The following is a 141,472-nucleotide window of genomic DNA, read 5'->3' as shown; positions in this document are numbered from 1 at the left end:
GTTCCCCTCTTTGTGTTCTAGGATTCAGTTTATGGTTCTGTGTTACAACAGTGCTACAGCATGTATAAGGTAAACACTGTTTATATTGATCAATTTTCTCACTTCTAATTTTCTCATTTTTAATAATCTATCATTTACTCATTATTTTTACAAACAGCTGATGCTTCTAACAGTTTTTTTGTCAATGTTGTTGATCTTCAGCTCTTCAACGGCACATTCAGCAGGGCATTTGAGGCTGGTGGAGTGGAACTGCTTACCCAAAAGCTTGAAAAGTTCTTTTACAGGGTAAATAAAGTATTAATTAAAAGAACTCAATCCTTTAATCAGATAAAAGGTAGACTGTTTCTTACATGCATCTGCATGTTTTATAAGGAACAACCATAAATTTTAGGCTTTGAATATTGCTTTTCTTTATAGTCATACTATTGCCCTGCTATGAGAGCTTCTTTGCTTGACTTTTTAAGATGTCACTGATAATCTGACCACTTGAAATTAAAGTCCCACAGTTAAGGAAAGAGATAAATTGCAAAGATATTTCATAGTTCAAAATTGTAGAGAGATGTGGTGTTCTTTTTTATTTCTGTTTTCATATTCCACATATATGCAAATGGGAGACACATATAGGAAAAGGAGGCCTGCCAATCTTATTTGTCTGTGTTTGCCTTATTGGTTCTTCGGTTCAGATTTCCTTGCTGAGGGCATCATGCTTACTCACCTGTCTGAATAATTGAGCTTAGGTCAAGGGAAACCCTTCACGTCACCCCCTCCCTAACCTGAGCTGTGCCCTGAAGCTCTCAGTGAAAGTGCAATTTGTGGCTTTGGTTAGATGTCACTGACTGCTGTGCAAAGTCACACCAGGGCTGCATCGCAGCACGTCAAGTTGTCAAATTACATTACGTCAGCCTTATCAGGGACGCTTTGGTAATTTCATCCATGTTTGAGGGCATAGTGTTGTTGTAGTTTTTGTTTTTTTGTAGAGCGGTCTTGATAAGCAAAATGTCAGTCCTGATAGTAATCTGTACTTATTTATACTGTTATTTTTTTATTCTATCTGATAATTGAGAAGAGTTTTTGTATGCTTTGTCTTAGTACCTGCAGACACTTCATCTCCAGTCATGTGACCTGCTGGATGTCTTCGGGGGAATCAGCTTTTTCCCTCTTGACAAGATGACCTACCTGAAGATCCAGTCTTTTGTCAATAGAGTAGAAGAGAGCCTGAGTCTTGTCAAATACACGGCTTTTCTCTACAACGACCAGCTGATCTGGTGAATGTCAATCTATACACGCCTCTGAATTGTTTAAAGCAGGGGTCACCAGACTTGTTCCTGGAGGGCCGGTGTCCTGCAGAGTTTAGCTCCAACCCTAATCAAACACACCTGAACCAGCTAATCAAGGTCTTTCTTGGTATACTTGAAACTTCAAGGCAGGTGTGTTGAGGCAAGTTGGAGCTGAACTCTGCAGGACACCGGCCCTCCAGGACCGAGTGTGGCGACCCCTGGTTTAAAGGGATATTTCACCCCAAAATTTTAAATTCGGTTATTTTTAACTTGCTCTCATGGCATTACAAACCTATAAGACGTTATTTTGTTTGTGGACAGAGAAAGAAACGATTTAGGAGAATGTTCACGCTGCTCTTTTCCGTACAATAAAAGTGAATTTTGATGAGGGGTTGTCAAGCTTAAAAAAAGGACAAAAAGAGCTGTTTAATATTAATTTATGCTAATGATAATTAATAATTGTGTATTCAGATCACACATTGAAGAATTCCTGTATGTTGATTATAGCTTTAAATTTTAATTATATTTTGTGTTGGATTATAATTTAGATTATGATTTTTTCACTAAAACTGCAAATGCAAACCCTATGAATGAGGGTTTATCTTAAATAACTGAGTGCCGTAGAGGACATGAAGTCTGAGAGATGAGACTGCAGGGACTCAATAAAGTGGTGCAGCCAAAGCTTCTTAATCACAAACTGTCTGGTACAGGGATCCAGATAGACTTTAAATATGACTTTTAATCCTCTTTGTTGAATTCACAACATGACTTTCATATCTTGTTTTCAAAAATTGCTTTCACAGAAGTGCCTGTGTTTATGTCTGTTGAATGTTGTTTGACTGATTACTTGTTTAAATTAAAGTGTCGCGTTAATAACATATTACCAGCTACCAAGTTTGTAAGACACCAGACATTTAAACAATTCACATTATTATTGAAACACTTTCTTGTATTTGAAGGAGCAAGTTTGCCTGAGTTTGTCTTATGTTCTGTGCTGTATTTTGTAGGAGTGGTCTAGAGCAGGATGACATGCGTGTTCTGTACAAATACCTGACGACCTCACTGTTCCCGCGGCACACTGAACCTGAGGTGAGATGGAGACTGAGCATTATTAGTACATTGTACTATTATAATGTAAATGTGTAAGCCCTAGATACATAGTAGATAGAATTAGCTATTTGAATAATTTCCCTTTTTACCCTAGTCTAACACTGATTATACAGGGGTTCTATTCAATGTGTCAAATTGGCCCCATTAAAATCTTAATATAATGTTTTTTTTAAAGCATCTGTCTTTAACTGTTACATTTTTAATTCTCAAACATCATGGGTGTCAATTTATTGCTATACGTTGTGTTGTACACTACCATTCAAAAAAAATTTAAAAAGTTAAATTAAGTCTGTATACTGTATTTTTTATTAAATATGCAGTAAAACAGTTATGTTTGTTTATATTATAATAATATGAAATAGTATTGAAATTATTTCTGAAGTTTTCTATTTAAACATTTTCAAATCTATTTTATTCCTGTGATCACATGATCCTTCAGAAACAATTCTAATATGCTGATTTGTGCTCAAGAAACGTATCAATGTTGAAAATAGTTTGCTTATTCAATATTTTTGTGCAAACTGTGATACTTTATTTCTTTGGTTAAATTCAAAAGCATTTATCAGAATTTATTTAAATCAAATGCCTGGTTGCTACAGCAAAGCCAGCTTCTAGTCTTTTTAGTTTATAGTCCCTGGCCTACTAATACAATCTTTTGTGTGTAACTGTACGTATACAGTTTCTAACAGCATGTGTGACCTGATTTTGCTATTTTAAGATAGTGTGTGCATTCCGTGCAAATTCGATTTTTATACCAGTGAATTTCAGTTAAATATATAGTAGGATACAATCATTTTGAGTGGAGACACAGTGTTACTGATGCCATAACAATTCAGTGTGTGATTTTTGGGAATGTGCTTCAACTTGTACAGCTGTGTTTATGAATGATCTGTGTGTGATTGTGTGTGCATTCTGCAGCTTGCTGGAAGAGACTCTCCACTCAGGCCAGAGGTGGCTGGGAATCTGTTGCATTACGGGAGGCAAGTATTAAAATATTTCCTGCTTTGAACTCAGGGCTGGAACAGCGGGCTCTTGGCCTTCTGCCTGTCTGCTTGGGCTCAGTGCTTCGGGGACACAAGCAGCCAAGCGCAGCGCTAAGACAACACCGATCAACCTACACTGCCAAATATCAGATTGCACAAGGGTAATTTAATTGCTTTAGTGGCAAAGAGAAAACAATAAGCCCAACAGACTTCACAATAACTTGTCTGGTTGTTCGACAAGTGGATGATGGCACAAAGGGGTTACGTTTGACTGACTCCAGTAAAATTTATAGATTATTCTCATGAGATCAATCAAGGAGAGACGAATATGATGAATAATTGGCAGAGCTTCTTTGTTGTTATGTGTTATGTGTTCAGTGTGTAATGTGGGTAATGGGAGCAGCATACTCTTCCGAGGGTCGGCTGTGACTCTTGAAGCCCGGGCCACCCCACGGAGGTTAGCAGGACAGTGTAGCTGGTAGCAAGGACTGAGAACTGTGACTTATTCAGAGGCATGGGAGATGATCACAGATTATTCATCATCTGAAAGAGATATTTGTGGACTGTGGATTTTGGTGCCTTCTTACGAAGTCAGTGAATATTTGTATTATGCATGAAAAGTCCAAAGTTGTACTGACATCTTATGCTATGCTATGTTATGGAAACAGATTTTTAACAGGACCAGCAAATCTTAAAGATCCAGAGGCAAAATTCAGATTTCCCAGGATATTTGTGAACACCGAGGACAATTACGAGGAGCTACATTTGATTGTTTACAAGGTGAGAGAAAGAGTCAAACTCTGTTATTCTTTATGCATTTGAATCTATAAGCTTAACATGATATGGAGTAATTACCTAACATTCATGTTTTTATTTATTATTAATAAATAAAGTATATTGTTAATAATAATAATTATCTTCATTATTTAATTTAGTACATCTGGGCAAATGGAAACTACCACTAATTCAAATAAGATACAACATTTGTTTAGTTGTTCATTCTTATAAGGTAATGTGTGTGATTTTAAGTTAAAATACTTAAATATAGCAACAGTGGCTCCAAAGGTGTGGATTTTCTGTGAGAATCTGTTGAACGATAAGTGCTCAATTAGGGTTAATCATTTTGTTTCTAGACAAATAAAAGTTGATTTTTGATTGAAATAAAGCATATCTGCTCATTTCATGTTTTATATAAATGTTATTCCTTATCCAGGCAATGAGTGCAGCTGTATGCTTCATGGTAAATGGTAAGTGTCCGCTTTGAAGTAATTTTAACTCATTTTTGTTCTTGTTTTGTTAACAGTTGATTTAGTAATCATATTATCAGGAAATCAGTCAAATGTTAACTTTTCTTTCAAACCCTGCTTCCCTTTGTGCACGTAGTGGCAGTGGATTTGAATCGTGAGTTTTGTGAACAGCTAGACAGCCTGGTTGGTCCCCAACTCACCCTGTTGGCCTCTGACATATGTGAGCAGTACAACATCAACCGAAGGATATCAGGGTCAGTATTACTCCAGAGCTTCACTTCAACTGCTGAATGAAGAAAATCTAATGTTTGCAGAACAAAAACTCAAAAATAATATCATAAATGCATTATAAGTGATTTTTTTTTGCCACGCTTAGGCACCGAATTAGCCCTTGAACCACACTCTCTCAACTATTTTAGTGATATCTGTCAGGTAGTTGGGACATATTATTTGTGGTACAGCACTTTTAAACTATTTATATTTATGTTGAGCTGCCACTGCAAATGTCAAGTTAGTCCTGCTTCACTGCTCGTAAATGCATCAATCTTAAATGACTGGGTCATCCTGTGACCCAGGTAACCATTCAGAAATATTGACAAGGCTTTCACTTACATGCATGCTGAATTCAAGTGTCCACTGTATCATCTCTCTTCGAGTAGCAGTTACCGGAGCTTATTCATTAATCATATCTAAACAGTGTGTTCTTATCTTACCTGAGCCCTATGTGGTGTGCAGTATTGTTTTGTGTGGTACAATCCCTCATATCAATTTACATGCCACTTTTCACACTTTAAAGACACATAACTGCTTTTAATCTTCTGTGCATGTTACATTGGGAGGGAAAACTATACCTCAGCTTCACTAATTCTCTCAAATTGTTGTTGTAGGCCAGAGAAGGAGCCTCAGTTTAAGTTCATCTATTTCAACCACATGAACTTGGCTGAGAAGAGCACCATCCACATGCGCAAGACGGCCAGCGTGTCCCTCACCTCTGTCCATCCGGACCTCATGAAAATCCTTGGAGACATCAACTGCGATTTTGCAAGGTAAGCAATGCCACTGATCTACTGTATTTGGAATAAATGAATATATAGGACCAAAAATGAGCATAATTTCCCAAACAATGTTTATTTTCTGGTGAAATAGTATGTATTGAGTAATAATTGCATGCATTATCCATCATTATATGCACACGAGAATTTCTCACGAGAATTTTCAGCCTGATTCACAAATCTTTTTTTTTTTTGTTGAGTGACCAAAGGTTACTAATTTGCATAAAGCATGTCTAAACCATATCCTTATAAGGGGTTTCTGTACAACAATCTCTAAAGACACATAGCATAAGCAGTAAAAACACAGCTTGAGCTATACCGCTCTTTCTTTTTTCTTTCTCTCTCTCCCTGTGTATATGTGTATGATTTTAAGATTAAATATCTATGTATAAAGTTTCATCTTAACATGTTTATGAGGCCACACTGTTAGTGAATGAGACTCTGTGTCTGTGCATGTTTTGTAGGGTTGATGAGGACGAGGAAATCATTGTTAAAGCGATGACCGATTACTGGGTTGTTGGAAAGAAGTCTGATCAGAGGGAGCTGTACGTCATTTTGAACCAAAAGAATGCCAACCTCATTGAAGTGAATGGTATGTAAATATTAACTGGCCAACACTGAGGTGATATAATTATTAAAATCTATTCGTTAACTTTTGATCACAGTTGTTTAGTTAATTTAAAAGTTGCGTTATAAAAACATTTCTGTTGACCTAAACTCTCACCAAGATTCTGTTTGTGTTACAGAGGAAGTGAAAAGGCTGTGTGCAACACAATTCAATAATATTTTTTTCTTGGACTAAAGAGATATGATGGGCATGGACTACTTCACTACACTAAAACTGTCAACTGTTCAGGTTTTACTGACAGCATCAGTGAATGCAATAATTGCATTGTAAAAAAAGATTTTTCACCATGCAAATTTTAGATTTTTATTTAATCTATACAGAAATGTGGTTGCTTCCTTGTAATTAATTATAAAATCTGAATTTTACTGTAATTACCTCTTTTCATTTGTTTGTATGTATATATCATGTTTAATTATACATCAGCTATTCTCTCTTTTGTGTTTCATTCCCATTGTTCAGGTTTGTTTTATCAAGTACAGATACAATTAAGTTGATATTTAGGATATAAATCTGTCAAGCTGTATTTTTCTCTTATTTTAAATGCTGTCATGTCATCAGTACTCTTCAGTGCTTTAACACACATTATTTCACAATAAATTTCAGTTTTGCTGATCAAATTAAGACATGAGTTGTGTGAAATGTATCTGATTCAGATTTTCCAGCCTTTATATAGCCTTTAAGGGTTAAAAATACAACTTAATTCTGGTTTATAGTAATTTTCATACCTATAATTCAGAGATACAACCATTAATGTGAATGTTCCAGAATGAAAATGATTAGCCTTACATGGCTTGGGGAGAATAATATGCTAATTGTATCATACAAACCGTTTAAAAGCCATAAAGTATGATTATATCCGCTTGATATCTGGTCAGGGTGATCCACCTTGACTTTTATCCTCAGCAAGAGGCTTACCTTTCGGAACACAACCATTCAAAATATTACCGGACAGAGCAGCATGTAGCATATATGGTTTATTTAAGTTTGGAGTGTAACGGATTAGTTGTTTATATTTGTGCCAAAAACAGAAATATATTTTGAAATGTCCTAGACAGCTGATGAACCATATGTACTGTCACCAGCGTCACGCGTGACCAAGTTAGGATTTGTAAGTGGGCGGTGCATAACGCGTTATCCGAATTTAACCAATCAACGGAGGGTTCTGCGTAGCAGAGCAGCCAATCAGAAGACAGATATTCACTTTTCAAAACCTGCCCGCCATCTTGCATGTTGTACGCGTTGGGCAGGTAAACGTTACGTTAATATAAATATTGCGAATCATTTGGATATAGCATTTTTTTTTGGACTTCCGTAACCCACCTTAATATAAAGGTAAGAAATATCTCCTATTATTTCAAACAGATGAATAGAAAATAAACTTAGTGTGTTAAATGTGGCTTCAACGCGCATAAAATGTCATTGAGTACGTTACAAGTGCAAAAGACGTCTGGTTTAGCATAAGTTAGCTAGTAAGCACAATTGCGATAATATGTTGCTTTGTTGATTCAGGCATGATAAAATTTGAAATTTATATTACAAATGTAATATGAGTCGCACACACCAGTTTGAAGGATTTGGTTAGGAATGTCTTTTTACAAGTGATATCAACAAAATTACAACTCTTAAATCGGGCCTTCTCCTTTAAGAAATCAAGATGTCTGTTTATTTATTAGATCTTTGCTGCATTAAGTTTAGGTTGTATTTGTATATTTATGTCTTTGTTTAACTAAAAACCAACCCGTTCTGTGACTGCTCAGAGAAAAATATGAGATATGAGGAAAACAAAGATATGAAAGCGTTTAATCTCCCTTCTAGTAACTTAGTTGATAAGCTGTCCTAACTAAGCAACATTATATCATTTTAGAGAGCTGAAGTATTGTTAAAATAAACCTAACGTTAAGCCTATTTATAGCTCAGCTGTGACCTCTCTGCTTTAAATAATCATGTTCCTGTTGTAAAAACTCTTATAGGATGGACTCTCGCTTCGCTCACCTGTACAAGCGGGACAGCAGTGTGTCTATGATCCGGCTGAAGATGTCCAGACGCCGGTCTCAATCTCAGAAAGAGAACCGAGAGAAGATCCAGAACCTGCGCAGACACCTGGACAATCTGCCAGAGATCGAGCTCTCAATGGATGCATCCAGCCTCATGGCCACCCAGGACAGAGCACCAAAAACAAAGGCAGCTAATGGTCAGTATCATAGTTATTTTTGTTTATTGTTTTGGCATGGCCTTTTTTTTCAAGAAGTTACAATTGTACTTAACAGATGTAAATGCTGCTGCTGAGGAGAGAAAGAAGATGCTCGCTCGTTACAAAGAAAATAAGATGTTGCAGAAGGAGAAAGAAAAGCGAGACAAGGAGAAGAAAGGCGTGTTTAAGGTTGGCCTGTATAAGCCACAGCCACTCGGGTATCTGCCTTCAAACACTGTTGCACAAAGCAGAAGCAAGGTGAGTGATGAGAATAACTGTTAGAAAAAGCTCAGACTTTAATAAAGAGTACCTAATTTCCCATCCCATTCCTCATCATGACAGATCACCGAAACGAACCAGTCCACACGAGTGACCCGCTCAATGATGCAGAATCAAAAGGTATCATTTAAAAGCTGAAGTGTCTAATTTCTGCGTCACTGCCATCACCAAATAAAATGACAGAAATGATGTCTGTTTTCATACATGTTTCCCCAAACATACCCCCATCTGCCATTATTCAACAAACAGGTAGACCTGGCCCAAATTAACATCAAACAATGTCCTAAATATGAGAAAAATGCACACATCAGTTTATCTGTTATAAGTTTTTTTTTAAAATGAAATCTATACTTTTATTTAGCAAAGACTTTGTAATGTTACCAAAACTCTTTTGAATTTTCTATTCAACAAAGAATCCTGGGGGGGGGGTCACTGTTTCCACAAAAAATATTACAGCTGGTGCACAACTGTTTTCAAAATTGATCATAATAAGGAATGTTTCTTGATAACCAAAGCAACTTTTTAGAATGATTTCTGCAGGATTGTGTAATGGCTGCTGATAATTCATTTAAATATTTCAAAAACATCTTACCAACCCCAAACTTCTTAACGATATGTGTTTTGTAGTCATGTAAAAAAATCTGTATGAATAATGACTGTAAATATGTGCTGCTACAGCATTTTCTTGTGTAATTTCTTTATTCAAAGTGTTAAATCATGCAAGCTTTGTTTATGTACCTCTGTTACATTCCAGCCAGCAGTAGACAGACAAGCTGTTCCAAAGAAAGGTTTGTGCTTAACTTCTCATGTTTTTGTATTACCTAATGTGAATCTTACAAATCAACAAACCGTGGTGCCTTCATGTTGTTGATGAACAATCTTTGTGTTTGTACAGTTGAAAATGTATTGACCACCAGAGCTTCAGCCAAGACTAACTCAAAAGCTGTGAATACCACCAAAACCAGAGCAGCTACAGGTTCAAAGTTCCACGAGAGCTTTTTTACTGACTCCTAACTTTTGAACAGTAGTATACTATTGAATTAGGACCCCATGCAGAGCATGATTGTGCATGAACTTCTTTTACAGTTGAATCATCTGTAAGAGCTCCAACCACACGATCAGCTGCTAAAACGCCAGCAGCTGTGGTTAAACCGGTTACTGGTGAGTTTTATTATAACATTTTAAGCCTTGCTGTACTTGTGTTGCATGCACAAAAGCCACATTCTCTGTGATTTAGTTTCAAGGACTGCAAAAACAAGATCAACTGTTAAATGTCCTGTAGCGCCCTCTTCATGCAAAGGGAAAGACGTACAAGGTAAGAAAGATACAGCTATTTTCTTCTTGGATACTTTCTGATATTGTACATTTATATTGCTTTATATTACCATAGTGTTGCTCAGAAGGCAGTAATGTTACATCATTCTAGCATTATTTGATATGTGTCATTAATCAGTAGATCTCATTATCTTTCTCAGGCAACACAAAGGCAATTATTAAAAATAAGGTAAGGTGATTTGTCATGTCTTTGACTTTTTTTTTTTTTTAATTGCAAATTATATTTTACGCTTTTTTTTTTTTTTTCAGACTGCTGAGAAAAAGGACACTGCAGTTGATTCTTTGAGACCTGAGGAAGAGGAACCCAAAGCTGCTGCCCCCTCATTTGCTCCTCAGGGGTTCGTGTTCCAGCCTCCTGTTGGTATAAGGTCATTCGAGCCTGCACCCCTCTCTCCACGTTCAGCCAGCGCCTTCCTCTCACCGAGGTACCTTTTAGAATTTATTCTAACAAACTACTTGATAATTCTATACTTTTAAGTTGGTCCGAAATACTGTTTGTTTTTCTTTTTCATAGCTTTCTTTCTGATGGCAATGTGGAGCCCACCTTCCCCTCTCCCCCAAAACCTGTTCTCCCTGCTCCTTCCCTCTCCTCCCCTCCACCACCTCTGTCAACCCCTCCATCAAATCATCCTGCCAACCCTCCCTCAGTGTCCTCTCCCCCTCCTGCCCCGTCCTCCCATCAGCCGTCCATCTCTACAGCACCATCACCTCCCTTGGCCCCCTTGGAGCCTCAGCATGATGTTGCCTATTTCAGGTGACGCAGATCTCTACTATTCTTAATAGAACAGAGTTGTTTGTATAGTATACAGGTGCATCTCAGAAAATTTGAATATGTTGAGAAATTTCATTTTTTTCTTGTAACTTCTGAAACTTTCATATATTTTAGCTTCATTACATGTAAAGTAAAACACTTCAAAAGTTTTTTTGTTTGTTTGTTTTAATTTTGATGATTAGAGCTTGCAGCTGAAGAAAGTCAAAAATCAGGATCTCAAAATATTAGAATATTTGCATTTGAGTTTCAATAAATGACCATCCATACAGTATAAATTCTGGGTATCTCTTGTTCTTTGAAACAACAATAATGGGGAAGACTGCTGACTTGGCAATGGTCCAGGAGACAATCATTGACCCCCTCCACAAAGAGGGTAAGTCACAGAGGGTCATTACTGAAAGAGGTAGCTGTTCAAGGAGTGCTGTATCAAAGCATATTAAATGCAAAGTTGACTGGAAGGAAGAAATTGGGTGGGAAAAGGTGCACAAGCAACAGGGATGACCGCAAGCTTGAGAATACTGTCAAGCAAAGCTGATTCAAACACTTGGGAGAGCTTCACAAGGAGTGGACTGAAGCTGGAGTCAGTGCATCAAGAGTCACCACGCTCCGACGTCTTCAGGAAAAGGGCTACTAAGCCACTTCTGAACCAGAGACGACGTCAAAAGCATCTTACCTGGGCTGTGGAGAAAAAGAACTGGACTGTTGCTCAGTGGTCCAAATTCCTCTTTTCAGATAAAAGTACATTTTGCATTTCACTTAGAGGTCTGGAGTCTGGAGGAAGACTGGAGAGGCACAGAATCCAAGCTGCTTGAAGTCCAGTGTGAAGTTTCCGAAGTCAGTGATTATTTGGGGTGCCGTGACGTCTGCTGGTGTTGGTCCATTGTGTTTTATCAAGTCCAAAGTAAATGCAGCCGTCTACCAGGAGATTTTAGAGCACTTTATGCTTCCGTCTGCTGACAAGCTTTATGGAGATGCTGATTTCCTTTTCCAGCAGGACTTTAGCATCTGCCCACACTGCCAAACCCATTTCCAAGTGCTTTGCTGACCATTTGCTGATATTACTGTGCTTGATTGGCCAACCAACATGCCTGACCTGAACCCCATATGGAATCTATAGGATATTTTCAAGAGAAAGATGAGAAACAGTCGATCCAACAGTACAGACGAGCTGAAGGCTCAATAGTGCCTCAGCAGAGCCACAGGCTGATCGCTTCCATGCCACACCTCACTGATGCTGGAATTTGTGCTAAAGGAGCCCCGACCAAGTATTGAGTGCATAAATGAACATACTTTAAAGAACTTGAACTTTTCTGTTTTGCAAATCCTTTTTTTGATTGATCTTAGGAAATATTGCAATATTTTGAGATACTGATTTTTGTCTTTCATTAGCTGTAAGCTCTAATCATCAAAATTAAAACAACTTTTGAAGTGTTTTACTTTACATGTAATGAATCTAAAAAATATTAAAGTTTCACTTTTTAAAATAAGTTACAAGAAAAAATAAACTTTTTCACCATATTCTAATTTTCTGAGATGCACCTGTAGTACTTTATTATCAACATACATGCCGTTACTGTCACTTTTGATCAGTGTAATGCGAGCTTGCTGAATAAAAGTGACAGTTTCTTTCTTTCAGTCTTTAAACGGTAGTGTATGTTGTTTCATTAGGGCAGTGATGGCCAGCGAGACGGAGCGTTTGACTGGACTTTCTGAGCTGTGGAAGTCAAGATTTGATGATACTTCTATCCCGGAGGAGAGTAAGTCTTTTGTTTTGATCAGTGTTTAATTTGAATCTGTCTTAATTCAAGACTAACACTGTATTGTAACCAGGTTTCCCAGAAAGGGTTTTTTTTTTTTTTTTTTCTTCTACCAATACTGAAAGTGAATGACACAATCTCATCTAATCAGCATGTTTAATATACAGTTATTTGTAGTAAGTATATTTCTCCCTCTTCGTGCAGCACGAGACCAGATGCGTACGGTTGTGGGCCAGGCCAGATTGTTGATGAAAGAGCGCTTTGGTCAGTTCAGCGGGCTGGTGGATGACTGCGACTTGGGCCGTGGAGAAAGAATAACAACCTGTACTGACTTGCAGGGCTTCTGGGACATGGTGTACTTTCAGGTGGGCTGATGTTATTTTATAAAAGTTCTCAAATTCTTTCCAAGCCTTGTTTTAATTATGTATTTTATTTTATTTTAATTGAATTTATTTTTAATAGGTGGAAGATGTTAACAAGAAATTTAATGCCTTGAAGGAGGCAGAAGCAAGGGAGTGGAAAGAGGAAGTCAGGCCTGTTGCCAGAAAAAAAGTGGCCAAAGTAAACCACATTATCAGCACCATTTTAATGTGGCATTTTAAAGAGGTGAATTGTGCGTTTCTCATATCCTGTACTTTTATCCTACAGAAGCCTCCTGTTGTGGGAGGGAAGGCTGGAACAGGTACTACTGCTGCAGCTAAGAGTCGACTGGCTGCTGTAAAGGCCGCCATGAGAGCCAAGCAGGCTGAACAGAAAGCCACTGAGACTTCAGACAACATCCAGGATGACTCGAGCTCTGTACCTGCAGCGCCTGCCATCACACTGCCTGCACAGACCATGGTGTTTAATGGAGGCTTCTTCCAGGTGGAAAGTCCAGTCAAGCCATCAGGTAAGATCGAAACACATGGGATGAGATCTGATAACTGGCCCCTGCAAGTTCCAGAGTAAAGCACAGCTATGCATGTTTTTTTTAACATGTGACCAGCTAATCATCCAGTGTTTTAAGTGTTTCAGAGCAGCTTGAACTCAAACTAGTGCTGTGGTTTAATTTAAAAACTCAAAGGCCCGGTTTCACAGACAGGGCTTAGACTAAACCAGGATTAGGCCATAGTTCAATTAGGATATTTTAAGTAATTTTATAAATGTGCTTAGAAAAAAACATTACTGGTGTGCTTTTTGAGACAAAACAAAGGCACTGATATATTTTAAGATCAGTTAGTGCAAGTTTCTTTCAGTTGAAACAGCTCAGACTTACATTTTACTCTGGGACTAGGCTTGCTGAAACTGGGGGAAAGGCTCTATAATTTAATCTTTCAAAGCAACGAAATTAAGGCAGCCATAAATATTAGTACTGTAATTTTACTGTTCTGTAAAAGAAAATGTAACTAGTAGTATTAAGTTATTAAATACTGTTTTTTTACAGTATAATGGTATTATTGCAATATTTTTCTTTTAACTATTTTAATAATTATTATTATTTTGAATAAAATTAAATTTTGATCCAATAAAATATCTTGCAGCTGTTAATTTATTTTATTAATTGGATTAATTTAATTAAGAATGAGATTTATCATAATAATAATAATAATAATTATTATTATTGTATAGTCATATTCAAATAGAGAAGAAGAAAAAACCAAAAAGGTTTCTTTCTTTTTTTTTTTTTTTTTGTCCTTTTGATCACATTTCTCATTGCTGCCTCCAGCTATTATAAAACTACAGGATTAAACTGTAGTCCAGGCCTACCAGAGTTATAGTAATATAATATTTATACTTAAATATTCCTTTTTTTTTTTTTTTTTTTTTAAGCTTAACTTAATTGCTTTAATTGCTTAACTTAATTGGCCTTTTTAACCTAATTCAGTAAACTTTTTATTAATGTTGTCTTTGTTTTTAATATAGATAATTCTCATGTTTTTAGGTGCTGTTAGAAGATCATGTCGAACCAGTGCAGTTTCTTCACCCTTTGTTTCTAAGTTTAGCACTCCAGGCAGGCAGTGTAGATCTACTGCAGTTTCTGACACTTCATCTCTACCTAGCTTGTCTGCCACACCTCCTCCAACCCATCAACCTGATGTAATGCCTGTTTCCACTCCTCTACGTTGTGCTGAGGCCCTCCCACAGTCACCCAGAGCTCCTCAGATTGGTCCTGACCACAACCAAAATATTTCACCAGACACCGAGACCTGCGGCAACAGCCGTATTAATTTTGATTTAAGCTCTATTTGTACCCAACACACACAACCAGATATCAGTAATGGACCAGAAAACAGTCCAGTAGCCCAAACTCATGACTCACCCAGCCAGTATGAGCTAGCTGTTTATTCTTCAGAACCTCAGCATGAAGACTGCATTCCAGAGTCTATGCTCAGTCCTTCTTCCCAAGAGGAACCACAAGAGAACATCTCTTGTGAAGTCTCTGAAGGGAGTTTGCATGTCCAGCCTGGAGCAGATGCTGGTCTAGATACTCTATCCCAGGGCTCATCTCATAGCTCTTCAGAACTATTGGAAGAAGAACCCAGTGTCTGTGCACCTGCTTCCCCTACCCCGATGCCCTCCACACCAACCAAAGATTTCACAGTTTCTACAGCTCTCTGTAATGAGGTCTTCATTCTGGCCAGTAATGGGTACGCTACGCTTCATGTGTATGTTAGTTGTAGCGTAAATTATGTCATGTTTTGTGGTTCATAATATATACTCTGATATACTCTTTTCTCTGTCCATACAGATCTCCAACCAGTATGGATGTTGAAATGACTGGAAATCAAGATGCTGAGGTAATTATCTACAAAGTCTAACTATAGATGCACAATATTTGCTACCAAATGGGTTATTAATTGATACTGCTATCGTTTAAAGTTGATCTTTTAAAACCCCTAATAATTTAATAACACTCTTAAATGTAATCTGCACTGTACATTTTAATATTGTGGTGCCTAAATTTTAAATCAATTGCACCATTTAAAATGATTGATTGTCTGTTGCTGTTCATCCCAAAATAGATATAAATATGGACCACAAAACCAGTCAGAAGTAGCACGAATGTATTTGTAACAAAAATCATTAGCATATTAAGTAAAGATCATGCTCCATGAAGATATTTTGTAAATTTCCTACCACAAATATCAACTTAAATTTTGAATAGTATTATGTATTGCTAAGAACTTCATTTGGACAACTTTAAAGGCTATTTTTCTCAATATTTTTTATTTGCATTTTATTTTTTGCTCCCTCAGATTCCAGATTTTCAAATAATTGTCTCTCAGCCAAATATTGTCCTATCCTTATTTATTCAGCTTTCAGATGATGTATAAATCTCAAGTTCAAAAAATGACTGGACAAACAACAAAAAATGTTCTTATGACTGGTTTTGTGGTTCAGGGTCACATTTGTTTTTCAGGGCCGATACTGATTATTACAGATCAAGTAGACTGATAACCGATAATTTGAACCTGTGTGTATGTATGTGCTGGTGCTGGTCATAAAATTAGAATATTATGAAAAGTTGATTTATTTCAGTAATACCATTCAAAAAGTGAAACTTGTATATTAGATGCATTCATTACACACAGACTGATATATTTCAAATGTTTATTTCCTTTTAATTTTGATGATTATAACTGACAACTAATGAAAGTCCCAAATTCAGTATCTCAGAACATTTGAATATTGTGAAAATGTTCAATCTTGAAGACACCTAGTGCCACACTCTAATCAGCTAATTAACTCAAAACACCTGCAAAAGCCTTTAAATTGTCTCTCAGTCTAGTTCTGTAGGCTACACAATCATGGGGAAGACTGCTGACTTGACAGTTGTCCAAAAGACGACCATTGACACCTTGCACAAGGAGGGCAAGACACAAAAGGTCATTGCTAAAGAGGCTGGCTGTTCACAGAGCTCTGTGTCCAAGCACATTAATAGAGAGGCGAAGGGAAGGACAAGATGTGGTAGAAAAAAGTGTACAAGCAATAGGGATAACCGCACCCTGGAGAGGATTGTGAAAAAAAACCATTCAAAAATGTGGGGGAGATTCACAAAGAGTGGACTGCAGCTGGAGTCAGTGCTTTAAGAACCACCACGCACTGACGTATGCAAGACATGGGTTTCAGCTGTCGCATTCCTTGTGTGAAGCCACTCTTGAACAAGAGACTGCGTCAGAAGCGTCTTGACTGGACTGCTGCTGAGTGGTCCAAAGTTATGTTCTCTGATGAAAGTAAATTTAGCATTTCCTTTGGAAATCAAGGTTCCAGAGTCTGGAGGAAGAGAGGAGAGGCACATAATCCACGTTGCTTGAGGTCCAGTGTAAAGTTTCCACAGTCATTGATGGTTTGGGGTGCCATGTCATCCGCTGGTGTTGGGCCATTGTGTTTTATCAAGTCCAAAGTCAATGCAGCAGTCTACCAGGAGATTTTAGGGATTTTATGCTTCCATCTGCTGAAAGGCTTTATGGAGATGCTGATTTCCTTTTATAGCAGGACTTAAGCACCTGCTCACAGTGCCAAAACCATTTCCAAGTGCTTTGCTGACCATGATATTACTGTGCTTGATTGGCCAGCCAACATGCCTGACCTGAACCCTTTATGGAATCTATAGGATATTTTCTAGAGAAAGATGAGAAACAGTCGATCCAACAGTACAGACGAGCTGAAGGCTCAATAGTGCCTCAGCAGAGCCACAGGCTGATCGCTTCCATGCCACACCTCACTGATGCTGGAATTTGTGCTAAATAGCCCCGACCAAGTATTGAATGCATAAATGAACATACTTTAAAGAACTTGTCTTTTCTGTTTTGCAAATCCTTTTTTTTGATTGATCTTAGGAAATATTCTAATATTTTGAGATACTGATTTTTGACTTTCATGAGCTGTAAGCTCTAATCAAAATTAAAACAAAAACTTTTGAAGTGTTTTACTTTACTTGTAATGAATCCTAAAATATCATAATGTATAAATATAGTTTCACTTTTTGAAATAAGTTACAAGAGAACTTTTTCACCATATTCAAATTTTCTGAGATGTACCTGTATACAGTTGGGCAAAAAAGTATTTAGTCAGCCACCAATTGCGCAAGTTCTCCCACTTAAGAAGATGAGAGAGGCCTGAAATTTTCATCATAGGTACACTTCAACTATGAGAGACAGAATGGGGGAAAGAATCCAGGAAATCACATTGTAGGATTTTTAATGAATTAATTGGTAAATTGCTCGGTAAAATAAGTATTTGGTCACCTACAAACAAGCAAGATTTCTGGCTCTCACAGACCTGTAACTTCTTCTTTAAGAGGCTCCTCTGTCCTCCACTCGTTACCTGTATTAATGGCACCTGTTTGAACTCTTTATCAATATAAAAGACGCCTGTCCACAACCTCAAACAGTCACACTCCAAACTCCACTATGGCCAAGATCAAAGAGCTGTCGAAGGACACCAGAAACAAAACTCTAGACCTGCACCAGGCTGAGAAGACTGAATCTGCAATAGGCAAGCAGCTTGGTGTGAAGAAATCAACTGTGGGAGCAATTATTAGAAAATGGAAGACCTACAAGACCACTGATAATCTCCCTCGGTCTGGGGCTCCACGGAAGATCTCACCCTGTGGGGTCAAAATGATCACAAGAACGGTGAGCAAAAATCCCAGAACCACACGGGGGGACCTAGTGAATGACCTGCAGAGAGCTGGGACCAAAGTAACAAAGGCTACCATCAGTAACACACTACGCCGCCAGGGACTCAAATCCTGCAGTGCCAGACGTGTCCCCCTGCTTAAGCTAGTACATGTCCGGGCCCGTCTGAAGTTTGCTAGAGAGTATTTGGATGATCCAGAAGAGGATTGGGAGAATGTCATATGGTCAGATGAAACCAAAATAGAACTTTTTGGTAAAAACTCAACTCGTCGTGTTTGGAGGAGAAAGAATGCTGAGTTGCATCCAAAGAACACCATACCTACTGTGAAGCATGGGGGTGGAAACATCATGCTTTGGGGCTGTTTTTCTGCAAAGGGACCAGGACGACTGATCCGTGTAAAGGAAAGAATGAATGGGGCCATATATCGTGAGATTTTGAGTGAAAAGCTCCTTCCATCAGCAAGGGCATTGAAGATGAAACGTGGCTGGGTCTTGCAGCATGACAATGATCCCAAACACACCGCCCGGGCAACGAAGGAGTGGCTTCGTAAGAAGCATTTCAAGGTCCTGGAGTGGCCTAGCCAGTCTCCAGATCTCAACCCCATAAAAAGCTTTGGAGGGAGTTGAAAGTCCGTGTTGCCCAGCGACCGCCCCAAAACATCACTGCTCTAGAGGAGATCTGCATGGAGGAATGGGCCAAAATACCAGCAATAGTGTGTGAAAACCTTGTGAAGACTTACAGAAAACGTTTGACCTCTGTCATTGCCAACAAAGGGTATATAACAAAGTATTGAAATTAACTTTTGTTATTGACCAAATACTTATTTTCCACCATAATTTGCAAATAAATTCTTTAAAAATCAGACAATGTGATTTCCTGGATTCTTTCCCCCATTCTGTCTCTCATAGTTGAAGTGTACCTATGATGAAAATTACAGGCCTCTCTCATCTTTTTAAGTGGGAGAACTTGCACAATTGGTGGCTGACTAAATACTTTTTTGCCCAACTGTATGTGTATGTAAATAATGTCAAAATTAAGAATAACAAGGACTGACAAACTCTTTAAATGCTTTTAAATTATTTTATCAGCAAATCTGTTTTGGAAATGACCAATAACCATAAACTTGTAATATCGGAGTCGATAATTGGTCAACTCCTTATATCCACACAGAGGTACAGAGCCGAAGCACAACCAAAACAATCTTCCTCTGCAAGAAGCATACAGGTTTAATCAGTAGAGGGCCACAAATTTTCAGTGTAGCTTTAACCTATTTTGTATATCCCCAAATCCTACTCGTTTGTAAAGTGTCTACACAGTTTTTTTTTTTTTACTTTGACTTGATAGTTTGAGAATCATCATCTGATGCATTTTTCCCAGGGTGCTACTGGTTTGGACATTGAGCGTTATCTGCAGCCAGCAGTGAGATACAGCATGTCTCCTGCACAGAGTCCTGCAGCAGAGAGGTTCTCTCTTGGGCCAGTTGATGCTGAGATGGAGAGTCCGGGGACTCAGGCAGAGGAGCGCTCACATGATGTCTTGGCAACACCTACAGGTAGTTTAGATCACATCACAATGTTCTTAATGCTCACATGTGGTTTATTAGGGGCACATGGGCACTCACTCTTCTTTCTTGCACTCCTGTCTCAGCTCTTCACAGAATGGTGTTCTCACCCCAGATCAGTCAGGTGAGTTAAACCTTTCCTTTATGAATTCCCTCTTTGTCTTTCTGCAGGGTTCCCTACAGTTTTCCAGTCATGGAAATTCACAAACATACAGCAATTTTGATCCAATAAAATATCTTGCAGCTTTTAATTAATTTTATTAATTGGATTAATTTCGTTTACTTAAGAATGATTTTCCTTAAGCTTTTTTCCAGGCCTAGAAACCACAATTTTAAAATTATCAGGTGTTTCCAGGTTTTCTGTGACTGTGGAAACTTTCAACCTCTATAACACTTAAATTAATTTAAATTTCACAATTTTAACTAGTATTTTGTGTCCATAAATGTCTTGTTCTCTGGTGTTTCAGATGTCGGAGAATCTGTTGCTGTTCTCCCCAGAACGGAAGGAGAAAGTGAGACAGTCAGTGTGTGAACATGACCTGATCACATTCACACCTCCCATGTACAAATAAAAGCACATCCACTCATTGTTTGGATGTGGATCATTTTATTTTAATTTTTTTGATTTGTGCTTGAATTAGATGTTTGATTTATTTGGTTTGTTGTTGAATTAGACTTTGATACTTAATTTGTTTGCTACTTTTTGTACTTCATAATGAGCATATTTAGATACAGCGATAATATTTCTGTGCAGTTCTGAACTCAGAAAATATATATTTTTAAGGGTTTTAATGTCAAAAGATTTTGTGAAAGCTAATTAAATAAGAAAACACAATATACAATTCTGTGTACTTCTTTTTCTTACTTCCACTAGTGACTGACTGTTTTGAAATGACATGTGGTGGAGGTCATGGGTCATGGAAGTAGAAGGCAAACGATTAACATCATTGTTTGGAACCTCTCTGTTACCATCTTCCTCTTGTTTTTCCTCAGCCTCCAGCTGTTCTATATATCTGAAAAAAGTCATTTTGTTAAAAATGATTAAATGGGCTTCAAAAGGCTAGTCCACATTACACCGACAGACACAGACCAATGCTGACAGCCGACACGTCTCAGACATTCCACGACCCAATAAATACTGATTCAATATGTTTAATCTGCAAAAACAAGTTTAGACCAACACTAACACACTGATCAGACAAATGTTTGTCAGCATCTGTTGGTGCAGTGTGAATTAGAACTGTTCTTGGAATCAGGGAAAGCACTAATTTTTAAATACCTTGCATTGTCAGCCTCTGCAAGAGAAATTCTCTTTTGTCTCAGCCTGAGTCTTTCCTCCTGTAGCTCCACACTGTGCTCATATGCAGGGAAAAATATCTGATTGAAGAACTGCTGTTTTCTGCATCCAGCCCTTCAGTTCTGTCTCTGAGAATATGAAATTAGCCCTCTATTAGTCATAAATCAGAGATAGAGAAATGTACTGTTTTTGGAGGACGTATATGAAGTACTAATGTCAGTATAACTATATTATAATCTGAGACTATCTAGACCTATAGTAATGTAGTTACTTTACATATGATAAAGGATTAATCGATACAGTGTGTAGTGTTCTCAACCTTTTTCAGTGCAAGGCCCCCTAATTTTTTCAACTTTTTTTTTCTTTTTTCCCACTCCTCCTACAGTTTGTGTAATTGTAGGGAAAAATGTTTATGATTAATATTAACTTTCCAAAAACTTTTAGGAGCTGAATGTTCTTTAGGCTTCTACCATAGATGCAAACTCCTCACCTTTTGGCGACAACTCACTTTTTTGAGATAAAAAAAAAAATAGGTCACCTATGAGATTTGATTAGATCCAATGAGAGTGTTTTTATGAGGGTGGGTGTCTTACAAGGGTAAATAAAGAACTGGTTATTTCAATAAGATTTGTATAGTATTTTCTTTGCTTATAATTTGCTTTAATTATAACATTTATTGGAGTTTATAAATAATTTTATATAGAAAATTCTCTACAATCTTTATCTCTTTACCTTTTACGTGTTTCGCATTGGGAATTATGTTCTGCCTCATGAGCTTCGAAAAAAAAACATGCTGCGATTGTTGTTAGAGGATCTAAAACATGACAAAGTAATTTGTGACTTGATGAAAGCATAAGCTATGGTATGAATGTACTCACTCAATATCTTTGTGGCAAATATGATATGCTACAATGATAATATAGCTGATACACTCTCTCGGTATAATGACCGCAAAAGGAGAATGAACCTCATCTAAATTCAGACAATGACAAGCAAAACTTTTAATTATGTGTAATAGATTTTGTGACAAAAGAAAAGCATCATCACTAAACATTCTTATGCTCAAAGGCATTACCGTTGATAAGACGATCCATTTGCGCTAATGCGATTCCATGCTGGTGAACTTTACAGTCCATGAGAAAGCGAGAGAACTGCAGGTGGGTCAGTGGGAATATTTTGTCTGAAGACTGCTCATGTCCAAGGCAGCTGTAGAAGTTGTATATTTCCCTTAACAAACCAATGTGTCTCACTCCCACAAATTCCACCTAAACAGATGTAAATAAAATAGTACTTACAGATTTGGCTCTGGATTTACCTTGGGATTCATCTCAAAATAGGACAAGAACCTGTTTAAGTTGATCTCTGTGGGCCTCAGGTAATCTACTTAACAGGGCTTGAATGTTCAAAACCATGTCAGATCCAAGCGGCGAAGAGCTTGTGCTTGACTGTGAAGCTCTGTTTGATGAATCATCTAATGTACAGAGATAAACACTGTTAGATTAAAGAAGGACATACAAAAACATCCTGTATGTAGGGGATAATGCACTGTCAACAAGCCATTTTTGGAAACTAAACCCTGAAAAAGTAATCAAGACCCCAGTGTGAACCAGAGTCATCTCATAACATCCTGATGAGTTTTGACTGACTGTACACTATCTACTAACAAAATAAACGGACATTAATTTATTTGAGTTTAATACAATACATATTTGGGTCCCACTTTATATTAGGTGGCCTTAACTACTATGTACTTACATTTAAATTAATATTTTGGTACAATGCCCTTATTGTGTACATACATGCTTTTACATTGTACTTATAGTTTTAAAATACGTAATTACATCTGTAATTACATTTATTACACTGCTGACCCATCCCTTACACCTTAACCCACACTTAAACCTACCCATACCACCAAACCTGTTTCTAACCTTACCCATATCCCACCTCAATAGCCGCAATAGTGTTTTGCAATACATTATGAACACAATAAGTACATTGTACTTATTTTTTGATGTAAGTACATAGTAGTTAAGGCCACCTAATATAAAGTGTGACCCATATTTGTTATACATATAAAATAAATATACAAAAGTACACATTTTAAACTAGATTTTTTATATAAAAATTAAACTACAGACTTAAATGTAGGAAATAATTTAGGGAGGACTACGGTTTAGCAGCCATTATTTAACTAATCAGTATCAAGTATTCCGGAGAGCTAATGATATATTTTGCTTCTTTCCATGAATATTACTTACTCTCATCTGGAAAAGGAGTCATAATTCCACTTAGGCCAGGAGTGAAGGCAGGAAATTCAGCCATGCAGTCCTTAATAAACTTCCCTTCATATACCCGTCCATTTTCAAAAATGTCCATGTTTTTTGTCATGTTTCCACTCTCCACAATACACAGCCCCACTGGCATAACAGAACTGTCCTAGACCATGACGCATGCCCTGAACGAATTCTCCTGTGTACTCGTTCATACGAGGGTACTGAAAGCACGGAACTCTTTTACGGAACCACGTGTGCGTTCCTTTTCCATCCTACATTAAATAAGAAACTTCTGCTAGAATTTCAGTACAAAATTATGAAATCAGACATAATACAGGCAATGACCCTTAATAAATGGGCAAAGTTAAACAGACCTGGATACCGCTGCCCACTATATTGCCCACTGCCCACTATATTGCTGCTGATCCAACTGAACTCATCTCATTGTTCCCTCCCCATGCCAAACATTGTTCCTCCATTGTCCCTCATATACATTTCCAGATGGGTAACTTTAGTGAAACAAAAAATTGTGGTTCGTAAGGAGATCTTGAGCAGAGCTTAATAATAAACTTGATTTGAAAGTATTTTTTTAATGAAAAAAATTATAAAGAAATGTGCATTAATATCACATACCACCGTGTTCCCCAACCCTCTCTGCAATTGTTCACCCATTCTCCCTTGTACCATGATGTGGCTGCCTGGTTATAGTACATTACCCCCTGTAACCATCACAGGACACCAGTAAAGATATTTATTATTAAATACATGTGCGGAATATTGAGACAATGGATGTGTGTTCGTACATACCTGCCCTTGTCTTTTGGCCAGACACCACTGACCTCTGTACACGGTAGAGGTATTGGCACATTTATACACTCCGACACATGACGGACACCTTTGTGTACCTCTCCCTCATAAGTGCTGCCATCCAGCCAGGTGTAAGTCCCATGTCCTATGGGAACATTTAATTTGAAATCAGCCTGCCAAATGCAAGAGGAGGGAGTTTTTGTAATTATTGGCAAAACTCGAAAGTGTATGTGTAAATGAAAAACACTGGGGTATTATGTGACTTGTTTAAAAATGTACGTGACCTGCGTTAAGTTTTTACATACCTGATACTTTAAACCATCTGACCAGATATATTCACCATGGCCATGCATTAACCCGTGTGAAAAACTACCCTAAAGATTGCAAAATGTTAGAAATCAGTTGATAAAATACTTTTTTCAAGCAGGGTCTGTAGATGGACATTTGAGGAAACCAATGACAAGAATGTGTATTTTATCAGCAAGAATGAAATACAAAACAAAGCAACACAAAATATAATTTTTTTTCCCCCCATTTCTAAATGTTTTTTTTTATATTGTACTTACACAATAAACAGTTGCTATTCATAGTTTATCTTTATTATAAAAAGTGATATAGGCTACAAATAAATTATATATTATAATATAATAAATTATAATTTTTCCATTATAGTGTAAACTTCAGGGGGTTAATAGAGAATGTATAAAATATACAACTTACATTTATACATCTTTAATTCTCTAACTGAGATCTGTTGGATAATATACACTGAACAAAATTATAAATGCAACACTTTTGTTTTTGCCCCCATTTTTCATGAGTTGAACTCAAAGATCTAAGACTTTTTCTATGTACACAAAAGGCCTATTTCTCTCAAATATTGTTCAGTTAATATTTACACACCTTTTTGTCGTTCCAGTTACTTACGTTCATCTGTGGAACAAGGAAAATTTTATTTTCAAGAATGTTGGTAACCAAACCGTTTTTGAGGACTTGCATTGCATGAACAAAAATTATTTATTTCTCTCTTATATTCGACCAAAGTAAAACGTTATACAGGTTTGGAACGACATAAGGGTGTGTAAATCATGAACTTTTATTAGTTTTATTTTTGTACTAAAACTAATCCCTTTGAATCAATTACTCAATAATTATTAATATTCTGTAAAAAAACTTTAAAATCTACCCTCTTTAAAGAAATAATAAATACACAGTGAAAGGTGACATAACAGTTAGATAATTACAACAACAAACACTAGTGCAAACACATAATGAAAAACTTTATTATAAAAAATACAAATAATAAAATGTTTTATTAAAAAAAAAAAGAAAAAAAAGAAGTTGCTTTAGTCCTGAGAAACCATATCCAGATTAGCAAGGTGTCTCATGGTAGGTCTACCATGTGGACAATTCCAGGGCTGTTCAATTTCCCCCATGTGAAGCACAAGCTTCTTCATTTCACTGGTGTTCAGGGCAGTGCCAACCATCACCTGGGTAAACAGACACATTAACAAACCGTACAAGACAACAACACAAACATGCAACAGCTCAATCACATTCTGTTCTACCTTACAGGTATTTTTTTTGGTTTATTGTCTACTATTGTCTACTATACTATTGTCTACTTATTATTCTGTCTACTATTTATCAGTTTGTATAACTGATAAATAGTAGACCGGTAGATTAGAACCGGCTGGAAAATAATTTTGACAGGAAGAAAAACCAACTGCACTCACCGATTTGCGACATGCCCTGGATGCAAACATCTGCCTAACTCGAGAAGGTCGACACATGATTCCAGGACTGTCGCTAAGCATGAAGATGAGTTCTTCAATGTCACTTGGACCAAAGGTCCAATTCTTGCTTGTAGGTAAAGACACCAGCTTTACCCTCTGCATAACTTGAGCTGAAAAACACAACACCATCCAACGTCAATCTGGGGGAAAACGTACCATATAAGATACTGTATGAAACACTACTATAGTAGATAACTCACCATCCTCATCAATGAGGAAGTCAAAACCATTCTTTCTGAAGATTTCAAGGTTTTCCATGAGCACAGTTTCACTGATAGCTGGGAGGAGGAGACTTTGAGGACTGCATATTAAGAAAAAAAAAAAATAAGTTGGCTTTAAAATAAATACCTGCTTCCAGTTTCACTTCTCTGCAGTGTGTGACTTACACTATGAGTCGCTGTCCCTTTAAGACCGTATTCTGTTGTAGTATCTCAAAATTGTACTTTTCATCTGTGGCATGCTGGTCAATTATGAAAAGGTCGGATTTCAGCTTGGTGATAATAAAACCCAGGTTGAACTGACCGATGATTTCCATTTCTGTGAACATATCTTTGCTGCAAGAAAAAGTTGAAATCTTGTAAATGGCATATAAACTTCTTGATTTTGGCACTTTAAGAGATCAATCTAAACATCAGTGTAACCTTATTTCTTTCTTAAGCTCATCCTCAGCACTCTGATTTTCACCAGGGTTAATATTTGCCCTGAACCGTCTATATTTTAGCTCTTGATCATTGTTCTCTGTCTTCTGAGCCTTTAGCCTCTGCATTCTTTTAGAAAGTTCCTGTAGAGAAAACGGCAAAAGTACTGTTTTCTTTTGTATGCTGACAGGTGAATCCAATTGCAGAGAAGCATTCTTGTGTTTGGAATCCACCAAACAGCTTCGTGCTAGAGGTTCAGCTTCATGTCGAGCTCTTTTAACTTCAGGACTGGACATTCTGCCCTGGTATTGTTCTGACTTTGTCTCAGGCACCAAAGGTTTATAACTCCAGAACTTCTCACCTACAGGTTCATCAATAGTCTCAGCTTTAACATCAGTTTCATGTATACTAGGGTGTAAAACTGACTCAGAATTGTTTTCATATAGAATCTCTGGATCATCTTCAGCTGAATTTTGGTTTGTAGCCCCAGAATCTTCAGCATTGCTATCAAAGGTAGTTTTATATTTAGCTAGACAAACAGTTGATGTTTTTATGGAAGAAACGGAAGAGAAACTTGGAGAGGACTTAATGTCTATCATTTTGTTAGAGCAGCTCACAAAGGAAAACATCTTCTTCTGAGAAGGACCAGCAGAAGCAGCTTTATGACTAGACTGCTTTGAGCCAGTTCCAGGAAACTGATGTTTAGTGAATGCTTCCTTAAGTCCAGCTAGATTGATGGAGGTCTTTGGGAGTCCATCACCTGGAAGTGCTTCAGAGACAGAACCTATATCCCGATCTTCTGAACCAGCACTTGTCTCGGTTGGTCTGCACATGTCTTGAATGAAGAACAAAATCAACGTCTGTGATAACACTTCAAGACAACATATATGTCTTAAAAGGTCTGAAGTACTTACTGGTAATTGCTGGAGTAATGTGATTGATACTGATTTTATTGACACCAGTCTCAAACATAGCAATTAGTGAGCTTTTCAGAATTGCCAGCAAGAGTTTTTCCTCTTGTAGAAGGATCTGACGTTTGTCTGGTGTCACATTCACATCAACACAGTCTAATGTGAAATACAGAATCAAAACAAAGGGATAAATGACAAGTATCAATAAATTAAGTACATTTAGCGTTTATATTTTACATACTTTGTATTATACACTACCTTTCAAATGTTTGGTGTTGGTAAGATGTTATGTTTTGAACTTGTTTTTTACCCTGACTGCATTTATTTGATCAAAAATTCAGTAAAAATAGTAATATTGTGAAATATTATTAAAATTTTAAATAACTTTTCTATTGTGATTTTATGTAATTTATTTCTGTGATTGCTAATCAGAATTTTCAGCAGACATTACTGCCCAAGAAAACATCTGCTTACATCTTTTAGGAATCTGTGATATATATCCAGATATAAATATAATTTATATATTGTAATTAATTTTTTTTGTTTTGTCAAGACTTACCTGAAGCAACATTGATGTTTAGAGCGACAAAAGGGTATTGATGCCGATTGTACATGTGATAAACCTCATTCACAAGCTTAGAGACCTGCGAATTTTACAAAATTAATGAAAGATAAATGAAAAATGAGGATGTCGTACTTATTCCATATATTTATGAACACAATAAAGCATACTTTAATAAAAAGTCCACACCTTTACTGGATCACAGGGTCTTTTATTGATAAAGAAGAACTGTCTGTCAGTAGCACTTCGACCAACACCATGATCCGCTTGTGACACAAATCCATCAATGCTAGAATTTAATAATATCACTTTACACAGAAATATTCCAAGTTATAAAATGGTTTTCATTACCTTATTTGCCAAAATTGGTAATAAGTGAATCTTAAGTGGACAAACAAATTAATGTTTACACAGAAAAACTCACCTGAAAAGGTCTTTAGGAACATCTACCCCACCGAGGCCATAGTCTTCCTTAATTGATTCATTGGGAGATATTTGTTGGAAGAGAATCAAACTTTGTAGCTGTGAACAAGTAAAAATGTGAAATACATGTTACACTCAAACAAAAGGGATAAATAATAATACATGTACTTTAATTTGACAATATAACAAAGTGTGTTCTGTTTGTCAATTCTGGCGTCAGAATTTATCTTCTTAAATTATCCACTACAAAGAATAGGTCATTCTCACCTGTTTAGGTCCAAACACAGCTCCAATGTTGTCTCTCATGCTGTTACTGCCACTGGTGCATAATAATGTGGTGCGCTTGCCTTGTCCCATCTGGTTGGTGCATGTAATACGCACACCAGTGGAGATGATGCAGTAGGACTGCAAGACGAAAATCATCTTGGAATATTCCTGTGAAGAAAATCTAGTTAATTTCTTCCTTAACATGTGTACAAACCCATGTTCCCAAGTATCTCCCAGCTGACCTTTTTGATGTTGCGTTGGAACTCCTTGTGTCGAACAGGCAATGTGGAGAAGAGCTTCTGCAGAGTGACAGTAGTGCCATGCTGACGGGGATGTGGCACACGCTGAATGAGACAACCATCATGATCATACACCAGCCGAGCTCCGATCTGAGCGCTCTCATGGCAGGTCACAACACTAAGAGCACTGCAATCATATAAAACAGGGTAAATTAACAAAGCACTAGTGACTAGAAAGATTAATAAAACAAGACATCAAAGCATGAACAACTGTGAGATCATCACTGTACTATAATAATATTATAATAATACTTATACTGTAAGATTTAAGAGGACAAATCCAAAGTAAAGTGTTACCTAAGAGCACAAAGTGAGCTCAGAGCTTCACCACGGAACCCAAATGTCTCCACATGTATCAAGTCAGAGAAATCTCTTAGTTTAGAGGTGTGATGTTTTAAAGCTGGAGAAGTTGAAAGGACACAAATAAGTTACTATCGGTTAAAAGTTACAAATAATTGAGATTTTATAATGTTTTTGAAAGAAGTCTCTCATACTCACAGAGGCTGAATTTATTTGATCAAAAATACAGTAATAAAACAATAATATTGTGACATTGTATTGCAATCTAAAAGAACTCTTTTCTATTTTAATATACTTTAAACCATAATTTATGCCTGTAATGGCAAAGCTGAATTTTCTACAGGCACTACTCCAAATCTTCAGTTTCACCTGTTCCTTCAGAAATCAACATTGATAATAATAATAATAATAAGAAGAAGAAATGTTTCTTGAGCACCAAATCAGCATATTAGAATGATTTCTGAAGGATCATGTGACACTGAATACTGGAGTAACGACTGCTGGAAATTCAGCTTTGCCATCACAGGAATAATCTAATCAATTTTAAAATACATTAAAAATATAAATAAATGCTGCTTTGGTCGGCATAAGAAACATCTTTCAAAAAACATAAAAAAAAAAAAATTCAAAACTTTTGACTGGAAGTGTAAGCATACCACAGTCTATTATCTCTGATGTTCAAAAGACAACTTACTTAGCCCCTCAAAGTTTTGCTCCTCAACTCCTTTTGCGTTGTCGGAAACTTCCACCAACTCTATTCCATTGTCTTTTAGCTTGACATCTGTATGAAAACAAATCACTTGACCAAATGTAGCATAACCTCAAATGCAATGTTTCCTCATGCTGTCATCCCTTGAGCTCACCGACATTAGTGGCACCAGCATCGATGCTGTTCTCCACCAGCTCTTTCACAGCTGTGGCCAGACTCAGCACCACCTGTCCAGAGCAGATCTGATGCACAGACTGTTTGTCTATTGCCTTTATAGCTCCAGCAGAACCTGTGCTAGGAATGTAAAACACAGAATATTAAAGGAAACAGTAGTAACAGTACTGCACAATACAAAGTTATAGTAAACAATACGATAATCTCACTAGTCTATTCTTTTCTCATTTCTCGTTGCTATAATGTAGCAAACTACTGAAAAGAATATGCAAAGCATTAAACACTTACCTTGAGTCTGACATTTTTTCTGGAGCAAAATATATATGGTATCAGTCACAGAAGCTTAACTTAAAAGTTGCATTGTGGGTGTTTTGATAGCTCCCTGCAGTGTTCAGGCCAGACAAGAAGCGGGAATTTAATGTGTTTTCATTGCTCAGTGTGAAAAACCAATGCTTCGACAAGGGAGTAGCTAGTTCTGATAAACTATACACTTCAGTATTTCATATGCAATAAACGCGCACACTGAATAGCTCTCTGTCTGCCGCTCTGTGGACGTTTCCCGCGGTGTGACGCACGTTTTGCGTCGCATGTGATCAACTTTGTACACCGTTTCGCCTTTTCGTTTTATTGGTTAATTTTGAACTTAATGCGTCTTATTTTTTTCTTTGAAGTTTGCTCAGAATTAAATTTTTCACTAATGGCTGTTAATTGATCGGTTAATTTTATTGACGTATCAGATTGTGAAGCATTGTAATAAAGCTAAAGCACCGATTTTAATGTTTTATTTTGAAACGTTTCATCATCCTGCACGTTGTAGCTTGAGTGGGGACTGTGTAAAAAGTTCAGATCTACTATTAGCCGAAACTGACAATGACACTACAACATCGTTAATGTTATTTTCTTATAACCTGTGTTGTTTATGGGGAGAAAAGTATGTAAAAAACACAATAAATACATAAAATGTTTATTCGATTAATGTTTAGATGCATAATGTGTTTCATTGCATTGTTCATCACATCATCAAATGATAGTAATTTAGAGATACTTCCTAACTCTGTAGAAGCATGGCAGGTTACTGTCGGTTTACAGAGGTATTTTTATTCGGCCAGTTTTAAATCTTGTAAGTGGGGTTTGCCAAATTAAAAGGGTTGTTTTTTGTTTTTTTAACTTTGGCCCTTCTGAAAGGAACTAGTTAATGGGATGAACAGAAGTGTCTTTTAACAAAACGTTATGTTTCACAATACAGAGAGAGTCATGGCAGAAGAAAGTTCGAGTAGCAGTGTAGTTTCTACTGTTCATATCCGACAGGGCCTTTCCACTCAAGACAGAAGACCACGAGGAGGGATATTCAGCCTGCCAGACACGGAGGAGGACGTCCAGTTTGATAGTGAGTCCACTGCAATATATTATGTGCAGCCCCTTTCATTCATGAGTGTAGTCATGGCTAGAATTTGAGTTTATAAGCCAAGTATTAAGGTTATTTACTCTTTTTGTATGTTAATGACATTAAATATCATGTGGACAATCTGTCAAAGTAGTATGTCCAAATAACTCAATTGAATTAATGCAGTTTCAAGATCCTCCTCCCTAATATTTCTTCTGTGGGACTTCTTAGGGGTGTGGGGGTAATCTGAAAATGTTTCAAGCTGATAAGTTACTTAGATCTTACCCACCCCTACTGTACACTCAAGATGCGGCATTGGTCTATTTCTATTTGCTCAGCTGTTAAGTGAGTACCGTAAATGCTTGGTATCTAAATGGAGTCAGAGGAAAATGACATTATGGCTTTAATTGGCAAAGTTATTGCAGAAGGTAAGTAATCTCCAATCCAAGTCGTTATAGACTCAGTTTGGTTAGTTTTCGCTTATTTTGTGGATTTTATATTCACAAATAGTCAAACATATAGGCTAGTATTCACCTTCATTATTTGTCATATAAATGTAGCCTCAGACTCGGACAATACCTGTGAAGTACTGCTGGCGGGGAGACAGTATCCATCGATCAAGGAATTTGCTTCTGTCATTCCCAACCAACTGCTGCTGGGATCTCTACTGGAACACTTGTGCTTTGTTTACGAGCATGATCCTACACGCTCACGCATGCTGTTTAAGGGTAGGTTGATACTAATACTGAATTTCTGTTATTTGTCTTACAGTTTTTTACATTTGCTAAGACTCTGAACCAAATTCTCAATAGTCTAAACCAATTTGTCAAACAAATCACTCTTTCTGCAAAACCTTTTAACAAGTTCAGGCAGTTTAGACACTGTTTGCAGATCTCATTCACTCTTTTTGCAAAACTCTAAACATATTCTCACTCAATAAGACACAATTTGCACTGTGATGAACTTGTGATGCAAAACACTAAACACAAGATGCAAAAGTTAAGCATAACTGCAACACAGCTGTCATCATTTACACACAATTATTCAAAATTGTTCCCATTTGTTTCAGTCTGAGAGGTAGAGGAAGTGTGCCTATATGAGGTGAAGGGAGAGATGGATGAGGAAGAGCAAGATTAAGAACAGTCTTTTCAGATGAAATTAGAGCTACTGTGATAGACCATGTTCTTTTGCATGGAATGACAGTGGCAGCACAAAGAGTTCAACCTAATTTGAGCAGATTCTCTGTGGCTACCATAATCAGTTGGAAAGTTCAAAAGAACAAAAGAAGAGTGGAAGAAAATCTTGTGTAGAATTGTAAGACTACTACGTTAGGGTGGCAGAACTGGCCTGTGGTGACATAAACATGCTGTCTTGTCAAGGCTGCATCCGCCACATCAGAGTTTTTTTTCCCCGTTGCCTGCCTGCAACGTAGATGAAGTCCTCCTATATATATATATATACACACACACACACACACATTTGGAGTTGTGTTTAAGGTTTAGAGAAAATGTGTGATGGTTTCAAGAAATGTGTTTTAGCAATTCAGAAAAACTAAATTTTGTTTTCTTGAATACCTTCTGTTTCAGTGATAGGCCAGCGTTTAGCTGCCATGAACCTCCTGTCTCCACTGGCTATCAGTGATGAGTTTAGTACGGTCCGACTACAGCATAACCGGGCATTCACAGAGCTCCTGCATACGACCAGTTCATCACTCTTCCCCCAGGTAATCCAACTAAATTCATCATCGGTTTCTATTTTTTTTAATGAGTTCTATCCAGCTGTTGCTTTCATGAACAAATAAAAAACACCTGCTTATCTTTTGGATTCTGCAGGAGCACAGATACTTGAGTACAGATGGCCAGAACCTAAGGTGAAACCTTTACACTTGTAGCAGTTCCATTCACATTGTTTTGTAATACAGTACTGTTAAAGGCTTTTGGTCAAATGGGATCTGATTTTTCATGTTTTTGAAAGAATCTCTTATAGTCAAAAATTTGTACATTAATATGTTTTAAAATATAATTTAATCATGTGAAGGCAAAGCTGCATTTTCAGCAGCCATTACTCTAGTCTTCAATATCACATGATCCTTTAGAAATCATTCTAATATGCTGATTTGGTGCTCAAAAAACATGTCAGTGTTAAAAAAAATCAAATGTGCTGCTTAATATTTTTGTGTAAATGCTTTTTTTTAATTTTTTTTTATTATTATTTTTTTTTTTTAAGTTCAAAAGAACAACATTTGCTTAAAATAGAAATGATCGTTTGTAACTGTCACGAGTCCGGGCTCTGCAGTGCTTCCTTTCTCCACCAGAGGTCACCATCTCCCGTCCTCCCGGACTCCATTCCCCTAACTCCACACACCTGTCGCATATCTCACACACCTGTCACAAATTACACTCCCAGCTGTTCCACATTGTCATGGACTATTTATACACCACACTCCCGCTGCTCTGTCTGGGTCAATTAGTTGTAATTTATGGTATTTGTTGTAGTGTTTGTTGAACTCTGGGGATACATGCACTGTGTTGCAGTTTTATGTATCCCGTTTCTGAACCTGTTTTGTTTTGCCTTGTTGGCCTTTTTGTTTATTAAAAGAGATCCTTACCTGCATTTGGACCCAGACCTCTTCTTTCCACGGTGCTCCCTAAGTGTTCTGTGACAGTAACATCATAAATGTTTTTACCGTCACTTTTGATCAACTTAATGCATGTATAAATATGCTGACTAAAAGTCTTACTGACCCAAAACTTTTAAATGGTAGTGTAGGACAGTACATTAACATTTAAAATAAATGAGATGTACTTATCTATTCTAGAACCAAAGATGGTCTTTTTCAAGCACAGACATCCCGTTACCTTAGTGAATTTGAAGAAATTGCTACACTGGGTAAAGGATCCTATGGCAAAGTGTTTAAGGTAAGAAGATGTTATGATCATATTTTACTCCAAATATAATAAACACCTGACTTTGAAAGGTGCGTACTGAAAACAGTAACACTGATTTAGGTCACAAACAAGCTTGATGGTCAGGAATATGCAGTGAAAAAAATTCTCATCAAGAAAGTAACAAGAGATGACTGCATGAAGGTAAAGTATGTCACAGATTCAGTTATTATAGTAGCAATTTACCCACCAAATGTATATGATTTAGAGATAATATACCTTATCACATCTGTTTTTGTCTCCTTGCAGGTTCTTAGAGAGGTTAAAGTGCTCTCCAGCCTTCAGCATCCCAATATTGTTGGATATCACACAGCATGGATGGAGCATGTTCAGCCTGCAGTGAAAAGTTAGTTTGATTTGCAGATATAGCCATTTGAATCATGCTTTGCTTTTATTCAGTATTTTCTGAAGCATAAAAAAATGATACAAGCATGTACAGTTTTCTGTTTTTCTCACTAGATCCAAAATCCCTTGTTTCACAAACATTTCCAGCATTAGAGAAACCTTTACAGAAAGATGGGTAAGATGGTTTAAAAAAAATTCCCCCCTACACAATTAACTAATTGTAACATGTTTACAATAGCATATTGAAAATGTGTCTTGCTTCAGGCGTACACCGGAAAACACTAACAGCAGCAATGGATCATCCATTGTTTTTGAACATTCTGAACAAGCAGAAGCCAAAGAAAATCAGGTTGCATTAGAGAGCCTCTCAGTGAAACCCTCAACTTCAAAAGAAGAGATGGGACATGCTGTTTGCCCAAAAAATGTCCGCAACCCACAAAACTTTGTTCCATGTGTGTTTCTGGGAAAGCCTCATGCTACGGTGAACAAATGCCCAACAGCTAAATGGGATAGCTCAACACTCTCAGAGGATGACCTCAGTCAAAACAGACTGGAATTGAACAATAACTCTTACATTGATATGGATGCTCCTGAATGGTCCGAAACGCAGGCACAAGAGGTATGTGGTTCATTAAACCCTAAATGTAACAATTCATTTAAATGAGGAATAATTCTTTTGTAAGCTTTTGTTTTTCATCAGTTTTTCTTGTTCCGGTCTTTAGGTTCAGTTCCACTTAATGCTTTATATACAAATGCAGCTGTGTGAGCGATCTTTGAAAGACTGGATACAGGAAAGAAACTCAAGGATCACAGAGGGACTCTTGATGTCAGTAGGTAAGATTTCTTTATTCATACGAGTTACTATAGTTTACATAGGAGTTTGCACTTCTTTCTTTACATGCCATTAAATAGGTATTTTGTGGAAGTATGTCTAATAAATGGCTCATTCCATTCCTTTATATAACATTTATATAATAAATAAAGAAGTCACTTATATACACCCTTTTCCTGTTTTTGTATTGGATGACACATTGGCTGAACAGGAAAGACGGAAAAAGCTGATTTTCAGAATTTTTGGACACAATCACAATTAAATGTTTTTACATTCAGTCACAGCATATAATTGTTTTGTTGGATTATTTTAGCATTTTTAACCAATACATTGATCCACAGATCTTTGTGAGTCAATTGACTCTGAACACGCATTGAATATTTTAAAGAAAATACTTGAAGGAGTGGAGTACATTCATTCCCGTGGTATTATGCATAGAGACCTTAAGGTATGTGTACTTATTTTGTTGCATTGCATAACTTGGTATTGTTGACCACACATCTAGTACATGTCTGGCTTGGAACGGTATATGCATTAGTCTACATGGGAGGAGGCCTAGTGTTTTGATGACAGATATTGGGCTGGTGTGGCACAACACTTGCAAAGTAGGTTTTACTTTTGCAAAGCAACAGATAATCTCTCTCCTGAGGTAGTGAGCTTGTTGATGTCTGCGACATAATTTAGTAGGCAAATGGCTTTTCAAACCCTGTTCTTTGTTTACAGATCCATTTTGTAATGCTTAAGTTACCCATAAGTGTCGGCACTGATAGCCTCGCGGTTAGTGTGCCGACATATACAGTGCATCTGCGCTCACGGCTACCCGAGTTCAATTCCCGTCTCGAGGTCTTATGTCGATCTGCTATGCTACCCAATGTTTTCCTTTAATTTCTCTACTGTCTGAATAATAAAGGAATAAAAAGCCCAAAAATATAACTTAAAAAAATTACCCATGACAATTTCTTTATTCTATTTACTGATACATTTAGTGGCCTCTTGACAGCCAGCATGGCATTTAACAGAATCAACTGTTTCAAAATAAAATCAGTTGCAGATGATAATCACTGTTATTTTCCTTTATAAACCAACTCTTAATCTGTTTGTCACAGTAAGGCAACACAGTATTTCTCACACATCTCTTCTGGATACTTTGTCTTATAAGCATGAATTGCTTTCTCAGAAGTTTATATAGATTTTTAATCCATATAATATTAAGCCTGAATGCCACTTGGATCTGCACACATTTTTTAGTAAGCAAAGGCAAGAACACAGTTACCTATGAAATTCCAAAACAAATGTAATGATTCTTATGTGATGAATGTTAAAACTATTTAACATAATAATTTTGGATATTTATAACTGTGGATGTTCTGTGTGTAGTAATAAAAATATAAAAAATGCTTTTGGTGTCTGTTTGTTGCAAGTTAAAATGTATATTTATTTGCAGCCAAGAAACATTTTCCTTCATGGACCTGAGTATCATGTGAAGATTGGGGACTTTGGATTAGCTTGCCGGAATTTAATAATGGATGAACATGAGCAGCTACCCTCCAGCACTCAAGCAAGTGTAAACACAGGTGAGACCTCTTCTGTATTCACAAGAGTAAACAATAGTTATTTTAGTTATTACAAATTTTGAACTAAAATACTTATAAATACTATCTTTAGCTTGATAATTCTCATTTTCCCATTTGTTGCAAAACTACTGCTGATTTATTGTCAGGTAACAGTAGATGGCAGCAGCGATTTAATGCAACCTTGCAACATAGCCTAATTTCTCATTGCACTTTTTACACTAGACTCAGCTCACACTAGTGGAGTAGGAACTTTTGTTTACGCTGCCCCAGAACAACTTGAGGGTTCTCACTATGATTCAAAGGTAAGGGAACTGTAAAGTTACAAACTGTTATAAATTAAGAAAGTTACTGTCTTTTGGGCTGTACTTGAGTGTGTGGCTGTTGCATCTTAGGCAAATATGCTCAGTGTTTGTTTTATTTGTACAGTCAGATCTGTACAGTATAGGAGTGATTGCGTTTGAGTTATTCCAGCCATTTGGGACCGAGATGGAGCGTGCGCACACACTTGGAGAACTACAGCAGGGCAAGATCCCTAACATGCTGTCCAAAAACTGGCCACTTTTGGCCAAGTATATCACCCTACTGACAAGCACTGATACTTCAATGCGACCAAGTGCATCTCAGTTACTTCAGAGTGACCTCTTCAGCACCAATGACATGGTATGTGTGGCTCTGGGGGGGTTTTTAACCCCCCAAAATGGAACAAAAACCAAATGTCCATGTATATTCACATTTTAGTTAATTTTGCTGCTTTGAAAAAAACCACACACAAAAAAAACATTTGACCTATTAACTTTATTTGTGTTCTTTATTTCAGGTTATTCACAGTTTGAAATGCAAGATTGATGAACAAGAAGAGGAAATTGTTCAGCTCAGGAGACAGATCAGTGAGCTACAGATCTCTCAAAATGCAATACACAGTCCAGAAAAGATATAATAATAGTAACTCTTTTGAACTGCCATAAATGCTCAATATTTGTACATTATGTGAATTGATGTTTGGAGATGGTTGTATGTGTGAGGTCTGCTCTGCTTGTATGTATATAAAAGAGTGCCATATTTAACTTGACAAGAGGTTGATAAAGTCCTATTTATCTGACTCTTTAAAGCTGAGTAAATATTACCTCAAAAGTAAATTGTACCTCAATAGTATTCTTAATATTTATGACTATTGCGAATATTAATAATACCCAAAGGTCACAGATAACTAGATAAAGCTACAAAACTTATTTTTGCAAGAAATATATGCATGCATACACACACACACACACACACACACACATATATATATATATATATATATATATATATACACACATTTAGTTATATAGCAGACACTCATCCAAAGCTGTGCTACAAATGAGGATATATATACCATAAACTGTAAAAAACATATACACAGACTAACGACATGTTCCTACATTGATATATAATACTATGTAACAAATTAATACTAACAATGGCTTCGTTACATTTTAAATTTAATTAATACATTTCAGTGCAAATATCACTAAAATAACTTTTGTAGCCTTATCAATGACCTTGGTATTTTAATATTCATGATAATGACGCAATATATATGATACTGAAGTTGCACAATTTAAACTTTAAATCAGAAATAACACAATGAGATTTACATAAGAAAAAAAATAATGTTCATGGTGGATACAGAGATGCCACAACCTACCGTACGATCCACCAATAAGTTACCCATTACTAACTTTAAAACGCCTCAACAGTAATATAAATGTGTACGAAACACTACTCTGAATTTATCCACGGAAACCGTTTAAATCTTTATCGTAAAAGCGATTCTTTCTGGGTCGACGAGTTGACAGCAACAAACACATTTAATTGCCTTGACGGCCGCGTTCAGTAAGGCCCCATCTACACAACACCGGGTTGGCTGACATTACGAAAGTACCCGGATGGATCCGTGGGGAAACTACGTCATTGTTCACCGCCGGACGCTCTTTGGATTTTAGAATGGATGAACTCATTTAAAATAATCATAAATTTACAGGTACGTGTATTATTTGATTTAGATATCACATAGGATTGTTGCAGGTGATTTTTGGAGAGCGCCTGTTGTGTGGTTGCGATCTTGCGTGGCACGAAATTGAAAACACCGGGTTTCGCAACGAGTCTCTCGGCGACGTTGCCTCCTCGGCCAAGGCACCGGTGAATTTTAAATACCGTGCCCCTCCTTTCTACCGGTTTTCGATTAAAATCGAAATTTGGCTAATTACATTTAGTACTGTAGTATTGTTTTATGTTTTTGAAGGGACAAACCACACATCAACATCATCTTGATTCCCAGACAGGCTTCTCGGAAGAGCGTGACCATGTTCAAGCCGCGTTCCATCTGTATTGTTACGTTTCGCCGTTACCATGGCGTTTGTAGCTACAACACAGCGCGCTTTAAATCGGTCCAAACTTCTCGCGCCAACAAAAAAGGTGGCTAGCCACGTTAGATTTCACTGACAAGTATTTCGCATTCTTTTAATACCACTACAAATATATTTATTCGTAGTGTTTCGTGTATAAATAACGTGCGGCAGAGGCCTATCTCGCACGCGAAGCCTTTAGCCGAGCACGCCAGATACGTTAACAGTCGAACGTGCGGAGAGAGTGTGTACTACAGGATGGTTTCCTCATGCAAAATCTCACACGGAACCGCCTCTGTAGTTGTTGAACTGTGTTTTAAGTGTCTGACGACCTAATCGAAGGTACACACATTTGTCTGAGGTTTTATTGTGACCGTGTACTGTAAACTCTAGCTATAATGAAGTAGCCGAGGCCACGGGCCCATGCTGGCGCCCAGCTCAATAGAGCAACACACACCGGCTAGTACACAACACATATTTAGCTTAGTCGATCAAATCTTGGTTGGCCGTTCACAAGGAAAGAGAAATGTGCAATTTTAGATGTTGTTTTGCGTCATTAGGGTCATCTAGTGTGTTTGGAGTTCAACGTTCACTTATTTGTTGTACTTTCACTTTGACGCGATGTCTTCTCGGGCATTTAATATAACTCGTTGTCTAAGACGCTTTAGTTGTGATATTTAGTCTTTTTTCACTGTATTTACTTGTTCCGAAGTTATGTGACACTATATCTTTTTATGGAGGGATGTGGTTTTTAATTTGACAAATATAGGTTTTAAACTTAAATGGCTGGAAGGAATACTATTTATTTAATGTCCCGAAAGGCAGTATTTTTATTCTTTAAATGGTGTTACTGTTACAATAGTAACGTAAATCTAAAACATTACTGTAAACATAGTAACAAAAATCTATAAAATGGTATAGTTAGCAACTATCCATGTTGTTTACATTGACCCCGTGCTGTAACGTGAACAGCGATTGATGCTTATTATATATTATTGTTCTGACCTGTTTAGCTAAATAATTTGTGACATTGTTGATGAATATATCCGTTTGTGTTTAAAACTATATATTTTATATATATATAGTTAGTCGTGGCCTAATGGATAGAGAGTTGGACTTGTAACCTGAAGGTCGTGGGTTCGAGTCTCAGGTCCGGCAGGGATTGTAGGTGGGGGGAGTGAATATCCAGAGCTCTCTTCACCCTCAATACCACAGCTGAGGTGAGACCCTTGAGCAAGGCACCGAACCCCCAACTGCTCCCCTGGCGTCGCAGCAATATGGCTGCCCAATGCTCCGGGTGTGTGTTCACGGTGTGTATGTTTACTTCTCACTGCTGTGTGTGTGCACTTGGATGGGTAAATGCAGAGCACCATGCTTGGCCACACGTCACGTCCTTTCCTTTCCTTCCTTTATTAGAGGAAGGGAAAGTCAGAGGCAGTTTACACTATAGACATCTTCACTTCTGAGGAGCAAAGTAACTTTGTGCTAGAGTAGGGGTAGGCAACGTCGTCGGTCCTGGAGTACCGCTGTCCTGTAGAGTTTAGCTTCAACCTTAATCAAACACACCTGAACAAGGTCTTCTAGGGCTACAGGCAGGTGAGGTTTTTTTCAGGGTTGGAGCTAAACTCTGCAGGACATCTGCACTCCAGGACTGACGTTGCCTACCCCTGTGTTAGAGTTTTGCTTTCCTCTCGGGTACCTGTTGCATTTGACACTAATACTAGCTTTGCCTGAATCTGTGCCTTTAAAACCACTCCACATGCAAATGAAAAATCTGTCTCTCTGTCTTGGCAAAAATGATTGAGTTGACACACACATCTGTTTTTCCACAGAAAATGAATAATGACCATAGTTGACAAACCTCCAGAGAAACCTGACCTGGAGTCAGTGCGGTGCAAGCACTCCAGCTCCCTGACACCTTTCTCTTCCAGAGACATGGAGAGCAGTAGTTCGAGCTGGAGTGTTGGCCCTTCTGCCACTGAGCTTTCAAGGGCCAAGACTGCCTGTATGGCTCCGACCATTGGAATGACTGTGAACTGTAGTAATAACACAGCACTTCAAGTCGAAAGGCCCAGAGAGCAAGGCGAGTGCTTTTCTTTACTGTTGATGTTTAAAGGTTGTATCATCACTTTTACAACAGTTTTTCTACAACAGTAGTTTATTTTGTATTGTTTGTGTAATATATGTCTGTTTTTCTTTTTTGGACCATGCAGTGGTCATGACCAGTGGGGATGGCATTGCTCTTCCTCAGAAAGTCCTGTTTTCTCCAGACCGGCTTTGCTTGAAATGGAACCAGGGCCACCGTGTTGGAGCAGGTCTCCAAAACCTGGGCAACACATGTTTTCTGAACTCCACCCTGCAGTGTCTGACCTACACAGCTCCCCTTGCCAACTACATGCTGACCAGAGAGCATTCCAAAACATGTAAGTGTGCAAGATTTTTGCAACATTGCACATAATGCTTGACATGGCTTTGTTCTGACAATGTACATTCATCCTCTTTACGTGCAGGTCATGAGCCTGGGTTTTGCATGATGTGTACCATGCAAACTCACATCACCCAAGTTTTCGCCAACTCTGGAAATGTATTTAAGCCTCTCGGTGTGCTAAATGAGCTAAAACGTGAGTACTCAGTTTAAGATGTAACATTTGCTTAGAAATCATGTGACAAAATTACAATTGACCCCACTAAACTAGTAATAAACACTCAAGTGCTATATAAAAAGCACAATTCCAAATATGGTGCCAAAACACTTTTAGTGCTAGATAAGAGTTGAGGGTTTTGACAAGATAATTAAGGTTAAACCTTGAAGTTTGTTTAAAAACAAGCAACACAGCCACAGTGGTTTTTTTTTTTTGCTGGAGTTAAGCGATAAGGAATGGTCCAGGATGATCCAGTTATTTATAACATGGACCACTGATCTTTTGTTCTTATCCTCAGGGATTGGAAAGCATTTCAGATTTGGAAGTCAAGAAGATGCTCACGAGTTCTTGAGGTACACAGTGGATGCTATGCAAAAGTCCTGCCTGCCTGGAAACAAGTGAGTTCCCACAATGCAATTTTGTTTGCCAGTTTACTAGCATTATAAGGCATGAAATAAAAATGTCTTCATTCATCAGTGCATTAACTGTAATGACTGCATACTTGTATTCAGTCTAATACTTCATTATTTTAATTTATTGCCAGATTGGACAGGCAGACTCAGGCAACTTCTTTTGTACATCAAATATTTGGGGGTTATCTGAGATCCAGAGGTAGGTCATAAGATTTATGTGTGTCTTGATTTGGTTTAAGGTTCATTTTATTCTTTTGCACATACAGTATTGTTTAGAAAAAGACCCCTTTAAATGTAGTGTCTTTAAGTTTGATCTATTTTATGTATGTTTTATAGACTTTGTGCAATGATGGAATATTTAATCTGTGCTCCAGACACATCTGTTGGTACATTAATGCACATTTCTTTTTCACAGTCAAATGTTTGAATTGCAAAGCAGTCTCAGATACTTTTGACCCATACCTGGATATTTCACTGGAGATAAAGGTGACCGAAAGTTTTCTTGAAAAACTTATCTTACAGCTGAAGCAAGTCATTTTTAGCATGGCTTCAATAGTGATAATTTTTTTTTTTAATGTTTATTTGCAGGCGGCTCAGACACTCAGTAAGGCTTTTGAGCAATTTGTTAAGCCTGAGCAACTTGATGGGGACAATGCTTATAAATGCTCCAAGTAAGTTTTCCGCGCATATTAACACCACATCATTGTATTACCCAAATTAAATTTTGCATGTACAGTTACCATATATTTGAAGTCATGCATTGTCCACTCTTGACAAGGGCCTTCTTTCAGTTGTAACCTGTTTTATGACTTTCGTTTCTTCTAAATGGATTAGTGCATTTAGAGACCAAATCATGTGTCCATGTGGAATTGTTTTATTTTTATATTTTCACTTTAACTCAAGCTTATAGTAATATTCATTTGTCTTGGCAGATGTAAGAAAATGGTTACCGCCTCAAAGAGATTTACTATTCATCGCAGTTCTAATGTTCTCACCATCTCACTGAAGCGGTTTACCAACTTCAATGGAGGAAAAATTACAAAGGTACACTGCATAAAGGTCATAAGAAAAAAGTTAATTTTATAGCTGCTTGCTAAGATGCTGGACAAACTGGTGTGACCAGATCAATCTTTCATATTTTTGAGATGTTGTCTCTTGTTGGAGGACCTGTAATAGGGCTAGGTCAATGTGCTTAAATGTATTAAATACATTTTTAACCGCATTAAAATGTCATCAGCTAATTCATTAATTTTGGCAGCCTTAAATATGACTCTTCTTAATCCTTCACAGGATGTGAGATACACAGAGTGTCTAGATTTGCGCCCATTCATGTCTCAGTCTCATGGGGACCCACAAATCTATGCTCTATATGCTGTGCTGGTTCATTCTGGCTTCAGTTGCCATGCTGGACACTATTACTGCTACATTAAGGTACGTCATCAAGTACAGACCTGCATCCTCTTTATTATGTATAATATATGTATGATTTAATACGATATTCTATTTCAGGCTAGCAATGGGCAGTGGTATCAGATGAACGACTCATCGGTATCACTCAGTGATATAAGAACAGTGCTTAATCAGCAAGCTTATTTGCTGTTCTACATCAGGTAAAGGTCTTAATTCACTTCCCATGACTTAAATAGATAATTTGTGTTTTTGCCGCTACGGGTGAGTCTCATCAGTTAAACGCTTATTTTAATTTAGGTCACCTGATGTGAAAAATAGAAGTGATTTTAGCCAGATGAATCATACTCCAGGCCAGTCATCTCCTCGACCATCCATTCCAGTCAAGATGAATGGGCCTCAGTACACCTCCACAACCTTCATTGGCCCTCAGCTGCCACCTCATATGCTAAAGGTACTGCAAGACAATAACACATTCAAACTAATTACAGTGGTTCAGCAAATTTGCCTTAAAGCTAAGTTAGGTTTGCTGCTTCTCACCTTCTTCACCTTTTCACTCTTTGTGTACTTTGCAGAACTCGTCATACGTAAACGGGAATGGTTCTTCAAAAGAATACCATGGTGGCTCCAAACCCAACAGAAGTTTCTGTGGTGTGACCAAATTAGGCTCTGGCCTATCTCATACGTCCTCTTCTGCATCAGCATCCTCTTCTACTTCACTTGTTCGGCCCATGGGCATTCCTGACTCTTCCAAGAGGCCGAAGTTGACTTTTATCATTGGTCAGAACAAGCCTGTTAGACCTACTCAGACCCAGTCAAGCCCTAACTGCTCTTTATCTTCAGCCTCTCACCCTCAGCCCACATCTTCCAGCGCCTCAGTGTCTACCTCAGGCTTCTCGCAGGTCAATGGAACCCACACTGGAGCTTCTTTCTTGGTTCCTTATGGTCAGGAATCATCTGAGGAATCCGACCAAGAGGCTGGAGCCTTGGAGAACGGATCAGTTAAACCTTATCTTGCTCCCAAGATAACCAATGGGAATGGGGTAAAGGATGACACCCAGTCCCACAGTTCACTGCCTCAGCTTACCCCGAAGACAAATGGATCTAATAGCTTTCCAGAGTTACGTGTGCGAGAAAATGGATCAGGACCTGCCCACAAATCCCATAATGGCCTTCCCAAAGCCAATGGTTTTAATCATGCTGATAAGGTACATACTTCAAATGTAAATTTTTGGCCTGTATATTACTTATAAAGGCTAATTTCCCCCCAATTTTTTTGTTTTTGTTTTTGCTAAAGAAGAGTGTTTTATTCCTTTTTTCAGGTTGTGGGTGCACCACATTCTTCATCACAGATTGATAATCAATCTAATAGTTCAGACATGCAATTCAGCTTAAAGCCTGGAAACAGTGAGTCAAGGTGAGATGCTCAAACACCACATTCTGTTTTTCATAATTTTTTTTATTTTAACGTTGTTTGATCTTGTAATGAATATCCATGTTTCATAATGTAAACTGTTGTGATGCCTAAATGTACTTGTAGCCATATTTTAGAAATATTTACTATTATAGTATTTATGAATACTTTGAATTAGCTTTTGTTTTTATTTTCAGTTTGAATTAAAAAAAAATTGTAATGTTTCGGTTTAGTTTTTACATTGTCATTCAGCAGACGCTTTTATCCAAAGCGACTTACAAATGAGGACAATGGATTATTACAAATGAGTTATTTAAATTTTAGTACTTCAACTTAAGCTTCTTTTTTTTTCAGGTGGTTGCCAAGGCAGCAAATAGAATTTAAGTTTTTCATCTAATATTTGTATTTTATTTTAACTTCATTTCATTTAACAATTGTAATTTGTAAGTTTTCCTGATTAACTATAACAACTGCTTGTAGCATTTAGAATGATCAGTTTTAGTTTTTATTCCCCTCAAAATACAATAGAATTTTAATTAGGGCTGTGTCAGTTATAGCTGCCCCACCACCACACTGGCTGTGGTACTGCAAAACACATTTTTTGCATATGAATTTAAAAAATTTTTTTGCCATAAATAGTAGGCCAAGAATGTCAAGTCACCTTTATTTATATAGCGCTTTTAACAATACAGATTGTGTCAAAGCACTTAACAGTATCAAATTGGAGGATAGAGTGTCAGTAATGTATAACAATAAGATTAAACACTCAATTTTCAGTTAAGGCATTTCATTATTGAATTCAGAGATGTCATTGTCTAGATCAGTTTAGTTTAAATAGTATCTGCGAAATCAAATTGACGATAATCACTAGAAATTAAGTGACGTACAAAACCTTATTTACAAAAGAAATAATTGGTTGGAAGCCAGATGGTACATCGCGACAGAGTCCTGCACGCAGACCCACCAATACCCAACGGGTGAACCTCTAATATTTGATGTAACGGGTGGAATAATATTTACGTGTCGGGTGCGGTGTGGGTAAGGCAGGTGACATACACGGGTGGGTTATGGGTACAATAGCAAGACTATTTTGACTCAATCCAGTACATGCTGGTAGGAAGCTGCTTTCAAATGGTCCCATGCTTGTTCATGCTCTGTCTGAAGGCCGTTAAAGGCCTTGTGATGTAATTTACAGTATGCGCAATTTGTTCAAAATAGATTGTTCACATGATGTAAGTAATAGTTTTATATTGTTTACACAATGGATGTCGTTTGCGCTCTCTCCTTTTTTTCTTTAACATGTTGATCTGTGTGTCAACATGTTTTTGTTTTTTCTTAAATCCATTAACTCAGAATGACTAATAGTTTATTGCTTGTTACATGAGAAAATAGTTTTGTTTACCTCATGTAGGAAATTGTGGTTCGGGTCATAGTTTTTATGTCAGACGGGTTGGGTCGGGTAGGGTACGGAATTTAATTAGGGTTGCTGTCGGATAATTACTGCAGGTGTGGGTTCATCAAAATCTGCATCGACCATGCAAACATGAATTCTTGATAAATGAGCCCATAAATGTGAATGAACCAAATGCAACTTTGTCTCAATTTGAGAGACCAGCCCACAAAACAGAACACAAAGTATGATTGGCCTTTTAGAAATGTAAAAAAAAAAATACTTCTGTAAATGTCAGTCTACACAATAGGTGATTTGTTGACAAGTGAGACATTACTGGTCACATTATGCACAGGGGTTATTTTATAGAAACCTTTTGGTTACAGCCTATGAGCAATTTGTGGTTTTTGGCCATAAAATAAAAAATGCTTAACAGTATCAGCCCTAACTTTAATATCAGTATATATCTAGTTATTCATTTTTAGAATTAGCGAATTTATGATTGACTAAACCTTTGGGTTTTCTTCATTAATTCATTTATTCATCCATCCAGCAGCTCCAAACCACCAAGTACTGATGGCCAGCCATGTTGCTCACCTTCAAGAAAAAGGATGAACCCTTCTTCAGACTCTTCATCTCAGTCTGCTTCACAGGTACAGTCTGCATCTTCATCTGATGCATCATTGGTCTCAAAGACTACGGACACTGACCTTCATGCCCAGACAGCTTCAAAAGATGAGCCGATTCAGGGCCATGACACCCATGCAGAGGCTGGCATGTCAGATCTTCAGGGCAACAACAGTCTCAGCCTCCATGCTGGTGATGGTCACACAAGTCCACACAGGTTAAAGGAAGAGTTCAGGTGCAGTGAAGGAGAAAGCAAAGAGTCAAAGCCATCACACTCAGACAAGTTTGGCTCTGGAGATGGACGGAGCGAGGACCGGAATAGGGTTTTAGAGCGGCCACACTTTTCTTCAACTGTGAAAGACAGGGACCGGTACAGGCACTATAGGGAACACAGAGAAAGAAGCTGGAGCCGCTATGGTCATAGCAATCGAGAGAGTCATCCCTTTAGAGAGCGTTCCACCAGTAGAGACCGGCATCACAGAGATCACTGGGACAGATTTTCACATCACCGTCGAGAGCACCACCATTCCCAAAGAAGACCCAGAGAGGAACGTGACCGGAGTAGGGATAGGAGATTTGTGAGTGACTCTTATCGTCCCTCTGGACACCATAACCGGGATGGATATTCCAGTCACAGCCATCGTGGGGTGGATGGTGGCTATGGAAGGATGTCCCATACAGTGAATGGTTCAAAAGTAAGACCCTCATCTCCACATTCTGTCAGCCCATTGTCTGGATATTACAAGCGGAAACGCAGTCCATTGGCTGATGCAAGACAAAGCTCTGATGAGTGCAGAGCGAAGAAATACAAAAAGAAAAAGAGAAACAAAGAAAAGCACAGGCAAGTCATTTTCTACTATAATTGTTTGTTACTGCTTTCTTTTGCTCTGGATTTATAGATTTACTCAAGAAAACATAAGTGGTCTTGTATTATAATTTCAAATAAAACTATTTTAACAGCTGCTTCACTGCTTTTTAATTTGAAAAAGCAAATTAACTTTTAAAGTTTTGTTTGATCAACACAAACTCGGCACACCTGAGAAATTGATAGGTGCGTATTAAAAACACTCCAACAACAATGTCGAATCCAATCAATAAACAATATCCCGCACACTATCAGTCCATGCTAAATATATTATTACAAGAAACCGTGACGTTTCGGTCCGCTGACCTTCATCAAGCTTGAAAGTTTTGATTGAATTTTTTTGTCATTGACCATTTAATATTTGAATGGGTGAGAATTTAAAACCATTGAGAAAAAAAAAAAGACTTAAAAAAACTAGTCAAATTATCATTGTGACTTTCCACTTACAGGCACTCAGAGAAGGACCCATCTGAGGGCAATGAGGATAGCAGCTCCAAGAGACATAAAAAGAAGAAGAAAAAGAAGAGGAGGGAGGATGAGGAGAGGCCTCACACTAGGAGAGAAGTCACTCCGAGGCGGGAAGAGCATGATTCTAGAGCTAGGAATGGTGCAGAGAAAGGAAGTCTGCACCACAGCTCGGAGTCTCTTCACAATGTCCACCGAGACCATATGGAGGACCAGCAACAGCTCAATGGACACAAAGGTGCTTAACATTTAACAGCTTAGACTTGATGTCTTTTTGAACAGAGCAAAGAAGCAAAGCATGCTTCAGGCAATAGCATACTTTTGTTTTGCACATTTTTACTCATATAGGTCACTTTTCACACTTAAATCAAATGGAAAAAAAGGAAACCAAAGCATGATTTTAACATTAAAATTTGCATTGTGATGATATTTTCATGGCAGCTAAACGCATTTCCCCTGAAAGTTATCATTGCCAGTTAAAGTTATCATTTTTTCCATTGAGCACTGCCGAGTGCAGTTTAAATATTACACATACAAATGAATCAATATGCAAACAATTATGTTTAGGTGCTTTTTGATTTAAATATTGAAATTAATATTACAAATAACCCATTCAGTCTTTATTTTCCATCATGTGTCAGGAAAAAAAGTGTTTGTTTCATATAGAAGATATAAACAGGGCCTTTTGAGTGATGTGGTTTATCTTTGTGACTTTTCACATTGCATGGGTCAAAGCTTAGTAGTCTTTTACAGAGTATTAACACTGAAATGTTCACGTAAGCTGATAGTAACTTCTGATACATACAGCATTAAATTGGTTGAACTGGTTTGGCAGTAATTGATTACATATTTACAATCTGGATTTTACGCAAACCCTCCCCAGGCACACATGCATCCACAATCACACTTTTGATCTTGACAAAGTATTACACATTCACACGTAAATGTCATTTGGGGAAAAAATTAACTCATGTATTTTGTTTAAATGTTTTTTTTCAGCTAATGGCCTGAGCTGTTACAGTGCATGTGAACTTGATCATACTGGGATGGATAAAGACAAATACAAATATTTTGATCATTCTACCACTGTCAACGGCACAAAGACACTCTCAAATGGAAATATGGACGGTGTATGTCACAGGACCCTTTCAGATGTTGAAGTAAACAAACTCTAGACATTTTGACTCGACCACAAAAATACAGGATTCTAAGCAAAAGTAGCCACATTTATATTAAATATATTTTAAATTTTGTAGTTTAAAATATTTGTAAAATATTATGTATATACTAAATTATGAAATATAAAAATATATATATTTTTCACGCAATATAAATATATTCATTTTGTATGTATTTTTTATGGTTATAGTTGCACATCTCTGACTGATCTCTGGTTTTCACAGAAAGCCACACATCCTCACTAAAGGGAAGGTGATTTCTTGATCACACCTAAGGTAAGAAATTGTATTTTTGCATTTTAAAAAAATAAAATAAAAAATAAGCTCAGCTGTAATTGTCTCGTTCCCTCTCTCCTTATTTGAAGACTCTGAAAACCACCCGTGCAAGCATGTGAAAAACAAACTCTACAGCTACAGTTCCTTACATGGTGCTTAACATTTAGAACATACTGTATTTTTACCACGAGATGAATTTTAAAGTTTCATTATTTTCTTTTTTCTTTATTTTTAAGGCTATGGATTTTATAGTACACTGTACATAAATGAACTTTGATCATGGGGAAAAAAAAAATTCTATATAAAGTTAATATATGCGATTAAAACAAAAGCCTGGAGCTTAACATCAGAATTGCTGCTCAGACATACAGACTCAGGATTTTCTCACTTGTGAAGATGAGACAAGCGCTCCCTTTAAGGAATCGAACCTGGGAACGACAAGAACATTTATATGCTGCATCGGCGGAGAAAGACTGCTTGTCTCTTGGCTTCAAGTTATGATGTCACCATTTTCACATATCGGTTGTGAGAACTGTCTCAAAGGAGCAGCCTTTGCTAATGCTACATGTGCACTTACATCACAGTTAACCTGGACACACTTGAGGACATAAGATGTTTGCTTTGCTGTCTCTTGTACCTCTCTTTTTTAGCATCTCACTGTATTGCTCACTATCTGAAATTCCTCAAACCTGTCTAGAATGCAAGTTCATTGCATCTTTTTTTTGTATTTAATTGTCACTGTTTAGTTTTCTTGAATCCGCTTTGATTTTAGTCAAGATAATACTGTGAATTTAAGTTGAACTGTATTATCAGTTGTTTGTTTTTGGTCCTGTATCAGGAGTTCAATAGAGACACTTTCTGTAAAGCCACTCGTAATGTAGACCATGTTCTCTGAACATTTGTCAATTTTTTTTTTTTTTTATCTTCAGTTTAACGAAACAGACATGAAAATGGTTATTCAGCTTCATTTTACTGTAGCATGTCAAAGTAAATGTATACAGTGTACAATATGTTGAGTGAGAGGAAACAGCCTTAATGTCTGAAATTGTAATATTTTCTCTCACTATGTTTACAACATTTTGTTGGAGTGAATGAACATGTATGTGACAATGGGAAGTGTTTGGTTTTGTAAAGGTTGGGGTTTCCTTTTTACATATAAAGAATGACTTGTGAGATTTCTGTTTTTTGTGAAAAAAAAAAAAATCTTGATGTCAAAGCGACGTGCTTTTTTTGTTTCGGCTGCATCTCAGTAATCGTAACACACAGCTTGACACAGACTTTAATTTGCTTCTGCCCTATACACCAGCAAACTATAACAGTCACTTATTTACATCTCAATACCCCCCAAAAAAACCATACTGAAAACGGCTTAATATAGAACTGCACGAAATTATGAATTACTAGATTAGAGTGCACAGTACTTGCAAAGCAATAACATGCAAAATGTTTAATCTTTTCACTACTAATGCAACATGGCTCCCGAAGTACATGAGAAAAAAAAAATTTAATTCCCTCAGCTAATATTGGTATCAGTTTTTAATATGAGCAAAATGGTTCGTTTAGTGATTAAAAGATTCTGTATGAAGAAATGATGGCATCCCTTGCCACATGTTATTCAAGAAGACTCAAAACTCTAATCTTGACAAAAAGAGGTTGAACAAAGTATTTTTTAATAATTTATTTTCAATCATTTAGCTGTGGGTGTGATTTTTGTGAGTGTTTTGAATAAAAGTCTGAGGATAAACAGAGACATTTTCCAGTCCGTTGGCTCATATTTACTAACTGTACAAAGATTAGTGGAGAACACTGAATATTGGTTGGGGAAAAAAACTATGGTGTAAATACAGCATCTACCATTTACCTTGCTTGATCCCTGGTGTACACCGCCTCATCTTTCCAAGTACAGTATCACTCTGTAGCCTGTAGACTTCAAAGTGGGAGTAGCCACAATTAGGCGGTGAACTTCAATTTAGTGGCGTAAAATTAAGGGTGGAGGGCTGCAGCGATACCTGTTACAGTGAGATGCAGGACGGTACAATACAGCACAAGCAGCTCAAGAATAATTGGAGAAATAGCTGCTATGTGTCCTTCTCTTAATGAAGTCAAATCTTTGCAGAATTTCAACATAAAAATGTTTTATTAGGTCAGTTGCTGAGGTCATGAGTTCAGGGCTAATGGCTTCATTGACAGTAACGACAAACCTGTTTCATCCGAGATCTCTGAATTACTATTTACTGACGCACACAGGGTTCTGAAATACAGTCTTTAGAGCATGCTGCATATTTACCATAGAAATGTTTAGCAGAATACAAGAGACAATATTTTATTTAACTATTATAATAATATAATCCAAAAACTTTCCATAAAATTATACAGGTATTCGATTTTAAGCCTTAAATTTCAGATGGGTTTGGTGGCATATCACTATGGTTTTGTCTATGTCTTAACAGGTAAACTTAGAAAAGGGGGCCTCATTGATTCTTGAATTTATATGTCATAAATCGTATTCTCTATATTTCACTATGATTAGTTTTGCTGTCCTACATAGAACATTAAATTCAATTTAAATCATTGATTAATTCATCTTTTCGCAGTGTATCGATGAATCTTTCCTTTACACTTTGCAATAAACTATGAGAAATAATGAGTTTCATGTTTACAGAGCCATACAGCCTTCACTTAAAAGATATAAAAAATTGCATATACATCAGTTTTTAGATCCATGGTGTTTCCAAAATAGTTCAAATAATAAAAAATAATTATGGCTTTTGTGTGTGTGTGTGTGTTATTTACAAACATAGTAAAAAACAAAACAATAGGTTCACGTTGACATTATTACACAAATACAACATAATACTTATATTAACTTATATTAGCAACAATTTAAATCAAAAGCTGAATACAAACGGGTGCAGAGTATATAGTTTGCATTATTCTTACAAAGGCATCAAATAATATTAGCATATTAAGAGAACGTCAGAAACGGATTTTTACAGTATTTTATATAATACTAGGCCAATTAAAGACCTTAGAAACATAATAAATATAATATGAATCATTTTCTCTTCCAATTAATGCAACCAGTCCGGCTGATTTGGATGATAATGATATGACACAAATGAAAATAAACTCATTTAAAACTACTGATGCAATTAAGACAATATGTGACCCTGGAGCACAAAACCAGTCTTAAGTCGCTGGGGTATATTTGTAGAAATAGCCAAAAATACATTGTATGGGTCAGAATGATCGATTTTTCTTTATGCAAAAAATCGAAAGGATATTAAGTAAAGATCATGTTCCATGAAGATATTTTGTACATTTCTATATATAAAAACTTCATTTCTGATTAGTAATATGCATTGCTAAGAACTTCATTTGGACAGCTTTAAAGACAATTTTCTCAGTATTTAGATTTTTTTGCACCCTCAGATTCCAGATTTTCAAATAGTTTTATCTCAGCCAAATATTGTCCTAACAAACCATACATCAGTGGAAAGCTTATTTATTCAGATGACGCATAAATCTCAATTTTGAAAAATTGACACTTAAGACTGGTTTTGTGGTCCAGGATCACATATTTGATGACATACCATAGCACAAAAAATTATTCAGCATGAATCCCTGCCATATCGATCTATTTTCTGTATCCATAAACTACTTCTGAATTGACATCACCAGCAGTTTGGTATATTTTACAAACATTTCATCCACATTTAAACCTTACCAGAGCTTAAATTTAGACTTGACTTGAGAACGTCTCCATGTAACTATACCTGGAAATTATTGATAGCAGTTCCTGCTGTACTTACTCTATATTGACGTAGTCGAATCATTCAACACACTTAAAGCAAAGTTCTTTCTGACAAACACGCATTCAGCATCTAATTGCATTATCACCATCATTGTTTTCCCCATACAATCCATTTGGAGAGAAATATTTAGTACACATCCCTTACATTACCTCAGGACCTATACAGACCCATCATTTAAAAAACCTTGTCCTTCTTTATCCTCAGGGAGTTCATGTCTCTGTCTGTCACCTCCTGCAACATTCAGGATCCCATGTGAAGGTTTCCCCTTGAAGAGTGATTATTAAAGCCGAACTCGAAAGGTCTACAGCTCACTTTTTATTGGCCACTCGCCGTTTCCTAGTAGCCAACATGTCGTAGAAAGGATCCCTGCTAATGCTTGCCCTGTAGGATAACAACAATAAAACAAAAACTGTACAATCACAGCATAAAAATATACATCCATATAAAACAATAACAGTATTTTCTGGAAGCAGTCGACCTGATTATAAAACGATCCAGTGTTCTTTTATGTAGGGGTTGGGTGGCACAGAGTTTTTGGCAGTCCCACAGGACATGCTGAGGCAGCTTTTGATGTAAAACGCCAGGATAAACTGACCACAGAGCAGTTCCACAATTCCAGCTGAGTCAGAGGACATGTGTTAACTAGACACTTACATAGACGCCTACAGTGCCACAGATTTTCAACTACTGTACACAAATGGCCTTCAGAGACCTACATAAGACCCGAACTTCGTCTGTTTTAGGCAGGAAAACAAAGCCAGAGTCATGGCCAACAATAAGAGACTAAGTGGTCTTTGGCTTCCCTTTCTCCAGTGATAAATGCTGATTTATCTTCAGGGAAGACCATTTAACCTTCAGAGGATGTGGGTCACTCAGAATTCATTACAGTCTTGTCAGCCCTACAGTGTGAGGTTTATATATGCACCACACTGCGATATTTTATTTTGTTTCCCAGTAAAAACATACATAAAACAATTACATTTAATCCAAATTGAGCTAAGATTTTTTCAGAGTTTGAAGAATTGATTTTAGCATCTGCTCAACAATAGTATTTATTCAATTGTATTTTAAGTATAAACCTCAAAAAACTATAAATACTATAAATAAATTAGATATAAATAAAAAATGAAGATCTTAAATAAAGGCATCTTAAATAAATTAAAGATATATTATCTGAAAACAAATCTTAACATCCAGTGCAATTTAAATTGGATTAGATATTTTTACAAGACAAAAATATGTTTTTGCAGCGCACAGCCAAGGTCTAAAACACTGGAAACACTCACTTCATCTTATCAGCACAATGGCGATGTTCTATGATAAGAGAAGCCAATGTTCCTCTCTGAGCATCTGTGGGTGTGTGTGTATGACCTACAACCAGCACACATCGGTTATCTGAGAAGAGAATAATGAGGGCCTTACTTGATGGATTTGATCCACTCTTCTTTCTCCTCCGGCGTGGGTGCGGATATTCTGTAAACCACGTGATTCCCCTCCACCACCTTCCCATCAGCCTCGGTCTTGCATGCCTTAATTACCTGCCCCTTATGACTGGGGTTGTAGAGCTCAAAGCAATTCTGAAAGGTTGATGCATGAAATGGTCACTTTTACTTCTTCATTTCTTGCTGACTAACTTAGGATGACTAAATATAGGATTCTTCTTAAAGACTGACTCCAGAATATAATTTAACTGAGAGCTTGTAGTAGAAACATACTGGTTTTCTTGGTTCCTCCACCTCTCTTATACTAAGATTCTCCAGTGGAATGATCCCCCGAGGCTCTTTGTCCTGTGAACATATGAGTAACAGACCATTAATTTGTTATTAAAGCAATTAGTCTTAGACTTAATCCGCAATATGTTTCCTTTAACGAGATATGGATGGTGGAGACATTAAAAAAGTGAGGGAACTAACTATGTGCACATTAAGCAACTACTGTCTGTCTCTTGATCTAAATCTGGCACACGACTATGGAAAAAAAATGCATTATTTCCTTCCACTTTGCTGATGAGATGACACAGTGGGGAAGCTGTAACAAGGAGTGTTTTTTGGGTTTTAGTCCAAGTGCATTCACTTTGAGGTCATATATATGCTAGTTTACTCATAAACTCTCACAAAATAAATTGTTTGCATCTGTACACATTTAACATGTGCTTACTGATGACACGTCCAGCACTACACACATTTTTGACCAATCAAAAGCTCTAAAATGAAATTAATTCTAAATTCTAGCTGAAACTAACAAATAGAAAATCGTGGCTAAAAGTTCCGCCAAAACTTCAGAAATGCATCAATAGAGGAAAGAAAGTACTCAAGTCATTTCATGGAGTGTTCCTTTATTGTAAATGTGAAGCTGGTGAGAAGTGCTTGTGTCTGCTTGAGTTCTTTGCTGTTCACTTACTCGACACCCCCCCCCCCCCATCTGACCTCATTATCATTAAGACATTTTATAGATAAATCTTAAATCTATTTATTGCCCAAACAGGACATATCGAGCAGTTGTACTTACTGTTGTATATTCAAAGTAATACAGACAGTTATCTGTCAAAATGAACCACCTCCTCTTCCAGGTCTTTACTCTTCCCCCTGCAATTCAAATACAGATGATAACAAAAAATAAACTATTGGAAAAGTGCTTAAGAAGTGGCAGAACGTTTATGCTGTAAATAAATCACAGCATGACATGGGATTAGTGTAGTTCCAAAATCCATTTGATGGAAAAAGAATAAAAAGATAAAAAATAAAAACCCTTCAATGGTCTGCCAATAACAGCATTATCTGTAATCCTGATCAACACCAGAAAAATCTTTTAAAAGCTCTTTAATTACTTTGAATGATGTCACAGTAGCAAATCTGCTGTATGAGCCATAATGTAAAATAGTTATTGAGTGAGATGCTGGATAATACCACATTAAATCCAATCCATAATGAAATCAGGGGAAACACGAAAGAACACTAGATAGAGGAGCAGATGGACAGGCAAACAGATAGAAAGATATACAAACCTAGTTTTAGCAGCCATCCCTCTCTGTCCGGATTAAAGAATGTGTGAGTTAGGTCATTCCCATCGTCTTCAGGAATTTTGAAAGGCTCATTCTTAATGCTTTCATATAAATTCTATGAAGAAAAAAAAAAAACAATATGCAAATGCATATTCTATCATTACATATCTTAGTGATGAGTGTGCAGCTCTCTCCATCACAGTATGACACAGAGACTCACTCTGAGCAGCTCCTCAGGCAGATCTCCTCCCTCGTTGATGCCCCGATTCATGGATATGAACCTTTCCACCGTGGGCTTGTCTCTGACATTAGGGTTGTGCAAGCTGGTGTTGAGCATGATGACGGAGAACGAGAGAACATAGCATGTGTCTGTGGAGAGCAGAAACTTGGATCAGTGAGTCATCTCTGTAGGTCAATTAAATGGAGAATGCATATAAAGATACTAAATGATGTTTTCTCATTAAAAATTTTTATTAGTTGACTCCTAAATGATAAATTCTGAAAGCATAGATTTGATGCAAGATACAGCCCAGTTTTTAAGGTTTCTTCATCTTTATGTATGACAAAGATATTAATGCTTTGGACATTTGCAGACTCTGTTTATGAATAAATAATCATTCCCTTGCGCTTTATTTTAGTACAGTGTCTTTAGTCCATTTCTGGGGTGTTGCATTTTATACAGTCTCTAACAGTGTGTGCCAACATCTCCGCTATTTATCCCTGCAGTTATAAAGCTCAGCCCTCAGAGGACCAGATATCCTACAGATACTCAAAGTGTGCTGTAATTCAAGAGACTCGGCCCGGCATGCAAAAAGGAAAATTCTTTAATTACTCACCCTCATGTTGTTCCAAACCCATAACGCAACTACCATGTTCAAGGCCCAGAAAGGTAATAAGGACATCGTTAAAATAGTCCATGTGACTTCTGCATCAGCAGCACCATACACATACGTCGTGATACTCTCGTGAACGCGCATATTTTCATAGCTTCATAAAATTAACGTTGAACCACTGATGTCACATGGACAGTTTTAACAATGTCCTAACTACCATTCTGGGCCTTGAAAGTGGTAGTTGCGTTGCTGTCTATGCAGGGTCAGAAAGCTCTCAAAAATCTTAATTTGTGTTCTGAAGATGAACAAAAGTCTGAAAGGGTTTGGAACGACATGAGGGTGAGTAATGACAGAATTTTCAAAGGGTTAAAACTAACCCTTTAATGCTGAGTAAGAGCTTTAGGCAAATGAGGGGTTTAGGCTACAAAGAGGGGTTCAGGTAGAAGTCAAGTATACACCTGAAAAAAGTCGTACCTGTGGACTGAAAGACACCTGGGTTAAACTGGCAATATCGAGCAGCAAAGGCCTCCATCATTCGATCAATTTTCTGTGCTTCACCAGGAAGTCTGAAACTCCACAAAAACTGCCTGCCAGGGAGAAATGGGAATGACACTTAAATTTATAATGGTTATTTGATGGACCTTTACCTGAGTTTATTGTAGTTTTTCTAAATAGCAAGAAAGTAGTTCTCTCAAAGAACTGGCAGGGTTCTCTCAAAGTTCATAAAACATTCATTTAAAGTTACCTGATCTTTAATAACATTTTACCACTTAAAGTTTGCAAAGTGATAAAATGGAACATTCCCTTCATGGTTTAAACTTTATTAAAACATTTCAAAAGCTGGATGTTCAGAACATTCAGAGAATATTCAGAAATAACATTTTCATAACTTAATGGGATTGTTAGCAAAACATTATTGTTGTTAGCTGGGTAAAAATGATTGAAATTGTTAGTGATCACTGAAAATTAAAAGTTCTGCAGTTAAGTTCTAGATATACAAATACTATAGCTTGATGCCATTTCTTATAATTCCATTTCCATATTTAGAACATATAGAGGTGTTTATAGTTAAAATGGAAGGTGAAGAAAACATCTATCTCACCTCAATGCTTGCACCAGGTTGAGATCAGCAAACTCATGAAGCTCCACGAACGCCTGCAAAACCTTAATGTTGAAGTCATCTCTAAAAATAATGAGAAAATAAGGTTTAATCAGCAATAGCTATTTCCTCATTCGCTCTAAGCTCCATCTCCAGAGATACATTCACTTGTTTTAACAGAAGTCAATCAAAAAATAGAACAGACTTTATACATTTAGGAGTCAGTTCATTTGTTCAGTTTTTTACAACAGGGTTTCAGACCAATTAAAAAAAAAAAAAAAAAAAACAAGAACAATCATGTAAGACCACGTTTGGTGTATGGATATAAAAACCATAATTTGAATACTGTGGCGGGAGGAGCCAACGACAGACACAGTGGGCGTGGCGTCAAGCCTCGGAGAGGTTTTTATTAAACAATATATCAAAATAAAGTGTCCAAAGGGGGAAAAGTGTCCAAAATAAACGGGGATCTGGTGTCCTCGTCGTGCTGCGGGGCTGTGCAGGAGGGCAGTGTTCAGGAGGGAAGGGTCCAGGGAAGGGGCGGAGTCCGGTGGCCGCACGCGCTCCCCTCTCGGGGCCGGGAGCGAGTGGCGGCGGCGTCTCTTGCGCGGCTTCGTCCATCTTCGGTGGTCCCGGCGCTTCTGGGGGATTCGGCGGCCCGGCCTCCTGGCCCGCCAGCCGCCTAACGGGTGCGGCAGTCCTCCTCGACGCTCCCTTCCTGGACCCACGAGGACACCAGCGTGCATGCACGGGGGAGAGACCGGTCCCCCGAGGAGAGGCGCGTTCGGCATTTAACGGCGGCGGTGATGAGGCTCTATTCACGTCAGGTGCGCCTCATCACACGCCGCCAGCCCTGGCTGTTTCAGCGCCCCTCCTCTCTCACACACCCACTCCTGTCGGGAGCCTGGTGAAGGGCGGCGAATATGGGACGGGGTGGTGATGATGGACAGGGGGGGGAGGCAGCCGACTCGTCACAATACATACAAGGGTCTTAAAAAAACAGAGATATGACCAAAGTGTAATGAAGCAATGCACCACAGCATGCATGATTACTCAAGCTAAGGTAGAACCACATCTCCAAACTCTTTTAATCAGAGACACAATAATTACAGCTTCCAGCTCTTCCTCGTAAATACAATTAACAGTAATTGCTATGTATAGTCTATAACCACACTTTCTAGTACCAAATGAAATGGATGACTGTACAGTTGATCTTCAGGCTAGAGCATAGCCAAGACAACGGTTATCAACTTGGACAGGATGCCTACGTAGACAAAGCTATTTTTATATCTAACAACTATTACACTGTAGATCAAGCTTAGTCTCTTTTTTTGTAAACATGGCTCATGGGACAATGCTAAGCAACAAAATCTTTGCAGACCTTTATGACTACAATTACACCTTCATTTGTCTCGATATTGAGAGGTGTAGCACTGCGTGGCAATAACAATGTTTTATATCTAATCCTGTGTTAATAGATGTCAGTAAGGGTGAGATAAGGCGCCTTCATGCTGTCTGGGTGATATGCTAAATATTGTTTTGGAAACTTGTGGTCATTTTCAGCTGATACAAATGGGGAAGTCATTTCCTGAGAGAGTAGGATCTTTTATGGAAAGGCATTATCTGACCATGCACATATATATTTGCAAAGATAGCAAGACTGGTGTTGCTATACGAGCGAGAGCGATGCGACTTACCGTTCCCCTAAATAATCTCCTATGACAGTTTTGTTTAAGCCTTCGCCTTTATAGAGGAACTGTGCGATGTCCTCAGGTGTGTGCTGCAGAAGATCATTCTCCAAAAGGAATTGGATTCCCTGTAAGGATGTTTGAGATGTTAACCACTTCATGATGTTTGCTTAGGCTCAACGTAACATGACCCTGGACATCATTTTATGGTATGGTGAATAAAGAAATAGTAACAATAATACCTTTTTAGGATCCATATTGAATTTCTTTCTTCCGACAGCAATCTGCTTGTTCCTCTGAGTGCTTTTGCTGTATTGTGGTGAAAACCAATAAACTTCTCTTTTAAAATAACAAATATGAACTAATATTATCTCAATATTAAAAAAAATCGTTGTAATCTGTAAAACAAAAAGAAACATACGTCTCTCTGACACACGTTAAATGTTCGATCTCTGTCATGACTTCTGAGATCTCAAACTTTAACCGCTGCAAGAATAACAGAAAAAGTGGTTACTTAAGTTATATCACTGAAGTTAATCAAGTTAATCAATAATCTCTCTTAATATTCTTAAAATGCACGCAGTGTATAATAAAAAAACATTGAACAACCAATGACATTCAGCCCCCATCAGGTAGAACTTGTAGTGAAGGGTGACATGATAAATGTCAATCACTTAATATATTAATGATTTTAAAAGATAACGGCTACATGAAAGCAGATACCTCAATGTCATCTAGCAGCTCTTTTTTCCTCCGTCTAATGTTGGACAGTTCATCTCTCTCTTCAAGTGAGAGATCTTCAGGCACTGTTGAGAAACAAATGTGACATTAAAATGGTGCATCATCTAATAATAATAACCAAGAAAATTCTACAAGACATCCAAAGAAGCTGTATACTAAACAGCTATATTCCTGACCTAAACTCAAATCCCAAAGTGCTGTGACAAATGTTTTTTTTTTTTTTTAATAAAATTAACCTTGGCAACCCAAAACCTTGTACTCAAGAAAGAAGCTTTTCTTTTAGGCTGGAAACTGAATATTTTATGTATTTCCTTCAGGACACCTACGGTATGACTCTGAAATGTTCAAGACCTTCCATGATCAAAGTCATGCTGCAACTAAATACGAGACTATGGCCTGGTTTCACAAACGGGGCTTAAGCCTAAGCCAGGACTACACCTTATTTAAAAGTTAGATCTTTTAGCAACTTTTACAAAAATGCCTTAGAAGAAAACATTACAGGTGTGCATCTTGACACAGAACAGTGAAACTGACATATTTTAAGATATGTCAGAGCAAGATGTTTTCAGTTGAGACAGCTCAAACATGCATTTTAGTCTGGGACTAGATTAAGCCTTGTCTGTGAAACCGGGGGTATAAACTGATCCAACTTTACAACATTAAGGTGCCCAATGAAACACAGAAGGTTACAGTAAAGAAAACATGTATTGAACATCACAAACTCCTCTGTGGGTGTTATACAACTCATTTGTAGACGTTTTATACGTTTAGAATTAAGTCACATAGGACCATAATCTCCTGAATTGATTTGATCATTTTTCAAAACTTTCACAAGTAGGAGAGTGCTTTGGATGAGGACCTCAGTTGCCTGTGGCTCAGTGCTTGTAAATGTGGACAATATGAGTACATTATGTAATTGCACCTTAGGCGCACCAGGATTAGACAAGAGACGGGCTAATAAGAGGGGCACGGGGGAATTTCCTGCGGTTGTCTGGTTCTGCCTTATGACAATGGAGAGGAAGTTGAGAATGAGTGCATGAATCAGGGTTCAACCTTAACAATAACATTATAGGGTGATTCATTGCAGTCATTCTGAGCTTTTATACTGAGTGCAGTAGTCTTTTCTCAGTCTTTTATTATTATATAAAAGCCATACTAAATCTTAATGAGGAGCCATTTGTTCATTATGCAACAGGGTCTGGTATGGTCAAATGTAACTAGTATGGAAGAAATGGAGTAAAAATAGAATATTCCTTCAAGATATGAACATTCTGTGCCTCTAACTTGCCTGTGGAATTGGCAAAAATCAGTAGAACAGAAGTAAATTCCCTTCTCATGAAATTAAGCCACAATGGCCCGAGGCTCATTGTGAAAATTAGTTTGTCTTCATCAAGACATTGCACTGATTGCCAGGCATTATTCTTACCAAGTTGCTTTCCATTTTATTCATATCAACCGTAATGCTTAATTTTTGAAAAAAAGGAAAAATAAGGAACACTAAAAACATCCGTGGCTAGTGATGGCATCACCCCCCTGCACCCTGTCTTGTGGGAAAAACAGAATGTTGACTGCACGCAAAACTGCCAATTCAAAAACTTCATTCCATCAGCATGAGTGACACTTTGCTTAGAAACTATTACAGCTGCAGAAGGGTCTTTGAATTCAGTAGAGCCTAATTTAGACAAAATTCTATGGAAAAATCACATATACGTTTGTGGGAAAAGATGAGTTGGATGTGTTGACATTCTGTGTGCGAATACAGATATTAAACACTGCATCCTGGTCTCAAACACCCTCTTTAATCTACACACTGGCCTCAATCCCTCTAACTATATCGTATCCTTATTCTCAATAGCTGCATGGGCCGCCAGCTGCTCTAAATCCACAGGCTTACCCATTGATATTAACCACACACTCAGACCAGGGCCCCCAACACAGGAAGTCTGCTGCATACACAGATGTGAGTTAATGTATCTGTCAATCATGATAATGAATATATTACAATAATATAGCTGATAATTAGACCTCTAGTACCAAGCTTCAGAGATGATATGGGCCTGGCATGTGAGATTGTTTTTCTTATACTGTTTTTGACAATGGTACACTTAATACCCTGTTTTTCAGAAAGAAGGATACTTTCATTACGGTTTACCAGTCAGACAGATGGAATGGGCAGAGCGCTTATCTCTATTCAGAAGAGGAAAAGAAAGTTGCTTTCTGATCGGTGTGTGATTCTCTTTATCCTCTTAAAGCCCCCTGAATGTGTTTATTTAGCAAATGATAGTATTAGCTAAGAAACATTTGGGATATACCACAACATCTGCTTTCATATTCCCAGTTTTGGGGTGCGTTTTGATCAGATGAAGGTAACAGTCCACTATTGTAAAACCAACAAACCTGGACCTTTTTTGTAAAGATTATATAAAAAAAAAAAAAAAAAAAATGCCACCTTTTAATAAAAGTTTAAAGGTTTGGGGTGATTTTTTAAATACTTTAATTCAGCAAGGACACATTAAATTCATTAAAAAAAAAAAAAAAGCTATCTATTCATTAAAACATTCTGAACAAAACGTATCAGGGTTTACAAAACAACTTTGACAATCAGCATATTAGAATGATTTCTAAAGGATCATGTGAATGATCTGCTGCTGAAAATTCAGTTTTACCATCGCAGGAATACATTTCATTTTAAAATATATATAAAAAAAGGAAAAATACAGTTTTTACTGTGTTTCTAATCAAATAAATGCAGCCTTTGTGAGGAATTTGTGAGTATCAGAAACATTTTAAAAAATCTTACCCACTCCAAATATTTGAACAGTAGTGTATAAAAAATATAAAAAATAATTATATAAAATATTTAAAAATAAAAGATTGCATTTTCAACTACGTAAAAAAAGTTATACTAATATATATTTATTTTATTTTTAAGCATATCTTCAACATACAGGTGTCAATGAAAAAACACTGTCAGGATATTGATATTCCTAACAGAACATAAAAAGGCTCTGTGATTCAACAAGCAAAACGATTCAATCATTAAACATACAGTAATTCAAACTGAAACAGAGACCAAATTTATCTTCTATCAAGTCTATCTTATGTAATACCCGCATCCTCCTTAATGTTTCTTTCTTTTAAACCTGCAAATGATAATAATGTAATGCCCAAGAATGCACGGCTGCTGAATACTGCATTCCTGACATGAAAGAGATGGGGCTCTGGGACGGTCCTGACTCAGTGGGTGGAAAACTGGACAAGGGTCCTTTGTACTAGTGACGGTTTGTTTTTAAATCACCTGCCGGGACAAAATGTTTTGACAACCCCATCAAAAACCTATTTAGGTTTTTAACTTTCCCTTTTAAAACAAATATGAAAATATTTGCATTCAACAACAATAATTCACCCTCAACTCATTCAACACTGTTCAACTGGTGCTATAGCTCATAAAGTATCTTGGATGATTTAAGACTTTCTTCAAATCAAATCCATATGTGACACTTAGACTACAACAAACACACTAAAAGCTCTCTCTCATTCTTCAGTCTCATCCACTCACAATAATAAGGATGTATCCACATGATAAATGTTTGAGACCATCTGTAATATTCACAGATTAAACCTCATATCAAAATCTCAATCGGCAGCAAACACAAACATCAAATCTGTACTCATCATGCCTCAGATCCATCAGTATTCAGAACAGATATTACACAGCAGTGAAATGAAAACACAACAATGTTTTTGATATAATAACATGGCTGACATTGTCTTGACCTTAAGCAGATTTGCCAGGCACGGTGTCCTTCAGATCTCTGCTGGTGCAGTCACACCATTGATGAGGTTTTGACCACTGACTGTGTCATGCCTGGTGCCAGACGGCTCCTCAGGAGAGCCTGGACCAGACACCGGTGGCATCAGACGCAGACAATGTTAATGAGTGCCAGGCCTCACTATCTCTCCTTTAATCAGTCTGACAAAGTCTGCCTCTTTGGACCTTAGCTACAGACAAAGCAATGTTTTAAAAATGTGAAAAGGCCATAAATTTGTGGTTCTGATAGAGACTGTTAAGAGGGCTGTCCTTGACGTCCTATCAGTTTTTCTTTGCAGTCAACCATCTGCCACAGAAACGGAGGGAAAATGGTTTTCCATTTGGTTTTTCCCACGGTAAGATAAGACAAATAGCCTTTGAGTCCAACGCTTTGAAGTTCTCAGGATCATGATAGAAGAGGATCTGGAAAGACCTAGTGAGCTAATGGTACCTTTACAACTCTGTGCTTTCTTGTTCTTGTAGACATTCACAATTGGTCTTTGTCAGATAAAGTGATTAAGGCTGTAAATCAACATAGTAATGAAAAAGGCTCTAAAGTGCTTGAGATGTCTGGCTTTTAGGTCTCTGGTTTTAGGTTTCTGTTTCTGTGTTTTTTTACACCGATATACCAAAACAACTCTCAGAGCATAACAGCCACAAACTAAATCACTACCATCTCCGCTGTCTATTCAGATCCAATATATAGTAACTGTAAGCAGAATCACAGCAGAAAAATCATCGCAAAAAAGTCATCTTAAAGCCCGCTGGTGCTTATCCAAAATCAAGTTCTGTTATCTTTCCAAAATAGTCAACACAATAACCCATGGACCAGAGGCCTATAATCAGTATACTGTTAAGGTATGTGTCAAATATAATATACATTCAGAACAAAAGAAATCAAAGAAATATTCCAGTCCCTTAAAAATGACCATGGAAGCCATGCACTACTACTACAGTTTTTTGTAACTATTCTAACATGAAAATACATGAATACCTCAAATAGTGTAAGTAACTGAGAAATATATATATACACATATATCCATCATCTCCATCTCCAACACACTTGCCTGGAAGTCTAGCGAGCCTGAAATGAGTCTCAGCACCTTAAACAGCTAATTAGTGTTGGAGCTAAACTCTCCAGGACAGTGGCCCTTCAGGAACAAGTTTGGACACACCTGCGCTAGGTCAGTGGTTCCCAACCATGTTCCTGGAGCTGACCCAACACTGCACTGCTTGCATGTCTTGACTTGCATTATCAAACACACATGATTCAGGTAATCAGCTCTTTATTAGAGACTCCAAAACCTGAAATAGATGTGGCAGACAAAAGAGACATGCAGAATGTGCAATGGGGGCTCCAGGAATGTGACTGAACTTATTTACTCCACTCCATACCAGATCAGTCTGTAAAGTTTCTCTGTGACAATGATCATTGCTGTAGCTTCTTTTGATTTGATTTATTTTATTATTATTTTTAAAGCTATATACAAAATAACAGCTTTTTTCCCTTGAAACATCTGTTATTTTAAAGCAACATTACTCTCCCAATTGATGTCCTAATTGAATGTCAGCACTACAGTAGAGTGCAATATGGCACTCAATTGATACTGTTGAATTCAATAAGTAGTATTTTCTAATTAATAAACTGGTAGACTAATTTATACGGTGCTCCTTAAAAAATACGAGCACTTGACTAATTAAATGCCTCATGATCCCTCTTGGCACCACAACTGTACTCATAAACATCTCGCGAGCTACTTCACAGGATCTCACATCAAACAAACTGACGACCTACATATGAACGGCTCCAGCAATAAGTCTAAAGCGATGTTATTTTCATTAAAACAGTGCCAACACATCCACAGTAAGAACACTGTAAGTCATGTCACGTAAAAATGAAACACCATTTATAAAAAGCAAAATGTTGAAGTGTAAATAAAGTCATTTCTCTCATCCAATCGCTGATTAAAAGTAAGAAAAATGTCACATTAAAGTTTATTTTTTTCCTCCCCGTTCAGTGCTGATGATTGATGAAATATCCTTCACAGTGACCAAACTGAGTGAGCTGTCTATCTAGTGCTGGGCATCAAAGCGCGTTCAGAACCAACTGCACGCGCCTGTTACGCTCAAAAATGCCGCCTAGGTAGGTTTGGAGACAAACCAGAGACTGACAGCTGTTTGTGCTTGCGAATAAAACAGAAACCTACCTCGGTTGTCTTCATCCATGTTCATTCTGCGAAGAGACTTGATGTAAATAACGTCCTAGTCTTAAATTACTACCCTAATAATATAACACCGGTCTGTGAAACACAAAATTACTAAATCATACACACTGAGCTCATCGTAACCCAGTTCAGGAGCGGCTCTAAATGTCATTCGCATAATCCATAAATTGCTGCATAGATGAACATAAATCCTGGTGAAATAAATTAATATGCAGACCGCTCTCCGCCAGCTCCCATTCGCCTTCATCCATAGAACGACTAGTGAGAAGAAACAGCTTCATTTAGCCAACAAACAGAGGCTCCGCCCACCACCATACTCTACGAATATATGACCGATCCTGAGTGATTGCATCCTGGTCTTTACCTATTCTAAATAAGTCGTAGATCAGAAGAATAAAATGAAAATATTAAAATAAAAATCCGACAGAATTCATTGTAATGTCCTATTTCTAATGCAGGCTGTTGGTGTTAGCTGAGAAAAACATGAAAAGCATGAAAAAAATTAATAAATAAAAAAAGTATAAAGCGTGTTTTGATTACTTTGTAATTATACACTCACTGGCCACTTTATTGGACACCTTGCTAGTACCGGGTTGGACCCCCTTTTGCCTTCAGAACTGCCTTAATTCTTTGTGGCATAGATTCAACAAGGTGTTGGAAACATTCCTCTGAGATTTTGGTCCATATTGACATGATAGCATCACGCAGTTGCTACAGATTTGTCGGCTGCACATCCATGATGAGAATCTCCCGTTCCACCACATCCCAAAGGTGCTCTGTTGGATTGAGATCTGGTGACTGTGGAAGCCATTTGAGTAAAGTGAACTCATTGTCATGTTCATGAAACCAATCTAAGATGATTTGAGCTTTGTGACATGGTGCATTAATCCTGCTGGAAGTAGCCATATGGGTACACTGTAGTCGTAAAGGTATGGACATGGTCAGCAACAATACTCAGGTAGGCTGTGGCGTTTAAACAATGCTCAATTGGTACTAAGGGGCCCAAAGTGTGCCAAGAAAATATCCCCCACACCATTACACCACCACCACTAGCCTGAACCGTTGAGACAAGGCAGGATGGATCCATGCTTTCATGTTCTTTACGCCAAATTCTGACCCATCTGAATGTCGCAGCAGAAATCGAGACTCATCAGACCAGGCAACATTTTTCTAATCTTCTATTGTCCAATTTTGGTGAGCCTGTGCGAATTGTAGCCTCCGTTTCCTGTTCTTGGCTGACAAGATAAAGCATGTATCATTATTTCTTCATTGATGTATATATTATAATAAGTTATACTGAATATAAGAGACCTGGAAACAGGCCTAATGAGGTAATATGCAATATCCTGAACTTTATATGAAAGATGTCAGCATTAGGGTGGAGAATCCCATGGTTCCTACAGAGACTGTACAGTGTACAGGAACTTGCCTGTTTCTCCGGACACCACATGTCAGCCAGTATTAGTCAGACTATTTTCCAGGTAAGATGAGGTCATTATCCCTCCAAAATGACCTTAACTTGTGTGTCACGAATTCCATCTTGAGTGCAATATGTTTTGCGGCTTTCCAAAGAATCATGCAAAATCCATTCAAAAGCTCAAGAAAGTCATTGTCGCTTTGAAACAAAAACATCCTCTGATGTTTCACTTCATTTGCATGGATTTAAATGCCCCAGTACTTCACAGCAAACAGGTTTTGTATTTTGCTGATGGCATCATTCAGTCAAATGAACTTAGACTCCCTCAGTCCCATGAAACTGAGAGAGTTTTGTCTCTGCGTCTCTAAAACTGACATTTAAAATATTTAAATGATCCCATCTGAGGATGTTATGTAAGGTATAACTGGATATGAGGAAATCAAAAGAGCAGAATGTAATGTTCTGTGACCGCAGCACACAGCCAGGCCCTGTGCGTGAGGGAAAGACTATGAAGTAGGTGCAGGGAAAACAGGGGCTTCAGGGTGGGAATGACATCCTGTGTGGGAAACAGATATCCGCTGAAGCTCAAGAAGAGAATGTTGTTTGCATTTTCCCTTTTTTCGAGGGCAAAAAAACTCTCCCATGAACTTCACTTGTAACACCCAGTTCACTCTTAGACCAAACAAAGATGCATTTGATTCAATAATACAGCTCTAGTGCCGAATTGACTAATTAATGTCAATCTCTTGTCAAAACAGCGGGCTACAGGTTGTTTGTAGAGAACCTGTTAAGCCAGTCAACAATAGAGTGTAAATCTGGGATCTGTAGAATAGTATGAAACTTACTTAAGTTTACTTAAGCAATACATTTTTGCACTGATATGATGTACACCACCAGATAATAATAATGACAAACCATCCATTCATTCATATATTACAGAGAGACAGAGAGAGAGAGACTCAATTTCTATGTTTAGCATTATATGAAGGAAAGCCATTGAATGAAAACAAAAGAAACAGAGTATAATATATTTAATAAAAAAAAAAATCTTATATTGTCCCACTTTTTTTGAACAATTTGTTTATTGAGAATTAACGAATTTTGCCAACACGGTATACAGAAAAAAATGGGTTAAATCTATCTATTAATGATACTAAAAGAAAAACAACAATTAACATAAAGAAAGGGAAGAAAGAAAAAAGCACAGGACAGTTCAAAACACCACACAATAAGAGAAGTTGGGGATACTAGTCAAACCTACAAATCATAAAACAAAAAGGGGTAATTTAGTAAAAACATTAAATGAATAAATGACAGACAGCTTAATAATAAATTGTGGCTGAAGGTGATAACAGAATCAAGTAATTTGATTCTTTGATCTTTATCCCTCCTTCATTATATTACAAAAATCTGAACACGAAATAAAGGATATAAAAGGTTTCCAAATATTTTCAAATAAAGACACTTTACTTTTCAGAATATATGTAATTCTTTCCATTGACAAACAAAAGGACATGTTGTTGATCCACTGTACAATGGGTGGTTTTTCTACTTTCTTCCAATACATGGCTATTAGACACTTTGCTTGTATTATACATATTTCACTAAGTTTCCGAGTGCTGCAATACATTTACAGATACCATCTTATCTTATCATAACAACCTCTTTCCAAAACTCCTGCACCTGTGGACAATCCCACGTACAGTGCAAAATTGTTTTAACTTTTATAGACCAGCAGGTTTAAGAGCAAGACAATGTCACTGCATATCCTCTGGAAGCCACTTGCACTTGTTTGCTGGTAGAAGCTGATAGCATGGACATAAACTTCATAGATGCTTACATAAAGACCCCACATACAGTGGTGCCAAAATTAAAATTAGTGAGACACTGTCTTATGGCTTTTCATGATAGCATTGGTTTAAATGTGAACATCCATGTGATATTGAATGTTGTTCCCTTTGTTATAAGCTTGATTTTGCATTCTGCTGTTTATTACCAGCTTGCGTCCTATGGTAGAAGTATGGTAGTAGTTTCAAGTACCTTCGGATATTCTCTAATGGTACATATAAATACAGTCTCTTTCAGCAGTATGTACTAAAGTATTACTATTTTAACTCATAACTGCTTTAATACTTTTAGGTTGCTTGTTTAAGCAGTATTTACACCTGTATTTTGAGATACAAATGTATTTTGAGATTTGTTTACATTAACCAAATCCTTGCATTCAATTTCTGTGTTTAAACAATGCTGAAAGTCCATATGCTCAACTCACAAGAGTTTGATATAAACATGGGTGATATCAACAGTGATGCGGATCATCTAGTTACACTAAACAACATTTTTTACAAGCATGTTCTATTTTCTGTGGTGTTTTCAACAATGTAGCTCAATTTGTTTGTGAAACTGTTTGGGTCATTTATTTAATTCTCTGCTCCCTCAGCAAAAAAAAACAAAAACATTTTTGTAGCTGTAGCAGTTAGCATGGTATTCCACAATGTAAGAGTAAGGAAGGTCTTAAAACTAAAGTGGTGGATAAGCAGCAGTTGATGAAAGACTATTAAGAGACATCTTCATCACCTTTATCTCAATTATGAAATGGTTTTTATTAGTAGTAGTAGCAATTGTAATTTCCGAAATTTTCATAGCCAAAAACATGACATATACTGAAAACAAATGAAAAACAAACAAGGGACACTCTGGTAAACGTCATTCAAAAGCAAAAAGCATTAAGTTTAGAATCAGTTGTCAGATACCAACACACTGGACAACATTATCTTTTATAGTTCCTAAGATTATAACAGCTTTTCAGGCAATTCTACTACACTCCTGTAGTAATAGCCTGTCAGATACCAAAAGATGTAAAAAGTGCCCACATGTGGCTGTGGGAAGAAAATCAACCATGTCAAGCAAATGATCACTTTCAATGAGCTACAGACAGAGAGAGAATAAGGAAAATATATATTTAGAGTTCTATTATAATATATATTTATTAATTATAATTAATCTGGTGTTGGCGACCGTTGTAGCAGAGCTTCCTTGAGGTTCAAGACATCCGACTGGGTCCCAGAGCACCCTGGTTGTCCATGGCGTGCCGCCTCATTTCCAAAGGCCTCGTTTCATGTTCTCCAGTCCCAGAGCTTCTTTTTTTGGCAGCTCCAGTCAACCCAGAAGTTCCTACCAATTCTGCTCCAGTGGTTCCTGTCAAGGCAGTTTCTTGTCACCATTGCACCAGAGGTTTTTTGGCTGCTGAAATGTTTCTCTCATAGCCACAGAACCAGCTACCATTCCTGAGTTCCTTGTCATGGCATCTTTCCTTCTTGTCTTGGCTGTTTGTGTTTGTGTGGACAACAAGGAAGAGGAGCTCTTTGCTGTGGATGCCTCAGTGCACACTATGAACAAAACATAAAGCAAGTTTATGTAGAAAAATATATATTTTTAAGAATAGAGCTCATACAGTTTTAACATCTGAATCCATGCTGGTATTAAAACAAAACGTTAACAATTATTACAAAATATTTTTTTTAAGCATTAGGCTATTTAAAGTGAACTGAAGTCTATTTATGTTTCAATAAACAAAATGAGCAGTGAGTGACCACACACATTAAAACTGCACTGAGTAACTTTTTCTATATTAGGAAGATTCATCCCTTTAAAAAATTACTTGACAAATCAGTTTTTGATGACTCCAGTCAAATAAGGGATCTGGGCTTTAGAAGCATCATGACAACATTGACATGTCTCTCACTCCATCTACTGGTGAGTCTACATAAATGCATCAGGTTCATTTTAAAGCAGAGAATTTAGTTTCAGGGCTGTGCTGGTTTGGAGTATTCTTAAAGCAAAAGCTTTTGGTCAGGAGCGGGCAAGTCTGGCCCTTGAGATACACTTTCCTAAAGAGTTTAGTTCCAACTCTAATAAACTCTAACCATAACAAGCTAATGAAGGTCTTCAGGATTACTAGGCTGTGTCCAAAATTGCCCCCTGTACCCTTATGGGCACAATTTGAGGGGACACCCATGGTGAACATTATTGAATGCACTCATTCAATCTCATAATGCACCTCAGTCCCGACTACCTGCTATACACATGCACTGTAAAGGTGATGATACATGAAGCAGCTTTTTGAGCAATTTTGCAGTCAATGGACAACCAGGTGAGACACATATCCCACAACCAATCTAAAGTACCCAGATAGAAATTTGTTGGCCATTCTCAACTGGAAAATGCCCATGTAACATTGCTAAAAAAAGTTGCCTGGCTACATTGCTCAAGTGTCACCTGAATCAATTCTGCATGCTGTCCACAGCACTTATGATCCACTCAGGGTTTGAATTAGTTGGTGTTTAGCTCTTTCAGCACAAGCGGTGCAATTTTCACCATATCTATTTAGAAATATACTCTAAATAAAACAAATAATACTTAAACATTTGTCTGTGAAATAATATTTGTTATTCCTGCCTATAACTTGTTGCTTCATGTTTCTTACTGTCTTCTGGAATAAGCCATTTAATTATTGTTTTACTGTAAACCTTGTGCATCACTTTATTGCAGTGTTATTTTAGTATTGAGATATTTTTGTAGTTTTTATTAATATTTTGAATGTTTTTATTTTATGTTCCATTTCAGTTTACGTTTTAGTAATATTGTTGTGTTTTTGATATATATATATATATATTTTTAAATGTCTATATAGTTTTTTTATCATATTAGTTTGTATAGTTATTTCAATGTTTTATAGTTTTAATTATTTTAACTCTATATTGCTATATATGCCTTGTAATACATATAACGTTATGTATGTTTTTTGTGAATTATCAACAAAATTAGTTTTAATAGACATTATGTCAGAGAACAAGGATGACATAACACATAACATTAAAGCGTGGTAAATGATGCAAATACGATATGCATCTTTACTGCTTAAAATGCACATCCACATAATTAACAATATTTTATTAATCAAACTTAACATTCAGTTCTTACTAAAGAATCAAATTTAGTAAATACATTAATTTAGCTACACTTTTCTTTTGTTATGAAATCTTTTAAAGCTTATAAGTCGATTCTTAAATGGTGTATTGCACTAATTTGCCATATAATTGCCATTCTTGTAGTAACCATTCCGTTTCTATGGCAACTGTGGAACTACAACTAGACGCGTCATTTGATTACGTCATCTAACAGGCATGTAAGGAGCCGCGCGCTCGCAGCATTTCTGAAGTTCAGTGATAATCCTAGCGGATATGAAGAGATTCATCCAGCAAAGAGCAAAGTCTACGAATACTGTATACAGACGCTAGTCAATACAGACATACCGGTACATCTAAAAACATATTGTGAAAAACTTCACTAGAACATTGTTTTGTAACTTATTTCAAAAAGTGAAACTTTCATAAATATATATTACATTCATGACATGTAAAGTAAGACATTTCAAAAGTTTTTTGTTTTAATTTTGATGATTAGAGCTTACAGCTCATGAAAGTCAAAATCCAGGATCTCAATATATTAGAATAGCTTATTTATATTTGAGTTTCATTAAACACCATCTCCACAGTAGCCTATAAATTCCGGGTATCTCTTGTTTTGAAACCACAATAATCGGGAACACTGCTGACTTGGCAATGATCCAGAAGATGAACATTGACCCCCTCCACAAAGAGGGTAAGTCACAGAGGGTTATTACTGAAAGGTGTGGCTGTTCACAGAGTGCTGTATCAAAGCATATTAAATGCAAAGTTGACTGGAAGGAAGAATTTGGATAGGAAAAGGTGCACAAGCAACAGGGATGACCGCGAGCTTGAGAATACTGTCAAGCAAAGCTGATTCAAACACTTGGGAGAGCTTCACGAGGAGTGGACTGAAGCTGGACTCGCTCAGACGTCTTCAGGAAAAGGGCTACCAAGCCACTTCTGAACCAGAAACATCTTCAGAAGCATCTTACCTGGGCTGTGGAGAAAAAGAACTGGACTGTTGCTCAGTGGTCCAAAGTCCTATTTTCAGATGAAAGTAAATTTTGCATTTCATTTGGAAATCAAGGTCCCAGAGTCTGGAGGAAGACTGGAGAGGCACAGAATCCATGTTGCTTGAAGCCCAGTGTGAAGTTTCCACAGTCAGTGATGATTTGGGGTGCCATGTCATCTGCTGGTGTTGGTCCACTGTCAACACAGCCATCTACCAGGAAATTTTAGAGCACTTCATGCTTCTGCTGACAAGCTCTATGGAGATGCTGATTTAATTTTCCAGCAGGACTTGGCACCTGCCCACACTGCCAAAAACTGGTTCAATGACCATGGTGTTACTGTGCTTGACTGGCCAGCAAACTCTCAAGAGGAAGATTTTTTATTTTTTTTTAAATCCAGTTGTCTTGGACTTTATACGTACACCTACTGGCATGGCAGTTTTGATGGCTCATCTGGGGCCCGTTTCAATAAGGAGGTTCAACCAACTCTGAGTTTAAACATGAACTCAGAGTTGACTTACTCTGAGACAGGAAACTCTGAGTTTTCGGTTACAAAACAGCTGAACTGAGTTAGTTTACTCAACTCTGAGTAGGTTGACTCTGAGTTAAGCGCGTGCACGAAAAGTCATGATCAGCGGAGCGCCGAAATTACGATTCACCATGGCAACAGCTCCCGCCAAAAAGACATCAGCGTGCGTACTTCCGTCAATGCATAACTTTAATTCTTAATAACTGCCAATAACTTAATAACTTTTATAATATCAGAGGTGAAAACTATAAATTATTGAACTAAAATTCATTTTAATGGTATCTCATGATCACAAAAAAACAAAAAAAAAAAAACAAGAACGTGGCAGCAGCTAAAAAACTATATAAAAGTATAAAAACACAATTAAATCAAGGTAAAGCTTTAAACATGAAAGGTTCATGGGTGTTGGCTACATGACTTTTGACATTAAATATAATTCAGTGTCTATTTCAATGCGCTGCAGCTTTTTTCACATAATTAAATGTTCTCTAATCCAACCTGTTACATTTCTTAATTACAGTAATAAAATTAACTACTGACTTGTCGACAGCAAGAAGGCAGAGGCTCCCAAAAAGGGGGGAAAACCTGCACCTGCACCACTGACAGATGAAGAGGAGATGGTCAAGTATTGGAAGATTTCTAAAATCCAAAAGTAACTTATAAAAATAACTTTTTCTTTTGTATTAGGAAATAAAGATGACCAAAAAATTGTGACTAATTTGTTTATTTAACAGCTGTGGTGGTGGTTATGGCTTATACTACCCTTCCATCTGGCATCCTTCCATTCCATAAAGTAATCGGTTTTATTTTCAGAAGGGGTGATGGTGGGGATATGCTTGTCATCAGTGCATTCAAGCTTCCACACTGGAAGTCCTGAAGGAAATTCGGATTATTGGGTTATTTCCAGACGTCACAGAATGATGTTATCAAGTGAACATCATTTATCAGATCAGCCTCATTTAAACCAATTTTTATACCACTGACTTACAGTCCTGTGAAACCCCTCTTTGACGGCTTTGTGCCCAGGAAAAAATTCTCAGAATGAGTGTGAGAGGGATGCACACTTTCCTTAGAATCTGCATACAGCGGACCTATAATGAACTCTGCATGAAGTGCATTTTTCTTATTTTGCAAATTATCTTCCAATAGGGTAAGAAATTAAAAGTATTCTTGTTTCCGTTTGCATTAAGATTATTTTTCTTACCCTATGGCGGACAATTTTACTTGTTTTATGTAAAAGGCACTTAAAAGGAAAATCCCCCAGGAAAAAAGACTAAATATAGACAATTATATAAGATGCATATTAAGAATTTTTTTATATTTGTACTTGAAATAAGACAAAAATACTTAGTAAGAAAATCTATTTTGCAGTGTGAATGAATGAATAAGGTATTTAAACTTCGCTAACACTATAAAAAGGGGGAGGAGACCGAAAGAAACTCTGGATTTACCGAAGAAAACCTGCTCCCGACCAGGTTAGGTTCACAGAGTAAATTACTACGGTAACTGACTCGGAATATAAGTTACCTCTCTTTCAGAAACGGGCTTGACTTACCCTGCTTTCTCGGGTTTGACAAACCTCCCATTTTGAAACCGAAAACCCAGAGTTTCCCTGATTTCAGGGTTAACATACTCAGAGTTTTCACTTAACCTCCTTTCTGAAACGGGCCCCTGATCTCATGACAGTGCTCATGAACCAAAACACAAAAACAACTTAAATAACCAAAGTAAAATGTCTTCAATCCGTGTGTGCACATTATTTTAAACACATTTCAAAAATAATATTAATTTATTTGTGTGCAAAACGTTTACAATTAGCCCAGAAGTTACTTACTATACAAAAGTTACAAAAATAAATAAATAAATAAACTAACGCAATGCATTGATCATTTTGAGTTACGAAGACTTCTAATTATTTCATAAAATATACATTGTGTTAGAAGAACTTAATTTGTGGCATAAACACAAATAAGTTGATTATTTAAACAATTAAAAGTTGTTCCAACTAATGGCATTGTGGCCCTGAAAATTAATCGTATATTTGTTTCTTAGTAATCTTTTTTTTTTCTTCAGTCAAATCAACAGCTAGCACAGCACATGCTAAATGTATCTTATTTAACTTATAATTTTACAAACAAGTAAGATATTATTTGTCACTGACCATAGCACAGTTATTATTCATAAAGTCGATGTGTTTACCTTCATGTAGTCTATCGACTCTTTTTGATTACTATAGCCTTAGTAATAATCTTTAGGTAAATTAGTCTTGTTTGCATTTATGCAGTACAACATTCCTGTATGAATAATTAACATATTCCTAATTTATGGGATGAGATTCTGCTGATTGTGAATGACCTAACATGCGTTATCAGGCTCAACCATTCCCTCTATTGACCAAATTATTGTAAGACAAAATTATCAAACAATCAAAAAAACAACAACAAATTCACTTTAATTTGTATGAAACAATGAATTGAACAATGATTGCAAGCCAGAATTCGGTCATAAACATCTTTAACAGCTTATAGCTATAAATCCATTGTTTATTCAAAACAAAACTGCACACATCAAGGCTTTATGGGCCAGTTCACACAGAACACGTTTTGCTTTGAAAAACGTGAGATGCGGTTAGTGGATTTGCACGAGATGCATGCACACTAACTGCAAAGCCGCAGAGTTGAATGGACAAAAAGGCATGTCCATCTAGCGCAGGGTTCCTCAAATCTTTCCCTGGAGGTTTAGCTTCAACCCTGATCAAACTCACCTATAGTGATTTTCTAATGATCTTGAAGACTCTGATTAGCAGCTCAGGTGTGTTTGATTAGGGTTAGAGCTAAACTCTGCAGGAATGGTCCAGATTTAAGGATCCCTGATCTAGCGTATACAAAACACGTTGGCTATGAACATAATTAACTTTTTAAATATATCCCACGTAAAATGTATTCTCTTACAAATATGTGCAAACCATGAAAAGCAGTAATGTGTTTGAAATCAATCACTGAGAGATCATTAGACATTAGAGCAATCAGTAAGGTCTTTTCTGATTCTGGCAAAATATCAGTGCTGCTGGTACTACTAGATCTTAGTGCTGCGTTTGACACTGTCCATCATAACATACTTCTAGAGAGACTGGAAAACTGGGTCGGGCTTTCTGGGATGGCACTCAAATGGTTCAGGTCATACTTAGAAGGGAGAGGTTATTATGTGAGTATAGGAGAGCATAAGTCTAAGTGGACGGCCATGACATGTGGAGTCCCACAAGGCTCAATTCTTGCACCGCTCTTGTTTAGCCTGTATATGCTCCCACTAAGTCAGATAATGAGGAAGAACCAAATTGCTATGCTGATGATACCCAGATTTACCTAGCCTTATCTCCAAATGACTACAGCCCCATTGACTCCCTCTGCCAATGCATTGATGAAATGAACAGTTGGATGTGCCAGAACTTTCTTCAGTTAAACAAGGAGAAAACTGAAGTCATTGCATTTGGAAACAAAGATGAAGTTCTCAAGGTGAATGCATACCTTGACTCTAGGGGTCAAACAACTAAAAATCAAGTCAGAAATCTTGGGGTGATTCTGGAGACAGACCTTAGTTTCAGTAGTCATGTCAAAGCAGTAACTAAATCAGCATACTATAATCTCAAAAACATTGCAAGAAATAGATGTTTTGTTTCCAGTCAAGACTTGGAGAAACTTTATCACCAGCAGGGTGGATTACTGTAATGGTCTCCTCACCGGCCTTCCCAAGAAGACCATTAGACAACTGCAGCTCATCCAGAATGCTGCTGCCAGGATTCTGACTAGAACCAGAAAATCTGAGCATATCACACCAGTCCTCAGGTCCTTACACTGGCTTCCAGTTACATTTAGGATTGATTTTAAAGTTCTTTTACTTGTTTATAAGTCACTCAATGGCCCAGGACCTAAATATATTGCTGATATGCTCACTGAATATAAACGGACAGACCACTCAGATCATTAGGATCGAGTCAGTTAGAAATACCAAGGGTTCACACAAAACAAGGGGAGTCTGCTTTTAGCTATTATGCGGCCCGCAGTTAGAACCAGCTTCCAGAAGAGATCAGATGTGCTAAAACATTAGCCACATTTAAATCAAGACTCAAAACTCATCTGTTTAACTGTGCATTTGTTGAATGAGCACTGTGCTATATGTCCGAACTGACTGCAATGAATTTTAAGTATAATAATTTTCTTTAAATTTATTTTAAATCAATTTCTATATCATTTTAAAATTCCTTGTTTTTATTATTTTTATTTCCATGTTTTTATTGATTTTTAATGTCTATTTCACTTTCTTTTATGTAAAGCACTTTGAATTACCACTGTGTATGAAATGTGCTATATAAATAAACTTGCCTTGCCTTGCCTTGCCTTTTAAACCATTCCAGAATTTTCTGGGAAAATATGAAGAGTTAATTTGCAAAAACAGATAACTGCGTTTTTAACAATTTTCAAAAAGCTTGGGCGTAGACATAGCAGCCACAATACCACTGTATAACTGATATAGGCTTATGTCCCTAATGAAAACATAACAGAAACGTTTAATGGTTTCCACTACAAATACCATTACAAACATTCCAAATCATCAACTTTTAACCGTTAAAAAATGGTTTTCTGTAGTGTGTTTTGGGACATATTCCATTAGGATTTATTGGTTTTAACAAGCCACCAATAGAAGTCAACCAATTACCAGTAGAGTCCGACAGGGTTCATTACAGTTTCCAGTAAAACCAATATGAGTCCCATTATAACCAGTAAAACCATTACTAATTTTGTAATGGTGTCTATTGTTTTTTTCAGCAGGGGTTTTATTAAATTGTTTTTATTTTTATTCAATATATCCCCAAAATATATAATCAAATATCTCGATTCTCTAAATATGTGTAAGTACATGCATTTTGCACCTTTATAGATTATGTTAGTTGATCTATAATGGGCGATGGGCAAAGTAGCCCAATACTGTAATCTATTAACTACACATAAAAGCCCGTCTTTTTACTTAAGTACCAGATTTGGGTGTCATACCCAAATAAGTTACTAATTAGCCTATAACTGTCAGTCCTGTGTCTTGTTTCCCCCTCCTCTTGTGTCCATATTTGGCCTTCCCGTTCCTGTCCTCGTTCCATGTTCATTAGTTGATTAGTCCCTAGCCCTGTGTTTGATTGCCCCGCACCTGTTTCTGTTCTTCCTCGTTGATTTCCCTCTGTTCTTAAGCCCTGTGTCTCCCAGTCTCCCATGTCCTGTATTGTTCGTTGATACCCCAAGCCTGTGTGGCCGGGCCAAGGACCAAGGCCACAGAACCCCTCGGGCGGCCCGAAGAAGTAAGGCCGTGGCCTCCCGAGTCCCCTGACCCGCCATGGCCTGGAGGCCGGTAGCCCTGCCCCCTGCTCCCTGGAGGCCTCCAGAGCTCCCACCCCCCCTACCCATTAGATGGTGTTTGGCGTGAGGACACGCCTTCCGGAGGGGGGGCGTTATGTCAGTCCTGTGTCTTGTTTCCCCCTCCTCTCGTGTCCATATTTGGCCTTCCCGTTCCTGTCCTCGTTCCATGTTCATTAGTTGATTAGTCCCTAGCCCTGTGTTTGATTGCCCCACACCTTTTTCTGTTCTTCCTCGTTGATTTCCCTGTGTTCTTAAGCCCTGTGTCTCCCAGTCTCCCATGTCCTGTATTGTTCGTCGATACCCCAAGCTCCATGTTCAATGTTTTGGATCTAAATAAACCTGGCTGTTGCAATTCTCCGTGTTTCCTCGCTCCTTGCTCCGGTGAAACGTGACAATAACACTTTCATTGAACAAAAAGAGAGCAAAGTACGTTTACATTATCAAAGAACAAGAAAAAGAAAAACATTTTTATTATATCAAAAAAAATATGATAACAGAAAAAAAAACGGAGTAATCTGTTTTTGCAAATAAACTCTTCATATGTCTTATTGGTTGGAGACAAAAATTCAGTCACTGACCAATTTTGTTTGAAAACACATTATGTTTGGAATGCTATTAAGGCATCTTTACACAGCCGATTTAAGGCTGCTCTAAAGCGGGTCCGTTTCTGCTCAGAATTCAGTGTAAAGGCGCAATGCCGCATAAAAGCATACACCGTTTTGATTCAGTGTAAATGAAACGCGAAAAAAGCAGCGTTGTTGTCATGACAACCCAAAGGTTGTCAAATGGTTCACTGCAAAAATGGTCAACAGCTCCGTCAGGTCAAAGAAGATGCTTACAGAAAGGGGGATAAAGGCTTGTATAAACAGGCCAAATACACACTGGAAAAGGAGATCAGAGTGGCAAAGAGGAATTATTCTGGCAAGCTAAAGAACAAATTCTCTTCCAGTAATTCTGCTTCAGTGTGGAAAGGTATTAAACATATCACCAGTTACAAGATACCATCCCCAGCAATGTGGAGAATCAACAACTGGCAGATGACCTGAATGAGTTCTACTGCAGGTTTGAAAAAACACCCCACACCTGCCCTGAACACCTCTCCATACAACCATTCACACCTCCAGCAACCCCCCTCTCCCTCACACCTACAATTTAGATCAGTGAAGATGACGTGTGCCAGGTATTCAGAAAGAACAAAAGAAGGAACGCACCAGGCCCAGACGGTCTGTCACCAGCCTGCCTAAAAACCTGTGCTGACCAGCTGGCTCCCATCTTCACACAGATCTTCAACAGATCACTGGAGCTGTGCGAAGTCCCCTCAGGCTTCAAACGCTACACCATCATCCCTGTCCCAAAGAAACCCAAAATTACTGGACTTAATGACTACAGACCTGTGGCTCTAACATCTGTGGCCATGAAATCATTTGAAAGACTGGTTTTGGCTTATCTGAAGGCCTCCACTGGACCCTTACTGGACCCCCTGCAGTTTGCCTACAGACCAAACAGGTCTGTGGATGATGCAGTCAACATGGGTCTGCACTTCATCCTGCAGCATCTGGACAGATCAGGGACTTATGTGAGGATTCTGTTCGTAGACTTCAGCTCCGCTTTTAACACCATCATCCTTCAGAATAAACTGACACAGCTCTCCGCCCCCACCTCCGTCTATCAGTGGATCACCAGCTTCGTGACAGACAGGCAGCAGCTAGTGAGGCTGGGAAAATTCTCATTGAGCACCTGCACCATCAGCACTGGAGCTCCTCAGGGCTGCGTTCTCTCCCCACATCTCTTCTCCCTCTACACCAACGACTGCACATCTAAAGACCCCTCTGTCAAGCTCCTTAAGTCTGCAGACGACACCACACTGATTAGCCTCATCCAGGACGGTGAAAAGTCTGCTTACAGACAGGCGGTTAAGGAGCTGGCTGTCTGGTGCAGTCTTAACAACCTGGAGCTCAACACGCTCAAAACTGTGTAGATGATTGTGGACTTCAGGAGAAACCCCCCTGCTCTTCCCCCACTCACCATCATGAACAGCACTGTGACTGCAGTGGAGACATTCAGATTCCTGGGCACCACAATTTCTCAGGACTTGAAGTGTGACACTCACATTGACACACTGACATTGTTAAAAAGGCCCAGCAGAGGTTGTACTTCCTTCGCCAGCTGAGGAAGTTCAACCTGCCACAGGACTTGCTGAAACAGTACTCTGCCATCATTGAATCCATCCTCTGCACTTCTATAACTGTTTGGTTCAGCTCAGCTACCAAATCTGACCTCAGAATTTAGAATCTTGGGAAGTCGTGGCCTAATGGTTAGAGAGTCGGACTCGTAATCCAAAGATTGTGGGTTCGAGTCTCGGGCGTATGTCACTTCAATAGTCAATATTTTTTTTTCAATAGAAGACTACGGAGGGTAGTCCGGACTGATGAGTGAATCAATGGTACAACCCTTCCCACTCTCCAAGAACTGTACTTATCCAGAGTGAGCAAAAGGGCTGGTAAAATCACTCTGGACCCCTCAGATCCAGCACACGTCTGGTCGACGCTACAGAGCTCTGAGAACCAGAACGACCAGACACAGGAACAGTTTCTTCCCCTCACGCAATCCATCTCATGAACACTTGACAGTAAACGTGGAATACACAACTCTATTATACATTATTTACCACCAAATTTACCACACATACTTATTTTTTTCATTTAAAATTTGCACATATCAGACCTGTACACACATGATTGTCTATATTATATATTGTGTTTTTGCTATTTTGTACATTGCCTATTTGTATATTATTATTTTATTACCTGTGTCCTGTCCTGTTGCTGTCTTTCTGTTGCACTGTGGAGCTTCTGTCACTACAACAAACTCCTCGTATGTGTAAACATACCTGTCCAATAAAGCTAATTCTGATTCAGATTCTGATTCTTCAAAGGACGCCTGTCAGTTCGAGGTAGTGTTTTTTTTTAGTCCCGCTCCCTTGAGGTTGTTTTCCGCACCCACCCGTATTGTATATTTTGTTTACTCACTATAACATTATCTTATTCAAAATAATAGACATGTTTAAAAATGTAATCCATGCACTGTTCTATGCAAACATGTACTAGTCTATGCAAAAGTGTGATATCCTACTGTACTGGATGTCTGAACACTGATAAATGGTCTTAGAGTGCCATCTATTGGTCATACTGAGTATAAAATGTTTTGAGGGATGAGCGACGGTCAAGGGCACAGGTGCTGCTTGTGAACTTAGAATAACCCGAGGAACTTTGGGTGACTTCCAGAATATGACAAATACGTGTAAACAACTGTGATGAATGTCTTCTGGGAGCACTGCCAACCAATGGGAGTAGAAAAAGAACTTTTACTTTTTAAAAATGGCAAATATAGACGAACGCCACCCTTAGAAGTTGAACAAGGTAGGCTAGTAATTAAATGTGGTAAAGTAGAACAAGGCCAAATAAGAAAAACAGGAACTACCAAATATGGGCAATAAAAACATATATATGCTCTGTACTGACACTCACAGAACTCAGAAGCAGTTGATGTGGCCGCTGCTTCTCGGCTTTGTTATCTTGTCATAATAAAGTCTTTTCTTCCACATTTGAAACTCTGCTGTTTTGAGCCTTTCTAATTGCACCAACTGAGATCCGGACGAGAGACAACCTCTCGTGCCACGACATAGCTTGGCGTTGTCGGCAGGATTGGACTGGGGCCCCGGCGTCCTGGAGGACCGTTGCAGGAGAGCCTGGGTTGACACGCAAACAATCAGAAAATTAACGAGGCCTCAGGTAAGCTAGTTTTGCTTATATATATATTGGATAAAAAGATTGTTTGCGTTGTTGACTGGGATTGAGCCTGTGATGGTGTTTTAAGGATGGGGCCTCACCAATCAACGAATTTAAAATATTAAAGTAAAACAGGTGCATATAAGATTGATGAGTTTCACATGTTAAAGAATACGCCCATTAGTTAAAAGAGCACAGATGGTGCCAATATAAAGTAGTAGTGAAAAAGCCTAGTGAAGAAGGGCTAGAAGTGTGAGCGTCTAGTTAAGAGGGACGCTGAATGCCGGCAAACGCCTAGTTGAGAGGCGTTGAGATCTGTGGTTACCGGCCCTGGGATAGAGGGTGACTGCTCGGACAGATCGTTTCTAAACGAAACCGTTAGTCTTTGTTCGTTATATGTTGTATGTTATATGTAAGTGTTGGTACACTTGAGCAATATATGTTTGTCTAAAATTACAAGTGCACGGTTATTTGATAAAACTGCAGAGAAAAATCACGTTAAGATTTGAAAAAGATCATATTGTATTGAATGGAATATTTTAACGGATTATTGAAAATTGAAAGAACTAGAAACACCCCAAAAAATTGGTTGTGTCGTTTGTTTGGGCATTCTCCACAGTGTCGACGCTGTGATCCAAATTGTGAAACTAAATTGTTGATAAAAAGAAAAAGAATTGAAAAGGCAATCTGAGCGCCTGTCTTCCCATTGTTGCGCCAGGGAGAGAAGAAGGGACCCGCGAGGGTGGGGGCTGAGGCTTTCTGTGTGTGTGGACTGATAAAGAGTGTGTGTGTGTGTGAAGTGCTCGAGCAGTGTGTGTGTGTGTGTGTGTGCGAAAAGGAAGGAGAGGGAGAGAGAGATTCTGTTATTCTGAGTTTGCCCATACGGAGACATGAAGCGGACAGAAAAAATAAAACACATCGATTCGAATGACCCTGACACTGAACAAGAAAATCAGTTTCAGGCAGTATTGGTACAGACACAAGGTATTCGCAATCATTTTTGGTTGGAATCCAGCTTTATTGATCTCTATGGGCATGAACAGAAATTGACAGAATACAAGAAAAATATCTTTTTCAGAAAATTGATTAAGATTACAAATTTGGGAGAAAAAGTAGCTGAATGGCCAGGAAAAAAGTGGGAAGATGTGGTGATGAAACACATAACGATTCGGCAATTGAAATACAATTTGTTCAGACTTTGGGATGCAGCCCTTCCTTGGATGGGGGCCGAGTTAAATGCAATTGACATTCCAGTTGAATCAGTTGTAGCACCGTATATTAAAAATAATTGGGCACCCTGGCCAGTGCTCGAAAAAGGAGCTACAATTCTCGATAACATCCATCTCAGAGTGGAAGCTGAGACAAGGGAAGTAATTTGGATTTCCAGAGTACTGTTCGGATCACCAGAGATAGGAAGTGCGCAGCCTCTCTTTGTGACTGGCAGAACTCTGAGACGCCTACTAGTGACGATTGAGCAGAGGTTGCAGCCTCAGTGCATACGTCACGTGTGGGTGGAGATTCACGGAAAGTAGGAGAAAGCGGAGTCGTCTCAGTGCGGATTGCTGAGAACGATACTCAATTAAATTAGAAAAAGATAAGAAAAAGGGGGGTAAAATGACAGAGATAGAAGAAAAGAGGGAAAAAGAAGGGGAAAAAGGGGTAGAAAACTTCTAATAATGCGGGAAAAAAGGTTATTGATTGATTATATGGAACCCTTAAACCCAATGTGGTGTACAACAGACGGATTGAACATTAGTATATTCAAGATAAAAGGGTTTTGCATAAAATGAATGTCATCTCTCACTTACATGAGAGGAGACTGTGGAGTTTTGAAGCTTTCAGCTTGGGGGAACACATCATTTGGACAAAAACTAATCTTCGGATAAATGAGACAAAGGGCTTTGGATTACCTTTTAAGTTATTAACCAGAAAACACATTGCGATTATTCTAAAATATTTGAGATACACTAACCAGATTTCTTAAAAAAAGGTGATAAAGTCCTCAGCCCAGTACAAGTCCAGGTGTAATCAGGGGTCGGATACTTTTAGTGGTCCTCGTCTGATGAACTTGGTGAAGATTAGCTATTAGGTTTTAAACCACTGGGATTATAGAGGTAAAACACCTAATAAAGAGAGAAATAATTGGATAAAAACAATTTAATAAATAAATTAATAGGGAAGAATTTCACAATGTCCACTCCAGTAAAGCAATTAGCCTTTGAAAATCCAGCATGTAAAGAAAAAATAGGGGAGCTCTCAAAAAAGTGGGCAAAGAGAACAAAGAAATTGGCCACCAAGTGGCCGGTGGAGGGAACATTTAATGTGGCTATGTGTAAAGAAATGGAAGTGCTGATTAAAAATCACAAGACCAATGACAAATCTAGAAAAAGAAATGAAAAAAGGGAACAAGAATTAGGGGTGTTGAATTTATTCAAACAATATGGAATTAAAGTATGGAAATCGGAAAAGGGAAACAAAAAGAGTGAATTAAAAGAAGAAAGACCACCTCCATATGCTCCTTGCTGTGACCAGGCCGTCAATCAGATGCCAATCATACAGGGAAAAATAGATATAAAAGGGCCCATAGAATTTGAGGGGTATGTACATGAAACAAGCTCAGACGAAGAGATAGAAGAGCAGAGCTGCCCAGAATCATTGTCATTAGAAAGAAGGGAGAAAGAATATGCTTGCAGGGTCGTGAAGGAGGGGCTGGAGCCACAGGAGGAGGGGCAGTGGACATCTACACCAGCGCCACAGCCAAGAAGAGAGAAAGAGAGAGCAACCTACAAAGAAAAGCCAAGAATTGAAGGAAGGGGGGCCAGAGACTACAAGGAGAAAAAGAAATCAGGTGAGCCCCTCACACACCGTGAGCTTACAGCAATGTTAAAAGAAATGGAAGAACGTTATAAACACGAAACAGCAGCAGGGGGAGACAGTGAGAGAAGTGAGGAGAGTGAGTCTGAAAGATCATCTGAGGGAAGAGCGCCCTCTGCTGACTCAATACAGGAAGAACTGGCTGAGATGGAGGAAAGATGCAACAGGACAAGAGAGAAAATCAAGCAAGCTATCAACATGACAAGAGAAGAATATGATCAAGTAGAGAGATCACTACAACATGAAGCAGATGAATTGCTGCATCTTCAGTCAAAGCAGTCTCATCCAAGTCTACGTTACCCTGTCCAGCGGAAACAGTACAAACAGGTTGAGGGGATACTGACCTTACAGGACATACAGCCACTGGAAGATCAGCATCAAGTGCAAAGACAAAGAAATGAAGAAGTATACAGATAAGCAAGAACTGAAGATGAGAAATCAAGAAAAAGAACTACAAAGAAAGCTGACCCAAATGCAACTTGAAGAGCTCCTGAACAAAAAGAAAAGGATCCTTGCAGTGCAAAAGGAAGACTCCTCAGCTGTTATGGCACCTGTCAACACTTCAGTGCCAGCTAATCCACTAGCACCAATGAATGTGGCTGCACCAGCAAATCAGATTGCAACAGCACAGGCGCCATCTGCTGGACAAGGGAATACATCACAAGGGCAACCGCCAGTGGTCATATATCTCAAGCCAGAGCAAGTAAACAACAGGAATTGGAACAGACCGCAACAAGGAGGTCGTGGTAGAGGCAGATTTAACAACAATCAACAGAGACCAGGAATATGCTGGGGATGCAATCAGCCTGGACATCTTAAAAGAGACTGTCCCTCCAATCCTTGGATGCAAGACCATGAGATGACAACAGGGGTTAGTTATGAACAACAACCAATACAGACCCGAGCTCAAGGACCTGTCAACCCGTGGCGTGGTCCTAATCAAGGTTACTAGGGCTGCCCAGAGAATCCTGAGGGGAGGAACCAACTTCCAATGATATCTTCGGATGCCGATCAAGAACCAATGTTGCGAGTTAATATCGAAGGAAAACCAATAACTCTTATGCTCGATACAGGGGCATCGTACTCATGCTTAAATCCAAGATATGCCTCGCACCTCCCCATGTCTGGAAAATATATAAAGACAGTAGGATTCTCGGGAGTGACTCAGCTACTTCCTATGACGACCCCTGTAAGCATAAGCTTAGAAAACACAGAAATATGATTACCAATTTTAGTTTCAGAACATACACCTGTCAACCTGTTAGGTAGGGATGCTATATGTAAATTGAAAATGCAAATATGGTGTACTCCAGATGGAATTTATATAAATGATAGAGCAGTGAGACAAATGAATCTGACAGAATTACAACAAACACAAGAGCCATGTGCTAATATATATTGGTTAGGGGATTTGTATAAAGACGTAGAAAAAACACTTAGCAAATGGGGAAGATACATAAGAGAACAACTTTGTGAACCAAGTCTACCAAAAACTGAATTTCATTGTACTGTGAAGTATGATGAAAGTAAAGACCCAGAATTTGAAAAAAGGTGGCTAAAAGACACAAAAGGATTAATCATCCCCATGATGTCACAATATATAGTGATAGGACCAAAAGGCGCAGCTCTGCAGGTAGATAGAGAAGAATTCATTGATGAGTGGTTTGATGTGCCTAACTCAGTTCCCCATGTTACTCTGTATGTAAATAAAGACTGTGTTTCCAAAGACTTAGACCCCATGATGAAAAAAGCAGAAAAAAGTAAGTGGGAAGTTACAGAAAATCCTCTAATATTTCAATCAGCAGATAACCTGTATCTTAAAATTTTATGTGCAACTCCAATGATGGGAGGTCCTAGAATGATTGTAAATACAGAAAACAAACCAAAGGTTGAGGAACATCAAACAAAACAGACTGAATTAATAAGAGAAATGGAGAGGCAAGTGCCATCAGAACTATGGTCACAACATGATACTGATGTAGGGCTAGTAAAGTCAGCCAACCCAATTAGAATAACACTTAGACCTGGAGCTAAAATACCCAGAAAAATACAGTACCCTTTGAAACCAGAGGCTGTAGAAGGAATAGAAAAGACAATTGAAGGGTTAATGACAGCAGGAGTACTAATTGAAACTAATAGCCCTTGCAACACTCCAATATTGCCAGTAGCAAAAGCAGATAAATCCAAATGGCGTCTGGTGCATGACCTGAGAGCAGTAAATGAGATTGTGGAGGATTGGCCTGCAGAGGTTCCAAATCCACATACGCTGTTAACTAGTGTTTCATGTGCTGCTAATATAATCCTGATCTCTGACGCGCATGGTTTTGACCAATGCGCGAGGGGGAAAGTGATTAGAAAGGTAAAGCGCTAAGGTTTTTGATCTCCTTATTTGCAGGGAATACTGGTCAAGTATCTATCTGAACCCCCCGTAGCTTATGTAATTGATTGCACATTAGACTTTGAGTGCTTCAACAAGACAAAAGGGAAAAATGACCTGGAAAAAAAAAAAAAAAAAAAAAGGGAAATTATGTAGTTATTTGGCATTTAAATAGAGAAATGTATCAAGACCCAGAAGTGTTTAAATCAGACTATAAAAACAAATATGACAATTGTGAGATTAATAGACAAATGTGCAGAAGCTACAATTCACTTTCCTTTTATTTATTATCTAATGGATCAAACAGAAGCAGTGGCAGATTATTATTGGATGTGTGGAGGAAAAAGATTGCAAACCACACTCCCAAAAGATTGGAAAGGTATTTGTACCAGAGTAAGATTGATGCAAGGAATAACAATAATTGAGGGAAACATAGATAGTGTAAAGAACCCCAAATCACAAGTAAGCAGAGCAAAGAGAGCGTATGCTCCAGACCCAAAGGTGTACTTAGATGCAATTGGCCAACCTAGAGGAATACCAGAAAAATTTAAAGCAAGAAATGAGGTAAAGTCTGGCTTTGAGTCTCTACTTGTATGGATAGCCACCAACAAAAACACTGAATGGATTAATTACATTTACTATAATCAGCAGAGGTTCATTAATTACACCAATGATGCCTTAAGTGCTCTTGGAGAACAATTAGATGCAACAAGCAAAATGACATGGCAAAATAGACAAGCTTTGAATTGGCTGTTGGCGGAGAAAGGAGGAGTTTGTGTAATGTTTGGTTCTGACTGTTGTACCTATATCCCAAATAATACAGCGCCAGATGGATCGTTCACCCAAGCGATGGATAAACTGAAAAATCTGAGGGAAGAAGTGACCTTGAATGCTGGAACAGATCTGCAGATTGGAGACTGGTTAAATTCAATTTTTGGGTCTTGGAAAGGGTGGTTGATTAAGGTGGGCATCGTAATAGCAATTGCTATTGTTGTGTTTTTTGTATTGTTTTGTTGTGTTATACCTTTCATCAGATCCATGCTAGCCAGTGCTGCAGCCAAACAGATGCTAAGTATATCAGTAAGACCAACCGGAGTTGACATTGGATATGCCCACGGATACACTGTGGGCCCTGGACTGGACGAACTAGACGACTTTGACCTAGAAGAGACTATTTTGTGAAACCTTTCCTGAAAGAACAACGGAGTGGTAGGGAAGGGGTGCCTTTTTCATTTTTATATACTTCTTTATTTTCACTTTTGTAGATATATTAGAGGTGTTGGATAGTGTAGGGAGAGAGATAGGGGTACTATGTATTTTCCTTTGGCATATGCCCCTTCCTGAAGTCATTTACTCCTTATATCATTTATATTTCATTTCTATTGAAATTTATTTGCTAATCTTAAATGTATAATGTGATTAATGAAAGAAAAAGGGAACGATAAGGGTCTGAAGCAGGTCATTGTCCATGTTATGAGGCATTGCAACCAGAAAAAGGGACTGACAAAGAAGGATTAATTGATATCTGAAAGGTGATTGAGGGTCTGACCCAAGTCAGGAGTGCAATAACAGTGTTTATTCATTTAGCCCAGCCTTCAGAGATCAATATGTATTTTTTCTATACTTATTTTTATGCTATTACACTAACATTCCATTAGTTACTATAACAATGATTGCTGTATACACTGGAACATGTCGTCAGAAAGGAAGAAGGAAGGATCGACGAGCACCTCAGTGCTTAGCAACACGAGTAGATTCAACTGGGGGTTAAAAACCCACCATCTACTCCAACACCAGATAGGGCTAGAGGAAGCTCCTCTGGCAACGAAGGATAACATCACCAGATAGCGCTCTGGGCTACCGGAAATGCCTAGAGTTCCTCTGGCTGCGTGGGACAAACCAGTGTTTTAAAATCAATTTTCTAGATGTGTTGATTAATCACTCATATATTCTACATGACCATGACAACCATGGGCAAGGCTTGAACATTTTGTGCACATGCTTACACACATATTGATGATTGAATTGTTGATCCTCAAAAGTATGTTTAGATGGGAAGATAGATTCTTTTACTCTCCTCTAGTCAAGGGTGAGGGGAGATGTTTGGGTCTGGCTTCCTCTGGAGTGCGGTAACATGAAGAAACCATTTGATAAGAGGTTATGAGAGGCCATACACTGGCTGAAAGAGGGTATGAACTGAGGGGTGGACTCATGGAACTGCACTCTAGGTAATGGACGTGATGGTGAGACTTAGTAAGTCTCAAAGAGAGGAATATATTGTATATTTTGTTTACTCACTATAACATTATCTTATTCAAAATAATAGACATGTTTAAAAATGTAATCCATGCACTGTTCTATGCAAACATGTACTAGTCTATGCAAAAGTGTGATATCCTACTGTACTGGATGTCTGAACACTGATAAATGGTCTTAGAGTGCCATCTATTGGTCATACTGAGTATAAAATGTTTTGAGGGATGAGCGACGGTCAAGGGCACAGGTGCTGCTTGTGAACTTAGAATAACCCGAGGAACTTTGGGTGACTTCCAGAATATGACAAATACGTGTAAACAACTGTGATGAATGTCTTCTGGGAGCACTGCCAACCAATGGGAGTAGAAAAAGAACTTTTACTTTTTAAAAATGGCAAATATAGACGAACGCCACCCTTAGAAGTTGAACAAGGTAGGCTAGTAATTAAATGTGGTAAAGTAGAACAAGGCCAAATAAGAAAAACAGGAACTACCAAATATGGGCAATAAAAACATATATATGCTCTGTACTGACACTCACAGAACTCAGAAGCAGTTGATGTGGCCGCTGCTTCTCGGCTTTGTTATCTTGTCATAATAAAGTCTTTTCTTCCACATTTGAAACTCTGCTGTTTTGAGCCTTTCTAATTGCACCAACTGAGATCCGGACGAGAGACAACCTCTCGTGCCACGACACCCGCTCCCACGATATATTCACTCTTTGTTCACCCGCTGTCCGCTTAGAATAATTTTCTTCCCGACCCGACCGTTCCCGCTAAATTTAGACCTCGTTTCCAGAATCTAATTTCCGCTACTAAAAGAAAGAGAGATAGGCTAACAAATAAAAGTGTAGTCTGCACAAAATTGTAGGCTATTTGTTATTTTATTCGCCTTGTATTTATTGACAGCAAAATGTAAAACAAATAATTGTGTCTTAAGACACAAAATTCGTTTAACATTTTGCTGCCAACACAGTAGGAAAAAAGTGTTGCATAGAAAATAAAAATGTTGTACAATACAACATTTATTTCTTATTTTTATTCGTCTTGTCAGGATACATACAATTCGTTTAACATTTACAACACAATAGGAAAAAGTGTCACAGAGGAAAAAGATGTAGGCCTAGGTTGTACAAAAAATAGCCTATTAGCTATTTTATTCGTCTTGTCAAAATAGGCTACTATATTCGTTTAACATTTTGCCAAGTCATTCTCTTTTTATGATATATGTGATCATATCTGGGGACATAGTCCCTGACTATGCTTTGCCGGTAAATGCGGTTAGATGCTTGACACAGACAAGTCTCTATAAGACAAGTCATGCCTCTCGGCGGCCATCTTTGAAACGCCTCTCGGGCATCCAAGTGCAGCTCCTATCACTTTGTATGGGGCAACAACAAATTCTCGAAAACGGTTCACTAAGCTTACGATTAAATTTAATATTTGAAATCACCAATGAAATCGGACAACAACTGTGTCATAAATGTTGTTTCTTTTGCTCAAATAGCGTTATAAAAAGCTTATTTCTCAGGCTAGATCAGCCAGTGCGCATGCGCAGTCCTGAGCGCGCGTCTCAGAGCCTGACTGTTTCTATAGCAACCGGGACTTCTAACGGCAGCTGCAGTGACGTGTTTTTTCCAATTGGAACAATTTTGTTGAGAAAAAGAAAATAACTGTCAATACCACAGAAGCTAACATTGTGGCAAACCGTCCAGCGCCCGATACACTGTAACACATGCAGGAAATATAAATTTAACGTTTTTACATTTTAAAATGTCGTGTTTTTATTTCGTGTTTTACAATATTTGTTATTTTTTATATTTGTTATTAATTTTATAGTATTTGTTTTTGCTAAAACTAATTTTAAAATTGTAGTTATTTTAAAAGGTATGTTTCCCACAATTTTAATTCCTGTGTAAATGCATTTATGCCGCTTCACAACAGCATTAAACGGTCTGTGTAAATGCATTTATGCCGCTTCACAACAGCATTAAACGGTCTGTGTAAATGCATTTATGTCGCTTCAGAACAGCATTAAACGGTCTGTGTAAATGCATTTATGTCGCTTCACAACAGCATTAAACGGTCTGTGTAAATGCATTTATGTCGCTTCACAACAGCATTAAACGGTCTGTGTAAATGCATTTATGCCGCTTCACAACAGCATTAAACGGTCTGTGTAAATGCATTTATGTCGCTTCAGAACAGCATTAAACGGTCTGTGTAAATGCATTTATGTCGCTTCAGAACAGCATTAAACGGTCTGTGTAAATGCATTTATGCCGCTTCAGAACAGCATTAAACGGTCTGTGTAAATGCATTTATGTCGCTTCACAACAGCATTAAACGGTCTGTGTAAATGCATTTATGCCGCTTCAGAACAGCATTAAACGGTCTGTGTAAATGCATTTATGCCGCTTCAGAACAGCATTAAACGGTCTGTGTAAATGCATTTATGTCGCTTCAGAACAGCATTAAACGGTCTGTGTAAATGCATTTATGTCGCTTCAGAACAGCATTAAACGGTCTGTGTAAATGCATTTATGCCGCTTCAGAACAGCATTAAACGGTCTGTGTAAATGCATTTATGCCGCTTCAGAACAGCATTAAACGGTCTGTGTAAATGCATTTATGCCGCTTCAGAACAGCATTAAACGGTCTGTGTAAATGCACATATTCGTGGTTTTATGCCGCTTCAGATTTGGTTTCTGTGCCGCCTTTGCTGTGTAAAGATGCCTTATGATGATAAAAGGAATTATTTTTTTCAATAATATAATGTTGATTCTGGGCAAATTTTGGGCAAACTTGATTTATTTGAAGAGGATTTAAAAGACCCCTACTTATACCCCTCCCCTTTTTTTTCTCCTTTTCTTTCTCAAAATGTTTATTGGTACTTTGCATCTATATTGCATATGTGACTTGCTTAAGATTTATTTATTTACATTTATCGGTGCCATTGTATATGTATATTCTGTTCAATATGTTCAATAAAATAAAATAAAAAGTACTTTTAACCCGGAAAGTTTTGTATCTCGATTTTGATGCTGGCTTCACATTTTTTTAGCCAGTGAATGCTCTGTTGCCAAGTTCGCAGGTATGCCCCGGAACGCGATTATGTTTTTGAGTAGCAATTGGACTGGTTTTGTTACGCAGACCTGGCAACCCTGATTGAATGAACAGGTGACCAAGCTACGGGTATTTTAGGTGAATCAGGTATCGCACATCCAGAAATGAAAACAAATTACTTCCTCGCGAACTTTCTTAACATTTCTTTGTGCATTATGGTTGGTTTGTCATTCTCTAAACTTGCCAGGCCAACTATACCGGCGATAGCGCATCACTTTGGAACAAAAGGCAGGTACGAGGAAGTGAACTCACATCTATTAGATGACATTTTGTTAGTAAACAAATCACTGGTAGCTCCCCCCTCTCCAGATAGCCGTGCCATTCATATGGTGTCGGTTATACGTCACGGGACGCGCTATCCAACCACCAAAAATGTGAAAAAGATCGCGCGATTGTTTGATCTGGTCGTGTCTCACGCGTCGGGTTCAGCCTCATGGCTAAATGATATTAAGACATGGAAGATGTGGTACACTGAAGACATGGACGGCAGACTGGTGGAGAAAGGGCGCGATGACCATCGGCATTTGGCTATGAGACTGGCGCAGTCGTTCCCCACTTTGATTTCCGAGGATCATCTCCGTGCCAACCGCATTGAGTTCATCACCAGCTCCAAGCATCGCTGTGTTGATAGTGTTGAAGCTTTTCAAGAGGGTCTTCACCGACTCTGGGATGTTCAGGGTAGGCTTAGTGTCCCTTACTTATTCGATGTTTTGTTGATCTCTTATTAAACATCTTAAAGGGATAGTTCATCCAGAAATAAAAATTATATCTCACCCTCATGTCATTCATGACCTGTATGACTTTAGAAGATGTTAAGTTAGTAGCCAAACAGTTTTGGTGACCACAGACTTCCGTTGTATGGACAGAAAATCAATGGGACATATCTCCAAATATGCTTTTTATGTTTCACACAAGTTTAGATCCTTACTTAATGACCAATAAATCCAGAAGATTTCCAGTAAAATCCTAAATATTTTTTATTAACGTTTACTTCATAGTGCTTTCCTTTACATATAAATAGCACCACAACTTTATTTATTTTCAGATTTAAATTAAAGTTGTAGACTTTTTTTCTCATAGATTCAGTGGGGTCAAATATTTTTGAGCCCCACCTTGGTAGTAAACAAAGGTAGATTGCTGAATTCTCAGTCGACTACAGCACTTTTAGGGCTAGTGTATAAAGACACTGAAACACAATGAGAAATTTCCTTGGTATATTTGCTATAAAGTGTTTATTATAATCTTTGTGTACTGTTTAAACAACTCTGCACCAGATGTGGTTTACCTGTAATCCAGTAAACTTTATAGTTGAAGTAATGGTCCTTGGTAACTGTTGTTCAAGTAACCACACTTTTTGTTTTATAGATATGGATTACAAACACTATGTGGATGATTCACTCATGAGATTCTTTGACCATTGCGAGAGATTTGTTGAAAGTGTTGAGAAAAACAAAACCGCTTTGAAGGAGGTAGAACGCTTTAAATCTTCAGCAGAAATGGATGCAGTACGGAGGAAAATATCCAATCGCCTTCAGATTCCATACAATCAATTCACCCCAGGTAATTTTGCTTTTTATATTAATGGACAATTTGTCTGACTGTTCAGCTGTAATTGCTAAAGGTAAATGTGTCAATTACAATAATCCTAAATCTTGATTTCAAATTTGTTGCTAGATATGGCAGAGGCAGCTTTCTTTTTGTGTTCCTATGAGTTTGCCATCAAATCAGAGAACTCCCCCTGGTGTGATCTGCTGGATGAGTCTGACGCTCAAGTACGTACAGTATGTCTGGTTGGAAATTAAACACTTCCATTTTCAGTGGATCTAATGAATGGTATTAAGATTCAAATATTAATTAGATATGTCATACATCTGTTTTTATTCAGCATTTATTACATCCTTGCTATTGCAGTGATGACAACTACATAAAAATTGCAGTTTAGGGAATACTCTGAATTTAAGATTACACTTGAGCTCATAAAATAGATTTATTGAGTTTAGAGTTCTCCTGAGTTTCTCAACCGCATTAAACTTGGCAACCAACTGTATGTTCTCTTATCCAGTAACATGTTTTTTGCCTCTTGTTAGGTCCTGGAGTACAAAAATGACCTGAAACAGTACTGGAAGAGGGGATATGGACATGACATCAACCGTAAATCCAGCTGCCCTCTCTTTCATGATATTTTCAAGCGTCTTGATAAGGCTGCTAATGACTACAGGTTAGGAGACTGAGATGTGGACTGGTTCCCATCCCATTCGTGGTGTATTTGTCCACTTAAAACACTCCATAGACCATACTGATGTTTGTGTTCATTTGTGGTTTTCCTGTCTCCTGTAATCTAACAGATTTGGAGAGGTAAAAAAGACTGCCAGCATCCAGGTTGGACATGGTGAAACCCTGCTGCCTCTGCTATCTTTGATGTCCTTCTTTAAGGATGAAAAACCTTTAACAGCAGAGAATTTTTCATTGCAGCACTACCGCACATTCCGCTCCAGTCAGATTGTACCGTATGCTGCAAACTTAGTCTTTGTCCTGTACGAATGCAGTGATGGACTCAGAATACAATTGTTTCTCAATGAGAAGTTAATAACCTTTCCCAACATGAACCATTCGGCTCCACTGTATGAAACGGTCAGAAAGCATTACTCAAAGCTCCTTAATGGCTGTGAGTTTAATAAGGAATGTAATGTGCCTCAGTCAAACCTCAGGAACACTGAACTTTGAGTTAGGTTAAGTAGTGGATTACAAGGATCAATTACCGTGCACTTGCAAAGACTGCATCTTTGTTGTATTTTTTATTCTATTTTTTTTCTTCATGTTGTGGTTCAAGGTTTAATATGTTGCTTTATTTATTACTAAATTGCCAAAGGGGGGTGACATTTGTGCTTTAAGAATGATTTATGTTTGTTCTTGTTTTATTTGCCAAAGAGAATTATGGTTATACAGTGCCAAATCATTTGTCATTTTGTAATGAAAGCAATTTAACAGAAAGCTTGGAAGTTTTTATATTTTATTTGAATAATAACTGTGCATTTTCTAGTGGGTAGTTCACCGGGTGGGTTTTTATAAAAGTCAAAGACCACATCAGATTGGATACAATCTTGGAAATGGGTTGTTCAAATGAAAAAAAAGAAATCTGAAATCATGGATTTAATCTGGATCAAACCTTTGGTATGTGTTGTAATTTTTTTTTTAGTAAGATTGGGATACCTTTGATCCAAAAAAAAAGCCCAGCATTTTTTTTGTTGGATTTTTTCAGGAACCAAATGTAATAAAATATTTATTCAAACATTTATATTTCACACTTGCTTTGTTTAACTGTTACGGTGATAAAGCAGATAAAATAAGAGTAGGCTATCTATAAAGCTTTTCAGTACATAAAAGTAAAAAATATATATTGTTGTCCACATAATCACTCAAACAGCTGTTAATATCAAAGTAAAATAATAGATTTAATTTTAAATGTCATTAGTCACTTTTTATTAATTACGATGACATAATCATAAGAGATGAACCAAACATTTTATTGCATGTATTTTTGTTTGTTTTTATTTATTTGTTGTGAATCAGATGAGAGGCTTGACTGTTTAAAAGAAATTGAAAATGGATGCGGATGTTTGTATTCATTAAGTCTGCAATTTTCTGTCTCTTCAAATCAAAACACAAAGTGACCCAACATTGGCTATTCTAACTGTAGTTCATCTTTTATAGCTAGTAGCCTTCATTGTAATATGGAGTTCCATTTAGAGTACTGATAATCTGCATTTGAAAATTTGTGTATGGATCTGAATGATGTAATGTTAAAAATGGATGGTAAAATGGATTACCTGATCCTCAATAGCAAAACATGGGATTTCCAAACCTGGGGCCTGTACCATGATGGTAGATGAACAAATTCAGATTTACAGGATTTCAAGTTGACAAAACCAAACCACTCCAATCTGGTTTTGTTGGTACCATGATGCTAATCATCAACTTTCTTTGTCAACTCAGGCTTTGATTCTGAGTTTGTGGAGCATATGCACATGATTGTGTGACATCACTGGCGAACAGCCAATCACAAGCCTTGGTTAAAGGTTTTGCTAAAGGTTGAAGACATTGAAGAATGATGAATTTAAATGCATTTACAATGAAACAGTACTTGTTCATGAAAGAGGACAAATTAAAGAAATAGTCTTGCTTTATCAGTGCAGTCACAAGTGAAACTTAAGTTAGTTTATATAGTTGGAAATATACAGCGATAGAGACTCGAACATGTAAGGTCAGTCATTTTTAAAGCGTTAACTATTGATTCTACAGCTTATTTATATACAATCTGTATATATTAACATTAATTTAAAATAAATGATTTATAATAACTTAAACTAAAATTGCTTGTGTGTAATGGATTAATAATAATATATATCATAATTATATAAATCATATAAAATTAATAAATTTTTGATTTTGGCCAAACAATTTTTTTTTTAGTACTAGTGACCTTTAATTTGGAACAAGAGAAACTTGGGGAGTGACTTTTTTTGTGTCAGACGTGTCACTTTGCTCACATCTGATTGATCCGTTTTCAGTTTGAGATCTTTAACTCAGAACATAGCCATGGAGTGTAAGTTACTATGGCAATGAACACAGCTAAAAGCCAAGCCACTTTCATGGTACAGACCCCTGGATTGTTCTGATTCAGTTTAAACATTTTTTTAAACCGGGCCCTGGGATTCAAAACATGGAACTGAAAATAAAAAAAATAAAGGTTTAACATGATTAACAGGTTTTACACAACTTTGTATAGTTGTTCTGCTACAGTGCTGCTGTCATTAAAGCAAAAGAGAGACAAATCAAGTACTGAGACATTCAAAAATTTTTATGATAATTTGTTACATTTATATAGCGCTTTTCTGGGTACTCAAAGCGCTTTACATGAAGGGGGGGGTCTCCTCAACCACCACCAATGTGCAGCATCCACCTGTATAATGCGACAGCGGCCATATTGCGCTAGAACGCCCACCACACACCAGTTTATTGAGGAGGTCTCGCTGCAGCCTGCAGTGGACATCCAACCCCGCCCATATCCAAGCATGACGTCACAAGCCACGCCTGTGTCCAAATCATAGACTGTCACATACTTATTTTGAAACAGGAAGAAGCATCGACAAGAAGATAAGTCGAATTGTTTGCAAACCGCCAAAAAGAAGAAGTTTGCTGTGTTGGCAAGTAAAAAAAACGTTGGTCTTTACGACGACTAAACTAAAAACCCTAAAACTAAACCCTAAAACAACTTTTTTTGAGTTAATGATCTGTAAGACTGTGTCTTTATTAGTGCTGTGCATTGATTCGAATAAATGTTTTGACATTTGGTTATAAAGTGTTTTAATTCTACAATATGTGGTGTAAAAACGTCTGAGTGCTGCCCTCTTCAGGTTGAACGGTGGCTACTGCAGTTTAATTTTTCAAATATTACCAGTGGGTGGAGTTAGGCTCTGAGCAGGGGTTTAGTTACCCTTTAAAACGCGGACAACTTGAATGTGTGCGTCGTTTGTGTGCATGTGTAAACAACGGTTCAGCATGCTTATGCGTTTTGAACTGTACACAGGCACGTTATTACTTAGATATCAGTAACATATAAATATGTATGCGTGTTTGTATGTATGTGAGTGTGTTATCCAGCAAGAAAGGGAAATGATGTGGTTCCTCAACCAAGATACTGTGCAAGGGTTCTGTTATCAGTGTCATAAAAATATCATGTGTGTGGGGAGAGGTAAATACATATGTGAGAGGGATAGAGTGTGTATATGAGTAGGTAAGAGGGTTGTATTATAAAAAAAAGGGTTATTAAAAAAATTGCACATTCAGTTAGAGTTCATTTTATGTCATAAAAATTAGTGCACTATATATTTATTAGTGCACTGATTCTTACAACATAAAATGAGTGTTGACTTAATGTGCAATTTTTTTATAACACTCATCTCACTGACTCATACACACACACTTCATCCCTCACACTTACAGTGCCCTCCAAAAGTATTGGAACAGTAAAGACAAAATTGCTCTGTTGGCTGTGGAGTCAAGACATTTACAAACATGATTAAAAGATGAATATGAGTTCAGAATATCACATTTTATTATTGGGTGATTCAACACATAGATGTTTTACCAGCTAAGAAGTTCAGCTCTTTTAGAGTTTCATCCCTCTATCTGATGTGAGCATAAGTATTGGAACAGTTGCCTCACAGGTCTTTCTAAGTGATCAGCTGTGTCATGTTGCATTAATTCTTCAGATATTAAAAGCAGGGAATGTGTCGTATCAGTTATATCCATTACTTCTGTATTCTGAATCTTGCATTCGATGATGACACACACAAACCAGGATGAAGATGAGGGAGCTGACTTTGAGAGAAAAGCAAGCAATTTGGATGCAAAAAGAAAAGAGGAAGTCAGTTAGAGCTCTAGCAAAAACAAAGGGCATGGAGAAATCAAGAGTTTGGAAACCACCAGCGACACCAGCAACCAACAATGACCTGATCGGCTGAGAAAACAACAGTAGTTGATGACAGACAAATCATAAAAGCTGTGAAAATGAATCCTAAAAGACGTGTCTGTAAAATCAACAACAAATTCCAGAAAGCTGGGGTGATGCTCTGACAATCTACTGTCCTCAGCAGACTTTGACACAGAATTACAGACGCTACACAGCAAGATGCAAACCTCTGACCAGCACCAAAAATAGAAAGGCAAGAAAACCAAAAAAGCACAAAGGTGAACCAGAATAGTTTTGGAACTGTGTTTATGGACCGATGAGACAAAGATGAACCTTTATCTAAGTGATAGGAAAGCAAAAATGTGGAGAAAAAAAGGGAACTGCAATGATCCCAAGCATACATCCTCATCTGTAAAGCATGGTGGAGGTGGTGTCATGGCATGGTGTATGGCTGTCTCTGAAACAGGCCCTCTCAACTTTACTGATGACTTAATGTATGATGACAGTAGCAGAATGAATTTGGAAGGGTACAAAACCATCTTGCCTACCAATATTCAAGAAAATGCCACCAGATTAATTGGGAAGTGCTTCATATCGCGTCAAAACAATGACCCAAAACACCCTGCCAGTTCAGTCAAGGAATTTATAAGGGCAAAGAAATGGAAAGTCTTAGATTGCCCAAGTCAATCTCCAGATTTTAATCCGATTGAACATGAATTTCACCAGCTGGAGAGGAGAGTAAAGGCAGAAACTCCCCAAAACAAGCAACAATTGGAATTGGCTGCATTAAAGGCTGGGAAAAGCATTTCAAAGGATGAGACCAAGAGTCTGGTGATGTCGATGGGTCACAGACTCACTGCTGTGATTGTGTGCAAGGGATCTGCAACTAAATAATAGCTTTTAATCTTTTATATCTGCCTTATGTTCAACTGTCCCAATACTTATGCTCACATCAATGAGTGGGATGAACTCTAAAAGTGCTGTTCTTTTTATTTGGTAGAACATATATGTGTTGAAACGGCTAACAATAAAATGTGACATTCATGTAGTTTTGTAGCACTGATCACAGTACCCTTGCACAGTAATTTGGTTGAGCAACCACATCATTTCACTATGAATTGCTGGATAACTCTGTGTTTATGACAAATTATCTTTGTATTATTCTATATTAATCGAAAGATCACATAATGATTGTCAGGGTTTGTTTGTCATGTTTTACAGCATTCTACGCATTTAAGCATACTAGCTTGATGCAGAGCAGTTCTGCTTGGATGAGGGGTTCATGCTGCTGTTTCAACAGTAAAGAAAGGTATGGAGGAATGGTGGGAGTATTTCTCTAGATACTGAAGTGATTGATTTTTGTGGTTTAAAATCAAAAATATTATTGTATGCAAAATGACGAGGTAAATACTATTTAGTATGACAAATATTTAGTGGACCAACACACACGTATTCTGTATTTTTAACAGGAGTGCCAAGAGGACATAAAGTGGAAGTTTGTAAGAGACATTGGCCCAGTGTTGTGCTGGATATAGAGTCACCGTGAGTTATTTTGTGGGGAGGTGAAAGGGCCTGCCTTACTCCAGATGGACAGTAAAAATCAACAAAATGCCATCAATGAATACCTGGGGTCAAATCGGATGAAGCAAGAGATGTCTTTTTATTAATCTCTCAGGACCTGAAGTGTGACACTCACATTGACTCTATTGTTAAAAAGGCCCAGCAGAGGTTGTACTTTCTTCGCCAGCTGAGGAAGTCCAACCTGCCACAGGAGCTGCTGAAACAGCTCTACTCCGCCATCATTGAATCCATCCTCTGCGCTTCAATAACTGTCTGGTTCAGCTCAGCTACCAAATCTGACCTCAGAAGACTACGGAGGGTAGTCCGGACTGCTGAGCGAATCATTGGTACAACCCTCCCCACTCTCCAAGAACTGTACTCATCCAGAGTGAGCAAAAGGGCTGGTAAAATCACTCTGGACCCCTCAGATCCAGCACACTCCCTCTTTGAACTGTTACCGTCTGGTCGACGCTACAGAGCTCTGAGCACCAGAACGACCAGACACAGAAACAGTTTCGTCCCTCAGGCCATATCTACCTCACAAACAGTTAAATGTTCTCCCCACTGTGCAATAAAACATGTGCAATACCAAACTATCCATATTTATATTTATTATACATATGTTTTTAATATATCATACATTTATCCACATTCCCTTGCATAATTTGTATATAGCACATCTGTACAATACAATATTCTGATTGTTTGAGTATCCGGAGGAGCTGGACACATTCATATCAAATTGTCTTGCTGAACAAGGCTTGAAAGTCCATGCTATGTTTCTGTGAATAATCGAACAAGGCAAGGAATCTCTCTATGTAGCTTATGTATGTATGTGTACTGCATTTCAAGAACTGTTTATCTGATCATTCAGCTGTTCATTTATGATAGTTGGAATTTATCTCTTATAGAACATATATATTTTTGTAATTTTAACTATTTTTGTAAAATAATAAATATAAAAATACCTAATGAAGTAAGAGATGTCTGTTTATTCATCTTTAAATATGTGGACATACTTCATATGTACAAGGACTGAATGTCAATGCCATGTTACTTGTTATAATCTGTCAAAGCAAGCAATCTCTAATAGCATATGTATGTGCAGACTACTGCATATGGAGAACTGTCAATCCTATCATTCAAATGTTAACAATTGATAAGTGGAACAACACATCTTTAGAAAATTAAATGACAATTATAAATTATAAAAATGTGTTGTGACTTTTACAATAACAATCTAATCATCCCCTTTAAATTTGATAAATCAAAAAGGTGTCTTTGGTAGTTTAAAATCGATAGTAATAAATAAGAATTTATCTCATTACATATATGAATAAGGTAAGGTGTAGAGTTTCTTTTTTTATTACAATTAGCCTAATTTAATCAACTAATGCAAGTGTTTTACAGGCTGTTGTGATGATGTAATCTTTGGTTTGCAAAAACGGGTTGTCAACTCCTGTGTTATGGAATAAAAAAGACCAAAAGAGTTTGCAGCTATGATAGTTCAATTTTATTTTCTTCATATCTGTATCTTAGCACTTCCGTTTTGTCTCACGCTGAGTTGAGAGAAGTAAGTGAGAATCAGAGTCAGTGAGCAGCGCGATGGTGGGAGGATTTCAGGAAGAGCGCTTAGTGCTACGTGTCCAATATATCCTGACTTCCACTAACTTTACTTTAACTCAGTGTTTTAGTCTCTCAACGGTCACGTCTTTTGAAAGCCTCGGCCCGTGTTCGCTTTGTTGCATCATGTCTGGGATGAAAAAGCAAAGAACGGTACGTTTGCTTTTTTCCTTGCTTTTGTTTCTTTCTCGCTGAACTTTTAAAAGTTGCATCGATGGGAACTACGAATGTCAACAGACTTTTTTATTTATATTAAAAAACGTTTATTTTAAAAGGCGTTTCATTCACACAAAGTAAGAGTTGCTCGAGTTAATCATCCGTGTAATTTACTGGAAAAATGTGGAGTGGCAGCCCCTTAAAATAACACAAATGTTTGTTTTCGGCGGAACGAATGGTTCAAATGTATATCTATGGTGATGTGGCAGGATGTTAGGATTTAGTTTTATTCTTTTCATCACCTTGTGTAGATTTGGAATGTGACTTAACTTTATTTGATGTGTTTAGAGGTTTTGTTCAGTATAAATTAAAAACTCACCCATCTTATAATATAAATGGCAGACTCATAGCATGCATGCCAATAAGCTTCATAAAGAGCTTTCTTGTGATCTGCAATTTAACCATATAAAACTATGCAAATCCCAGGTAAGATTAATGTCATTAGTAATTCAGTTCCTTACGAAGCCAGATTTTGCATATCCTCAGTCAAAGAGACACTGTGTACCTTTGGGAATGAACAAACCCCAGGGTTACTTGCATCAAGCTGGTGTTTTCTTGTGTATCCAAAGAGCCTTGGTGCAGAGAAGAGAGAGTGGGAGAGATGGCTCCGCTCCAGCTGGCCACCTCTGCATGGGCCTGCATGAATGGCCTTGTTCTCTTTCTGAAACTGCTCCCTCCTCAGTCTTGATAACCCAGTCAGATACACAAGAATATAATCCACAAGAACACAATTGTGTGAATAAACTGTGTATTTGTGTTCTTTTGTAAGATGTAATTCTACTCTTTTGTCAGATGTGGCTCTGGGATGCTAACATTACTTTTTCATGATGTTAAAATTAAAGCGTCACCCAAAAATTTACATTCTGTCATCATTTACTTACCCTCATATTGTTCCAAACTTGTGTGACTTTCTTACTTCCGTGGAACATGAAAATATATATTTTGAAACCAAACAAGCTTTGGTGATCGTTGACTTTCTTAGTAAGAATCTAGATCTTAGATGTTCTTTTAGATTTGTAATGACATAGAGGTGAGTAAATGATGACAGAATTAGCATTTTTGGGTGAAGTATTCTTTCAAACACTTTTGTGAATCTTACCCATTGTCCCTATAGAAACACAATGTCAGTGTCAGTAAGGATGGAAATGATGCAATGACTTGCAAAGTTTTCTCATGCTTACTTTTCAAATCATGTATATCTACTTTTTGTTTTGTACATAGGATCTGCAGAGAGCAACCAATGTTGTGTACCAGGCTCACCATGTGAGCAGAAGCAAGCGTGGCCAAGTGGTTGGGACCAGAGGTGGATTTCGTGGATGTACTGTCTGGCTGACAGGTGAGGATTTCTCCAGTAAAATGTCCGTGAGAAAATTAGATTGAACAAATTAGTAAGGATAGTTCACTCCTAAATGTTCAGACCTGAATGACTTCCTTTCTTCTGTGGAATAGAGAAGGAGATGTTAGGCAGATGCTAGACAGTCTGAGGCACAATTTTCATAAAATATCACATCTTTTTCCCACAGTTTACTTCAGTGTTTCTTTTTTCTACAGGGCTGTCTGGTGCTGGGAAGACCACAATTGGATTTGCTCTGGAGGAATATCTAGTTTCTCATGCTATTCCTTGCTACTCGCTCGATGGTGACAATATTCGACATGGCCTAAATAAGAACTTGGGCTTCACGGCCATAGACAGGGAAGAGAACATCCGACGTGTTGCTGAGGTGGCCAAATTGTTTGCTGATGCCGGACTGGTTTGCATCACTAGTTTCATTTCTCCATTTACACAGGTGGGGTGATATTTAATGACATCAGAGGTTATATACATGATGTGTTCCAACAATTCCTATCTCAGGATGGATTAAGAGGATGATTTTACATGTGCTCACAACAGGATCGAAACAACGCCAGGAAGATCCATGAGCGTGCGGGTCTGCCGTTCTTTGAGGTGTTTGTAAATGCCCCACTGGAGGTGTGTGAGAGCAGAGATGTCAAAGGACTTTATAAAAAAGCCCGTGCTGGAGAGATTAAAGGTATTTGTTGGGAAAATAAATCTATAGATGCATTGCTTATAGATGGCCCATCATGTTTATCTTGGATAGAAGAAAATAGTTAACATTAGAAACACACACTTGACTTATTTTGGACTCAAAAATCAAAATTCTGTCATCGATTACTCGCCCTCATCTTGCTCCAAACCGTAAGACATTCATTCATCTTCGGAACATAAATTAAGATATTTTTGTTTAAATCTAAGAGCTTTCTGACCCTGCATAGATAGCAACGCAACTGACACGTTCAAGGCCCAAAAATGCTGTAAGGACAATGTTAAAATAGTCCATGTGACATCAGTGGTTCAACCGTTATGTTATGAAGCTTCGTGAACTTTTTGTGTGCAAAGAAGACAAAAATAACGAAATTGTTGTAGAAGTTGTTGTTGATTAAAGTAATTTTAATTGTCTTTGCACACAAAAAGTATTCTTGTAGCTTCATAACATTACGGTTGAAGCACTGATGTTACTTGGACTATTTTAATGACATCCTTTCTACCTTTTTGGGCCTTGAATGCATCAGGCGTGGCTGTGTATGCAGGGTCGGAAAGCTCTCGGATTTCTTCAAATATATCTTAATTTGTGTTCTGAAGATGAACGAAAGTCTTGCGGGTTTAGAACAGCAGGAGAGTGAGTAATTAATGACAGAGTTTTCATTTTTGGGTGAACTATTCCTTTAAAAATGCAGAGCAGCTATTTGGCAATAATGTCATTTCCATGAATGTTTCTAGAAAAATTTATTTTTTTCTCTTTTTTTTGCCATCTAGGTTTTACGGGAATAGACTCTGACTATGAGAAACCTGAAGCCCCTGAGCTTGTGTTGAAGACTGGAGAGCTCACTGTCAATGACTGCATTCAGCTGCTAGTGGATCTCTTGAAGGAACAGGTGGGTCATTCTTTCATTTCTGGTCATCAAATGGATCCTTGTGTTTTGCCAGTTGTCCCTTTCTTTGTGCTAGCTCACAGACTGTCAGTTTTCAGTTGGGAGATATTGAAACATTACTGACCAGATGATTCGTTATCATAGGATATTGTGCCCACTGGTGTGACAGAAGAAGTGAATGAGCTCTTTGTTCCTGAAAACAAGCTGGACCTGGTGCTGAGTGATGCCAATATACTCCCCACTTTAACCATCACAGAGGTAATGCAAGCCTTCATGAACACACACATGCCCTGCTGTGTGAATCAACCGCCCTGTATGTTACACCACTGGCATTTCATCACAGTTCAGTTAACAGAAAGCCTTTCACTGTAACCTGGTCTTTGGAAATGGAACTGTACTGCATAATTCAATCCTGCAACAGCAACTAAAATAACTACTTTAAAAAAAAAAAGAACTGTAGTAAGTCATAGTTGTTATTTTATGGCTTAATTTTTTTTTTTTTTTTTTACACAAGTTCATGCCTAATGAACTTGGCAGTCGTGGCCTAATGGATAGAGAGTTGGACTTGTAACCCAAAGGTCGTGGGTTCGAGTCTCAGGTCCGGCAGGGATTGTAAGTGGGGGGAGTGAATAACCAACACTCTCTCCACCCTCAATACCACGACTGAGGTGAGACCCTTGAGCAAGGCACTGCTCAGCTGGGGAGCCCTAACTGCACCCTGAGCACCGCAGCATTGGCTGCCCACTGCTCCGGATGTATGTTCGCTACTGTGTATACACTTGGATGGGTTAAATGCAGAGCACAAATTCCGAGTATGGGTCACCATACTTGGCCACACACCACTTCCCTTTCCCTATAAATACTTGCTAGTGTAAAAAAAAAAAAACCTGCAATTGAGTCTTTTCCCCACTGATGCCATTTTTGCATTCCAGTTGCATTATCCTGTGTACAAAGGCCATGTGCTCCTGTTGTTATTTTGTGGCAAACTGTTGGTCTTGTCATGTGAAGTTCTTTTTGTGTGTTTCTCTCTGGTTCTGTAGCTGGATTTGCAGTGGGTACAGGTTCTATCCGAGGGCTGGGCGACTCCACTGAGGGGATTCATGAGGGAGAGGGAATTCCTGCAAGTCTTGCATTTTGGAACTTTGCTTGATGGTTAAGACATTTCTAAACTGTTGGCCCACTAACAGAAACATTACCCCCCAAAATGTTTCATTTTTTTCTACAGCGTTTCCATGTAATTTCACAGTTAACATAATTTTAAGAAAAATAATGAGGTTTGCATTATCAGATACTACATTTTTTCTAGCTTTTCTAATTTTGGGTAAATAATGTATACTCTGAGCTTTAGAAATAACATAGACTACCATTCACAAGTTTTTACAAAGATAAATTAATACTTTTATTCAATAAGGATGCATTAAATTGACATTTTATAGTGTTACAAAATACTTTTATTTCATATATAAACACTGTTCTTTTGAGCTTTCTATTCATCAAAGAATCCTGATCATAAAAATATTAAGCAGCACAACTGTTTTCAACACTGATAATAATAAGAAATGTTTCTTAAGCACCAGATTAGCATAGAATGATTTCTGAAGGATCGTGTGACCCTGAAGACTGGAGTAATGGCTGCTAACAATTAAGCTTTACCATCCAGCTTTATCAGCTTTTCCAGTATTTATAATTTATATATACATATATAATATATTATATTTTATAATATATAATATATATTATTTTATAATATATTTAAATTGTAATAATATTTCACAATATTACTGTTTTTATTGTATTTTGATCAAATAAATGCAGCCTTGGTGAGCATAAGAGACTGCTTTCAAAAATATTACCAATTCTAAAGTTTTTAATGAGTGGATATAATATTATTTTAATTAATGACATAGTAATAATCGGTTATATTATAATCCATAATAATTTTAATTTACATGCATTCAGTTAGCATGTAATAACATCAAACGTTACATGAAATAATATTATTATTATTGATAATAAAAACAGTAATTAATAATAGGTAATATTTTATGTTTAGGTGGAGTCATCAACATGTCTGTTCCCATTGTGCTACCTGTATCCAAAGACGACAAAGAGAGGCTGGACAGTTGCGCTGCTTTTATCCTGGAGTTCAAAGGTCAAAAGGTGGCAATCATGCGCAACCCTGAGTTTTATGAGCATCGAAAAGAAGAAAGATGTGCCAGGCAGTGGGGGACAACATGCCCCCAACATCCATACATCAAGGTGAGAAGACGCATCTCTCCGCCATTGCTTTTATAACAGTTGTATGTTATACTTGCTAATACAATCAGCTAATGAAATGACACCTTTTATGCTTTGTACAGATGGTAATGGAGAGTGGTGATTGGCTGGCTGGTGGAGACCTGGAGGTGTTTGAGAGAATTAGGTGGAATGATGGTCTTGACCAGTACCGTCTCACTCCACGGGAGCTTAGACAGAAATTTAAAGAAATGAGAGCAGGTAAAAGTGAAACTGTTACCTAAGATTAATCTTATTATGATGGAGCACACTATAATGATGCTGTAGCAAATGTAACACTACCCCTAAACCTAAACTTTTTTTATACAAGGTCATTCCCATAGGTACCTGCTAGTGTGACAAAACCTCCTGCAATTGCCTTTCCCTTGCAGATGCCATTTTTGCATTCCAGTTGCGTAATCCTGTGCACAACGGCCATGCGCTCCTGATGCAGGACACTAAGCGTCGTCTGTTGGAGCGAGGCTACAAAAAGCCTGTGCTGTTGCTGCACCCCCTGGGTGGCTGGACCAAAGAGGATGATGTACCTCTGGACTGGCGCATGAAACAGCATACTGCTGTTCTGGATGAAGGAGTGCTGGATCCAGAAAACACTATTGTGGCCATTTTCCCCTCACCCATGATGTATGCTGGGCCTACAGAGGTCAGACTTTTGTTACTCTAACAAAAGAGGCAGGTTAATAAACAGAAAACAGTTTCTGTAACCATTTTAGACCTTTTGTAGTACAAATAGAGTCGAACAAATTCTGAATTGCACAAAAAAATCTGTTATGTCCTTACAGGTACAGTGGCATTGTCGGGCCAGGATGATCGCAGGGGCCAACTTTTATATTGTAGGACGAGATCCAGCAGGTATGCCCCATCCAGAGACAAAGAAGGACCTGTATGAGCCCACACACGGTGCAAAAGTGCTGACCATGGCACCAGGCCTCACATCTCTAGAGATTATTCCCTTCAGAGTTGCTGCATACAACAAAGTTAAGAAGGCCATGGACTTCTATGACAAGGAAAGGTATGCAAATGTTTCATTTCAGCCCTCAGGACTGCACTTAAATGTTTAGAGTGGTTTAAAGACCATGAAAATTTGTAATAATGAATATATTTACACATTGAGCCACATTGATATTTACACAAGTAATAGTGTACTTAAATTTAACATCTGAATAATTTTTGGTTGATTGTAATCCAACAATCCATACCTTTCTATCAAAGTTATCTGACATTATCAAGATGAATTTGTTCTGACACAGTTTAACTCTGAGTTCATGTCATATTTTATTACCACTTTCTAAACTATTGCAGATAAACTGTGATAATGTGAGAAATGTTGTAGTTGTCTGAATAAATTTTGGTTTGATTCTATCTATCTATCTATCTATCTATCTATCTATCTATCTATCTATCTATCTATCTATCTATCTATCTATACATATAGTTAGTTGATGATTTAGTATGATTTATTGATCATTTAAACTTATAACAATTAATTTTAAAATACACCTAGAAGAATTGTCACAAAAACCTCTTATGAATTTCACATTTAACTTTAAATAAAGTGTTATTTAGTGTGAAATAACACCTAAAATATTCCTCTCTGTCTACCGTTTTATTTATTTTGAAGCTAATTTATGCATTATTTTTGATGCGGAATAAGTATTAAAATCTCTACACTAGATCAATTTGTATATACACTATTTACTCATTTTTACAAGAATTGTTCACAGCTCACAGCTGCTTCACCAGGAACTGTTGTTGAAACTGAAACTGAAGCTCAAGTCAATTGCTTTTTTGTTTTTCAGACATGGGGAATTTGAGTTCATCTCGGGGACCAAAATGCGGAGCCTTGCCCGCAGCGGGGAGAACCCCCCTGATGGTTTCATGGCCCTAAAAGCATGGAAGGTCCTAGCTGAGTACTACAGTTCTCTACAGAAAGACCAGTGAACACTAGGCACTGGACTGTATGCAGACATACAGCAAAGCTCTATATAATCCATTTCATTAGAACTGATAGAAATAGGTTTATAGAAATATGCATTATATACTACAGTCCTAAATTGTAGTAATATTAAAAAAAAAAAAACTTTATTACTCATATCTACTACACATTTTTAGATAAATTTTATCTATATTTATGCCCTGCAAATTACTTTAAAATACAGTAAATGTTGTTCCCTGAGATCACCCTGTATAAAATCATAGATGGATCAAACTACACAGCTACTGCTGATTCAGTTCTGTTATAGACTTATAGTCTGATCAAGCAGATCGAAGTATGCCTGACAGTAATAGGACCAATATTTTGCCTACCTCAACTGGAGCTTTATTTGGAATATGATAAGTGTTTGTCTTGGCAGTATTTCCACCAGTGAAGAACATCTTATACTCATTGTAGATACAGAATAATTCTATAACACTCTTTATAAGAATTAAAAAACAAATGTTCAGTACTGGCAGCGGCGTATAACCACAGACAGACGTATTTGACATTAACACAATATTGTCTTGCAGTGCACTTCAGTGTGCCTCAATGTAAATGTGGCATTGTTACATTCCCAAATGAACGAGTTACTGTAAAAAGCGATGCATGAATGTGAAAGGTTTGTGCTGAATGCATAAACATGAAACTCTTGAGGAATCCAATATGAAGGAACAAGAGCATATTTATTGTCTTGCCATTTTCTTAGCGGACCAACCTAAACATATTTATTATCTTACAGGAAATGTATTTACTACTTTCTACTTTTTGTACAAACTTGTGAGATTTACACTTTGTTGTTTCTTACAATATTTGATGTAATGTGCATCGGGCAGTCATTCCAATAAACTTCATTGAGACAAAACCATTGTCATCCAATTTTTCTACAGCATAAACAAAACATTTCAAACACATTCTGACTTCTAAACACATTTAGACTGAAAAGAGCTATTCCCTATTGTGAATTAGGAAATCTAATAACCAAAAAATGCTTGTATACAACTGTACAATTGTATTGCTGGCAATCTAAAATGGTTGTTCAATCCACAGACTCCAGTACAATGTGTTTTCTTTCCATTTTCAAGTCTCCTTCGCCCCCTCAAACCCCAAAAATAACACCTGACAGACAAGCACAAACCTAACAGCAGCGGCTTGGCACTGGCCCCAAATATTCTGTGCAAGCATATTTAAGGTTATGCAAATAAATATCTATACAACACACCATCACATAACCTCTACTCTGGGCTAAATTCAACGCTTAAACATCTTATTTAAAATAAATGGCTTATAAATCCGTAAATGCATCTCAATCAAATCATTCACTTGCTGGAAAACAAACGTGAAGTTGATCAAGTAAAAATTCTGTTAATGAACACATTTTGTTTTTTGTGCTCACAAAACAGAATTGTTACATATTGTTGATGTAAAAAATAATTAGGTGCCTTATACATAACTGGAAATAGTAACTACACTATTGCCATCTACACAAACCTCTCACAGGGTTTAAAGAACAAACAAAACCACCCAAACCAAACCTATGAAGACAAACACAATGGGCCTTATTTTTTAAACAAGCAGAACAAATTTTAATGGGAATCGTTCATTCTTTTATAAACTGCTCCACTGAAGCGACAATTTATTTAAGAATGTTTTTACACGATTAACTTTTTTTTAAATAAGGCTCATTGATTTAATGGCAAAAACAGAATGGAAATTACAGTGCAAAAAAAGATCATTAGGGGAAAAAAAACTCCATTCTACATTTATAAATCCTGAATTCCCCCTTTTGCAAAACATGATGATATGCCACAAATAAAATAAAAAAAACACCAAATCTAGCTTCTTTTTAAAACAGCATCACCACATTCAGTCCAGTGGCACATGCATAAACACCTCTTGCACTCCTGCAGATTTGGACTTCCTCATCTTCTCGATTGCCCTCTGCATGTCGTCCTGCCTGATTGGGCGGAAGAAGTCTTCATCAGGTCTGTCATGGGATGGAGGAGAATTAATAAGGACCTGGCACAGATCAGTTTCACAATGATTCAAATTTAAATTGTTTATGTAAATGTGACAACAGAGCCCAAAGCTTCAGATAAAGATTTTTTTTAAAAAGCCTGATGTTTTGTGCTGAGTCTGAAGCCCTTTGTTTACCTTTCTTGGCGCACAAATTCACGCACACAAAGCAGAGCAGCGTCTCGGCACATCTCTCTGAGGTCACTTCCTGAGAACCCATCAGTTTGTTTTGCAATTTCACCAAAGTCCACAGCAGACTCCACCTTCATAAAAGGAAAAATTATCCTTTTAGCACTTGCAACTTTCAATAGCCATACAGATCAGTTAATAACATACTTACATTCTCATTCTCCAGGATCAGTTTTAATATGTCTTTCCTCTGCTTGACATTCTAAAGATACACATGACAAATTATTTATAAAAAGCACTACAGAGTTTAATGATTCAATAGTAAAATGAAAGATTTCATTTAAACCTTATAAAGATATTTGGCGTGGACTTACGGGCTGATTGATGTGGAATCTTGTGGGCATCCTTCGGAGTATAGCAGAATCAAGATCTTGTGGCCGATTGGTGGCTCCCATTATTATGACCTTTGCTCAGAAATCAATCATAACACATCAAAAAAAGAAGAGTAATTTGCATCTTGGATCACTGACAAAACCAGTAATTGTTTATTGTACCTGGCAGTTGTAGTCAGTATCCAGTCCGTCCCATAAGCTCATGAACTGAGCCTTCATCATGGCGGTGGCCTCATGGTCTGAACTTGAACGACTCCTCAAAAAGGAATCTAAGCCATAAAGATAAACACAAGTTACTTCAAAAGAAGACTTTTCACACTGTGCTAAACCCTGGGTTATCGTAGTTCTAAACCTGGTTTTAACCTCAGGTAATGGTGTGTTTCACACTGGTAATTTATAAGTGGGGTTAGCACTGCTTTTTACCAGGGACAAATTAAACCACAGAGTAATGGAAACACAGCACAATGTAAACATTTCAGAGTTTGAGATGTCACATAGATTAGTGTAAAGAAACCTTTCTTTTTTCTTTCCTTCTTACACTTAAGAGTCCGAAAAGTCTATTCTGAAAAACTTGATAGTACTGTAAGCAATATATAAAATGAGAATGTGCAATGCTAGTGTCATTATGTAAAAATGTAGTGTGCTGCATTCGTCTGATCAATGACACTGACACTCAAAGATCTAAGACTTTTTCTATGTACACAAAAGGCCTATTTCTCTCAAATATTGTTCACAAATCTGTCTAAATCTGTGTTAGTGAGCACTTCTCCTTTGCCAAGATAATCCATCCACCTCACAGGTGTGGCATATCAACATGCTGATTAGACAGTATGATTATAGCACAGGTGTGCCTTAGGCTAGCCACAATAAAAGGCCACTCTAAAATGTGCAGTTTTATCACACAGCACAATGCCACAGATGTCGCAAATTTTGAGGGAGTGTGCATTGCTCGTTATTTGAGGGATAAGTGCTTCTTATTCTTACCCAAATATACAAAATGGAAGAAAGAGTTAAAACTGAAACAATCTTGCTACTCAAGCGGTGTATGAACATTGTGTGTGTGTGTATGTAATATATATATATATATATATATATATATATATGTATATGTATATATATATATATATATATATATATATATATATATATATATACACACACACACACATATACATGTATGCTTCTTTTCCATTTTGCATTTACTTGTACTTTTACTTTCAGTACTTAAGTACGTTTAATATTTAAAAAAGTACTTTTCATACTTGAATACAATAAATATCAGATACTTTAAGACTTTTACGCAAGTAATATTCTAAACGGTGACTTCAAAGTCCTTTTCTGGTATAATATCTGTACTTTTACTTGAGAATGGCTTTCAGGTACGTTATACACCACTGGGTGTGAAAAGCCCTAATAACAAATATATAGAACCTTATTGCCATATTATGTGACTAAAGGAGTAAAATGAACTGATTAAGGTTCAAAACAGATCTAGATATTAATAGCAAAGTGTAAAATTAATAACTACTGGTATATCAATATAAAGGGGTGTATGAGGGACACATATAAATCTAAATATACATTTACCAATCTCATCGATGAAGATAATAGAAGGTTGTAACTTGATGGCCAGCGAAAACACGGCTGCAGCTAGTTTCTGGGATTCTCCATACCACTTGTCAGTGAGAGTTGAAGGCTGCAGGTTAATGAAGCGGAATCCAGCCTCTTTGGCAGTAGCTTTGGCTATAAGAGTTTTTCCACAGCCTGGAGGCCCATACAGCAGCACACCTGAGAACAAGACAAGAAAAACCACCTCAGAATGAAGTGTGGAGTTCAGTTATGAACACTTTAAAGGATTAGTTTACTTTTAAAAAAACTTTTGCTGATAATTTACTCACCCCCATGTCATCCAAGATGTCCATGTCTTTCTTTCTTCAGTCGAAAAGAAATTAAGGTTTTTGATGAAAACATTTCTCCATAAAATGGACTTCATTGGGACCCAAACGGTTCAAGGTCCAAATGACAGTTTCAGTGCAGCTTCAAAGGGCTTTAAACGATACCAGACGATGAATAAGGGTCTTGTCTTGCGAAACGATCGGTCATTTAAAAAATAAATAAAAAAGTTTAAGTTTTATAAGCACAAATGCTCGCCTTGCTCTGTTCTGTGATGCGCGTTCATGACGTCACGTAATACGCAATGACGTTGAAAAGGTCACGGTTGACTTAGGCGGAAGTACCGAGTCAGTGTTTACAAGTGTGCGGAAGGAGGACCATATACACATATTCAAATGTCTTTGTGTCAGTTTATCGTTTAAAATGCCCATTTCGTGTGCGTATCCTGGGTGTTTTAATATTAAAAAGCCTACTGACTCAGTACTTCCGCCTACCTCAACCGTGACCTTTTCCACATCATTGCGTATTACGTGACGTCACGAACACGCATCACAGAACAGAGCAAGGCGAGCATTTGTGCTTATAAAACTTAAACTTTTTTATTTATTTTTTAAATGACCGATCGTTTCGCTAGATTAGACCCTTATTCATCGTCTGGTATCGTTTAAAGCTGCACTGAAACCATTTGGGTCCCATTGAAGTTCATTATATGGAGAAATGTTTTCATCAAAAACCTTAATTTCTTTTCGACTGAAGAAAGAAAGACATGGACATCTTGGATGACATGGGGGTGAGTAAATTATCAGCAAAAGTTTTTTTAAAAGTGAACTAATCCTTTAAGGAAACATTTCCATCTTAGTGCCTACCTTTGGGTGGCTGAAGAAGCCTAGATCCTTCAAACAGATGTCTCTTCTGGATCGGAAGTATAACAGTGTCTTTCAATTCAGTTATGACTTCATCCAGACCTGCAATGTCATGCCACGTAATCTGTGGACACACATAAATGATTTGTATAACTTGCATAAGCTCTTAAAATATACAAATAGACTGTGATGGAGACAATTAAGGACTGGTAAATAAAGTCACACTGTGATATAATTCCTCACCTGCATAGTCAATGGATCCACAAGATGAGCTGCTATGCTCATCTCATATTCAGAAAGCTTCACATTCTGCACTCCAATCTGCCGCATGAGTTTCTCTGCCTGTGAGGCGGCAATAAAACTTAACATTAAATTTCAGCCGTTGGTGAAGCTATGCTTTGCCAAAAGTTCAACTTAGTAAGGCTTCTTAACTTGTATTATATTAAACAAACCTGTGGCAAACAATGGAACAAAATACAATACAATTACATTACAATATTCAGTTTACATGAAAAGGGGATAGGACTATATAGAAGTAAATAAATAAAAAGCTACATAATCCTGTAAACTACTGAAATGAAAAGGCATACCTGTTTTTGTGCCTCAAGTTTCTGTTTTCTTGTTGGATCAATAGCATCCACCATCCACTTTATTGTAAAATAGGTGACGGCACCAAATATTGTGAGGCGAAAGAGTAAACCTATGACCTCGTTCCGGCCCAAAGGGCGAGTGATATTGTCTGTTGGAATCTCTTTCAATACCATCTTCTTAAATTCACCTGCAAAATAAAAACATTAAACTCTAAGGGGTTCTAAGGAGCCCTTTACTTGAATACTGAGTTTGAGTCTGAATGTGTAAATAAAGCTCTGTAAAAACGTTATTTGCATATATATAATTGTCTGATGTAATGTGTTGGTAATCAAAAGTTCTACACACACTTTACTCGAACACTTGGTCAAATACAGGAAATACGTCATGTAAGTAGACAAGTGGTCAAGTGCAAAGAGGCAAGTGTGGGTCAAGTATTGGGACAGGCCCCACACCAATTTATTGTTATTAACATAACAATCACTCAGTGTTCGCTCAATGGCAAAATTTGCGCCTATTTAACGTTACGTCTACATTTCAGTATGTTTTGAAATATTACGACGTTCTGTACAGAACATGTATTAGTTTAAATAATAATAATAATTACAAGTGCCGCCTATTCCCGACACGTGGCGTACGCAAATCTGTCACCTTTATTATGGTGAGGAGTCAGCGCAATTTCGTTTCATTTTCATTTTTATTAAAGAGTTATTGGAGCTTTCCTGTGACCTTCCTGTGAAAAAATAAACAGATCACATACCTGAACCCTCTTTATTACTGGGTCTTGGAAATATTGTTTTTAAAAAAGTGGCTTCCTTTTAATCCAACGATTCATTTACTTCCAGCGATCGGACTTTTTTTTTAACACATTTGATTCCTCCTCATTTTTCTTCTTCTGTTGCTGCTGCTTCGTCTTCTTCTATGGTTTATTAGCGGCTGGAAAACGGTGCAATACCACCACCACCTGGATAGGAGTGCGAAGCGCGTTGTACTGTTAATCCTAGATGATCTACCAAACTACTGATGGCAGAAAGTCCATAACTTTAATAATGCCAGACCTACTTCAATTTAGCAGTTTTATGCATTCTGTTGGAGAATGTTCTCTTTATGGTATAGGCACGAAGTATGCACAGAAAGTCTTAAATTTTATATCTACTGGATGGCAATAAGCACTGCATAAAAAGAGTTGTATTTGGATAAGTAGACTCCTGTACACCAACAAATTCTGGATGAAATTACTGTCATATTGTACATATCTGTATCCAATTATGTACCATTTGTGTAGCAAATGCAGGACTTTTCCAATTATTTAATCCACCAACCCACCACAAATAATGTTTAACCAATCATTTTTATTTATTTATCTTTATTATGGTAAAATACTCAATAGAATCTAAAACATAAAAACAGGAGGGGTTTGAGTATCCTAGTGACCCTGAATTTTTATAGATTTTTTATTAGATAAATATTAGAATATTTCCTAAAATCAATCAAAAAAAGGATTTACCAAACAGAAAAGTTCAAGTTCTTTAAAGTATATTCATTTATGCACTCAATACTTGGCCGGGGCTCCTTTAGCACACAAATTCCAGTATCAGTGAGGTGTGGCCAAAGACTATAGAAAAAAAATACTGTAAATCATATGTAAAAATATTTACATATAAAATGCTATTTTTCACTACCGAATGGGCTCAAATGCAAATTTAAAGCTCAATAGCATTTGAGCAAAATGACATACAGTCATAACACATACTGTAAACTGTTCATCTAGGTGTAGCCTAAACTATAATGCACACCTTTTACATTTTTTATATTTATTAAAATCTGCTGTAAATCATATGTGAAAACTACCAAATGGGCTCAAAAGCAAAATATGACATAATTTAAAGCTCAATAACATTTGATGAGAATAACTTACAGTCATAAAACAGTAGATTGCACTCTGGAGGTTTTTTTTTTTTTTTTTTTTTTGAATGGGTGTCCCTTATTTAGCCTCGCTGAAGGTGGCAACCCTAAGGACAGCAGCCCATACAGCTCCTCTATAAAGATTATATATGACCAGGAAGGTGATAAAGCATTACAATATGGAGTTTAACAAGAGCTGTTACCATAATAGCATGAAACTCAAAATATTTTTTATTGCATAGGGAAGAGTGAGTTGAGTATTTCCAATTATTAGAAATGAGAAGACAGTATCCTTCCAACCTGATGGGGGGTGTGAGAGAAATGGAAGTTGTTAGAGAGAACAGCAGGGGTTGCAGAGTCTTCTGGATGAATCCAGGTCTCAGGCAAGCCCAAGATACTAAGACTAGACTGAGAAGCAATGGCCAGAATGAAGTTTGTTGACAGCTGACTGACAATTCCAGAGACCCACAGAAAATTACAGTGGTGCAGCAGAAGAGGTGCATCCTATCAGAAGAGGTGCAGATAGGATGCAGCTTAGCAATTGCATTGCCGTCTGCGTGTGATGTTAGAGCATTGTTGAGAGAGAACGAGAATGTATTGGAAACATACTACCGCCTACCTGACTCTGCCTGAGAGGTAAGGAAAAATACACTTACTTTACTTCATACAGTATCTCTGAAATAAATTATTGTATTCTTGAAAACAATCTTTTATTGTACTATTGAAAGAAATATTAGTTAAGCTGGTGTGTGGTGAGCGTTCTGGCGCAATATGCAGGGGTGGACTTAACCAATAGGCGAGGTAAGCCTTAGATATTCGCAAAACATACTTGGCAAATGCACCAGTATGTATTGAGTTTTTGACAGGTGTGGAGTTCTGCAAGCTTGTGAATCCTCTCATTATAAAAATGTGTAGATAAGATGTAAATAAGAGATTCATTGTGCAGAGAGCTTATTAACGGAAGCTTTTAGTGATTATAGACAGAGCAGTCTTTGCACACATTCTAAGCTGTTTTGACTGTCTCAGAACAAATACAGTCGTGGTCAGAATTATTGGCACCCTTGGTAAATATGATAAAAGAAGGCTGTGAAAATTAATCTGCATTGTTAATCCTTTTGATCTTTTATTTAAAAAATTCACAAAAATCTAACTTTTCATTGGAGAATAAGAATTTAAAATGCGAGGAAATATCATTATGAAATAAATGTTTTTCTCTAATACACATTGGCCACAATTAACGGCACCCTTTTATTCAATACTTTTTGAAACCTCTATTTGCTATTTGCTCTAAATTTTCTCCTATAATGCCTGATGAGGTTAGAGAACACCTGACAAGAGATCAGAGACCATTCCTTCATCCAGAATTGGAAGATCCAAACATGGCCCATTATAAGATTTCTTACAGAGTCAGTCACTTGTTGATTTTTTATCTGTTGGTATTTGATAGAATCCATGATGCCATGTATCTAAACAAGATGTCCAGGACCTCCAGCAGAAATATTAAAAGTAAAGCAGTATATTTCATTGTACACATGGGGTACTTTTTATTATCCTTGTGTGCACCAAACCCATCTTGAGTGTTAGCTGCTAAAAAGCTCATTTTTTAGTTTCATCTGACCATAGAAGCCAGTCCCATTTGATGTTCCAGTCATGTCTGACAACTGAATATGCTGGAGATTGTTTTTAGATGAGTTAGGAGAATTTTTCTTGAAACCCTCCCGAACAACACGTGGCGATGTAGGGGCTGTTTGACAATTTTTAAAAAAGTTTTTCTGACCCTGAAACTCAACCTTTCTCTACAATTCTCCAGCTGTGATCCTTGAAGAGCCTTTGGCCACTCAAATTCTCCTCCTCACTGTGCATTAGGACGATATACAGGGCCCTCCAAAAGTATTGGAACAGTAAGGCCAATTCCTTTATTTTTGCTGTAGACTGAAAACATTTGGGTTTGACATCAAAAGATGAATATGAGATGAGAGATTAACATTTCATCTTTTATTTACAGGTATTTTCATCTGGATCTGATACACAACTCAGAAGATAGCACCTTTTGTTTGAACCCACCCATTTTTCATGTTACCAAAAGTATTGGAACAGATAGAATTAACAGATTAAAGTGAAAAAGACTTAATATTTAGTTGCAAATCCTTTGCTTTCAATAACTGCATCAAGCCTGTGAGCCATTGACATCACCAAACTTTTGCATTCTTTCTTTCACTCTTGCTGCATGATGAAGGATCTCCCAATCAGTTTGGTTGCATCTTTCTGTAAATTGTCAGACAAAATACTTCTGTAGACTTCTGAGTTAATTTTGCTGCTGCCATCATGTGTTACATCATTAATGAAGATTAATGAGCCTGTCCCAGCAGAAGCGATGAAAGCCCAAGCCATTACATTACTTGTGTAATGTGTACTATAATGTACACCTGTGTACACTGTGTTTCAGATGAGCTTGTATGTTTAGGATCATGAGCAGATCCTTTCTTTCTCCAAACTTTAGCCTTTCCATCACTTTGGTCCATAAAATCAGTCCATAAAACCTTGTCCCAGAACTTTTGAGGCTCGTCTCCTATTCTTCTTGCTAATGAGTGGTTTGCATCTTCTGGTGTAGCCTCTGTACTTTAGTTCATGAAGTCTTCTGCGAACAGTAGATTGTGATACCTTCACTGCTGCCCTCTGGAGGTTGTTGCTGATGTCACTAACAGTTGTTTTAGGGTCTTTCTTTACAGCTGTAACAATGTTTCTGTCATCAACTGCAGATGTTTTCCTTGATCTACCCGTTTGAGGTGTGTTACTTAGTACACCAGTGGTTTCTTTCTTCCTCAGGAGATTCCAAATGGTTGTACTTGCTATTGCCAGTGTTTGTGCAATGGTTTGATTGATTTTTCATCTTCTCTCAGCATCACAATTGCTCGTTTTTCACCCATAGACACCTCTCTGGTTTTCATGTTGGTTACACGTCTAACTAACTATAAATGCAGTCTGCACGGATCTGAAACTGAGGGCAGACATTCAGTGCTATTTATTGTTTGAATAACCTATTAATAGGGCACACCAGGGCAACAAAACACACCTGTCAGTCACATATTCCAATACTTTTGGTAACATGAAAAATGGGTGGGTTCAAACAAAAGGTGCTATCTTCTAAGTTGTGTATCAGATCCAGATTAAAATACCTGTAAATAAAAGCTGAAATGTTAATCTATCATCTCATATTCATCTTTTGATGTCAAACCCAAATGTTTACAGTCTACAGCAAAAAATAAAGGAATTGGCCTTACTGTTCCAATACTTTTGGAGGGCACTGTTGACACATGTCCTCTTCCAGGCAGATTCATAACATTTTCTGTTGATTGGAAATTCTTATTTATTGCCCTGATGGTGGAAATGGGAATTTTCACTGCTCTAGCTCTTTTCTTAAAGCCACTTCACTAATTTGTGAAGCTCAATTATCTTTTGCTGCACATCAGAAATATATTATTTGGTTTTTCTCATTGTGATGGATGATTAAGGGAATTTGGACTTCTTTTTTGTTTTCCCTCCTATTTATATTTCTGTGAAACAGGAAGCCATGGCTGGATAATTTCATGTTCATAACCCCCCTGGAGTGCTCAAAATTGTAAATATGAATGGGAATATACTTCAGAGATATTTTACTAAGAATTTCTAGAGGTACCAATAATTGTGTCCAACGTGTATTTGAGAGAAACATTTATTTCATAATGAGATTTTCCCCCATTTTCAATTGTTTTAGTTAAATGAAAGGTTTTGTTTTTTAAATAAAAATCAAAAGGAATAATGCAGGTTTATTTTCAGAGCCTTCTTTGATCATATGTACCAAGGGTGCCAATAATTCTGACCACGACTGTATATTCACCTCAGTAAAGAAATTATTGTGTTTCAAGTCATAATTTTATTTGCCTTGATGTTTCAAAATGACTCTTTTGTGTGCTTTTCCTAGGCGCGCAAGTGAGAACTATGAATGCAAATGAACTATAAACTAAACACGCGTATAAATGCACGAAAGCAATGACTGGAGATTTTCGCTTAATAGTTACATTTTTTGGGGTTTTTTCTCGGCAAACCCTATTGTATGTCTTAAGAACACTTGGAATACGGAACAAGTTGCATGGGATAATTTTTATGACATTTTAATCCTTTTTGTAAAAAGATTGAAGAAGTGCAAGCATTTTTTTTATGTCTTTTGTTGTGATCCGAAAAAAATAAGGTAGCTTAATATGGCTTTAGAATCGCATCAGGTTGACAAATTATTTAGGCTACTTAAGTTGTGAAGGGGTAATAGTTATAATAAATAATAGTTATAGCTATAATGAGAGAGAGAGCTAGCGAGCAAAATAAGGGTTAGGCGTAAAAGAGCATATAGTTATTGTGTTGGGGCCCCCGTACCTGAAATTTGTTTAGGGCCCCCAAATCACTAAATCCGCCCCTGGCAATATGGCTGCTACAGGTTTAAAAAGGAGGGATCTTTTCAAAAACATTTAGAAAGGGGTTGTACTCCAAAAACTGGAGAATGGAGAATGTGTCATTGTAATATCCACGAACTTTCTTTCTAGATTCTTCTGACAGATGGCGCTGTACAATAAAGATTTGCCATCTGAAACTTTCCTTTCTTGGGGGCTAAATGCACATTAGGGCACATGGTACAGAACACGCCAATAACATTACTACATGGTAAAGTACATTTGCATAATCGCTGGCGCAATTAATTTTCTATCATTATTTTATAATTACCAAATGGTGTGCTTGCGCCATTATGCAGTAACTTACTTTTCTGCTTGCGTAAGCATTTCAGCAATTTCCTGCCTTCTATTGCAGCACGGTAGTAGAGGCATTGGTGAGGGGGGTAACTACGCGCATTCTGATATTTTCCCCCGTATACTGTAGTTTTTCACAAATATACATTCCATGTTGTTTTTTTCAGTCATCATATGTCAAACCGATAAATAATTATTTCAAAAAAAAAAAAGGAAACGAGAATGCTGGTGTGCAATACCAACATACTGACTTGAAATCTGATATAAAATATTGGAAACTTCCCTCATTTCTGTGAACACGTGACCCTGGAACAAAAAGTAGTTCGTTTGTGCTCTTATCTGTATTCTTCCGCTTGCTGTACCTAAAAAAAATAATTGTTAATATATTTTATAATTTAATGTCATAACAGTTAAATATTGTATAATAATGTGTGTGTCTACATACTGAAACAAAGAAAAATCATAAGTATATTCATAAAATACTGCATTCGTGGAACTATTTGGCACGGCGTATGAATATGTTGGCCGAACGTCACCTTTTTTCAATGGGAAGCCATGATGGAAGTTTGAGAGTTTAACAGAGGAGAAGGGAAGGAAAAGGACCCGACGTGATACCGCTCCTACGCGACATTTAAATATCGACTTTTTAATTTCTTGGTGGAGGCTGTCACCTTTCATTTCATGTGTTGGAACCTGGGCATCGCGGATTGTTGCAAGGTTCGATGGCTTTTATTTTTTTAAGGATGGGTAGACGAGCTAGCGCGCTAGCCGTTGAAGCTAGCGGCTAGACGGAGCGCGAGCGGGGCTTTGACAACCGTTCTTGAAGTGGAAGCTCACGGAGAGAACCCTCTCTCCGCCTTTCCGTTCAATCACGGCGGCTACGGTGCGAACAGAGACTTGTCGTGCACTAGAAATTCTACAGTTTGAGACGTGGGACGTCGCTTATCTTTTCACCCGGGGCTCGTCTGAGCTGAGGAGGGCATTTTGGAAGCCGGGCCTGTGGTGGTTTGGAGCGAGGCCCTTGATGAGAGATCCACAGCAGACTCCTTTCTAGCTAGCAGGGGGACTGCGAAACGAGCAGAGCGTTACGTTGACAGATCGTCCGAAGGCAACAATACTCTCACTCACACTAAAAATCTTAAAGACTCCTGTCACAGCCATGGCTGCGATCATAAAGGAATTTGTCAGTCGGAACAAATATAGATACCAGGAAGATGGATTCGACTTGGACTTGACCTGTATCCTCTTTGATCAATCAGATGTCCCTGTTCTGTCTATTGTGTAGAAACCAGTGTCTGCTGTGAAGGTAATGGCTTGCATCTTGTTCTAAATCGAGAAATCTCTAACGCTTGATCGTAGATAGCGTTTGTTTATTTTTAAATATATTTTTTTAATTTTATTTTTTGCACAAACTATTGGCACTGGCACCTAGTCGGCGACTGGAGTTTGACATGATCTAGATTTATACATTTCTGTATCTGGATCAAATCGATGCCAGCGCCGTTTAGATTCATGTCAATTCTCGATTTAACCAAATTAACGAGCAGACAGAAAATCAACAGACTGCACGCGCACTCATTTAATCTGTACAGTTGTTCTGGGCTAGTTGCATGTGCAAACTACAATATTAGCAACGCCAGTTAGGTTGTAAAATGTCATTTTCCCTTCTTATGTAATAATCTGATCTATCGATTGTCTGCTAACGTAATCTGTAATCCAGCACACAAAACGCGTTCATTTTAAGTAAAGGCTTCTCGCACGAAAACTGCAGTTTGGGCTTTTAAAACAAAAGATGCGTCGCGTAGAGGACTCGATGGCTTATATAATGCGATGGGTTGGATTAGATGAAATGCACAAGCAGTGTCACACAAAGAGCCATTGCATCAGCTGCTCGCAGAAAATAGATCTCGCGTCAATTTGGTGTAGTTTTGATTGAGCAAAAATGAGTCAGTTCACACGCTTGCGTACAAAAGGAAATGCTTTAGTATGCGAAGTATGCCTTTTTCGTAATCGCAGGAAGAGATCCGTGCAGTCCTGTTAAATAAGACACTGTTGAGCTGCATTTTAGAGACGTCACTGGTGCCTGCTCACTGTTATGTGCCATATGTCAATGTCATTTGCGTTTTGTAAAGGCACAGGTATTGTATGAATGTACGTAGTTGTTTTTGTGATGACTTTGATCAGGTGCATTACATCTTTACAGATGCAAAGCATAAGTGGTTTGATTGCTCGTTTTATTTCAGCATGATTCAGTGATATTGAACATTAACACCAAACCTGACGTTTAGCTGTAGTCATGTTAACCTCGCTGTCCCATTCGTTGTCCTGTAGTATTCAAAAATGCAGGTGTAGCAAACACTAAGAAACAGAACTGGAAGGACAGTTAGAGGGCAGGATCCAATCATTGAAGAGGTGCAATTATTTCTCTGTATAGCGCTATAACAATGGCAGTAGGAATCTGGTAGGTCTTGGTGCATGTTTTGTCAAGAAATTTGAAATGTTAAGTGTATTTACACTAAACAAGGATGCTGTTTTGCTTTAGAGCTAGTGTATTACATGAGTAGCCTGTGAATGAATTGATTGCATGGACGTTGATTAGCCCCTGCCTGCTTAGATGGTGTGTGGTGCATTCCATCGTGCTATGCACTCATTGCATTTACAACACAGTGTGTTGAGGAGGAATGTAGAACTCCTTGTTCTTACAGAAGTTTTGAAAGGATAAATAAGGAGAATATTAATTCTTTCAGCCCCTTTTATGTTACTGAGGCAACACCGTCTATGGCAATGTATGATCATTCCTCATGAAATATTTTTTACTAAATTTAAGATTTAATTTTTTTCTTTAACTTCTGTTAAGTTAGCCAAGATTAGACTAAAATTTGCCTAAAGCATTTCTGGATAGAGAAACTGGCCTTACTGTATCTGCACAGCTATTGCTCTTGATCTACACAGTGATCAACAAATAAGGTGTTTTTTTTTTTTTTAGGATTTAGATTTTATTTGATTTATTTATTTCCAGTACATTTGCAGTTTTCATTATATGGTTTGTTGATCATTTTATGTCCGCAAGACAATAAACAAAACAAACACACAAAAAAACACCAATGTGCGAATTGATGTCAGTGCATTGTATTTATAGCTCGTTGTTTATGCATGGCATTTATCTTAAGAGAGATGGTCATATTCACCATGACCAAAGAGGTCATGGTGATTTAAATTAAGATAATATTGTGCGCATATCTTAGAAAGCTAGATACGTGATATGCATTTTTCAGCAAATTTTGTAATTGGCAATTAATATAGGGAGCTTTTTAAAAGAGAGCAATGCATTTTTTGTCATTGATTAAATATCCACCTTGAATTTGACCAGATCACTATGATCTGTGTTTACTAAATTCAGGTGAATTTGTCATCTCTTAGCTTTCTTAACTTTTTACTGTTTTATGACTTTCTTTTTAGACATCATTTAAAAATAATTTAAACTGATTATGATTGTCATGAAAACAGATGAGCTCATATGCATACAGCTGTCAAAAAAAGTTTTTTCTTCTTTGCTGAAATGTCAAGTTTGCTGTTTTAGGAGTGAGAACCACATGCTACATCATCCGAGAACACAAGACGTGGTTTACCGTCATCTAGTCCGGACTTTTCTTTTTCTTTTTTGAGATTGTAATTAAGGGTCTGTTTAACTCGTTTGTATACAGATTGAAGTGATCATGTGAGATTTAATATTTTGTTGTTTTTCCAGAGTTAAATTGTTGAAGTAGATTTAAACAATTGTAAGTCTCGTTTTGATTAATATTGATAGAATTGCTTTGCCACCAGTTCATCTGCTATATCAGGGTCTGATTAGATCATCTTTGATAATAAAGGTCTGAAAGTGTATGTCAGGCTGAAGAAGTGATGCACTCGTTGTGGAAAGGTGAAGAAGGAAAGTGATTCCAGGCTGGGCTGAGGCACAGTGTGATTTATTTAGTGCCCCTGTGTGGCCCTCTGGGTTAGAGGTCTATGCATTGGTCTCTTACAGCGAGAGCCATCTGTTCTATATTACCCAGAATGCTGTTATCGGAGCTCTCATTGCACAACTAAAAAGTGAAGCGCTACTTTAGTGGAAATGCGTAAGTTCTCAACTGAAACCGGGGCTTGGTGTTTGTTAGTTTTCCTGCTCCTTGTGGCTTCATTTAGCTGCTCTGTATTCTAACGTTGTCTGTGTTTTGGATATGCTTAACTGGTTGATATAATTGTCTAAGACACGTGGCCAGTGGACTTTATAAATGGGTTCATATTTAATCAGATGATTGTATTTTTTATTTTTTTTTTCTCCTGTCCATACCAGTTTTCCTAGAAAGAGTCTAGATTTCCTTAACTCTGCTATCTAGATATTTATCCTAACATTATAGCAATGGGCTTTCCTGCTGAAAGACTTGAGGGTGTCTACAGAAACAACATAGATGATGTAGTCCGGTAAGTATTTGCTTTCTATATTCTTTGTAAATTTTGTCAGTATAATATTTGTGTCTGTAAGTCTCTCATAACATTTGCAACCCATGTTGTAGCAAAACAAGAAAAACTACTTTGATAGTTAAAGCCATAGGCCTGTCACACAGCGTATCCAGAACCTCTGAAATGACCTGATGTACTGCTTTATCAGTTTACAGTGTGGTAGTCACCTTCAGTAACTAGTGTTAGACTGTGTCATTCAATATGCAATTCCATAGTCATACGAATAAATGCATTTGTGATTTTTAATCGCTTGACTGTAAATCTTAGCCTTGATTGTGCAGAAAATATTAAAACATTTAAGTTCCACCAACAATTCAGTGCATTAGACATTTTTCTAGTCATCCATAGTTCCTTAGTGACGTTGGTTCTCATAGTGATGTGGAAGTTTACACCAAGCTCTGCAGTTCTGCACTCCAGTAAAGTCCAGTTATGTCATGTTAATTTACATAGCACTTTATACAATAAATTTGCTTTAACCCAAGCAGCATTGTAGAAATTAACATAAAATTGTCAGTCAGAGTGTCTCTTTCAGTTAGAATGAGGACTACTGCTTTAAATTACTTTTTAAATTAAAGCTTAATCTAGCAATAGACTGCTGTGATTGTTACCACTATAAGGTGTTTTAAGAGAGATTATATTCTGAATAAAAGAGTTTACAAAAGTCAGAATGTTGAATCAGGGACCTTTTTCATAGTTAATTAAATGGTGATTGAGAATGACTTTGTCATCTCATTTTGTTTGCCAAATATTTATTTGTATTGTAAAAAAAAAAAAAATGTACTAATAAATGTAATTGTATAATTGTCTGACATCTGACGGCTGCATGCACAGATTAGTCATTTGCATAAAACATGCCAAAACCATCTCTCTACTATAGCTCTCCACACAACCTTTTTTTCAGCCTTTTGTCATTCTAGAAAGACACATGCTAAATCCAAATGAAGATATTTTAATTAAACCTAAGAGATTGTCGTCCTGCCATTCAACCAAAACTTTGACACTTCAAAAAGTTCATAATGTTGTAAAAAATCTATATGAATCAAGCGGTTTAAAAACATTTCTGAAGAGACGGGATCACTTTGTTTTAATTTTGTAATAAAAATTTTAATTTAGATTTTTATTCGTATATGAATATTGATTGTTGGATGGATGAAGCACATCATATATGGTAAATGGAAGAAGAAATGAGGTTAGTTCTCGCATGTCAGGCAAGCACATTTGAGCTTTTGCAAGAATCAGGTTGGTTCTCACACATCGAGCAGTTACCGTTGAGCTTCCGTTTACCATGTTCAATATGGAGTGTCTATTTGCACTGTGCAAATAGCCCACGTTGTTGGCAGAGGCTATTTACACTAACTTTGCCCACCAACGTGTGATTGGGCTTGTCAACACTACAAAAAACGACTGTCAAACTTCAGCTCCAGTAATGTAAATGGTAATGTGCGTAGCCGCGTACCGTAGTCTTTTTTTACGAAAACCGCCTTTTTTTCCCTCCCTTTTCAAATCTCATATCACATCAGAAAGGCATTTATTTTCAATAAAAATTAAGGAAATATTCAAAGTTGAAAATAAAGTATCGGTTAGGGTAGGTGTAGGGAGGGCTTTAATGGCCCAGTAAGGTGACGATCATTTACACTCAGTACATTATTGCATACTGTTTTACAATGTACTACAATGCTGAGGTGCATATAATTGCCACTATTTGCATTAAGTAGTATAAATAGCAGAAAATTTTAACATAGTGTAAATAGAATCTATAGCTATTTGCACTGTAAATAGCATATCGTTAAACAAATACTGCTATTTTCACTTATTGTAAATAGAATTCATTGTTGTTTGCACTTAGTGTAAAAATCATCCATCGCTAAGAAAATATACTATTTTCAATTAGTGTAAATGCCATCTAATTGCTATTTACACTTAGGCTAAATAGTATCTGTTGATATTTGCACTGGGAAAATAGCCTCTATCGCTATTTACACTTAGTGCAAATAACCACTGCCTATTCAATATGTTTTATGTATGTGCGTTGATCTGTGTTTCTATGTGAATGTAAGCTTGGATTGAACTTATCAATTATGGTGCATACCGTTATAATGTATTTATGAACCTTGTGAAGCATCAAAAATTTGGAGTGATTTTCAATGGAGTGACAGAAATCTCTTCAGTGGTTTCCACAAATCTTTGTGTTTTAAAACTGAACAAAAATTTTAGGATTTTAATTTTTGTGTGAACTCTTCCTTTAACCAAAACTAACCGTGATTTGTCTGGGAAAGTAATTGTTGTCCTCTTTCTGCAGATTCCTGGATTCAAAGCATAAAAATCATTACAAGATATATAATCTGTAAGTGTGTTTCAAACAACTTCAGTTCTATAAAATGCTTTTACTGCCAGAACATTTCCTCCAGTTTGCTGTTAAAAGTAGAAAAGCTGCAATCGGGTTGAATTGAACATTAAAGAAAAACAAGCTTTTTGATCTTTGTGAGGGCATTGTCAGTGCACATAGGTCTGTTATTTAGCTGTGAATGTTCTGTTGGTTTTGGCATTGATGCAAAGTTCTTAGTACTGTACTTATCAGTTTCTTTGTGTTTAGATGTGCGGAAAGACATTATGATACTGCCAAATTTAACTGCAGAGGTATGATACTTGGATTTCATAAATCTGCCATTTACAGATGGTTTTGTAAGTGTGATGTCAGTTTTTGTTTGGTAATGATGAAGGTCTTGATGAACTTCTTATTTTTCTCTTGCAGTTGCACAGTATCCGTTTGAGGATCACAATCCTCCTCAGCTAGAACTCATTAAACCTTTCTGTGAAGATCTGGATAAGTGGCTCAGTGAAAATGACAATCATGTGGCTGCCATTCACTGCAAAGCTGGAAAGGGACGCACGGGTGTCATGATATGTGCATACTTGTTACACCGAGGCAAATTCAAAAAAGCACAAGAGGCTCTGGACTTCTATGGTGAAGTTAGAACCAGAGACAAGAAGGTGATTTATATATTTTTTCTTTTTCTTTCAAGTTGTGAATTTTAAGTTTTTGTATAGAGATGTCAATCACAAGGTTCAATTTTAAAAGTCCATACTGATGTAGGGAGGTATATTACAATGATGATCGTAATATTATAGTCAAATGTGTTTCGAACCTGTCAAGTCCTGGTAGATAACCCCCCCGAGTATTCTTCTGTGGAGTGCACAGGTGCCCATCCACTTTTTATAGGACTTTGTTCCAGAAGTATTTTTCTCAAAAAAAAAAAAAAGTCTTTGCTAAAGAGTTGTATGCCATGAATCAAACCAACCAGCTATGAGGTGAATCACACCCTTACAAACATAGATTTGAAGCAAAAAAGTATTTGAATATCGAACAAAAAGGCAAAGGTACAAGACTGTGTACTTTGAGGGAAAGATCTGCAATCCTTTTAAGCATTGTAAATGACCTAATGAAATTAAACTTGGAGAAATATTAAATTATTGATTTTAAAGATGATTGGTTGATTTATAGAAACAATGTTTTACATTTATTGCAAAATTTGTATAAAAAATTTATATATTTGTATACAAAAATATTTAATCAGTTTGAGAGCTTAGGGAGACTGACTATTACGTCTTTCGCAGTGCTTTGTGTGGGTGGGTGCTATGTAGCCCTTGGGCATGGTTTGCTTGTTTCGATTCTCTGATTGGTTGAGATTTCTTGGCAGTATCATGGGTCATGTAGTTTGTTTAAACCAGGAATTATGTTAAAGGATTGCTAAAAAATTAATTTAGAATAATGTGGGCTGATTGTATCAACAAAAGCATATAACCTAAATTAATAACCTTGTAGATGACTTTTAAAGGTTTGTAAGTAATAGTTAAAAATCAATTCCCCTTTGGAGTAAAGGGGTGGGATTTTTACTTTTGGAACCCTACTGCTGCACCCTTTTACAGAAGTATGATGCAAATGTGTTGTGTTGTTGAGGCAAAGGAGGAGACGTTTGCATTAACACTGCAGGTTTGCCGTTTCACAGGGAGTGACTATTCCCAGTCAGAGGCGATATGTGTACTACTATAGCTACCTTCTGAAGAATAAGCTGGAGTACAAACCAGTGGCCTTGCTGTTTCACAAGATGGTGTTTGAGACGGTGCCTATGTTCAGTGGGGGGACCTGCAGTAAGTGAGCTCCTTTCTTTCTTTTTCTTTTTTCTTCTTTCTGACACTTGTTTATACTTTGTATTGTCGTCCGTTTCGGGCTATTCAATCTCATGTGCTCAGGTGAGACATATTGGTGTTCACACCTGGTATTACTTGTATCTTGCATGTGTATTCTGTGACAAGTATGGACTTTTCCAACTTGTGATTAGGAATTATTTTCTTTTTAAGTTACGTGTAACCGGCAATGTTAAAAACTACATTTTAAGTTGGTGCGTCGTGGATAGGTGAGTTGAAGGCCCTTGAAAGCATTAGTATTTACCATACAAATGCAACGTGGGCACATGCATATCTAACTGGTGGCAGTTTCACATAGGATGTGCCAGTCACAAAGGTCTGGGTCTGTTTCAGTAAGATGCACATAGTAAATCACACCCAAGTTGAACTGTCTATTCTATTACCCAGCTCTAAACCTCTAAATGTGGACAATTGGGCAATAAGGTATTACTAACATTAACATCATGAATTTCTGTAGCTGTTCAGTGAAAGATTTTATACGTGTATTTTAGCGACAGACATTAATACCAGGTGTACACAGGGTCTCTGTAACTGAAAATCAAGTTTCTCACCCCCCCTCCCCACTTCTTCATCGTAACTGTGCTGAGAGGCTGCTTTCACACACAGTGTTCATGGCTGCTCGCAGCTTTCCTTTTTGCTTCAACTGCTGTAAATTCTTCCCTACAAATTCAAACTCCTGCCTTTTTCTATGCACCTAGATGTTTAACCTTTATCCAGATCGACCTAATGTACTTCCAGGCGTATTATATGTGCTTTAGCCACTTAGTCTTGATGTCTTCAAAGAAAAGTGGCAGGAATGTGTAAAGATTTTCCATGCCTGTTCTTTACCTGGAGTGCGAGTTTGTCGCTGTAGCATCCATGTCTCTCTGTCTCTGACTGTACATCCTCCGGGCCCTATTCTGAACACACTCTTGGTGACACTGACCAAGCCTGCTCTACGTGGTCCACAGCTTCTGGACTGGATCATTCATAATGCTTTAGACAACCTGCTGTGTGAAATCGGAACTTTATCCTCCATTATATTTTATTTTTGTACTTGTATGTTTGTATTTTTTTTTAAGAGTGTACCTCATCGCCGAAGGGCTTCCCACTGGTGTTGCACTTATGGTTTCCTCCATAGAGTCTTTGATGGCCATTAATATTTTAGTTCAGCCCGGTCTAGCTCTGTGTGTTGCATGAGTGTGTGTTGTGTTTTAGCTCTGTTTAAACGTTTCTCCCCGTCATAGTGCCCGCTCTTGCTCTGGCCAGGCCACTGGACAGTCTTTAATCTCCTTCTTTTTCTCCAAGGGGATTCTGCTGTAAAAAGCAAGAGTGACCAGATTCCGCATGGGTTCAGAAAAACCAATTGGCATTGGGGTAACATCAGCTTTTTCTAAAATGTTTCTCATTTTCAGTTCTGTTAGCCTAGACAGTGTTGCTCTGTAAAATGTGTTTGCCATGTACTTGTAAGCCCCTAGCACCACTTTTGGGTGGACGTATGTAATGCCTCATCTGAGGGAGATGGGAAGCGTGGTCCAGGGTCAGCTGTTCTCAGAATAGGGCCCTTAGTGTGCCACTGTTATTTTGTCTCTTCTGTATCAATATTTCTGCTGTTTCTATCCTGTTGTTTTCCTCTATGCTTTTCTTCTGTTTTATGTTAACAGATATGCATAAGCTCACATTTTGTTTGGCGCACAAGGCTGGTAGAGCAAATACACATTGTTTTATTTTGCAGATCCTCAGTTTGTGGTGTACCAGCTTAAGGTGAAAATTCATACGTCTAATCCAGCGCACACAAGGCGAGAAGAGAAGTACATGTACTTTGATTTTCCACAGCCGCTGCCTGTGTGTGGAGACATCAAGGTGGAGTTCTTTCACAAGCAGAACAAGATGATGAAAAAGGTACGTGTCAGTTCCCAGATGGCCCATAGTGCTCTTACAGATCAGTATTGCTTTACTTTATTGCTGTATAGTAGTAAATGTAATGTTGTAGTGTTGTAATGTTAGTTAAGAGTGAGGATAAGGTTAATGTTTACTTCAGTATTTCATGCAGTTTTTTTAGGGATGGAATTTTGTGGTAAGAGTTAGCTGTATGTCCTAAATCTTATCACAGTATGAATAATTTATATCATAGTATCAGTATACATCACAATATAATGCTAATTATGCTTGAAATTCAACCTAAATGTTTTAGTATATGGAATATAATAGCATATATTATGATTTGGAAAGAAAATATAAATTCTTTTGATTATTTAATGATAAATGTGCTCTAAATGCTACAAATGGAGGGAAATGAAAATGAATAAATACAAACAAGGTACTTAATCGCAATTTATTACAGTAACTTTTTTTTTTTTTTTACTTGATTGAAGCAAAAGATAAGATTATTCATAACAAATGAGCAAGTCTGGCATCAGCACCAAAATGGCTTCTACCAGGGTTGGGCGGTATGAAAAAAATCACAGTAATGATATATCATTATGTGGTTATTTTTTCTAGACATTGAGTTTAATGTATTATATATTACATAACCATATAGTAATTTCTTTTTCTTTTTTTTTCAATTATATATCGACTTAAATACTTTAATGAAAGGGATGGGTGTAAACCACAGGCTGTATCTGAGATGAATAATTATGTCTTGAAGTCTCATGTCAGAACAGATACTACAAGGCAAATCTCAGCTTATATCATTGTAAACTCAACTCTAAACTGCTCAGTGTGGATTTATAAGGCTATTATAAACATTAACATTATGAATTTCTTCTAAAGCCGCTTTGATACTTCAAGTAATGTGTATTGTGAAAGCGATATACAAATAAAAACGAGTTGTAAATGAAGCCTTATTTTATAATATGATTTGTTTTGTTAACCAGGATAAGATGTTCCACTTCTGGGTGAACACCTTCTTCATCCCTGGACCAGAGGAGAGCTCGGAGAAGGTTGAAAACGGAGGTTTAGTGAAGGAAATGGATGGGATCCAAACCACGGAACGAGGAGAGAATGACAAGGATGATCTAATCCTGACTTTAACCAAGAACAACTTGGATAAAGCCAATAAGGATAAAGCCAACAGATACTTCTCTCCAAACTTCAAGGTGTGTTAAGCTCTTTTGCTCATCGCCTTCCAATTGCTGAAAAGTTTTAATGTTCCAAGCTACAAATGTTTAAATGGCTAAAATGTGCTTTTCTTCCCCATTAGGTGAAGCTGTACTTCACAAAACCAGTGGAGGAACCATCCAACTCAGAGGCCAGCACTTCTACATCTGTAACACCGGATGTTAGCGATAATGAACCGGACCATTACCGGTATTCGGACACAACAGACTCGGACCCTGAAAATGAACAGTATGATGAAGAACAGATTACTAAAGTTTGAAATATTTTTATGGGAAGAAAAAAGAAACCATAAGTAATATTGTATAAAGGAGAAAACTTGAATATGAACTGAAAGCAAGTACTTTTTTCCACCCCTTTATTTTTTTTTTCTTTCTTTCCTTTTTCCCCCAAGCAGAATTAGGACACATGTCACACAAATGCCACCAGTTGTAGGGACAAAAATGCTGACCAATTTTTTTTTGTTCATTCACCCTGCTCCATGAAGTATCAACACTGATGTTCTGTGGAAAACAGCGTCAGTAGCTATTATGTAAATACATGTTCATGCCGTAACGCGAGAAAGGAAACCCAGTCAGGATGGGAGATTGTTTATGGGAGAAATTCAGTGCTCCATCAACCTGTTGAAACCAAGGCCAGTGCTTTAATCAACATTCATGCCCCCTTGTCTGTCCTTTAGTCTGTCCTACCTACTGTGAAACGCTTCTCATGCTGCTGGAAGGCCACCACGTGTCAGTCGGGCTCTGCTGTGCAGTGGAAACTGCGTCTCTTGCCATTTTTAGTCTGCTTTCATCATTATTACTACTACTAGAATGGAGGTGGTAATGATTCTACTAAACTACATGACACCTTGGCAGAAAACACAACGTATAGCTCCACCATGTATTATTATTATTATTATTATTTCTTTTTTTTAATGCAAATATACATACAACACAACAGGAAAACCAGTGTTGCAATAATGTCGATCGAAGGTGTGCATGTTATTGGAATCAGTTTCCATGTTGAATAAATAGTATACAATGTTTTTGTAAAAAGTTTCTAAAGTCATTTACAATTTGATTTTATTTGGGGAGAAGAAATTGCCATCGTTCTTCTGCAGATGAGATATTAATCTATAAACAGACATTCAGTGACACTTCATTGATATAATTTACAAGTTTCCCTTTCAAAATTGGCTCTCGTTTAAATCAGCTCTCACAGAATGCTTTTGTTTTCTGTTTCACTTCTTAAAGGGTCACGCTTTGAGCTCAAGGTAGTGTCAGTCCTAAAATTTCTCTTCAGTATGTTGTGGGATACAGATCAATCTTGCTTGAGGGCTCTGTGGCCACGGTTCACTACAGTGATCTCTGGTCAGAATGGGTTTGATGGTGCACAGCATCTCGTGTAATGCATGTCAACATGGAGAAGCCCTTTTCTTGTTTTCTAAGTTTTGATTAGATTTCAACACCGTTTACATTGTTTTACTTTCTTCCTGGCTGTGTCAGACATCAGATTTTTGGCTCCCTATGCCTTCTCGTGCATGATCTAATGAAATCTGGATCATTTATCCAGCAATGGTGCTTGCTAAAGTAAACTCTCAATGTATAGTACAGTCATTTTGAAGCAAAGAACCTCATGGTGCAAGCATTCAAATGCACTGCGGTGCGTTGTTAGTTTCTAACAATTTGATGTCCCTCACTAGCTAGTTCGTTTTTTTTTTTTTTCCCTTATTCTTAAACAGGCCTCGTTCCCTTTGGAATGAGCATAGTGCAGCTACAGATTTTACACAGTCTTGTGCTTGCTTCAGAAATATTAAAGCCCTATATATGAGAATATTTAAATGTATAATTTTCTTTTAAGCATGCCAAATCTTTTTTAACATCTGGCTGATGTGGCCAGACCAAAAAAAAACAAACTTTCTCAGTCTCTTGGGCAAGAATCTTCACTAAGGGTAAGCTGCCTTTCTCGTACTGTTAACGTTCAGGCTTCACTCTTCTCACCAGCCCACTGCACACCGTACATCTTGCCTTCGTTTAGAGAAAGAATACTTTTCCCTGACATGAGGAGGAGACTGGGCCTTCCTTTATGAGATTGTACACTAACCAATCCAGGAATAAAAGCAAGCCTATCAAGGATTCTCATTTTGTTTACATTTTATCACATCACTGAAAACCTGCCAAAATTAAGCTTAATCATTTTTGTGTTATGTTTTCATTGTGCTCAGAGGAGGAGGCAGGGCCCACGGGAGGTATTCTTTGCCTTACTTGAAGTTGACAATGCTTGCTCTTCTACTGCTTTGATACCTACCATTCTGCCCAAGCACTGACTTATTTAAAGCTACTATAATAGAGCAACATATTGTACTAGACATTTGCACTGTTACAGGTCTTTGCAGGGTTTCAGTCAGCGGTCCACAGTATTTTTTTTGTGTTTTTTGTCATTTTTGTTTTCTGGAAATGCTTTACAGCAATCAAAAGTAGTAGAATAGAGGTGAAATGAAAGCCGTTAATATTGTCTCTGTGCATCCCAATAGAATCAAATGTGTTTTTATTGACTGAATTTCTTTTTTTTTTTTAAGAAAGCATAAAATACAAAAAAAAAAGAATAAAGCGACTATTTATGAAAGTATTCGTTCACATTCTGGCAATGACCCTCTGCAGGTATTTCCCATAGTCCCTCTACATGTACGCTGATGTGTTTTAAATGTTTAGCGGTTTAATGTGTGACTCTACTGAAGAGTATCACATGATGAACTTGAATTTAAAGGGATAGTTCACCTAAATACACTCACCCTAGTGTCTTTCCAAACCTGTATGGACAAAAAAGATATTTTGAAGAATGTTTCAGATGTTTTTGTCCACACAATGAAAGTCAGTTGGGTTCCACACTTAATTTTATTATATGGATAAATACAGGTTTGGAACAACACACTGTAAAAATGGAGTATATTTGACAAGAAAATACTCTTTCAGTCTTTATACTTAATTTCAAATTTAATTACGTGCCATTTCTTTGTAGTTATTTGATATTTACTAGCAATTTCACCACCAGATTTTTTTAGCGCATGAGGGGGGAGTAAATGATGAATGTTCATTTTTAGGTGAACTATCCTTTTAAGCCTCAGATTGTCTCTGCAATGAGACCCATCCCATGACAATTTAGCCACAGTACCTTTATACGTAGACCCTCAGACATCTTGTACGTGGCACGGGTGTGGAGCTCACAGGCAGCATGAAAAATTAATTTTCAGCTTTAATGAAAAACAAAACGTCTTCAAAGGTGCCAGTGTATATGTTTCACGTCACTCTTTCTTAGCTGATTTGTGCAATATGTTGTTATGATGCCTGTGGTTGCCACAAAGTGCCTCTCGTTTACAGTTAAAGAAAAAGTACTCGCTTTAAAAACTGTCGTAGGATATCGTGTCATGCAAGCGGACGGTTGGTTGGATGGATAGATGGGGTGGTACTGTGCACTAAATCGTCCAGCTAGACTTGCAGCAGGGGGCCCTTTGGACTTCGGCCATGATCCATTAGAAATCATTCTTCTCCCCAGAGGGTTTTTATGTTCATGTAATGTAAACGCAGTATATTTTCAGTCTCTTAAGAAAACAGCCTTACTCCGTTTCAGCCTGTTCAGATACTATTGTGCTGTGCAACAGTTGCTCTGTGTAATGCCTATGCACTGAGAATAAACAAACCAACCATGTATGAAATATTGTACAGGTAATCATGTTGCTCATACAAATCACGTTTGTTTGTAATTGTATGTGTAAACTGCCCTTTATCTTAGTGTTATAAACTCCACATAAATCCAATAAAGTCTCATTCTTGTCAGTTTGTTGTTTTTGACCGCATTCAATATTTGTCGATCTGAATTCGTTGTTGCGTGGCATTGGAGTTTTTTTTCTTCTAGCATTTGTTGATTACCACAAAAATGTATTTTGACTCCCTCATTCTCAAGGTTATGAGAAGCAAAAAACAAGGTTATGCAGAACTTAGTGTTTTCTTTAAATTCTTCTTTTAAAATTATTTTACGTTTTAAAACTTAATTGCATTTCATAAGTTTAGTGATTCTTTCACACTAAAATAATGTTATCACATTGCATAAACGGTGTTTATTTTTACACTTACAAGTTGGCCCCATTCATTTCCATTGTAACCTAGATTTGTTTTTCATTTGCAAAAACTCCAACAATAACTTTAAATTTTTTTTTTTCATTGTGTTTTTGCAAATAAACTTTTTTTTTTAAAGAAAAGAGTTTAATTGTGGTCAAGAAATGTTTAACAATAGCTGTCAATTCAGTATTGAACTTGGAATTTTACATATATCTCTATTAGGTTTAAAAAGAGATCCAAGTTAAAACCTCAAACCACACTTTGTGTCTGGAGCCTGACTGGAGATCTGTTAATGTTAATGACCTCTGATTTACCCTTCTACCCTGTTATCTATAAATAAAGGCCTCACTGCCGGGCCTACAGGAGCCGCAGAGACGCTGCTTACATAAACTGTGAGCATGAATCTCACTAATTTCCAAGAGAAATTGGTTTAATGTACAGACTGATGAGCTTGTCGTCTTCACCACTGATCTTTGATAGCGCCGTCTCTCCTGTTTGCAATAAATGTGGCATGACAAACCCTTTTAAGAAGAAATTATTCGAATTTAGCATGTTATTATTCAAGGTTTTTTCAGTTC

The 141,472-nt window shown here is 37.4% G+C and overlaps 10 protein-coding genes and 1 pseudogene across 22 annotated transcripts in view; 7 read left to right on the top strand and 4 right to left on the bottom strand.

Annotated features, from left to right (window-relative positions):
• Nucleotides 1-6,924, top strand: part of ccz1 (CCZ1 homolog, vacuolar protein trafficking and biogenesis associated) — a 9,035-nt gene extending 2,111 nt beyond the window's left edge. The window contains exons 7-17 of the mRNA XM_079397814.1: nt 22-69; nt 202-285; nt 1,090-1,265; nt 2,285-2,366; nt 3,306-3,367; nt 4,039-4,150; nt 4,584-4,617; nt 4,754-4,871; nt 5,505-5,663; nt 6,134-6,261; nt 6,416-6,924. Coding sequence (XP_079253940.1) covers nt 22-69; nt 202-285; nt 1,090-1,265; nt 2,285-2,366; nt 3,306-3,367; nt 4,039-4,150; nt 4,584-4,617; nt 4,754-4,871; nt 5,505-5,663; nt 6,134-6,261; nt 6,416-6,471 — 1,059 coding nt within the window. The 3' untranslated portion in view covers nt 6,472-6,924. The remainder of the gene's footprint in view (nt 1-21; nt 70-201; nt 286-1,089; nt 1,266-2,284; nt 2,367-3,305; nt 3,368-4,038; nt 4,151-4,583; nt 4,618-4,753; nt 4,872-5,504; nt 5,664-6,133; nt 6,262-6,415) is intronic.
• A 586-nt stretch (nt 6,925-7,510) lies between these two features.
• dlgap5 (discs, large homolog-associated protein 5) lies at nt 7,511-21,731 on the top strand. Its single transcript, XM_079397736.1, has 20 exons — nt 7,511-7,629; nt 8,268-8,488; nt 8,565-8,746; nt 8,831-8,887; nt 9,522-9,555; nt 9,663-9,743; nt 9,854-9,928; nt 10,005-10,082; nt 10,243-10,271; nt 10,352-10,527; nt 10,617-10,856; nt 12,543-12,631; nt 12,836-12,996; nt 13,094-13,192; nt 13,280-13,520; nt 14,553-15,258; nt 15,360-15,408; nt 19,631-19,805; nt 19,901-19,938; nt 20,282-21,731. The coding sequence occupies exons 2-20, from the start codon at nt 8,269-8,271 to the stop codon at nt 20,384-20,386; spliced, it is 2,835 nt and encodes a 944-aa protein (XP_079253862.1). The 5' UTR covers nt 7,511-7,629; nt 8,268; the 3' UTR covers nt 20,387-21,731.
• On the bottom strand, nt 20,967-25,127 carry LOC306858125 (radial spoke head 10 homolog B-like; annotated as a pseudogene). The gene is made up of 11 exons: nt 25,122-25,127; nt 24,500-24,568; nt 24,195-24,367; nt 24,021-24,106; nt 23,762-23,896; nt 23,373-23,659; nt 22,458-22,582; nt 22,187-22,376; nt 21,990-22,083; nt 21,844-21,925; nt 20,967-20,971 (listed from the first exon to the last, which is right to left on the bottom strand). The product of its transcript is annotated as a radial spoke head 10 homolog B-like (transcript).
• Nucleotides 25,128-25,451: 324 nt separating this feature from the next.
• On the bottom strand, nt 25,452-30,871 carry LOC306857689 (mismatch repair endonuclease PMS2-like). Its single transcript, XM_079397746.1, has 15 exons — nt 30,562-30,871; nt 30,254-30,393; nt 30,085-30,171; nt 29,388-29,490; nt 29,034-29,217; nt 28,792-28,959; nt 28,526-28,623; nt 28,291-28,390; nt 28,099-28,183; nt 27,543-27,695; nt 26,632-27,463; nt 26,377-26,544; nt 26,191-26,291; nt 25,931-26,100; nt 25,452-25,684 (listed from the first exon to the last, which is right to left on the bottom strand). Exons 1-15 carry the CDS (start codon nt 30,573-30,575, stop codon nt 25,541-25,543), a joined length of 2,547 nt encoding a protein of 848 aa, XP_079253872.1. The 5' UTR covers nt 30,576-30,871; the 3' UTR covers nt 25,452-25,540.
• Nucleotides 30,835-38,480, top strand: LOC306857698 (eukaryotic translation initiation factor 2-alpha kinase 1-like). 6 transcript variants are annotated; one of them, XM_079397762.1, is made up of 17 exons: nt 31,330-31,364; nt 31,520-31,660; nt 31,996-32,085; nt 32,218-32,385; nt 33,244-33,380; nt 33,490-33,527; nt 34,476-34,575; nt 34,666-34,746; nt 34,852-34,948; nt 35,062-35,122; nt 35,212-35,566; nt 35,670-35,781; nt 36,121-36,227; nt 37,224-37,353; nt 37,576-37,655; nt 37,780-38,013; nt 38,171-38,480. In XM_079397762.1, exons 3-17 carry the CDS (start codon nt 32,031-32,033, stop codon nt 38,288-38,290), a joined length of 1,875 nt encoding a protein of 624 aa, XP_079253888.1. In that variant the 5' UTR covers nt 31,330-31,364; nt 31,520-31,660; nt 31,996-32,030; the 3' UTR covers nt 38,291-38,480. The 6 variants fall into 6 exon arrangements, with proteins under 6 accessions (XP_079253886.1, XP_079253888.1, XP_079253884.1 ...); XM_079397760.1 differs by lacking the exons at nt 31,330-31,364; nt 31,996-32,085 and adding an exon at nt 30,835-31,204; XM_079397758.1 differs by lacking the exon at nt 31,996-32,085 and having other exon boundaries at nt 31,332-31,393.
• A 789-nt stretch (nt 38,481-39,269) lies between these two features.
• LOC306857680 (ubiquitin carboxyl-terminal hydrolase 42-like) lies at nt 39,270-51,635 on the top strand. 4 transcript variants are annotated; one of them, XM_079397728.1, is made up of 20 exons: nt 39,270-39,376; nt 40,826-41,050; nt 41,573-41,823; nt 41,954-42,163; nt 42,251-42,361; nt 42,681-42,780; nt 42,927-42,994; nt 43,211-43,281; nt 43,384-43,466; nt 43,728-43,839; nt 44,086-44,226; nt 44,305-44,405; nt 44,503-44,656; nt 44,778-45,410; nt 45,525-45,619; nt 47,560-48,474; nt 48,948-49,201; nt 49,963-50,123; nt 50,367-50,417; nt 50,507-51,635. In XM_079397728.1, exons 3-19 carry the CDS (start codon nt 41,583-41,585, stop codon nt 50,385-50,387), a joined length of 3,471 nt encoding a protein of 1,156 aa, XP_079253854.1. In that variant the 5' UTR covers nt 39,270-39,376; nt 40,826-41,050; nt 41,573-41,582; the 3' UTR covers nt 50,388-50,417; nt 50,507-51,635. The 4 variants fall into 4 exon arrangements, with proteins under 4 accessions (XP_079253854.1, XP_079253855.1, XP_079253857.1 ...); XM_079397730.1 differs by lacking the exon at nt 39,270-39,376 and adding an exon at nt 39,736-40,082; XM_079397729.1 differs by lacking the exon at nt 40,826-41,050 and having other exon boundaries at nt 39,290-39,376.
• Nucleotides 51,636-52,538: 903 nt separating this feature from the next.
• LOC306857716 (cytohesin-3-like) lies at nt 52,539-67,890 on the bottom strand. 2 transcript variants are annotated; one of them, XM_079397826.1, is made up of 13 exons: nt 67,613-67,890; nt 61,577-61,659; nt 61,275-61,339; nt 61,096-61,162; nt 60,863-60,981; nt 59,169-59,249; nt 58,541-58,653; nt 57,454-57,602; nt 57,237-57,348; nt 56,741-56,817; nt 55,948-56,019; nt 55,655-55,809; nt 52,539-54,613 (listed from the first exon to the last, which is right to left on the bottom strand). In XM_079397826.1, the coding sequence occupies exons 1-13, from the start codon at nt 67,635-67,637 to the stop codon at nt 54,541-54,543; spliced, it is 1,191 nt and encodes a 396-aa protein (XP_079253952.1). In that variant the 5' UTR covers nt 67,638-67,890; the 3' UTR covers nt 52,539-54,540. The 2 variants fall into 2 exon arrangements, with proteins under 2 accessions (XP_079253952.1, XP_079253951.1); XM_079397825.1 differs by having other exon boundaries at nt 54,543-54,851; nt 67,613-67,884.
• A 27,409-nt stretch (nt 67,891-95,299) lies between these two features.
• Nucleotides 95,300-98,966, top strand: LOC306857724 (multiple inositol polyphosphate phosphatase 1-like). Its single transcript, XM_079397836.1, has 5 exons — nt 95,300-96,037; nt 96,725-96,919; nt 97,034-97,131; nt 97,447-97,577; nt 97,705-98,966. The coding sequence occupies exons 1-5, from the start codon at nt 95,464-95,466 to the stop codon at nt 98,081-98,083; spliced, it is 1,377 nt and encodes a 458-aa protein (XP_079253962.1). The 5' UTR covers nt 95,300-95,463; the 3' UTR covers nt 98,084-98,966.
• A 5,986-nt stretch (nt 98,967-104,952) lies between these two features.
• LOC306857697 (bifunctional 3'-phosphoadenosine 5'-phosphosulfate synthase 2-like) lies at nt 104,953-113,289 on the top strand. Its single transcript, XM_079397756.1, has 12 exons — nt 104,953-105,167; nt 106,452-106,566; nt 106,782-107,017; nt 107,122-107,260; nt 108,046-108,164; nt 108,306-108,419; nt 109,202-109,313; nt 110,215-110,420; nt 110,522-110,657; nt 110,828-111,096; nt 111,236-111,465; nt 112,253-113,289. The coding sequence occupies exons 1-12, from the start codon at nt 104,997-104,999 to the stop codon at nt 112,392-112,394; spliced, it is 1,989 nt and encodes a 662-aa protein (XP_079253882.1). The 5' UTR covers nt 104,953-104,996; the 3' UTR covers nt 112,395-113,289.
• Nucleotides 112,855-125,297, bottom strand: LOC306857728 (outer mitochondrial transmembrane helix translocase-like). 2 transcript variants are annotated; one of them, XM_079397840.1, is made up of 10 exons: nt 125,003-125,297; nt 118,312-118,499; nt 117,965-118,063; nt 117,725-117,845; nt 116,553-116,753; nt 115,128-115,234; nt 114,948-115,037; nt 114,785-114,835; nt 114,583-114,707; nt 112,855-114,415 (listed from the first exon to the last, which is right to left on the bottom strand). In XM_079397840.1, exons 2-10 carry the CDS (start codon nt 118,483-118,485, stop codon nt 114,295-114,297), a joined length of 1,089 nt encoding a protein of 362 aa, XP_079253966.1. In that variant the 5' UTR covers nt 118,486-118,499; nt 125,003-125,297; the 3' UTR covers nt 112,855-114,294. The 2 variants fall into 2 exon arrangements, with proteins under 2 accessions (XP_079253966.1, XP_079253965.1); XM_079397839.1 differs by lacking the exon at nt 125,003-125,297 and adding an exon at nt 119,070-119,273.
• Nucleotides 125,298-125,526: 229 nt separating this feature from the next.
• On the top strand, nt 125,527-139,904 carry LOC306857717 (phosphatidylinositol 3,4,5-trisphosphate 3-phosphatase and dual-specificity protein phosphatase PTEN). Of its 2 annotated transcripts, XM_079397827.1 has the most exons (10): nt 125,527-126,227; nt 129,369-129,453; nt 131,792-131,836; nt 132,086-132,129; nt 132,245-132,483; nt 133,500-133,641; nt 134,986-135,054; nt 135,413-135,579; nt 136,557-136,778; nt 136,883-139,904. In XM_079397827.1, the coding sequence occupies exons 1-10, from the start codon at nt 126,149-126,151 to the stop codon at nt 137,057-137,059; spliced, it is 1,269 nt and encodes a 422-aa protein (XP_079253953.1). In that variant the 5' UTR covers nt 125,527-126,148; the 3' UTR covers nt 137,060-139,904. The 2 variants fall into 2 exon arrangements, with proteins under 2 accessions (XP_079253953.1, XP_079253954.1); XM_079397828.1 differs by lacking the exon at nt 134,986-135,054.
• Nucleotides 139,905-141,472: the final 1,568 nt, after the last annotated feature.

The sequence above is a fragment of the Barbus barbus genome (genome assembly GCF_936440315.1).
Source record: "Barbus barbus genome assembly, chromosome: 38".
Classification (NCBI taxonomy): domain Eukaryota; kingdom Metazoa; phylum Chordata; class Actinopteri; order Cypriniformes; family Cyprinidae; genus Barbus; species Barbus barbus.
This window is presented reverse-complemented; position numbering and strand designations above follow the sequence as displayed.

What these genes read in the sequence shown, in the direction of transcription:
- LOC306857716 (XM_079397825.1), bottom strand. Translation starts at nt 67,637, where the DNA reads ATGAACATGGATGAAGACAACCGAG. An exon ending in GGAGATTATTTAGGGGAACG is followed by an intron (nt 59,250 to 60,862) that starts GTAAGTCGCATC and finishes CATTATTTTTAG; the next exon opens with AGATGACTTCAACATTAAGG. An exon ending in TGGAGGAACCAAGAAAACCA is followed by an intron (nt 55,810 to 55,947) that starts GTATGTTTCTAC and finishes TCAACCTTTCAG; the next exon opens with AATTGCTTTGAGCTCTACAA.
- LOC306857680 (XM_079397728.1), top strand. Translation starts at nt 41,583, where the DNA reads ATGACCATAGTTGACAAACCTCCAGAGAAACCTGACCTGGAGTCAGTG. An exon ending in TGTGCTAAATGAGCTAAAAC is followed by an intron (nt 42,362 to 42,680) that starts GTGAGTACTCAG and finishes TCTTATCCTCAG; the next exon opens with GGATTGGAAAGCATTTCAGA. An exon ending in GTTTTAATCATGCTGATAAG is followed by an intron (nt 45,411 to 45,524) that starts GTACATACTTCA and finishes TCCTTTTTTCAG; the next exon opens with GTTGTGGGTGCACCACATTC.
- dlgap5 (XM_079397736.1), top strand. Translation starts at nt 8,269, where the DNA reads ATGGACTCTCGCTTCGCTCACCTGTACAAGCGGGACAGCAGTGTGTCT. An exon ending in CATGATGTTGCCTATTTCAG is followed by an intron (nt 10,857 to 12,542) that starts GTGACGCAGATC and finishes TTGTTTCATTAG; the next exon opens with GGCAGTGATGGCCAGCGAGA. An exon ending in TCTCACCCCAGATCAGTCAG is followed by an intron (nt 19,939 to 20,281) that starts GTGAGTTAAACC and finishes CTGGTGTTTCAG; the next exon opens with ATGTCGGAGAATCTGTTGCT.
- LOC306857728 (XM_079397840.1), bottom strand. Translation starts at nt 118,485, where the DNA reads ATGGTATTGAAAGAGATTCCAACAGACAATATCACTCGCCCTTTGGGC. An exon ending in AACTTGAGGCACAAAAACAG is followed by an intron (nt 118,064 to 118,311) that starts GTATGCCTTTTC and finishes GCCGCCTCACAG; the next exon opens with GCAGAGAAACTCATGCGGCA. An exon ending in TGATCCTGGAGAATGAGAAT is followed by an intron (nt 114,708 to 114,784) that starts GTAAGTATGTTA and finishes CCTTTTATGAAG; the next exon opens with GTGGAGTCTGCTGTGGACTT.
- LOC306857689 (XM_079397746.1), bottom strand. An exon ending in GCAAAACTTTGAGGGGCTAA is followed by an intron (nt 29,491 to 30,084) that starts GTAAGTTGTCTT and finishes CAACTTCTCCAG; the next exon opens with CTTTAAAACATCACACCTCT. An exon ending in CCAGGGCATGTCGCAAATCG is followed by an intron (nt 25,685 to 25,930) that starts GTGAGTGCAGTT and finishes CTGTTTACCCAG; the next exon opens with GTGATGGTTGGCACTGCCCT.
- LOC306857717 (XM_079397827.1), top strand. Translation starts at nt 126,149, where the DNA reads ATGGCTGCGATCATAAAGGAATTTGTCAGTCGGAACAAATATAGATAC. An exon ending in GTTCAGTGGGGGGACCTGCA is followed by an intron (nt 133,642 to 134,985) that starts GTAAGTGAGCTC and finishes TTTTTCTCCAAG; the next exon opens with GGGATTCTGCTGTAAAAAGC. An exon ending in ACTTCTCTCCAAACTTCAAG is followed by an intron (nt 136,779 to 136,882) that starts GTGTGTTAAGCT and finishes CTTCCCCATTAG; the next exon opens with GTGAAGCTGTACTTCACAAA.
- LOC306857724 (XM_079397836.1), top strand. Translation starts at nt 95,464, where the DNA reads ATGAAAACAAATTACTTCCTCGCGAACTTTCTTAACATTTCTTTGTGC. An exon ending in CCGACTCTGGGATGTTCAGG is followed by an intron (nt 96,038 to 96,724) that starts GTAGGCTTAGTG and finishes TTTGTTTTATAG; the next exon opens with ATATGGATTACAAACACTAT. An exon ending in AAGGCTGCTAATGACTACAG is followed by an intron (nt 97,578 to 97,704) that starts GTTAGGAGACTG and finishes GTAATCTAACAG; the next exon opens with ATTTGGAGAGGTAAAAAAGA.
- LOC306857697 (XM_079397756.1), top strand. Translation starts at nt 104,997, where the DNA reads ATGGTGGGAGGATTTCAGGAAGAGCGCTTAGTGCTACGTGTCCAATAT. An exon ending in ATGTACTGTCTGGCTGACAG is followed by an intron (nt 106,567 to 106,781) that starts GTGAGGATTTCT and finishes TTTTTTCTACAG; the next exon opens with GGCTGTCTGGTGCTGGGAAG. An exon ending in TGGATCTCTTGAAGGAACAG is followed by an intron (nt 108,165 to 108,305) that starts GTGGGTCATTCT and finishes TCGTTATCATAG; the next exon opens with GATATTGTGCCCACTGGTGT.
- LOC306857698 (XM_079397757.1), top strand. Translation starts at nt 31,504, where the DNA reads ATGTTTCACAATACAGAGAGAGTCATGGCAGAAGAAAGTTCGAGTAGC. An exon ending in ACAGATGGCCAGAACCTAAG is followed by an intron (nt 33,528 to 34,475) that starts GTGAAACCTTTA and finishes TATCTATTCTAG; the next exon opens with AACCAAAGATGGTCTTTTTC. An exon ending in GGGACTCTTGATGTCAGTAG is followed by an intron (nt 35,782 to 36,120) that starts GTAAGATTTCTT and finishes ATTGATCCACAG; the next exon opens with ATCTTTGTGAGTCAATTGAC.